We start from the raw sequence: 144,179 nt of genomic DNA on the forward strand, positions 1-144,179 counted from the left end.
TTGAGCACTGGCCTCTCTAACATACCAACTGTGGGTGAACCTGGTTGGGCCATGTTTACCGTGGTTTTCGCAGACCCCCACTTCTTTTGCATGCCTTTATGCATCCATCCATCCATCCATCCATCCATCCCATGTGAACAAGAGCACAAGATGCTTAACATACTCTACTTGGGGCAGGATCTCACCACCTACCAGAGAGAAAACTTTCTTTCTTCTAGTCATAATCCAGACTTGCTGCACATAGAAAATTCTGTCCATAATAATGAACAGAACTGGTGGCAAAAAGCATCCCTGCCAGAGTAAATGCCCTGAAACAGGTTTGACCAATTACAAATCAAACTCCTGCTCTGGTTGAATTGAAACTGTGTGGTCATTAATAGGGGACCCAGACCCCATATTCCTAGAGCACCTCCCACAGAAGATCAGGGGGGACTAGATAAAATGAGTTTTCAAATCCACCAAGCACGTCAAGATTGGATGGGTGAACTCCCATGATCCCTTAGACACTCTGTGTAAGGTGTAGAGCTGATGCCGTTTCACCATCCGGACAAAAAACAAACTGTTCCCCAATGAGATAACGTTCATAGTGTTTATAGTATTAACTAGCTTCTTTAATTCTGTTATCACGCAGTGAAATTTACAACATACCTGACTGTTTCGACAGAAACGTTCATCTTCATCGGAGTGGTCACAAGGTGGTCTGGTCCAACTGTTCCTCCTCAAGTAGAAGTACATCTATCGGAAGAATTCTGTTTTTCAAATGTAGACATTTGGGGAGGCAGAGTAATCCAGTAATCCCCCTGTAGTTGGAGTACAACCTCCAGTCTCTGTTCCTAAAAAAGGGACCATCATTCCAAACTGCCAGTTCAGACCCACTGTCCCTGACGGCAATGTTGCAAAGGCCCGTTACCCAAGACAGACCCACAACAGCCAGACAACAACCACAAAGTCTAACACTGATCTCCCCTCCAGGCTGTCTTGGTGTCACTTGCACTGAGGCACACCCCCATACCCAAACAATTGGTTCCTTATGGACAAACTGTGACTGTCATAGACGTCCATCAACAAAGTATCACGGTGGTCCAGATCAAGGTGGCTGTTCCTCCTGATCACTACCTGCCTGTCATTGCCCATGTGGGTCTTGAAGTCTCTCAGTCGGAGCACTTTCAAGAACCGTCCCTGTGACTCGAAGAGGGCCGAGTATTCAGTACTCCTGTTTGGTCCATAAGCTGAGAACACAGTTAAGGCCTGTTCTAGACCCAGAGATGATAAACCGAGCAAATCTCAACACGTAGTTACAGAGTTGGGTTCTACATCATCCCATCACCTCTGACCATAGAAAACAGCAGAGTGGAAGAAAGTCAAACCCTTCCTAAGATGTTGGGTTTCAGTGCCCAAACTGTGAGCATAGGTGAGCTCGACTATCTGAAACTGCTTGGCCCCTCGCACAAGTCAGGCTCCTTCCCACTCAGTGAGGTGACATTCTATGTCTCGATGGTTGGAATCCTTGGATTGAAGCAACACTTTTGCGGGTGGTAAGACCAACAGAAGGCAAAACTATAAAGTGTTCTCTGGCTGAACTCTGTTGGGTCTTCTGTAACCCTTGTGTTATCCTATGACCCCCCCCCCTTCCATTGAGGTGTTCTCCCTACCATGACAAAGGTGGATAAAGGTGGAAAGATTTCATGTAATCCATGGACACCAGTGAAGATCACAAATCAGGTTCAGAGCACTGTCTAGTGGGTCTAGATGACCCAACTCCCAACGTCAAAGTGCCTAGGATAGCACAAGGGTTAAAACCAGACCCATCAGGCCTGTTCCTACAAGCCCCAGTCCCAACAACCAGCTGACTTATCTTTAAAATTCCCTCAAGAAGCAGTAGAATCTTGATTTATGGTAAATTGAGTTTGTTAAATCAAATTGTTGAGGAAATTGTGTATCAATCTGTATTTTATACTTTTGATTTGTTCAAGTACTTTAAAATATGTAATCTGAATACATTTTATCTGAATCTATTTAAAGTGATTTCTAAAGAGAGAACTTGGACATTAAGATGTAATTTTCATTTCAGACCCATGAATAGATTTGACAGCAGGTAAAGGTAACTAAAGGTGTTGTCTCATCTCCCAGGTGGGTAGTTTACCAGGAGCCCAACTACAGAGGACCTCACTACATCTTGGAGAAACGAGACTACAACAACTACTCTGACTGGGGGAGCCAGAACAGCACCGTGGGCTCCATGCGCAGAGTCCGCTTCAACTAAATCCTGATGGAACCTGTCAGCTTAAAACACAATAAAGGCCTATTTTAGTAACAAACAACTGTGCTTAAGGTCTTCTTTTCAGTCTTTCAGCTTATTTAACATTATCCCTTCTTAAGATCTTCAGGTGTAAAAAGATTTTAGAAATGAAAGGAAAATATACAAAACACATAGTAAAACAAAGAAATATCAACGGTCAGTACTTAAATTTAGACAAACAAGACAGTTTTTGTACAACTTAGTGTTAGCAGCCCACAGCTATGAACCTTTGCAAAAGTTTGGTTTGCCATTACTCTCATGGCTGCACCACTTCCTTAAAATTAGGGAACAAAATCTTTTGGGAATGACCCAATCCTAACCCTAATGACTTAACCCTAACCCTAATGACCTAACCCTTATGACCCAATCCTAATCCGACACAACTGCCCATTCAGATCATCTCTGGCTGAGTGTTCCAAAGGATTCTCAACTCTGAACATGGAGTCTAGAGTGTGACGTGACTCCACCCACAGGCCAGCAAAGAAGCCCCCTTGTAGAGGCCCCTTGTAAATAACAGTTTACACCCTTGTGCTACTTTAGATGACCCCCCCCCCCCCTTCCATTGACGTGTTCTCCCTACCATGACAAAGGTGGATAAAGGTGGAAAGATTTCAAGTAATCCATGGACACCAGTGAAGATCACAAATCATTGAAGAAAAAAGGTTCAGAGCACTGTCTAGTGGGTCTATATGACCCAACTGTCTAGTGGGTCTAGTCCAGTGTTTTTCAACCAGTGTGCCGTGGGAGATGGTCAAGTGTGCCATGAGAAATTGCCCTCATTAACTGATCTAAAAGCAATTATTACCATCTCCAGGAAATCAGCTCTTTGTTCATCCAAACAGGCCCTGATAAAACATTGAGAAGTTAAGAATATGAAATATCATAAAATTATTTTTTCTTTGTGTTTATTTGATTCTATTAAAGACATTTTGATAAGAATGACGGGATACCGCGATTTAGCTGCAGCTATAACTGTGTAAGGAAAAGTCCCGTCCCTTTAACTGTCTCCACCAATCATTCTTGAAGGCTTAATCACATGTCATCAGTCTGACCAATCAGAAGTGGTTAAAGTATTCACTTCCTTGGGGCGACAGTGGCTCAGGTGGTTGAGCGGGTCGTCCAATGACCGAAGGGTTGGCGGTTCGATCCCCGCTCCCACCAGCCAAAAAAGTCGTTGTGTCCTTGGGCAAGACACTTCACCCTCCTTGCCTCCAGCGTGGCTCCACTGGCGTGTGCATATGTATGAATGATCCCGGTGATGGTCAGAGGGGCCGTAGGCGCGAAATGGCAGCCACGCCTCTGTCAGTCTGCCCCAGGGCAGCTGTGGCTACAACCGTAGCTTACCGTCACCAAGTATGAATGAGGAGTGAATGAATAATGGACACACTGTAAGAACTTTGAGTGTCTTGAAAAGCACAGATAAATCCAATCCATTATTATTCCTTGTTTCGATTTAGCGCAAAAAAGTCTCTCAGTTCTAACAGAAATACCAGCTAAAGCTCGTCTTTAGCGGTGTAGCTTTCCACAGAATCTGGTATCAGACTGGAACAAGTGAACAAAAGCATGAGGCTCAAAGACGCTGGTCTTTCTGCGGTCGGCGGATTACGGGCACTACATCTCCCATGATGCAGTAAAGTGACTGTCTTAGCGCACAATGAGTCTCTCCTCTTAACGTCTTAAAACAACGAACACACATCAAACAGTTTTTGAATCTTTTGACTTAATTTTTAATACATCTTTTAGAAAAAACAGCTGCAGCTTCCAGCGTTTTCTGCAACAATTATCACAAAAATGCATGTGAGATTGCAGAGCGGCTGTAGATCAATACAGACTGAGCTTTTTATTTTTATTTTATTTATCTATTTTTTTGGATGCTGGTGTGCCGCGGGATTTTGTCAAGGTTAAAGTGTGCCGTGGCTCAAAAAAGGTTGAAAAACACTGGTCTAGATGACCCCACTCCCAATGGTAAAGTGCCTAGGATGAAACAAGGGTTACGCCCCAAAATAAGCTGAACGTCTTTTTTTTGTTTTTTAACTTGGTTCTGTCCATAAGCTAAATGTCTGACTAACCTCCCCAACCTTCTTATAAATAGAAAATATAGCAACACCAAAAAATGTGACACCAGGCAAGACAGGAGAGACCACTCAAAGGTTTAAAAACCAATAAGAGAATCTTACAGTGAAGTCTAAAATAAACAGGCAGGCAGTGACGGGTAGCCTGAACTGGTGTGACGTGGTCCCATTTCGACCAGGACACGAGCAGCAGCGTTCTGGACCAGCTGCAGACATGAGAGGGACGACTGGCCAACCCTGAAGAACAGCGAGTTTCAGTAATTCAGCCGGGTTGTGATGAAGGCATGGATCACAAAGTGCCCTTGGGATAAACACGGCTTTACCTTTGTTAAGCGCCTCACCTAGAAAAAGATCGGCTTTACCACTGAACTGATCTGAGAGTCGAGCTTAAAATCACTATTCATTTGAAAATCCAAATTTAAAAAAGACATATGTTTAACATATGGAGCCAAGGGACCCAAATCCTCATTACAGGGGTCACAGGAGTTGCTTGGACCAAATACATCACTTCATTGAAAGTCAAAAAGCTTAAGGCCATCCAACCTTTGATGTCATGTAGACGAGGCAGTAATGGTGCTAAAGAGGAACCTCTCTCGTTAATGGGAACATATAACTGACTATCATCAGCATAACAAGGAATGTTGTCTCATGATGCACCCCACTGGAAGGACGGATAATGACAAATGAAGAGGTCCAAAAATCTAGCTCTGAGGAGCCCCACAGGACAGAAGAGCTGTGGATGGTACGTTAGGAACAGCAGCTCGGCTATGAAGTCATCAGGGCCAGAAAAAGACAGAGCAGTCCAGACTGCTGACTGACTGTCAGCATAATCTCTCTGCAGACATCCAGACCTCATGACTTCTGATCCGACCCAGAAGACCTTCGGGGCTCTAAACGTGTAGGCTGTGAGAAAGACCTTCTGATCCATCATCAGGATCTGAGCTGATACGTTTACTTCTAGAAGAATGATCAAACGTTTCCATGAATCCTCTGAAAGCTGATGACAGACATCAGAAGAGCTGAAGACATCCTGACTGGGAAAAAGAGAAGACTGTAAAGTTAGGAGGCGAGTGGAAGTCATCAGTGTCTAAAGGTGGATGATCTAAAGCGACCTTAAGGCCCCCATGTGGGGGCGGCCATGGTGCAGTGGTAGGGCGGTTGACCTCCAATCGAAGGATTGTGGGTTCAATTCCCGCCCATGTGTTGAAGTGTCCTTGGGCAAGACACTGAACCCCACCTTACCTCTGGTTGGCGCCAGAGTTTGGCAGCGAGGCCGCCATCATTGTGTGACATGAATCTGTGACTGTCAAGCGCGTTGGGCCTTGGTAGAAAAGGGCTATTTAAGTATTTCCCATTCCACGTAGCAGAACTCCAGACTTAAGATTAATCATCAGAAAAATAAAGAGGTAGCTGTTTCCATGGCTGTCCTGCAGTCTTGCTCTGAAGGTTTGTGACAGGCCACGCCCCCTCTCTATCTGGCTGTGGTGATGATGGTCCAAAGCGTGTGACCTGTGTTCCTGATGTTGTGTATCCTTACTTCTGTGATCCAGTATTGAATTGTGTGTTCCAGTCCATGATGTGATTGGTTGTTCTGGTATTGCCGGCGTGTTGATCTGCTTCCATCATGTTTCTGCTCCTTGTTCTTGTCTAAATCTATGGTTTCTCCTGTGTCCGCTTCTCTTTTCTCAGTACATTTGGATGAATCAATACTACAGTTTGCTGATGGTGTTCATGTTCTGGTTCTGTTCTTCCCCAGATGGATGAGATGGTTGTAGTTTCTTCGTAGCCCCTCCTCCTTTGGTCTTTTCTTGTGGTATTTCTGCCTGCTGCTTTCCTTTTTGATGCTTCATCTTGTATCTGGTGATGTTCCGGTGGATCTGCCATCCTGTATGTGATGCTGGACGATCACTGCTGGCGTCCCAAACGCTGACGGTCTGTGAGCAGCGGCGTGTTCTGATGACCACCGTAGACGTCCTGGACCATGGTGTCCATGAATGCTTTTGTGTTTTCATTCATGGATGAATGAAGGATGATCAGTGAGTTCTGTTCCTCTAAAGACGCGTCATGACGGCTGCAGAACACTGAGGAAGACTGCGGATAAGCAGTAGAAAATAGTCACCTTCATCCTTTTCTTTAGATTAAATAATAATCAAAATATTGACTTTGTGTCAAACACACAAAATTCAAGATTGTTTTAGATCTTAAGAGAAATAAAAAAAATCAGGATCTACATTTTAAAAAGGAAAACCACATCCATAAAAACAGGAAGGATCAAACTTATCTTGATCAAGTCTTTTGTGAAAATCTGCTGCAGATCTTCAGTTTTTCCTGAGTCATGATGGGTTAAATACCAGGTTATGTAAAACCCATTTCATGAGCCTTTCATCAGAAATGTGACTAAATCAATGAAGTGAGTTGAATAAAATCGAACAGTTTCAGTCGTTTGGCAGGAACGAGTCCAGAAAAGATCCTGCAGAGGAAAACTGGAGCAGCAACAACATCACAGCCCACATGTTTAAAACCTTCTCTTTATTGTTTCAAATGCTGCCAAACTTCCCTTGAAGCATCAATTATTCACTTATGAGGAGTCCCTGGCATCACAGCTAACTTCATTGGTGGACGCCGGCGGCTCCGGAGGAACCTCTGACGGTCGAGGGGCTGCTCCTCAGTGATGGCATCCCATCATGGGAAGACGTTCCAAAGAGCTGCAGCCGTCTAAACGCATCAAACCTGGACGGCAGGATGCTAGAGGAATTCCAGTAAAATGTCCGGATAGAAACAGAAGCTTAAAAATCCTCCATGAAAACAGAAACATGTCGTCTGGACATTTCTGACCAGCTGGAGGCATCAAAGTGTTCAGGAACGGAGTTTGATCTTTCAATGCAAAGTTTACAACATCTTCATAGAAATAAAGGAATGGATTAAAGGATGCAAGCACATGGAAAATGTCAGAGTGACATCACCAGGAGGAAGCCTCTGGGTCCTACTGCCTGACACTTTCATTCAGTCTAACCTTCAACATTTCAACAATGAGAAGAAGTGAATGGAACAAAACCTGTTGGCCACCTGATGATGGAAAATAATCAGTCGGTTATTATGGGAAGTTGGAAGAGCAGCCCGGCTCCTCCCGCCTCTGAACTGATGCAGAAGAACCGGCACATCTTCAAACAACAAAGCTGAGCTACGTAGGGCTGAAATCAAAGGTGGAAGCTACTTCCTGCTGCAGAACGTCTCATGTCATCAGACAGCTGCAATGAAGAAAGAGAAGAGTAGGAGTTCTGGCCCATGGGATGCAGAAAAGGTTGAGAAGAGTTTCTCCTCCATTCCAGATTTTTTTCTCCATTTAAAAAAAGTCACCGCGAAAACCCTGGAAAGACCAGATCCAAACCAACCCACAGATGCAGCAACATCTACCAACATTTATTCTGTGGCTGTTGGTGCAGTGTGGAAGGCAGACAGTCCGCCGTTCTGGATCCTCTGAAGATACTCGCTGTGCAGCTTTTCCTGAGCCTCAAACAGCTTCCGCAGCTTTTTGGCTTGTCCTTTGCTCAGCTCTTTCCCTTCAGCGTCATGCGTAGGAAAACCCTGCAGACAAAAACAAGCCCAGTCACCAGGACTAGTAACTTAATACACGATAAAAGTGGTCCATGTGGCATTTAGAACTAACTGCATGTGTCATGTTAAGGTCAAAGCTAGCATGTTACATGGAGACAATGCACCTGAAACAGGGAACCAATTACAGCTCATTCAACCTAGCATGTAATATGTTAATATCAATTAGTATTTCACATGTAAATTCCATGTTAGCAGCTCACATGTTGAATGAAGGGTTTGTTATCCTACATAAAGGCTTTTTGTACTTTTATAAGGTTATTAACTTATTGTGTAATACATGTGGCTTCAATTAACCCACTTATTGAATCCAAGGAGCTGCAAGCCAGACAAAACCAGTTAGGGAGAGTTTCAAGGACCAATTCAGTCATTTCCACTGAAAAACAAAGCTGTAAAGGATCTGGCTGGCAGGAGCAGAAGAAGACACCATTTGGTGAAGACGACCATATAAGGTATTAAGGACCATGGGGGGACATTGGCCTGAAGCCCCGCAAGGCAGACTCCTGGGGAAGTATCTGGAGGGTCTATCTTACTGGCCGTTGTCTGTCATGGTGACGATCCAGATACTTGGTACCAACTGTTTGCGTGTTACATGTGAAGGTCAGTTACTGTTGGCATGTTACATGAGCAGGTCAGTAACTGTTGGTGTGTTACATCTGCGGGTCAGTAACTGTTGGCGTGTTACATGAGCAGGTCAGTAACTGTTGGCGTGTTACATGAGCAGGTCAGTAACTGTTGGCGTGTTACATGAGCAGGTCAGTAACTGTTGGCGTGTTACATGTGCAGGTCAGTAACTGTTGGCGTGTTACATGAGCAGGTCAGTAACTGTTGGCGTGTTACATGTGCAGGTCAGTAACTGTTGGCGTGTTACATGTGCAGGTCAGTAACTGTTGGCGTGTTACATGAGCAGGTCAGTAACTGTTGGCGTGTTACATGTGCAGGTCAGTAACTGTTGGCGTGTTACATGAGCAGGTCAGTAACTGTTGGCGTGTTACATGTGCAGGTCAGTAACTGTTGGCGTGTTACATGTGCAGGTCAGTAACTGTTGGCGTGTTACATCTGCAGGTCAGTAACTGTTGGCGTGTTACATATGCAGGTCAGTAACTGTTGGCATGTTACATGAGCAGGTCATTAACTGTTGGCGTGTTACATATGCAGGTCAGTAACTGTTGGCTTGTTACATGAGCAGGTCAGTAACTGTTGGCGTGTTACATGTGCAGGTCAGTTACTGTTGGCGTGTTACATATGCAGGTCAGTAGATGTTGGCGTGTTACATGAGCAGGTCAGTAACTGTTTGCATGTTACATGACCAGATCAGTAACTGTTGGCGTGTTACATGAGCAGGTCAGTAACTGTTGGCGTGTTACATATGCAGGTCAGTAGATGTTGGCGTGTTACATGAGCAGGTCAGTAACTGTTGGCGTGTTACATGTGCAGGTCAGTAACTGTTGGCGTGTTACATGTGCAGGTCAGTAACTGTTGGCGTGTTACATCTGCAGGTCAGTAACTGTTGGCGTGTTACATGAGCAGGTCAGTAACTGTTGGCATGTTACATGAGAAGGTCAGTAACTGTTGGCGTGTTACATGAGCAGGTCAGTAACTGTTGGCGTGTTACATGTGCAGGTCAGTAACTGTTGGCGTGTTACATGTGCAGGTCAGTAACTGTTGGCGTGTTACATGAGCAGGTCAGTAACTGTTGGCGTGTTACATGTGCAGGTCAGTAACTGTTGGCGTGTTACATGAGCAGGTCAGTAACTGTTGGCGTGTTACATGTGCAGGTCAGTAACTGTTGGCGTGTTACATGTGCAGGTCAGTAACTGTTGGCGTGTTACATGAGCAGGTCAGTAACTGTTGGCGTGTTACATGTGCAGGTCAGTAACTGTTGGCGTGTTACATGAGCAGGTCAGTAACTGTTGGCGTGTTACATGTGCAGGTCAGTAACTGTTGGCGTGTTACATGAGCAGGTCAGTAACTGTTGGCGTGTTACATGTGCAGGTCAGTAACTGTTGGCGTGTTACATGTGCAGGTCAGTAACTGTTGGCGTGTTACATCTGCAGGTCAGTAACTGTTGGCGTGTTACATATGCAGGTCAGTAACTGTTGGCATGTTACATGAGCAGGTCATTAACTGTTGGCGTGTTACATATGCAGGTCAGTAACTGTTGGCGTGTTACATGAGCAGGTCAGTAACTGTTGGCGTGTTACATGTGCAGGTCAGTTACTGTTGGCGTGTTACATATGCAGGTCAGTAGATGTTGGCGTGTTACATGAGCAGGTCAGTAACTGTTTGCATGTTACATGACCAGATCAGTAACTGTTGGCGTGTTACATGAGCAGGTCAGTAACTGTTGGCGTGTTACATATGCAGGTCAGTAACTGTTGGCGTGTTACATGAGCAGGTCAGTAACTGTTGGCGTGTTACATGTGCAGGTCAGTTACTGTTGGCGTGTTACATATGCAGGTCAGTAGATGTTGGCGTGTTACATGAGCAGGTCAGTAACTGTTTGCATGTTACATGACCAGAACAGTAACTGTTGGCATGTTACATGAGCAGGTCAGTAACTGTTGGCGTGTTACATGTGCAGGTCAGTAACTGTTGGCATGTTACATGTGCAGGTCAGTAACGGTTGGCATGTTACATGTGCAGGTCAGTAACTGTTGGCGTGTTACATATGCAGATCAGTAACTGTTGGCGTGTTACATCTGCAGGTCAGTAACTGTTGGCGTGTTACATGAGCAGGTCAGTAACTGTTGGCATGTTACATGAGAAGGTCAGTAACTGTTGGCCTGTTACATGTGCAGGTCAGTAACTGTTGGCGTGTTACATATGTAGGTCAGTAACTGCTGGCGTGTTACATATGCAGGTCAGTAACTGTTGGCGTGTTACATATGCAGGTCAGTAACTGTTGGTGTGTTACATTTGTGGGTCAGTAACTGTTGGCGTGTTACATGGGCAGGTCAGTAACTGTTGCCGTGTCACATATGCAGGTCAGTAACTGTTAGCTTGTTAAGAGGCAACAAGTTAAAACTTAATGACTTTCTAACACACTAAAATAAATTTAAACTTAGCATGTAACATATTTAGAAATTAGGATATAGGCTACTGAGGTAAAAATGAGTGATTGTTAGCATGTACCATCTAGAAGTGGATGTCTTTAAATGTGAAAGACAAAAGTTAATGAGCTAGCGTGTAATATGACGACTGCTAGATTGTAGTTTGTGTGTAAGCAAGTTACACGCTAATGTCGATCCCAGATGTCATGGTATATGTAAAGATGTCATTTTCTAAGTATGTGCAGCCAGAGCTGAACTTTTTCTGCATGGAACCAGAGGAAAGCTTAAGGTTAGGATTACGGCTCCAGTTATGTTCAACCCCCAAATATGTCCTGAGTGCGGCTCACCGTTCCTCCACGGCAGATCAAAGAGGAGAACACGTTTCACACAGCAAGGAGCGTGACACGCACTTATAACACGTGCGGGCGATGCAGCAATGTGCATCTTAGCTGCACGTGTTACGTGTGGCCAAGGTGAATTTCCATCTCTTTTATTGCTGCTCGCACGGAAATATGTGTGAATAATAAAAAAAAAATGAAATGCTGACGTATGTGACAAGTTAAAATTAATAACTGCTAATTGTTAAAGTCTTTAAAGCTAATGATGTTCAAATGGGCAAATTGCATGTTAAAAGTGAATTCAAATGTACGACATTGAAAACCGTGAATTTAAATGACAAGTTTGGTGGTGAACATCAAAACTATTCAAACAATTTTAGGCTTGGAAGAACGTACAGTTTGATCAAATTGAGAGTATTTGTCGGTTTCAGAGCGGAACATGTCGCATGGAGGGATCTTCATCTTGGCTAGTTTGGCCATCTGGACAGAGAAGCACAGGTTACGGAGGCTCAGTGTCGCACACTCGCTACACACAAACAATTAAACGCACACTCGCTAAACACAAACAATTAAACACACTCGATACATACAAACAATTAAACACACTCGATACATACAAACAATTGCCGGCTTCACAACATTTAAGCGCCTCTCGCTTCACAACATCTACTGGCACGCTCGCTTCACGCCGACATCTAATCGTACGCTCGCTTCACAGCAACCTTTAAGCGCACACTCGCTTCACAACAACATTTAATCGCAAGCTCGCTTCACAACATCTAATCGCACGCTCGCTCCACGCCGCCATCTAATCGCACGCTCGCTTCACAGCAACCTTTAAGCGCACACTCGCTTCACAGCAACCTTTAATCGCATGCTCGCTTCACAGCAACCTTTAAGCGCACATTCGCTTCACAGCAACCTTTAAGCGCACACTCGCTTCACAGCAACCTTTAATCGCACGCTCGCTTCACAGCAACCTTTAAGCGCACATTCGCTTCACGCCGACATCTAATCGCACACTCGCTTCACGCTGACATCTAATTGCACACTCGCTTCACACCCACATTCACTCGCTTCACCCCAACATTTAATCGCACACTCGCTTCACACCGACATCTAATCGCACACTCACTTCACACCCACATTCACTCGATTCACCGCAACATTTAATCGCACACTCGCTTCACCCCAACATTTAATCGCACACTCGCTTCACACCGACATCTAATCGCACACTCGCTTCACACCCACATTCACTCGCTTCACCCCAACATTTAATCGCACACTCGCTTCACACCGACATCTAATCGCACACTCGCTTCACACCCACATTCACTCGATTCACCGCAACATTTAATCGCACACTCGCTTCACCCCAACATTTAATCGCACACTCGCTTCACACCAACATTAATTCGCACACTCGCTTCACACCAACATTAATTCGCACACTCGCTTCACACCAACATCTAATCGCACACTCGCTTCACACCGACATCTAATCGCACACTCGCTTCACACCGACATCTAATCGCACACTCGCTTCACACCGACATCTAATCGCACACTCGCTTCACACCCACATTCACTCGCTTCACCCCAACATTTAATCGCACACTCGCTTCACACCGACATTTAATCGCACACTCGCTTCACACCCACTCGATTCACCGCAACATTTAATCGCACACTCGCTTCACCCCAACATTTAATCGCACACTCGCTTCACACCAACATTAATTCGCACACTTGCTTCACACCAACATCTAATCGCACACTCGCTTCACACAAACAATTAAACGCACACTCGCTAAACACAAACAATTAAACACACTCGATACATACAAACAATTAAACACACTCGATACATACAAACAATTGCCGGCTTCACAACATTTAAGCGCCTCTCGCTTCACAACATCTACTGGCACGCTCGCTTCACGCCGACATCTAATCGTACGCTCGCTTCACAGCAACCTTTAAGCGCACACTCGCTTCACAACAACATTTAATCGCAAGCTCGCTTCACAACATCTAATCGCACGCTCGCTCCACGCCGCCATCTAATCGCACGCTCGCTTCACAGCAACCTTTAAGCGCACACTCGCTTCACAGCAACCTTTAATCGCATGCTCGCTTCACAGCAACCTTTAAGCGCACATTCGCTTCACAGCAACCTTTAAGCGCACACTCGCTTCACAGCAACCTTTAATCGCACGCTCGCTTCACAGCAACCTTTAAGCGCACATTCGCTTCACGCCGACATCTAATCGCACACTCGCTTCACGCTGACATCTAATTGCACACTCGCTTCACACCCACATTCACTCGCTTCACCCCAACATTTAATCGCACACTCGCTTCACACCGACATCTAATCGCACACTCACTTCACACCCACATTCACTCGATTCACCGCAACATTTAATCGCACACTCGCTTCACCCCAACATTTAATCGCACACTCGCTTCACACCGACATCTAATCGCACACTCGCTTCACACCCACATTCACTCGCTTCACCCCAACATTTAATCGCACACTCGCTTCACACCCACATTCACTCGATTCACCGCAACATTTAATCGCACACTCGCTTCACCCCAACATTTAATCGCACACTCGCTTCACACCAACATTAATTCGCACACTCGCTTCACACCAACATTAATTCGCACACTCGCTTCACACCAACATCTAATCGCACACTCGCTTCACACCCACATTCACTCGATTCACCGCAACATTTAATCGCACACTCGCTTCACCCCAACATTTAATCGCACACTCGCTTCACACCAACATTAATTCGCACACTCGCTTCACACCAACATTAATTCGCACACTTGCTTCACACCAACATCTAATCGCACACTCGCTTCACACCGACATCTAATCGCACACTCGCTTCACACCGACATTTAATCGCACACTCGCTTCACACCCACATTCACTCGCTTCACCCCAACATTTAATCGCACACTCGCTTCACACCGACATTTAATCGCACACTCGCTTCACACCCACATTCACTCGATTCACCGCAACATTTAATCGCACACTCGCTTCACCCCAACATTTAATCGCACACTCGCTTCACACCAACATTAATTCGCACACTTGCTTCACACCAACATCTAATCGCACACTCGCTTCACACCGACATCTAATCGCACACTCGCTTCACACCCACATTCACTCGATTCACCGCAACATTTAATCGCAAACTCGCTTCACACCAACATTAATTCGCACACTTGCTTCACACCAACATTTGCTCGCTTCACACCAACCTCCTGCTCCTGTTTCTTCCGGGCAGCTTCTTCTTTTTTCTTTTTCTTTTCTTCTTCCAGCTGTTGCAAAACGGTTAAAGGCAGAAGTTATGGGACAGGAAAACTTGTGTTTGTTCTTTTTCTAGTGGCTTTTAATGACAAATGTCTGCTTATGGTTTTTAAAGCTCCCATAAAGCTTTGGTTCAACATCCACACCTCCACTCTTTGTTTTCATTTATATTAAGTCAATAATTTGCCAATGTCACTGAAATCAGGTGGAACATCAACACAATGTATTTAGCAACATTGAAAACTGGACTTTATCTGGGATAGATAACCATCCCACATAACATCCTACCTTTTTCTTCTCCTCTCTCTCTTTCAATAATGTCTCTCTATCCACCAGCTTCACCACAGTGGGGAGACCTGAAAACACAAAGAACTTCCTCATGGTTTGTACATCACTTCACCTGACCGACATCATTTCAACGTAAAACTGAACTGTTCTTTTCACCTTCACGACTCCCATGCCATATTTTTAAAATACACGTTTTTGCTCAAACTCTTGTGAATAAAACCTGAGCAATAAGGATGACACTTTTATGGATTAAACATAAGTGATCGGCCCTCGGATTGTTTGCAGTGTTCCAGCTGCCCCAGCGGCGTCCACGTTTCCACAGTGATCCAGGGGCGTCCACGCTGCCCCAATGTTTTGTGGAATTGGGTTACACAAGGAAGCGCGTCCCACGGGGGTTTAAGAACATCCACCAGCTGCTGTTCGTTTCTCCTCAACCTCCTTAAAGCCGTATTTCCTTTGATGACTTCAGACATTTTCTTCTAAACTGAAAGTAACTTACTGGGATGACTTCTTTGTTCTTGGTCTTCTTCTAACGTAGAACTAATATGTTTTCAAAAATGCAAACTTTAAAAGTATTTAAGAATTAAAATTATTATAACCAATTTCAACCAATACTCAAGTAAAAACGGCGTTACCTTCGTGATCCTCCAGTCGGACCCCCAGTTCTGGTAGCGTGTCGTCCCGGACAACGTCACAGAGCTGCAGCAGCTGGGTTACTGAAACACAGATCCAATTAGACCCAAATACAATGCAACCAGAACCTTTGTTTGAGTGAAGATCTCCTGCCTTTCTGTTCCCGGGCGATTTTCCGGACCTTTTCTCTAAAGTCCGACAGAACGGTGAGGTACGGCATCACCGCGCCTTCCAGCTGCAGAGATCAGAGAAAACGTTCTGCAGTGTGATCGGCACAAACGGTTATTTAAACTGATGTGGTTCAGAACCGTTTGGGCCATCCAGAAAGATCCAGATCTGACTTATAGGAGCAGGAAAACAGTATTTCCTGCCACATAAGGACAATAAAGGAAGAAGCTGAAAAACTAAATATGGCTAAAATATTTCCTAAAACTGAAACATTTAACAAATGTTGACAGCAAAAAGGAAGAATTTTCAAGAGTTTTTCTTCAAAGAGTCCAGCAGAATCAGAAAATAACATCGACTTACATCCACACTTTGAGCCTGTCCTCCAACAGGAAACCCGATGGGCTCAGATCCTTCAATAGCACCGAAAACCTACAAGAAGCAAACAAAGCCATGTTTCAGGGGAAACCCTCCAACAGAAGACACGTCTACTGTGCAGGAGGAAAGTAGTCAACACTAAAACAACACTTTGGCTGAGACGCATTTTCTTTTCAACCCCCACATCCTGCAGCCTGAGCAGGACGCCAGTTAGGGCTGTTCACGTGACACGTGCACGCTCCTTTCTGCAGCCCGACTGTTAGAAATCAGAGTCTAGTTTATGTGCACGTCCTGTGGGGTTACTATGTGCACTAATGCATCACACTCCGTCAGTAAGGAGCCAGAATTCGCACCTTAATAAGAGTGGCGTATGGACGCCGTACGACGTCACCCCGACGTGTAACTTCCATAGGGCTTACAAATACTTCACAATACACGAACCACACGCACAACAATGGTACGTTCCAATATCATGACATTCCTAAAGGTGGCCGTGCGAGCCTCAAGGAACCTGCAAGACACACATCCACTCTCTTTGAGATGCAGGTGCACCTTTCTGTGATGATGGATAAGGCATCCCAAAAACCTGCAGTCACTCCCCCGTACGGGTCACTCCCCCGTACGGGTCACTCCCCCGTACGGGTCACTCCCCCGTACAGGTCACTCCCCCGTATGGGCCACCTCACCCGTACGGGTCACCTCACCCGTACGGGCCACTTTGCCGGTACGGGCCACTCCCCCGTACGGCGCATTGAAACCATTGATGGTGTTTGTGATGTAAACTCCGGATAAAGTGATGAAAGTGAAAATGAAAGGAAAACCCCTTTTTGGCTCATTTCCCTGGTTCCCATGCACAGATCTTGTGGTCAGTGATGTCACAGCGGCTCACCCTCAGCATGCTGGTGAGGTAGGCGGCGATGCTCTCCAGCAGTGTGCGGTTGGGCCTTAGCTTGGCGGCCTTCCTGCCGGCGATGTAGCTGTTGCTGTGACCGACCAGCACCCTCATCTCCTCCATGGCGCTGCGGGTGTCCACGTTGTCGCACAGAGCCTGGTGGACGGCGGCCTTCCTGCTGCAGAAGCTGCAGCGGCACGGAAAGAAGTCACATTTATTGTTTCTATGAAAGGTTTTCCACCAAAACAGTCATTTATTTAGTATGTTCATGTCTTAATGGCGTTAAATCATAAGCGTATTTTTCTACAACCTACAGTACAAAACTGTACTCTTTTAGTGTAGAAAGTTGCAGACCCCTGCAGACCCCTGCTATAATGTAATATCAGGCAAAAGCAGAGAACGTTCATCAGTCGATCATTAGATCCAAATTTTTTTTAACAACAACATTAAAAGTATTTTTTTATGTTTGGGTAAATCTACACGACAATTGCTTCAAGTATTCCACCCAAAATCAATTGGAAACTCCCTAAATGCCTTTTGTTTTGGAACATTGCTAAAGGGGGTGGAGCTAAAACTGTAGTCATTATGGTGGATCCAGTTTATTCTGCAGGTGAGGTCAGAGTTCATCTGCCCTGACACTTCATTCAACAGACACAAGTTCTTTTCATGTTCAAATGTGTGCTTTGTCTTATTTAGCAAATAAAACAATGGATCAATCTTTCTGATTATTTGGAGGTTGGAAACCGATTCTATGCAGTTGCTTGAGGAACGTTTGCTCATTTTTCCAAACCTGTTGTTGAGCTCCACCTCTGCTGCCTCCCACTTCTCAAAGCGCCCCGTGAGGTCGGTCGGAGCGCGGAGGATGTCTTTCACGTTCAGGAAGAACTCCTGACGGTTGGGAAAGGAAAAGACACTCAGCGGTTGGTCCAACCGGCTAGACCGTATGCTGGGAGTGACGCCACCTACGTTCATGAACTTCTCGTACTGGATGGCCGACTCCATGGTGTTGGACGAGTAGTCCAGGGTGTCTTTCCAGGAATGCATCAGAAAAGCCAGCCGGAGCTGACGAGCTGCAGGGAGACAGCAACACTTCATGAACTGGAGCCGGATCACGTAAAGGTAGCAGGTAGGGGGTCCCAGCACCACCCTGTTCCAAGGCGCCAGACAGCTGAAGTATGAGGGTTAGAATGGGGGCGTGGTCTTTTGATTGACATGTGTCATGACATTTCGGTGCATGTGCAAATAACTGACAGAGGGGTTAGTCCCGCCCATTTGCTAATTAAAGAAACGTCCTTTCATTTCTCCTTCTGTTGTTGAGGCCAGGAGTTACATTAAAACTCCTGAAGTAGGATTACAGATGTTTTAAGGCGGGAAAACTCCTGCCTAAACACTTTTCCACTTTTCTCAGACAAACAGGAACATTTTCACACTTTTCTCTCAAAGTTCAAACCGTCACTCATCATGATCAAAGATTTATGGAAATGTGGCTAAACTGAACAGATTCTGTACAGGAGACTGATTGACACGGTCAACAGCCAATCAGGACGCAGAACACAATGCACTGAAGGGGGGGGGGCACGCAATGTACTCCTAAAAAATGAATGAAACAGCGAGACCGCCAAAGGAGAACCGTTACGGAGTGATATTGATGTCAACACGCTGCACACAAAACCGTCTAAGTTGTACATGAAAATATTAAATATTTGCTTTCAAATTTATTTTTTTTGCTTTTGAGAAAATGTTTTGTGCGTTTGCAAAAACAAAGGTTTCTCGCAGGCGTTGTGTCTCATCTTGTTTTATTCCCATCTTTGATTTTTCTTTTTTTAAAGCAAAAAATTAAAAAATGTTTTTGAAGGCAAAAATAAAAAATGTGCAAATTCAAAGGTTTTGTGTGCAACGTAGTGGCATAAATATGACTCCATGAAGCGTCATGTAACGAGGGAAGACGGTCCTCCATGCTGTGAAGTTCATGAGGCTGAAGGGACACGGAGGCTCTAAAAGACACTTGATCAGGTGCTGAGAGTGGATCCTTTAAAAGGAGGATCCTTCAAGAGGAGGATCCGCTGGATCCTTCATGAGGAGGATCCGCTGGATCCTTCATGATGAGGATCCGCTGGATCTTTCATGATGAGGATCCGCTGGATCCTTCATGAGGAGGATCCGCTGGATCCTTCATGAAGAGGATCCGCTGGATCCTTCATGAGGAGGATCCGCTGGATCCTTCAAGAGGAGGATCTGCTGGATCATTCATGAGGAGGATCAGCTGGATCCTTCAAGAGTAGGATCCGCTGGATCCTTCATGAGGAGGATCAGCTGGATCCTTCATGAAGAGGATCAGCTGGATCCTTCAAGAGTAGGATCCGCTGGATCCTTCATGAGGAGCATCCGCTGGATCCTTCAAGAGGAGGATCCGCTGGATCCTTCATGAGGAGGATCAGCTGGATCCTTCATGAGGAGGATCCGCTGGATCGATCATGAGGAGCATCCACTGGATCATTCAAGAAGAGGATCCGCTGGATCATTCATGAGGAGGATCAGCTGGATCCTTCATGATGAGGATCCGCTGGATCCTTCATGAGGATCCGCTGGATCCTTCATGAGGAGGATCAGCTGGATCCTTCATGAGGAGGATCCCCTGGATCCTTCATGAGGAGGATCAGCTGGATCCTTCATGAGGAGGATCAGCTGGATCCTTCAAGAGTAGGATCCGCTGGATCCTTCATGAGGAGCATCCGCTGGATCCTTCATGAGGAGCATCCGCTGGATCCTTCAAGAGGAGGATCCGCTGGATCCTTCATGATGAGGATCCGCTGGATCTTTCATGATGAGGATCCGCTGGATCCTTCATGAGGAGGATCCGCTGGATCCTTCATGAGGAGGATCCGCTGGATCCTTCATGAGGAGGATCCGCTGGATCCGTCAAGAGGAGGATCTGCTGGATCATTCATGAGGAGGATCAGCTGGATCCTTCAAGAGTAGGATCCGCTGGATCCTTCATGAGGAGGATCAGCTGGATCCTTCATGAGGAGGATCAGCTGGATCCTTCAAGAGTAGGATCCGCTGGATCCTTCATGAGGAGCATCCGCTGGATCCTTCATGAGGAGCATCCGCTGGATCCTTCAAGAGGAGGATCCGCTGGATCCTTCATGAGGAGGATCAGCTGGATCCTTCATGAGGAGGATCCGCTGGATCCTTCATGAGGAGGATCCGCTGGATCCTTCATGAGGAGCATCCGCTGGATCATTCAAGAGGAGGATCCGCTGGATCCTTCATGAGGAGGATCAGCTGGATCCTTCATGAGGAGGATCCGCTGGATCCTTCATGAGGAGGATCCGCTGGATCCTTCATGAGGAGGATCCCCTGGATCCTTCATGAGGAGGATCCCCTGGATCCTTCAAGAGGAGGATCAGCTGGATCCTTCATGAGGAGGATCAGCTGGATCCTTCAAGAGTAGGATCCGCTGGATCCTTCATGAGGAGCATCCGCTGGATCCTTCATGAGGAGCATCCGCTGGATCCTTCAAGAGGAGGATCCGCTGGATCCTTCATGAGGAGGATCCGCTGGATCCTTCAAAAGGAGGATCTGCTGGATCATTCATGAGGAGGATCAGCTGGATCCTTCAAGAGTAGGATCCGCTGGATCCTTCATGAGGAGCATCCGCTGGATCCTTCATGAGGAGCATCCGCTGGATCCTTCAAGAGGAGGATCCGCTGGATCCTTCAAGAGGAGGATCCGCTGGATCCTTCATGAGGAGGATCCGCTGGATCCTTCAAAAGGAGGATCCGCTGGATCATTCATGAGGAGGATCAGCTGGATCCTTCAAGAGTAGGATCCGCTGGATCCTTCATGAGGAGCATCCGCTGGATCCTTCACGAGGAGGATCTGCAGCTTCTGTGGTTACTGAGGTTCTGCAGCAGAAATGCTTTAGCGGAGCGCGGCGTGCAGCGGTGGATCAGACGTGACACTGGATGGAGATGTTCAACATTCAAAAATCCTGACGTACACTTTGTGGACAGAAAGACATGAAGGTTCAGGATCGCAGCGTTGAGCTCTGCATCCACTGTTCTTTGCTGGGCTCATAAACATTTCTCTGTCTGACAGCTGAGGCACCAGAGAGTCTGAACTTCTGCATTTAGACCACTGGAAGATTTTAAACGACCAGCTGTGAAAACCTGAAGGACGTTTATCTCTTTGTTTGGGTTGATGAGGCTGAACAGGTTGCAGAACCATCTTTGAACCAGTCGCTGCCACCGCGGCGCTCAGTCAGTGGTCATGGCGGTCTGTGAGAGGACGGCGCTCCCACTCACCTGTGTTCTTGGCTAACGCGTCCTTTATTGTGATGAAGTTCTTCAGAGACTTGGACATCTTGCATCCTGCGATGGTCAGGTGACCCGTGTGCAGGAAGTAGCGCACCCAGTGGTCGTTCTCAAAGAAGGCCTGTGGAGGACGGACCGGGCGATCAGCGTCTGTCGCTCTGTAAAACCGGCAGCATGACGGGAGGGAATCTGACCTCGGACTGAGCCAGCTCATTGTCGTGATGAGGGAAGCGCAGGTCAAACCCGCCGCCGTGGATGTCCATGGACTCGCCCAGAATGGACCCGGCCATGGCCGAGCACTCGATGTGCCAGCCTGGACGGCCCTGATCCAAAAACGGTTCCTTCATTCCACTAAACCATCATTAATCAACAAACATGCACAGATTCTACAAGCATTCAACCAGCCAGTGAAAGAACATCAGACTAGAAGAAACACCAGAGGGACCAGACCGTCAGAACTTTACAAAGTAGCAGTGGTCCCGGTCCGGCCTGAGTCCAGCAGGACAGCTCACCTTTCCCCACGGAGAGTCCCAGGACGGCTCCCCGGGTTTGGAGGCTTTCCACAGAGCAAAGTCGTTCTGAGACTTCTTCTCAGTGAGCCGGTCTGCAGAGACGCTCAGGTCGCCTGAGGACACGACGGACAGAAACCATCTTAGGACCAGAATCAGGGCTTACTTTCTGTCATGCAAGAAAAATACAAACAATAGAAAGAATTTCAAAGGTCAAAAAACCTTGGTTTGAGAAAACGTGTCTTACTTTCCTAAAGTTAGAACACTTGGAGGATTTTGTTTTTAAGATTGTACACAAACAAACACAAACAAAGGCGGTTAGCAAGAGCAAGAGCATAAAACGGAACCCTGAAGGCGCTGCCCCCCCTCACTGCTGAGTACTCACTGGTATAGAACGTGCTGGTCATTTTTCAGAATAATAATAATTAATAATGATGGATTGGATTTATCTGCTCTTTTCCAGAGCTCTTCCAGTCTGTCCGTCCTTCATTCATTCTTGGAGATGGTAACTACTGATGTACCACAGCTGCCCCGGGGCAGAATGAGCGGGGATCGAGCCGCCGATCCTTCGATCATTGGCTGACCTGCTTAACCGCCTGAGCTAGAGAAGATCCTACCGGGAGAAGCTAAAATGTTGCCTCTTTCCGTTTGGATCCTCTGCCTCTGAAGAACTCAGAGACGGCAGCCAAACGCAGACGTACCTTCTCCCTCCTGTAGAGCTTTCTGATCGCCCACTGCCTCTGGAACCAGTTTGCCGTACGAGTGTTGGGGACTCGCTTCAAACTTGGCGGTGTCGAAGTAAACGGAACCGTTGGACTCGTACCTGCAAACACCACATAGGCAGACCTCCAGAAACTGCTGGAGAAGCTGAGAAAGACAAGGAGGGTTCCTCCTGACCCGTAACCGTTGGAGACGATGGTCTTTACAAACTCCACAATCTCAGGGACGTATTCGCTGACACGCGTCAGGACATCTGGAGGGAGAACCTGGAGGACACAGAGGAACGTCAGAGGAGCATCAGCAGAACATCAGCAGAACATCAGCAGAACATCTGCAGAGCATCTGCAGAACATCAGCAGAACATCTGCAGAGCATCTGCAGAGCATCTGCAGAGCATCTGCAGAGCATCTGCAGAGCATCAGCAGAGCATCAGCAGAACATCTGCAGAACATCAGCAGAACATCTGCAGAACATCTGCAGAGCATCTGCAGAACATCAGCAGAACATCAGCAGAACATCTGCAGAGCATCTGCAGAGCATCAGCAGAGCATCAGCAGAACATCTGCAGATGCTCTGCAGAGCATCTGCAGAGCATCTGCAGAGCATCAGCAGAACATCTGCAGAACATCAGCAGAACATCAGCAGAACATCTGCAGATGCTCTGCAGAGCATCAGCAGAGCATCAGCAGAACATCAGCAGAACATCTGCAGATGCTCTGCAGAGCATCAGCAGAGCATCAGCAGAGCATCAGCAGAACATCTGCAGAACATCAGGGGTCTCCGTTTGGCTGAAAGGTGATAAATGCTGCTTACGTTCAGGGCCTCCATGTCTCTATGATACTCCCCCTCCCAGTATTTAGGAAGGCTGGAGAAGATGGAATTATCCGTGATCTGACTTCCAAACTGTTGGTCCAACCACTCAGCCAGCAGATCCTTGGAGTTCTCCAGCAGCGCCTTAGAGACATATTCAGACACAATCAGACCCACAATGCACGGCTGATCCTGACTGTTGTGTGTCTGTTAGGGTTGTGGCCGTATTATTGTGTTGTTGGTAGTTTTGGAGTGTTTTCCTGTTTTCTCAGTTCTCTGCTGCAGTGTGTGTGTGTGTGTGTGTGGGGGGGGGGGGGGGGGGGGGGGGGTTCTGTCTCTCCTTTTCTTCCACTCCTATGTTTGTGTGCAGATTGGAGCCCAAACGATCCGGAGCACCTGATTGGCTGTGGACGTCCAGAAACTGTAAAACCGTCCTTTTTGTTTAAGCAAACCTGGTTCCTCAGCTGATCAAACTACAATAGTGGTCAGCCTTCAATTCAAATCAGACACAGAAGCTCCACTAGTGACTTTGTCCTGAAATACCACGACTACCACAATATCTACTTTAAAACTATTCCGGAAATGAACCTTCTATCCTCTCAAAGAGAGAAAAAGCTTATTTTTTTAAATATATGGTACAAACTGAACCTTCTGGTCCGTGTAGGCTTCCTCCTGGATGGACTGTGGTTGTGGTTGACATTTATTCAGAAAGCAGCGTGTGAGTGTCATGTGTGTCAATAAAAACCAACAACTTTGTGTTGCTTCACCTACAGTATGACCTCTGACCTTAATAACCTGTGGGGGGCATGAAAAACCAGCTGTAGGTGCCCTGGAGACTGTATTTTCAGTCCTACTGACAGACCACTTTATTAATCTGAACTGGAGGATTGCATTTCCTTCAAAATAAAAGCCTGTGTAAATCCCGACAGGTGAAGCTGCACAGGTGAAGCAAAGTGTTCGGAGGTAGACAAATGCATTCCTGCAGTGACTCAACAGAGATGGCTGGAAGCATCACAATGAGGCAGAAAAACACACAAAGGAGGAAAAAGAAGAAGAAAATATAAAAGAAGTGAAAAAGCAAAATCAGCCCGATTTACAAAAAGGAATTCCATCAAAAATGTGTTTTTGCTTTTCTGTAACAGCTCTGACTGACCTGGCTTTACAGTTTCACCACGATCCTCCTTTCTAACGCACCTTTGAGCGATTATTTGACCCCCGCCATAAACCCAAAAACTCCCCCCGATGAGCGCCGCGTAGCTCCAGACAGGGTGAATGACAAACTGATGACATCACAGTGGGAGAAACCATCCAAGAATGGATGGAGGGGTCTTTAAAATCTCTCATGGAGTTCCAAAACATTTCCCAAAATCCACCAAACATGCGTGTGGGGGAAAAACACGCCTCAGGCCAGGCAACCCATGTTTAGCCAGGTGAGAAATCGGCCTCACAGAGGATAAAGATGTGCCCCAAAGTAGCTGCAACAAAGTCAGTGGGAAACATAAAACCTCACTCATCAGCCGTCATTCGACGCCGCTCGCGGCGCTCATTGGTGTCTGGACTGCCATGATGACAGAAGGTCAGTCCTTGACCACGGTTTGGTTTGGTGAGAGCCCTGCCATCGCTTTGGGAGGGAGGGCATCGATTTTCCCTCACAAACGGACCAACCCCAAAACGGACTCTGCTGTTTCACTGACACCTGATCCAGCCAATCAGAAGAGGCGTCCACATTCTGCCCCCTACCTGTCATATGACACCTGAGGGGCAGAAGCACAGCGATCAGACATCCTCACCTGAGCCAGCGGCCGCAGCTCGCCGTCTGCAGCGCCGCGGTCCACGGCCGCCTGCAGCGGCTGCAGGCCTGTGGCCACGGCGGCGTCCAGCCGCTCCAGCATCTGCTTCTTATCTGGATCCGTGGTGGAAGCCAGTTTGTCCTGAAAGGGCTGAAGAGAACCAGGGAGGCATTCAGAGGGTCTGAGCAGAACCTGGAGGTCACAGCAGGCTGATCCGCCGTCATTTTCCTCCATCTTCACCGTGACGGAGGAGGTCAGCTGTCTTGGTAAAGCTACGTTTGTTCTTCTTAACAATCACAGATGGAGGAAATGTGAAGAAATCTACTTCTGAGATCCTTCCTGATCTAGAAGAAGCAGCTCCTGTTGGCGGTTTAAAGCTAAGGTGTTCACTTTTCTAGAGTTTCTGAAGGTATCAATCCATACATTAAGTTCTTCCTTTTTAAACTCAGGCATTAGAAATATTGACTGTGAAAATGAGACCGAGCGGATGTTTGAACGCCTCAGGCGGCTGGGACTCACCCCCCTGGCACTGAGGACGTCCTGCAGGATCTGAGCTGCAGCCGGTCTCTTCTCCTGGTACTGGTCCAGCAGGTGGTTCTGTCGGGCCCTTCTGATGATCTGACGGAGGAGAGGAGAGGGGAGGGGCAGACTTTTTAAACATATCATAAAAAACAAAGACAGGATGATTGACAGCAGCAGCAGCAGCCACCACGCCTCTCTTGACCTGTTTTTCAGCAGACGCGTTCATCTAACCGGACTTTTTCAAACGTTTTTCTGTCAACTTCCTGGTGAACTTCAGCAACAAGACATGAACACCACTTTAACAATAAATACTGAAAATCTCCTCCTCAGTTTTCCATCCTCAACGTTTTCTGCCTCCAGTTCCAGCTGATAGATGACAGGAAGATAAGTGAAGACCCCCCCCCTCAATAAAAAAAAAGATGGCCAACGATGATGACATGAAAACTCTACATGTTCTCCTGAACAGCTGCACCATCTCCAACTATGATGTGGACTCCAGAACTAAACATATAAAAGCATTTCCAATAGATCTGAATGTTATTTCATTCACAAACAAGCAGCTTTTTAAAAGTGCTTTCATAACAATACCAGGGGAAATCCAGGGAAATTGGCCAAAGTTGTAACTAAACAAACTGCATTTGTGTTTTTCAGACCTACATACCTATTGGTTAGATACTTCAGAACAAAGATCAGAGAGAAAAAACAGCAGAAGATCCTTTGAAGTGTAGCTGAAAGAAGCCGTTTTCTGTTTCTGGACTCACTTTATCATCTATGTCTGTGATGTTCATGCAGTAGAAGACGTCGTACTTGAAGTAGTCCCTCAGGATCCTTCGGAGGATGTCAAAGGAAATGTAGGACCTGCAGAGAAAGCATCAGGATCAAGTATTGGCTGAAGTCATCCTGGGGGGGGTCCTCTCAGCGGTACCTGGCGTGTCCCATGTGTGAGGCGTCGTACACTGTGGGTCCACAGCAGTACCACGTCACTCTGGTCCCTCTCTGAGGAAAAAACGGCTCCTGGAAGTGGGCGGAGGGAAAGGCGTCACTCTGACATGAACTTCCTGAACATTCAGTCAACAGAGAACGTCATCTTCTGTCACCACGTCTCCTTCTCTGCCTTTCATCATCAGCATGTCCGTCATGGAAACGCTGGCCACTCTGACCATTATAAGATGGACCCCTGTAGGTTGTTGGTCCATAAAAAAATGGGAGGGACCGGTTAGGGCGGAGCTACTGTTGAAACCTGTTAACTGGCTAAAGGTCATTCTGACTAAAGAAAGCGGTGGCTTCATCCTCGCCGCCCGCAATCTTCTCCCAGACAACATTAAAGGTCTACATCCTGCTTTTCTTTCAGAGTAGATTACATCCATATGTATGATTATATGTTTAGCACACTAAAGAACTCATTATTTAGGAAATACGAGGCATTTTCACAGCTCTAATTCAAACCCCCAAGTTAGACGACTCGATCTCTGAGGCTCCGCCTTTGTCTCCGTGTGGGTCCCGCCCATTTCATGATGTCGTCCTAGAGTCGGCCTCAGAGCGTGTCTGCGTTTCTCCCATGAAAACCTTTTGTGGATCCTCACAAAAGCGCTTAGCCGATCACCGCTAGCTCCACGGAGAAAGTGTGTGTTAGCCTGGGGGCGGGGCTGCTGACTCTTCCTGGAAGGGGCGGTTCTCACTTTGTGATGTCACAATGTGAAAGCACGTTGATCTGAGGGGCTGGTGCTCAGAGAGCAGGTTTGTAGAGGAATACTGACGGGTGTGTGAACGGATCAAAATACGGCTGTGGGTTGTTTTGTGAGGATTGACTCAACACCTACAGGCTGAAAATTAGGCCCTTCAAACGCTTTGAATGTACGACGTACCAAAAGCCAAGTGGACTCAAAAGCTGCTGATGACCTCCATCGTTAGCTTCAGCCCGCCTGCGCTGTGACGGTCGAACTCTGAGGGGAAACGCTCACCTGGACCGATCTAAACCGGACCGCGCAGCTCAGCTGAAACTAGACCCTGGGAATCTGGTCCAGACTGGTGGACTTGGAGAAGGTCCTGAACCACGTTCTGTGGAGGGATCTGAGAATAAAGAGTCTGCCGTGGGGACTGCTCCCTTTGTCCTTTCATGGCGGGGTTCTGCGACCACGGCTCTTTGTCTTCCAGTCTATCCTAAATCATGCTGCCTGAAGACGGAAGACTCGGCTTTGAATCCCCTCTTGGGTTGTTTGCTGATGTCTGCCTAAAGCTACGACCTTTGGCCTTTGGCAGAGCGGTTTCGTTTGGTCAGGACCTCCAAGTCTATGCTTCTGAGCTGAGAAAAGCCGGATCAGCGTCTGTCGTGTCGTAGTTGGGTCAGAGTGATGATGGAGTGATGACATCTCACAGCTTCTCTAACTACACAAACGGTGTGGGACGGCCTCCCTTTGCCCAGGGCCCCGCCCCTCTGACCTTTTCCTGTGTACATCTGTCCAAACAGGAGCTGACAGCAAACCCACCTTAGTTCTGGTCAGGCTGTTGTAGAGCCGAAGCTGGGGAACATCGCCTCCTGCTGGTGGAGACCAGGAGGGTTGGAGCCGCTTCCCTTTGGCTGAAATGGAACAAATGACCTGCATGAGTTTCCCCAGACGTTCCTCAAATGAAAGGAACTTTGTGTAGAAACCAAACCTGCAGGCTAATCTGTGGGATGATCACAGGCTGTGTCTGAATCCCCGCCATAACCCCTAACTACTAAAAACTAGACAGAGCGGGACGATGAAGGGCCCTGAATTTCTTTCAGACTCACTGCTTTTTTTTAACGTGGATCCGACATCATTGATTCATGAAGTTAAAATCTAATTAATATGAGCGTTTTGTGATGATTATTTATGATCCACTGTCTTCTGCTGATAGAAATGTTGATGGTTTATCAAAAAAATACATTTAGATACAATTTTTTGGTAAAAATTGTTCCGACGCAATGCATTGTGGTCTATCACTGATCTAGTGAGCATGGATGCACACTGGTTTTTCACAGAGACTTCTGGGAAATTTGTAGGGCTCTGGATTTTAGAATGTAGATTCAGACAAACTAGAACATGGAGAACGCTCTGTAGAGTGAGGAGGGAAGGAATTCAGACGAAACCATTACTCTGATCTACAGTCAGGACTTTAACTACCAACCTAAACTCCAGTCTATCCTGGAAGAAGACTAAAAAACAAAAGAGATTTTATGAAATGCTCTGCTCTGAGTAAAGAAATGCCATCATAGTCACTGAGTCAGTGTTTGCATCAACACAAACAGGCTTCAGCGTTTTAACCCTGCAGTCACTGCGTCCTGCATCACTACAAACACAACATGGACACGCCTGAACATCCATGTTCTTTTCATAGGAGTGCTGACGTCTGAAAGCCTCTGGAGGTTCATCTCTGAAGCCTGAGCTCCTCTGGTCAGTCAGTCAGGTGGACGTCTTCCTTCAGAGCTTTCACCAGACAGAGAAACCGACATCAAACCAAACGTTAACGTTCCTCCATCTTTGCTAAACATTTAAAAATGTGTTCATCTTTTTAGAAAATGTTCACAGGTTGAGGCTCAGACAGCCTTCTTTACTAACGCAGACCGCGAGCAGCGCAGAGTCAGGCCTGGACGCCAACAATCAGGGAACGGAGACATCCCAAGTACCTTTTCAAAGTAAAGGTACTCGCTTTCAAATGACGTTTGATACCAACGGAGAAACAATTCAGTACCGATGAGTAGATAGAAGCAGCTGATCAGAGGGATAAGCCACTCTCTACCAACATGCAGCTAAGGCCAAAACTCTGGGAAGACTGGCCCAGCTGTGGGAGGGGCTGACTTACTGAATGCAGCCTAAAACCAAAAGTCAAAATCCATTCATCAGTTAACAGAAAACTGTGTTTTTTTCATGTTCTTGTGGCATTTTTCTGATGATGGAGGACTTGTATATATATATTTTATTTAAATTGTCGTAAACCTCTAGCGGACAAAAGAACAAAGTTTGAAAAATATCGTATTTGTGACGTAGAAAATACTCTGGACGGGGCAAAAGCTCTTAGTTACAAGGACGGGAAGGGGGGGTGGGGTTGCTCCACACCAACAGTCAGCTCAGAGGTGAATTTCTAATAGCTGCTCTGTAGTAACAGTCCTAGACAACGACAGAACATTTTTACCAATAGCATCATCCTCATTGAAAGACCACTTGGAACGCTGTTAAAGTAGATTAAAAAATATCAGAGTGGGAGTAAAAAAAAGTTGTTTTTCGTTCTGATATTCTTCCTTATCACAGTCTTATTTCATTTTCTATTCTTTAATAAAGCTGAATACTCATTTTTAGCTTGTCTTTTAAAGGGTCTCCATCATGCTAAACCAACTTTTTGAGCTTTTCAGTGTTTTTAATCTTTATTCCTCACTGAAAACCTGCCCTCTGAGCACCAGCCCCTTCCAGTCCACCAGAACGAGCGGTTCCTCACATTGTGACGTCACAATGTGAGGAACCGCCCCTTCCAGGAAGAGTCTGCACTGCCAGCTCCGCCCCCAGGCTAACAGACACGCCCACTTTCTCAATGGAGCTAGCGGTGATCGGCTAAAGGCTTTCATTCATATGATCAATATGAACATCCATCTTTGCTAAAGTTCAGTTGTTTGTTGCTGAGGCCGCCTCTAGGATGACGTCATACAATGGGCGGCACCCACAAGGAGAAAAAGGCGGAGCCTCAGAGATCGAGTCGTCTTACTTGCAGGTTAAAAAAAGAGCTGTGAAAATACCTGATATTTCATAAATAAATGTTCTTAGGCGTGCCAAAGGTCATACATGACCATATGTATGGCTATAGTTTACTCTGTAAGGCTTGAGAAAAGAATGATATAGTCTGTCACTTTGAAGTTTAAAGGATTTCTGTAACTTCTGTTCTCATTTTATCAGGGCTCATCTTCCTCGCTGTTCCGAGGATATTTTTGGGCACAATTGTGCATGTTTCTTGTTTTTTTAATAGCAGATTGTGATCTGGGTCCTGATTGGCTGTAGAACATGTCAATCAATCTCCTCCATGCTGTGTCTCCTGTCCAGAATGCTCTCAGTTTTGTCACATCAATCACTCTTTGGTGTTTCTATTATGTAGCACTGGACGTGTGTTTCTATGAAGGTTTGACCTTTGAGAGTTTAACGGAGAGAGAGGTGAAAGAGTTTGTGCCTAAAGTTTGTAGTGAGGAGTTTCCAGAAGTGTCTGCAGTTACTGTAGAACTAAAGATGACGGTTCTGGGGTTGTTTGTAGAACATAACTCCAGCACTGAACGAGGGACTGCGGAGCAAACAAAGCATTGTGGGTAAACACTCATGCTCTTCCACAGCAGATCCAACACGTGCACAGCAGCAGCACTGTGTGAAGAAGCATGTGCGCGCTCTGACTCTTCACACAGCGGGTTTCACTGACGCCGCCGCCACGGCAGCTGGCCTCACACACCAATCACACCTGCGCAGCTGCTGCCTGCAGCCGTCTACTCACTGCTGCTGTCTGCGTCTGCGCTCAGCTCCGGCTGCAGCTGAATGTGCCTGTACCAGCGCAGAGCGTGGACGTGCTGCGGCTCGGGCGGCCTGTGGAGGAGCCTAAAGGCTGTCAGGTCAGCTTGGGAGGGGCTGAACCCCGCCAGGTAGCTGCGACCGCTGAGGTAGTCGTTCAGGGCGGCTGTCAGCGCAGCTTCCTCCCTGATCTGCAGCCAGGAGCCAAACTCCACAGCTGCAGAGAACACAGACGCAGGCGGTTACACACCAACGAGCAACACGCTTCCCCACACACCAAACACACGGCGCTCTGAGCGACGGGACGCACCCCCCCCACCTGTCATGGAGATGGGGGGGGGGGGGGGGTCTATAAGGCCAACAGATCCCAATAATCCGAAGACCCAGAGATTCAGGACACGGGTACGAGCTCAACATACTTTTCCTAGTAAAGCAGTTCTTTCACGGTGGGATGCTGCTGCTGCAGGTCTCAGGACAGCTGGTTACCGTGGTTACAGTGCGGCAGCATCTCATCTTTGCTAAACACTTTAAAGATCCACTTAATCACGCACCTGCAGGCAAATAGATCCTTTTACATCTTTGTTTTCCTCATCTGAGCTGGAATCTGGATCTAAACTTTAGGGCTGGTTAGCTTAGATCAGTGTTTTTCAGCCTTTTTTGAGCCACAGCACACTTTAATCTTGACAAAAATCCCACGGCACACCAGCATCCAAAGAAAAAAAAGGAAAAGCTCATAGTCTGTATTGATCTACAGTCCCTCCATGATCTCATGCATTTTTGTGATAATTGTGGCAGAAAAAGCTGGAAGCTGCAGATGTTTTTTCTGAAAGATGGAATAAAAGTTAAGTTAGAAGATTTAAAAACTGTTTAATGTGAGTATGTTATGGTTTCAAGACGTTTAACAAAGACGACTCATTGTACACTGAGATGCTGTCACGTTAACCCAATGCATCATGGGAGATGTAGTGATGTCAGACAGACTCTCTTCTCTGAGCTTCATGGTTTTGTTCTCTTGTTCCACGGTCTGACACCGGATTCTGTGGAAAGCTACACCGCTAAAGACGAACTTTAGCTGGTATTTCTGTTAGAACTGAGAGACTTTATGAGCAGAATCAGAACAAGGAAGTGAAGACTTTAACCACTTCTGATTGGTCAGACTGATGACATGTGATTAAGCCTCCAAGAATGATTGGTGGAGACAGTTAAAGGGGCGGGACTTTTCCTAAAACAGCTGAAGCTACGGCTAAATCGCGGTACCGTCATTCTTATCAAAATGTCTTTAATAGAATCAAATAAACACAAAGAAAAAAGTATTTTATGATCTTTCATATTCCTAACTACTCAGTGTTTTATCAGGGCCTGTTTGGATGAACACAGAGCGGATATCCTGGAGATGGAAATGTTTTTAGGTCAGTGAATGGGTCATTTCTCACGGCGCACTGGTTGAAAAACACTGGCTTAGATATCACTCGCCCTTTTTTGTTGCACCACTCTTGTTAGCTTGGGGGGGTGAAGGGCTGTAAACTAGTGGAAAATAGTGTAAACACAGAGATGATGGGAAATGAGGACAGCCATACACAGCATCCTGCCCACAACTCCGAGGTGATTTTCTCATAAACTCCTGCCGCTCTGCAGAAACTATGTCCACAGGCTTTTTGGTTATGGTTAAAAACGGCATCATCACGCTTTGACGTCAGATCCCAGCATGACTGAAGCGGACTGTAAGTCTTATTCTTAGTTTGGATAACAGTGTGAAACCGAAATGCAGAAGATTCAGTCAAAAACAGCAGTGATGGTGACGAGCTCTAAAGTCGGTGCTTGTGGGCGGGGCTTCAGCTGTCCACTGTTCGGTTTTATGAAGGCGCTTCCAGCTGGTTTGTTCACATCGGACAAGCGCCAGACGGTTTGTATGTACAGCCCGCGACCGGAAGGGCGTTCAGGACGCGGAAGCTCGAAATTCTGATCTGCACCATTGACTGTAGACCGGGAGGAGCCGGCGCACGCCAGAGATGTCTGCAACACTTACAGTTAACGGGATCCAGAAGGAATGAGACCTGAAGAATTTAAAGACAGGATCGGGGCGCGACAACCCGAGTCAGTTCAGCAATCTGATGGAGGGGAAATGATCACTGGGTTCACCAGCTGCAATAGTTAAACCCATGTTCATAAAAACATTTTTTCTATGGGACCTTCAGACACGGATTCAGAGCAGGAATCAGGAACAGCCAATTCTGGCTTTTTGTGCTCGAATAGAGCTTACCTGTACAGGCTTACTAAGGACAGGTAAGGCACAGGTAAAGGTACCTGTACCTGAGGTAGACATAAGCCGAGCCTTAGCAGTACCATACATGACGCCAACCTCAGAGGACTGATAGCGGCACTATCACCTCGAGTCAAAAACAAAACAATCATTGTTGACCAATCGACTGCTGAATGAATCGATAGAGACGGCCTCTAGTTGGAGGGAACCCTGTTCCCAGAAGACTCCGTCTGACAGGAAACTCATGAGAGGAACGCAGGAAGCTACAACCTCAGAACCAGAAGAACCAGAGCTGGGTCGGTTCTAGAGGTCCAAGACAAACACCGAAACTCTGAGAGAACGTTCCTGAACACAATAATGGTTTGAACAGTTTGAAAGAACTTTTGCTTCAATGGATACAATTATTTAATAAACATTGTTAGATATAAATTATTGTTTTAATATTAAAAAGCAGAAGCAAAAGCAAATAAACGCAGTTAGTTACATCAAGAAATCTGATTAAAACATCTAAATATAAAAGGGAGTACACACACGCACGCACGCACGCACACACCCACCCACCCACACCCATACACACACACACAGTAAACCAGCAAGTCTAACTTGGGTAAACCATCAGGTGCAACCCGAAAAAATCAGCAGGTGTAACTGTAACCCGGGTAAAGGTGTATCCGAGTAAATTAGCAGGTTAACCCGGGTAAATTAGCAGGTGTAAGTAACCCGAGTAAACCATCAGGTGTAACCCGGGCAAATCATCAGATGTAGCCCGGGTAAGTCAGCAGGTGTAGCCCGGGTAAATCAGCAGGTTTGACCCGGTGCGGCTGTCATTGATTCCGCTCGATCATCATGTTGTCGTTGGTTGAGCTAGCGCGGCTCCTTAACCCCTCGCGCGGGTTTCATGGTCGCTTTATGATCGCATCTTTAGGACACATTTGGTAATAAATTCATGTCCAACCGACAGTCAGAGGATCTAAACCGCCTACCTGAGTCTCCTGAGCTCGACATGATGAACACAGAGCTAACCGGCAGATGCTGATGCAACAAGAACGTGCCCGGAAGCAGACGGAACCGGAACTAATGCAAGCGGACCTGTTAGCGAGGGGGACGCTAAAGACTGACGGCCCACAACAAGCGGAAGTTTGTTTACATGAGAAAAAGTGGGCTCGAGGCCACAGAAGCGGCTCCTCTCTGCTCCGATCGCCCGGTCAGGAGAATGTCTTGCATGAAGGACTACGTGGACAGAGTGAGCCGCGTTTATGAGCGCTACACGGAGTACGTGAGGAGGAACCCCGCGGCCACGGCGCAGCTGGAGAACACCGTCCGGACTCTGTCCTACCTGATCGCAGGTGAGCCGCGGCTCAGCAGCAGCTTCCGCGGTACCCTTCAATGACCGAGCTGCTTCTAAAGGACACTTTTATTCCGAATCCGCAGGTCGATTTGCTGATTGTCATGAAATATCGGAATTAGGTGAGTTGCTTAGTGCAAAAAAGTCTGCACGTGTGCGCATGCGCGTTGAATGTTTTTTTATTTTGAGGATTTGAGTGAATTCTGTTTTATTACAATGATGAAGGTCTGAAGAAAACTGCTCACATTTAAAAGCTCAGGAAAAAAAACTGTATGTGGATTCAGGAAATGTTTCAGAGAAAAGAAAAAGTCTCCCTGCAGAAAAGCTGCAATTCAAAAATAGCGAGTATATTTGCAAAATAATCGCATTATTTATTTATAATTAGATCACAGTCATTGTAATACATTATTTAAATGTGTGAAACAGCTGATATTGTACTATAGCTTGTAGTTATTTTTTGTTTTGATTTAGTTTAATCTAATGTCTTAGCTAATTAACTAAAACTGTAATCTGAAACAAAGTTGAATAAACGAGCATTTACTGATAAAACTGCAGTATTTTTTAGTGTCCAAATAGAAGGAAGAACAATGACAGACACAGCTGGAAGTGTCTACAGGGCTGAAAAAGTGTCACAAATATCAAAGCTCTGAAAAATGCTTTAGCTGAACGTTTATTCTTCACTAGGAAAGAGTTTGTAAAGAATACATTCTATTTAAGTTTGTACACTACATTCAGTTGTATAAATAAAATCTCCAAAAACGGCAAAAGTAAAAGTACGATAAAAGAACCTCCTGAATGTTTGGGAACCAGAGCTGAAAGCTGCTTCTGGAAAACGTTTATGTTTCTGTTCAGAAACACAGAAGAAGATCTGAAATAAAAATCCCACAAAGAACAGAACATGTTAGCTTTATGACACCAGCAGGGATGGATGGATGATGGATGGATGCATGGATGGATGATGGATGGATGGATGATGGATGGATGCATGGATGGATGATGGATGGATGCATGGATGGATGGATGATGGATGGATGGATGGATGATGGATGGATGGATGGATGATGGATGGATGCATGGATGGATGGATGATGGATGGATGGATGGATGATAGATGGATGGATGATAGATGGATGGTGGATGGATGAAGGAAGAAGGTTGGATGATGGATGGGTGAAGGATGGATGGATCATGGATGGATGGATGGATGGATGGAGGATGGATGGATGGATGATGGATGGATGCATGGATGGATGGATGGATGGATGATGGATGGATGGATGGATGATAGATGGATGGATGATAGATGGATGGTGGATGGATGAAGGATGAAGGTTGGATGATGGATGGGTGAAGGATGGATGGATGATGGATGGATGGATGGATGGAGGATGGATGGATGGATGCATGGATGGATGGATGGATGATGGATGGATTGATGGATGGATGGATGATAGATGGATCATGGATGGATGAAGGATGAAGGTTGGAGGTTGGATGGGAGAAGGATGGATGGATGATGGATGGATGGATGGATGGATGATATATGGATGATGGTTAGATGGATGGATGATAGATGGATGGATGATAGATGGATGGTGGATGGATGGATGATGGAGGATGGATGGATGCATGGATGGATGGATGAAGGATGAAAGTTGGATGATGGATGGATGGGTGAAGGATGTAAGTTGGATGATGGAGGGATGGATGAAGGATGATGGATGGATGATTGATGGATGATGGATGGATGGATGAAGGTGGATGGATGGATGATGGATGGATGGATGATAGATGGATGATGGAGGGATCGATGATGGATGATGGAGGGATGGATGATGGATGGATGATGATCGATGGATGACAGATGGATGATGGAGGGATGGATGATGGATAGATGGTGGATGGATGGATGGATGGATGATAGATGGATGGTGGATGGATGAAGGATGAAGGTTGGATGATGGATGGGTGAAGGATGGATGGATGATAGATGGATTGATGGATGGATGGAAGATGGATGGATGCATGGATGGATGGATGGATGGAAGATGGATGGATGCATGGATGGATGGATGGATTGATGAATGGATGGATGATAGATGGATGGATGATAAATGGATCGTGGATGGATGAAGGGTGAAGGTTGGAGGTTGGATGGGTGAAGGATGGATGGATGATGATGGATAGATGGATGGATGATAGATGGATGGATGATAGATGGATGGATGATGGAGGATGGATGGATGCATGGATGGATGATGGATGGATGATAGATGGATGGATGAAGGATGAAAGTTGGATGATGGATGGATGGATGGATGCATGGATGAAAGTTGGATGATGGAGGGATGGATGAAGGATGATGGATGGATGGATGGATAATGGATGATGGATGATAGATGGATGATGGATGGATGGATGGATGGATGGATGATGGATGGATGATGGATGGATGATGGATGGATGGATGAAGGTGGATGGATGGATGATGGATGGATGGATGATAGATGGATGATGGAGGGATCGATGATGGATGATGGAGGGATGGATGATGGATGGATGATGATGGATGGATGATGGATGGATGGATGATTGATGGATGGATGATGATGGATGGATGACAGATGGATGATGGAGGGATGGATGATGGATAGATGGTGGATGGATGGATGATGGATGGATGATGGATGGATGGATGATAGATGGATGATGGATGGATGCATGGATGAAGGATGATGGATGGATGGATGATGGATGGATGAAGGATGATGGATGGATGGATGAAGGATGGATGGATGGAGGATGGATGCATGGATGGATGCATGGATGGATGGATGAAGGATGATGGATGGATGGATGATGGATGGATTATGGATGATGGAAGGCTGGATGATAGATGGCTGGATGCATGGATGGATGATGGATGGATGGATGGATGATGGATGGATGGATGGATGAAGGATGATGAATGGATGGATGATGGAGGGATGGATGATGGATGGATGGATGAAGGATGAAAGTTGGATGATGGAGGGATGGATGAAGGATGATGGATGGATGATAGATGGATGGATTGATGATAGATGATAGATGGATGATGGATGGATGGATGAAAGAGGATGGATGGATGGATGATGGATGGATGGAGGATGGATGATGGAGGGATCGATGATGGATGATGGAGGGATGGATGATGATGGATTGATGATGATGGATGGATGATGGATGGATGTATGATGGATGGATGGATGATGCAGGGATGGATGATGGATGGATGGATGACAGATGGATGATGGATGGATGGATGATGGATAGATGGTGGATGGATGGATGATGGATGGATGATGGATGATAAATGGATGATGGATGGATGATGGAGGATGGATGGATGCATGGATGAATGATGGATGGATGATAGATGGATGGATGAAGGATGAAAGTTGGATGATGGATGGATGGATGCATGGATGAAAGTTGGATGATGGAGGGATGGATGAAGGATGATGGATGGATGATGGATGATGGATGGATGATGGATGATGGATGGATGGATGGATGATGGATGGATGATGGATGGATGAAGGTGGATGGATGGATGATGGATGGATGGATGATGGATGATGGAGAGATGGATGATGGAGAGATGGATGATGGATGGATGATGATGGATGGATGATGGATGGATGGATGGATGATGATGGATGGATGACAGATGGATGATGGAGGGATGGATGATGGATAGATGGTGGATGGATGGATGATGGATGGATGATGGATGGATGGATGGATGATAGATGGATGATGGATGGATGCATGGATGAAGGATGATGGATGGATGGATGATGGATGGATGAAGGATGATGGATGGATGGATGCATGGATGGATGATGCATGGATGGATGATGGATGGAGGATGGATGCATGGATGGATGCATGGATGGATGGATGAAGGATGATGGATGGATGGATGGATGATGGATGGATTATGGATGATGGATGGCTGGATGATGGATGGATGGATGGATGGATGATGGATGGATGGATGGATGGATGATGGAGGGATGGATGATGGATGGATGGATGAAGGATGAAAGTTGGATGATGGATGGATGGTAGAAGGATGAAAGTTGGATGATGGAGGGATGGATGAAAGATGATGGATGGATGATAGATGGATGGATGGATGATGGATGATGGATGGATGGATGGATGGATGATGGATGGATGAAGGAGGATGGATGGATGGATGGATGGATGGATGATGGATGGATGGAGGATGGATGATGGAGGGATCGATGATGGATGATGGAGGGATGGATGATGGATGGATGATGATGGATTGATGATGATGGATGGATGATGGATGGATGTATGATGGATGGATGGATGATGCAGGGATGGATGATGGAGGGATGGATGATGGATAGATGGTGGATAGATGGATGATGGATGGATGATGGATGGATGGATGATAGATGGATGATGGATGGATGATGGATGGATGCATGGATGAAGGATGATGGATGGATGGATGATGGATGGATGAAGGATGATGGATGGATGGATGATGGATGGATAAAGGATGATGGATGGATGGATGGATGAAGGATGGATGGATGCATGGATGCATGGATGGATGATGGATGGATGGATGAAGGATGATGGATGGATGGATTATGGATGATGGATGGCTGGATGATAGATGGCTGGATGCATGGATGGATGATGGATGGATGGATGATGGATGGATGGATGATGGATGGATGGATGAAGGATGGATGATGGAGGGATGGATGATGGATGGATGGATGAAGGATGAAAGTTGGATGATGGATGGATGGGTGAAGGATGAAAGTTGGATGATGGAGGGATGGGTGAAGGATGAAAGTTGGATGATGGAGGGATGGATGATGGATGGATGATAGATGGATGATGGATAGATGGATGGATGATAGATGGATGGTGGATGGATGGATGATGGAGGATGGATGGATGCATGGATGGATGGATGATGAAAGTTGGATGATGGATGGATGGATGAAGGATGATGGATGGATGATGGATGGATGGATGAAGGTGGATGGATGGATGATGGATGGATGGATGATAGATGGATGATGGAGGGATCGATGATGGATGATGGAGGGATGGATGATGGATGGATGATGATGGATGGATGACAGATGGATGATGGAGGGATGGATGATGGATAGATGGTGGATGGATGGATGATGGATGGATGATGGATGGATGGATGGATGGATGATAGATGGATGGATGATAGATGGATGGTGGATGGATGAAGGATGAAGGTTGGATGATGGATGGGTGAAGGATGGATGGATGATAGATGGATGGATGGATGGATGGAAGATGGATGCATGGATGGATGGATGGATGATGGATGGATTGATGGATGGATGGATGATAGATGGATGATGGATAGATGGATGGATGATAGATGGATGATGGATGGATGATAGATGGATGGATGAAGGATGAAAGTTGGATGGATGATGGAGGATGGATGGATGCATGGATGGATGATGGATGGATGATAGATGGATGGATGAAGGATGAAAGTTGGATGATGGATGGATGGATGGATGCATGGATGAAAGTTGGATGATGGAGGGATGGATGAAGGATGATGGATGGATGGATGGATAATGGATGATGGATGGATGATGGATGGATGATGGATGGATGATGGATGGATGGATGATGGATGGATGGATGATAGATGGATGATGGAGGGATCGATGATGGATGATGGAGGGATGGATGATGGATGGATGATGATGGATGGATGATGGATGGATGGATGATGGATGGATGATGATGGATGGATGACAGATGGATGATGGAGGGATGGATGATGGATAGATGGTGGATGGATGGATGATGGATGGATGATGGATGGATGGATGATAGATGGATGATGGATGGATGCATGGATGAAGGATGATGGATGGATGGATGATGGATGGATGAAGGATGATGGATGGATGGATGAAGGATGGATGGATGCATGGATGGATGATGCATGGATGGATGATGGATGCATGGATGGATGCATGGATGGATGGATGAAGGATGATGGATGGATGGATGATGGATGGATTATGGATGATGGATGGATTATGGATGATGGATGGCTGGATGATAGATGGCTGGATGCATGGATGGATGATGGATGGATGGATGGATGGATGGATGATGGATGGATGGATGGATGGATGAAGGATGATGAATGGATGGATGATGGAGGGATGGATGATGGATGGATGGATGAAGGATGAAAGTTGGATGATGGATGGATGGGTGAAGGATGAAAGTTGGATGATGGAGGGATGGATGAAGGATGATGGATGGATGATAGATGGATGGATTGATGATGGATGATGGATGGATGGATGGATGATGGATGGATGGATGGATGAAGGAGGATGGATGGATGGATGATGGATGGATGGAGGATGGATGATGGAGGGATCGATGATGGATGATGGAGGGATGGATGATGGATGGATGATGATGGATGGATGATGATGGATGGATGATGGATGGATGTATGATGGATGGATGGATGATGCAGGGATGGATGATGGATGGATGGATGACAGATGGATGATGGAGGGATGGATGATGGATAGATGGTGGATGGATGGATGATGGATGGATGATGGATGGATGGATGATAAATGGATGATGGATGGATGATGGAGGATGGATGGATGCATGGATGAATGATGGATGGATGATAGATGGATGGATGAAGGATGAAAGTTGGATGATGGATGGATGGATGGATGCATGGATGAAAGTTGGATGATGGAGGGATGGATGAAGGATGATGGATGGATGATGGATGGATGGATGATGGATGATGGATGATAGATGGATGATGGATGGATGGATGGATGATGGATGGATGATGGATGGATGAAGGTGGATGGATGGATGATGGAGGGATCGATGATGGATGATGGAGAGATGGATGATGGATGGATGATGATGGATGGATGGATGATGGATGGATGATGATGGATGGATGACAGATGGATGATGGAGGGATGGATGATGGATAGATGGTGGATGGATGATGGATGGATGGATGATAGATGGATGATGGAGGGATGGATGATGGATGGATGCATGGATGAAGGATGATGGATGATGGATGGATGAAGGATGATGGATGGATGGATGAAGGATGGATGGATGCATGGATGGATGATGCATGGATGGATGATGGATGGAGGATGGATGCATGGATGGATGCATGGATGGATGGATGAAGGATGATGGATGGATGGATGGATGATGGATGGATTATGGATGATGGATGGCTGGATGATGGAGGGATGGATGATGGATGGATGGATGAAGGATGAAAGTTGGATGATGGATGGATGGTAGAAGGATGAAAGTTGGATGATGGAGGGATGGATGAAGGATGATGGATGGATGATAGATGGATGGATGGATGATGGATGATAGATGGATGATGGATGGATGGATGGATGATGGATGGATGATGGATGGATGAAGGAGGATGGATGGATGGATGATGGATGGATGGAGGATGGATGATGGAGGGATGGATGATGGATAGATGGTGGATGGATGGATGATGGATGGATGATGGATGGATGGATGATAAATGGATGATGGATGGATGATGGATGGATGAAGGATGATGGATGGATGGATGATGGATGGATAAAGGATGATGGATGGATGGATGGATGATACATGGCTGGATGGATTATGGATGATGGATGGATGGATGAATGATGATGGATGGATGATGGATGGATGTATGATGGATGGATGGAGGGATGGATGATGGATGGATGGATGACAGATGGATGATGGAGGGATGGATGATGGATAGATGGTGGATGGATGATGGATGGATGATGGATGGATGATGGATGGATGATGGATGGATGGATGATGGATGGATGAAGGATGATGGATGGATGGATGCATGGATGCATGGATGGATGATACATGGCTGGATGCATGGATGGATGATGGATGCATGGATGGATGGATGAAGGATGATGGATAGATGGATTATGGATGATGGATGGCTGGTTGATAGATGGCTGGATGATAGATGGCTGGATGATAGATGGCTGGATGCATGGATGGATGATGGATGGATGGATGATGGATGGATGGATGAAAGTTGGATGATGGATGGATGGGTGAAGGATGAAAGTTGGATGATGGAGGGATGGGTGAAGGATGAATGTTGGATGATGGATGGATGGATGAAGGATGGATGGATGAAGGAGGATGGATGGATGGATGGATGGATGATGGATGGATGATAGATGGATGATGGAGGGATCGATGATGGATGATGGAGGGATGGATGATGGATGGATGATGATGGATTGATGATGATTGATGTATGATGGATGGATGTATGATGGAGGGATGGATGATGGATGGATGATGGATGGATGGATGACAGATGGATGATGGAGGGATGGATGATGGATGGATGGATGATGGAGGGATGGTGGATGGATGGATGATAGATGGATGATGGATGGATGCATGGATGGATGATGGATGGATGAAGGATGATGGATGGATGGATGATAGATGGATGAAGGATGATGGATGGATGGATGGATGATGGATGGATGGATGCATGGATGCATGGATGGATGATGATGGATGGATGATGGATGGATGGATGATTGATGGATGGATGATGGATGGATGAAGGATGATGGATGGATGGATGGATGAAGGATGGATGGATGCATGGATGGATGATACATGGCTGGATGCATGGATGGATGATGGATGGAGGATGGATGCATGGATGAAGGATGATGGATGGATGGATGATGGATGGATTATGGATGATGGATGGCTGGATGATAGATGGCTGGATGCATGGAAGGATGATGGATGGATGATGGATGGATGATGGAGGGATGGATGATGGATGGATGGATGGATGAAGGATGATGGATGGATGATGGATGGATGATGGAGGGATGGATGATGGATGGATGAAGGATGATGGATGAATGGATGAAGGATGATGGATGGATGGATGATGGATGAATGGATGATGGATGATGGATGGATGGGTGGATCGATGATGGATGGATGATGGATGGATGGATGATGGATGGATGATGGATGGATTGATGATGATTGATGTATGATGGATGGATGGGTGGATCGATGATGGATGTATGATGGAGGGATGGATGATGGATGATGGATGGATGGATGACAGATGGATGATGGAGGGATGGATGATGGATGGATGGATGATGGTGGATGGATGGATGATAGATGGATGATGGATGGATGGGTGGATCGATGATGGATGTATGATGGAGGGATGGATGATGGATGGATGATGGATGGATGGATGACAGATGGATGATGGAGGGATGGATGATGGATGGATGGATGATGGTGGATGGATGGATGATAGATGGATGATGGATGGATGATGGATGGATGCATGGATGGATGATGGATGGATGAAGGATGATGGATGGATGGATGATAGATGGATGAAGGATGATGGATGGATGGATGGATGATGGATGGATGGATGCATGGATGATAGATGGATGAAGGATGATGGATGGATGAATGATGATGGATGAATGGATGAAGGATGATGGATGAATGGATGAATGGATGAAGGATGATGGATGGATGGGTGGATGGATGATGGATGGATGATGGATGGATGGATGATGGATGGATGATGGATGGATGAAGGATGATGGATGGATGGATGATAGATGGATGAAGGATGATGGATGGATGAATGATGATGGATGGAAGGATGATGGATGAATGGATGAAGGATGATGGATGGATGGGTGGATGGATGATGGATGGATGATGGATGGATGGATGATGGATGGATGATGGATGGATGGATGATGGATGGATTGATGATGATTGATGTATGATGGATGGATGTATGATGGAGGGATGGATGATGGATGGAAGATGGATGGATGATGGATGGATGGATGGATGACAGATGGATGATGGAGGGATGGATGATGGATGGATGGATGATGGTGGATGGATGGATGATGGATGGATGCATGGATGGATGATGGATGGATGGATGATGGATGGATGGATGAAGGATGATGGATGGATGATGGATGATGATGGATGGATGATGGATGGATGGATGATTGATGGATGGATGATGGATGGATGAAGGATGATGGATGGATGGATGGATGAAGGATGGATGGATGCATGGATGGATGATACATGGCTGGATGCATGGATGGATGATGGATGGAGGATGGATGCATGGATGGATGCATGGATGAAGGATGATGGATGGATGGATGATGGATGGATTATGGATGATGGATGGCTGGATGATAGATGGCTGGATGCATGGAAGGATGATGGATGGATGATGGATGGATGATGGAAGGATGGATGATGGATGAAGGATGATGGATGGATGATGGATGGATGATGGAGGGATGAAGGATGATGGATGAATGGATGAAGGATGATGGATGGATGGATGATGGATGAATGGATGATGGATGATGGATGGATGGATGAATGATGATGGATGGATGAATGATGATGGATGAATGGATGAAGGATGATGGATGAATGGATGAAGGATGATGGATGGATGGGTGGATGGATGATGGATGGATGATGGATGGATGATGGATGGATGCATGGATGGATGAAGGATGATGGATGATGGATGGATGAAGGATGATGGATGGATGGATGGATGATACATGGCTGGATGCATGGATTGATGATGGATGCATGGATGGATGGATGAAGGATGATGGATGGATGGATTATGGATGATGGATGGCTGGATGATAGATGGCTGGATGCATGGATGGATGATGGATGGATGGATGGATGGATGATGGATGGATGAAAGTTGGATGATGGATGGATGGGTGAAGGATGAAAGTTGGATGATGGAGGGATGGGTGAAGGATGAAAGTTGGATGATGGATGGATGGATGGATGGATGATGGATGGATGAAGGAGGATGGATGGATGGATGGATGATGGATGGATGATAGATGGATGGAGGGATTGATGATGGATGATGGAGGGATGGATGATGGATGGATGATGATGGATTGATGATGATTGATGTATGATGGATGGATGTATGATGGAGGGATGGATGATGGATGGATGATGGATGGATGGATGACAGATGGATGATGGATGATGGAGGGATGGATGATGAATGGATGGATGATGGATGGATGGTGGATGGATGATAGATGGATGATGGATGGATGATGGATGGATGATGGATGGATGAAGGATGATGGATGGATGGATGATAGATGGATGAAGGATGATGGATGGATGCATGGATGCATGGATGGATGATGGATGATGATGGATGGATGATGGATGGATGGTGGATGGATGGATGATAGATGGATGATTGATGGATGGATGATGGATGGATGGATGGATGAAGGATGGATGGATGCATGGATGGATGATACATGGCTGGATGCATGGATGGATGATGGATGGAGGATGGATGCATGGATGGATGCATGGATGAAGGATGATGGATGGATGGTTGGATGGATGGATGGATGGTTGGATGGATTGATGGATGGATACATGGATGGATGGTTGGATGGTGGATGGATGGATGATGGATGGATGATGGATGGATGGATGATAAATGGATGATGGATGGATGATGGATGGATGAAGGATGATGGATGGATGGATGATGGATGGATAAAGGATGATGGATGGATGGATGATGGATGGATAAAGGATGATGGATGGATGGATGATGGAGGATGGATGGATGCATGGATGAATGATGGATGGATGATAGATGGATGGATGAAGGATGAAAGTTGGATGATGGATGGATGGATGGATGCATGGATGAAAGTTGGATGATGGAGGGATGGATGAAGGATGATGGATGGATGATGGATGGATGGATGATGGATGATAGATGGATGATGGATGGATGGATGGATGGATGATGGATGGATGATGGATGGATGAAGGTGGATGGATGGATGATGGATGGATGGATGATGGAGGGATCGATGATGGATGATGGAGAGATGGATGATGGATGGATGATGATGGATGGATGATGGATGGATGGATGGATGATGGATGGATGATGATGGATGGATGACAGATGGATGATGGAGGGATGGATGATGGATAGATGGTGGATGGATGGATGATAGATGGATGATGGAGGGATGGATGATGGATGGATGCATGGATGAAGGATGATGGATGATGGATGGATGAAGGATGATGGATGGATGGATGAAGGATGGATGGATGCATGGATGGATGATGCATGGATGGATGATGGATGGAGGATGGATGCATGGATGGATGCATGGATGGATGGATGAAGGATGATGGATGGATGGATGGATGGATTATGGATGATGGATGGCTGGATGATGGATGGATGGATGGATGGATGGATGATGGAGGGATGGATGATGGATGGATGGATGAAGGATGAAAGTTGGATGATGGATGGATGGTAAAAGGATGAAAGTTGGATGATGGAGGGATGGATGAAGGATGATGGATGGATGATAGATGGATGGATGGATGATGGATGATAGATGGATGATGGATGGATGGATGGATGATGGATGGATGATGGATGGATGAAGGAAGATGGATGGATGGATGATGGATGGATGGAGGATGGATGATGGAGGGATCGATGATGGATGACGGAGGGATGGACGATGGATGGATGATGATGGATGGATGATGGATGGATGTATGATGGATGGATGGATGATGCAGGGATGGATGATGGATGGATGGATGACAGATGGATGATGGAGGGATGGATGATGGATAGATGGTGGATGGATGGATGATGGATGGATGATGGATGGATGGATGATAAATGGATGATGGATGGATGATGGATGGATGATGGATGGATGAAGGATGATGGATGGATGGATGATGGATGGATAAAGGATGATGGATGGATGGATGATACATGGCTGGATGGATTATGGATGATGGATGGATGGATGAATGATGATGGATGGATGATGGATGGATGTATGATGGATGGATGGAGGGATGGATGATGGATGGATGGATGACAGATGGATGATGGAGGGATGGATGATCGATAGATGGTGGATGGATGATGGATGGATGATGGATGGATGATGGATGGATGATGGATGGATGGATGATGGATGGATGAAGGATGATGGATGGATGGATGCATGGATGCATGGATGGATGATACATGGCTGGATGCATGGATGGATGATGGATGCATGGATGGATGGATGAAGGATGATGGATGGATGGATTATGGATGATGGATGGCTGGTTGATAGATGGCTGGATGATAGATGGCTGGATGATGGATGGATGGATGATGGATGGATGGATGAAAGTTGGATGATGGATGGATGGGTGAAGGATGAAAGTTGGATGATGGAGGGATGGGTGAAGGATGAATGTTGGATGATGGATGGATGGATGAAGGATGGATGGATGAAGGAGGATGGATGGATGGATGGATGATGGATGGATGATAGATGGATGATGGAGGGATCGATGATGGATGATGGAGGGATGGATGATGGATGGATGATGATGGATTGATGATGATTGATGTATGATGGATGGATGTATGATGGAGGGATGGATGATGGATGGATGATGGATGGATGGATGACAGATGGATGATGGAGGGATGGATGATGGATGGATGGATGATGGAGGGATGGTGGATGGATGGATGATAGATGGATGATGGATGGATGCATGGATGGATGATGGATGGATGAAGGATGATGGATGGATGGATGATAGATGGATGAAGGATGATGGATGGATGGATGGATGATGGATGGATGGATGCATGGATGCATGGATGGATGATGATGGATGGATGATGGATGGATGGATGATTGATGGATGGATGATGGATGGATGAAGGATGATGGATGGATGGATGGATGAAGGATGGATGGATGCATGGATGGATGATACATGGCTGGATGCATGGATGGATGATGGATGGAGGATGGATGCATGGATGAAGGATGATGGATGGATGGATGATGGATGGATTATGGATGATGGATGGCTGGATGATAGATGGCTGGATGCATGGAAGGATGATGGATGGATGATGGATGGATGGATGGATGAAGGATGATGGATGGATGATGGATGGATGATGGAGGGATGGATGATGGATGGATGAAGGATGATGGATGGATGGATGATGGATGAATGGATGATGGATGGATGGGTGGATCGATGATGGATGGATGATGGATGGATGATGGATGGATTGATGATGATTGATGTATGATGGATGGATGTATGATGGAGGGATGGATGATGGATGGATGATGGATGGATGGATGACAGATGGATGATGGAGGGATGGATGATGGATGGATGGATGATGGTGGGTGGATGGATGATAGATGGATGATGGATGGATGATGGATGGATGCATGGATGGATGATGGATGGATGAAGGATGATGGATGGATGGATGATAGATGGATGAAGGATGATGGATGGATGGATGGATGATGGATGGATGGATGCATGGATGATAGATGGATGAAGGATGATGGATGGATGAATGATGATGGATGAATGGATGAAGGATGATGGATGAATGGATGAAGGATGATGGATGGATGGGTGGATGGATGATGGATGGATGATGGATGGATGGATGATGGATGGATGATGGATGGATGAAGGATGATGGATGGATGGATGATAGATGGATGAAGGATGATGGATGGATGAATGATGATGGATGAATGGATGAAGGATGATGGATGAATGGATGAAGGATGATGGATGGATGGGTGGATGGATGATGGATGGATGATGGATGGATGGATGATGGATGGATGATGGATGGATGGATGATGGATGGATTGATGATGATTGATGTATGATGGATGGATGTATGATGGAGGGATGGATGATGGATGGATGATGGATGGATGGATGACAGATGGATGATGGAGGGATGGATGATGGATGGATGGATGATGGTGGATGGATGGATGATAGATGGATGATGGATGGATGATGGATGGATGATGGATGGATGGATGATGGATGGATGGATGAAGGATGATGGATGGATGATGGATGGATGAAGGATGATGGATGGATGGATGGATGATGGATGCATGGATGCATGGATGGATGATGGATGATGATGGATGGATGATGGATGGATGGATGATTGATGGATGGATGATGGATGGATGAAGGATGATGGATGGATGGATGGATGAAGGATGGATGGATGCATGGATGGATGATACATGGCTGGATGCATGGATGGATGATGGATGGAGGATGGATGCATGGATGGATGCATGGATGAAGGATGATGGATGGATGGATGATGGATGGATTATGGATGATGGATGGCTGGATGATAGATGGCTGGATGCATGGAAGGATGATGGATGGATGATGGATGGATGATGGAAGGATGGATGATGGATGAAGGATGATGGATGGATGATGGATGGATGATGGAGGGATGAAGGATGATGGATGAATGGATGAAGGATGATGGATGGATGGATGATGGATGAATGGATGATGGATGATGGATGGATGGATGAATGATGATGGATGGATGAATGATGATGGATGAATGGATGAAGGATGATGGATGAATGGATGAAGGATGATGGATGGATGGGTGGATGGATGATGGATGGATGATGGATGGATGGATGATGGATTGATGATGGATGGATGCATGGATGGATGAAGGATGATGGATGGATGGATGATGGATGGATGAAGGATGATGGATGGATGGATGGATGATACATGGCTGGATGCATGGATGGATGATGGATGCATGGATGGATGGATGAAGGATGATGGATGGATGGATTATGGATGATGGATGGCTGGATGATAGATGGCTGGATGATAGATGGCTGGATGCATGGATGGATGATGGATGGATGGATGGATGGATGGATGGATGATGGATGGATGAAAGTTGGATGATGGATGGATGGGTGAAGGATGAAAGTTGGATGATGGAGGGATGGGTGAAGGATGAAAGTTGGATGATGGATGGATGGATGATGGATGGATGGATGGATGAAGGAGGATGGATGGATGGATGGATGATGGATGGATGATAGATGGATGGAGGGATTGATGATGGATGATGGAGGGATGGATGATGGATGGATGATGATGGATTGATGATGATTGATGTATGATGGATGGATGTATGATGGAGGGATGGATGATGGATGGATGATGGATGGATGGATGACAGATGGATGATGGATGATGGAGGGATGGATGATGAATGGATGGATGATGGATGGATGGTGGATGGATGATAGATGGATGATGGATGGATGATGGATGGATGATGGATGGATGAAGGATGATGGATGGATGGATGATAGATGGATGAAGGATGATGGATGGATGCATGGATGCATGGATGGATGATGGATGATGATGGATGGATGATGGATGGATGGTGGATGGATGGATGATAGATGGATGATTGATGGATGGATGATGGATGGATGGATGGATGAAGGATGGATGGATGCATGGATGGATGATACATGGCTGGATGCATGGATGGATGATGGATGGAGGATGGATGGATGAAGGATGATGGATGGATGATGGATGGATGGTTGGATGGATGGATGGATGGATGGATGGATTGATGGATGGATACATGGATGGATGGTTGGATGGATGGTTGGATGGATGGATGGATGGATGGTTGGATGGATGAATGGTTGGATGAAGGATGGATGGATGCATGGATGGATGATACATGGCTGGATGCATGGATGGATGATGGATGGAGGATGGATGCATGGATGGATGCATGGATGAAGGATGATGGATGGATGGATGATGGATGGATTATGGATGATAGATGGATGGATGAAGGATGATGGATGGATGATGGATGGATGATGGATGGATGAAGGATGATGGATGAAGGATGATGGATGGATGGATGATGGATGATGGAGGGATGGATGGATGGATGAATGATGATGGATGGATGAATGATGATGGATGAATGGATGAAGGATGATGGATGGATGGATGAATGGAAGGATGATGGATGGATGATGGATGGATGATGGAGGGATGGATGATGGATGGATGGATGAAGGATGATGGATGGATGATGGATGGATGATGGATGGATGAAGGATGATGGATGAAGGATGATGGATGGATGGATGATGGATGATGGATGAATGGATGATGGATGATGGATGGATGAATGATGATGGATGGATGAATGATGATGGATGAATGGATGAAGGATGATGGATGGATGGATGAATGGTGATGGATGAATGGATGAATGGATGAAGGATGATGGATGATGGATGGATGAATGATGATGGATGGATGATGGATGGATGATGGATGGATGGATGAATGATGATGGATGAATGGATGAAGGATGATGGATGATGGATGGATGGATGATGGATGGATGATGGATGGATGCATGGATGGATGATGGATGGATGGATGATGGATGGATGGATGAAGGATGATGGATGATGGATGATGAAGGATGATGGATGGATGATGGATGGGTGAAGGATGGATGGATGGATGATGGATGGATGGATGATAGATGAAGGATGAAGGTTGGATGATGGATGGGTGAAGGATGGATGGATGATGGATGGATGGATGATGGATGGATGATGGATGGATGGATGAAGGATGATGGATGATGAAGGATGATGGATGGATGATGGATGGGTGAAGGATGGATGGATGATGGATGGATGGATGGATGGATGAAGGATGACGGATGGATGATGGATGATGAAGGATGATGGATGGATGGATGCATGGATGGATGCATGGATGGATGATGGATGATGAAGGATGATGGATGATGAAGGATGATGGATGGATGATGGATGGGTGAAGGATGGATGGATGATGGATGGATGGATGATAGATGAAGGATGAAGGTTGGATGATGGATGGGTGAAGGATGGATGGATGATGGATGGATGGATGGATGATGGATGATGGATGGATGATGAAGGATGATGGATGGATGATGGTTGGATGGATGGATGAAGGATGATGGATGATGGATGATGAAGGATGATGGATGGATGATGGATGGGTGAAGGATGGATGGATGATGGATGGATGGATGGATGATGGATGAATGGATGAAGGATGATGGATGGATGATGGATGATGAAGGATGATGGATGGATGGATGCATGGATGGATGGATGGATGATGGATGAAGGATGAAGGTTGGATGATGGATGGGTGAAGGATGGATGGATGATGGATGGATGAAGGATGGATGCATGGATGGATGATGGATGGATGGATGGATGAAGGATGATGGATGGATGGATGATGGATGGATGGATGAAGGATGATGGATGGATGATGGATGGATGAAGGATGATGGATGGATGATGGATGGATGAAGGATGATGGATGGATGAAGGATGATGGATGGATGGGTGGATGGATGCATGGATGGATGCATGGATGGATGATGGATGGATGGATGAAGGATGATGGATGGATGATGGATGGATGGATGATGGATGAATGGATGAAGGATGGATGGATGGATGAAGGATGGATGATGGAGGGATGGATGGATGGATGATGGATGGATGGATGAATGGATGAAGGATGATGGATGGATGATGGATGGATGGATGGATGGATGGATGGATGGATGGATGATGGATGGATGGATGGATGATGGATGGATGAAGGATGGATGATGGAGGGATGGATGGATGGATGGATGAAGGATGATGGATGGATGGGTGGATGGATGCATGGATGGATGCATGGATGGATGCATGGATGGATGAAGGATGAAGGATGATGGATGGATGATGGATGGATGGATGGATGATGGATGGATGAAGGATGGATGAATGGATGATGGATGATGGATGGATGGATGAATGATGATGGATGAATGGATGAAGGATGATGGATGGATGGATGAAGGATGGATGATGGATGGATGATGGATGGATGGATGGATGATGGATGGATGAAGGATGGATGAATGGATGAAGGATGATGGATGGATGAATGATGATGGATGAATGGATGAAGGATGATGGATGGATGGATGAAGGATGATGGATGGATGGATGATGGATGCTTCATCCATCCAGGCACCGTAGGTGCAGACTGACCTCCATGCTCCTTCTTCCAGTCTACTCCACCTCCAACCTCCTGGTTCTGTTCAATGACAGCATCCTGCGGAAAGGCCTTGGCCGGTCTCTGCCCGCGGTGAGCCTCTTCTCTGTCCAGGAAAATGCCGTCATCCTTCCTGACTTGAAACCGCGTGACGCCATGATTCAGAGCCGTGTGCTGCAGCCACATGCATGTGAACGTGTACCTTCTGCTGCTTTCCTCACATGACCCGACCGTCCTCCTGCAGTCCGTGTCCCAGCAGAGGATCCTGACTTGGCTGTCGGTTCTGGAGTACGTGGAGGTTTTCCTGGAGATGGGGGCCTGTAAGCTGTGGGGGGAAGTGGGCCGCTGGCTGGTGATCGGACTCATTCAGATCTGGAAGTACGCCCTCCTCCTCCTCCGTCTCCCAGCTGGTTGTTGGATGAAGCAGCTTTAAAGTTTCACTTCCTGCCTGAAGCTGGTTTGAAAATGAAATGACCTGGAGCCAAATCAGTTCCCCATCTGACCAATAGATGGCTTTAACATCATCAGGCCACGCCCCGTTTAGTCCAGCGTAACATTGTTCAGTCTGAGGACAGAAACAGCAGTTTAGCCTAGAGACCTGGAACAGCCTTAGGGGGCGTGTCCAACGTGTCCTCCTTCCCTCAGGAATGAAGCCTTTCGGTCCAGCTTCATGTTTTTCAGCCACATTTTCCTAAAAACCTCCCAGTAGATCAGCTCTTTGTGCAAAAACATCAAAGGAAGGGAGGCTCTGGGGAAAAAGTCCAGGAGAATCATCCAGAGAAAGAAAGGTGGCATTCTGAATCTTCACTTTTGGTGGTACTTTCAAAATAAAAGCTGACCTGGTGGCTCCAACCAACAGCAGGTGTAACCAACCTCTGATCTTAATAGTAAAAGTTTCAAACAGTTGATGACTTTTTAGTTTGCTAATTGTGGAAGTTGAAAGAAATCCTTGTTTGGACCCAGAAGATGGTTCTTTACTGTTCTTTACTGGATGTTTGTCTTTTTGTCCACAACATGAAAGAATGTTGTTGTCGGACGCGTCCAGCCTCTGCTTCCTGTTGGAGCACTAACACTTCCTGTCTGTCGTCTGCAGGGCGGCGCTCCGGCTGGTTCTGCTCCTGCTGTACAAGTCTGGCCTGCAGACGTCTCCCCCCATAGTTCCCCTGGACAGAGGCGCAGAGTGTGTCGGTGAAGGTCGGTTCCTTTCTCCCAGCTCAGGGATTCAAACCTTCCTGTTCTAAACGTTAGTCTGAACCTGCCGGGCCTTCTGAGCCCTCGCCGTCGGCGTCTTCAACGGATGGACATCAGGATCTTCTTGATGGATGAATGTTGGGCTGGTCTAGGGCGGGTTCTGGTTTCCAGAACCTCTAATGAGATGGCATCCATGTCCACAGATGACGGCGGGCAGCAGGAGGACGCCGGCTTTGTGGGTCGGAGGTCGGGCCGTGTCATCAGACCCCTCAGCAGCGGTGAGTCCTGAGGAAGTCTGCAGGAGCTGCAGCTCCAGGAGGAGCAACTGGAGCCAGAGCAGTTCACCATCTGGCCACAAGGCGGCGAGCTCCACCATCAGGTCCATTCAGTGTTGGCGTGACCCAAACGTGAACCGGAAGTCAAACGTTAATGGGATTTGGTTCTCATTAGTGAAAAGGGGGGCATGTTTCTTTAAGGGGGGGTGAGTGGACCTATAGGGGTCTCTATCAACCCCCCCTCTGTGTTAGTACCTGTAATCAGCCCTTTTTGGAGCAGAGCTGAGGTGGGCGGAGCAATCTTTGGTCAGTATTTCATCCGCCGTGGTTTTGAGTAAAGGTCAGCCGGGGTCACGCGTCTGTGGTGACATCGCCGGTGGTCCTGACCCGTTCAGCGCTGCAGCCATGTTGACGCGCGATGACATCATGAATCGTTTCTAAGCGTGTTTGTCCTCATGTAGCTCTAGAGAGCTCAGGATTGGACGGTTAAGGAAAAAGCGGACAACAACAAATCTGTGGTAGTTACTAAAAGTACCAGAAAACATGCAGCTTCTTCTTTCTGATGTCAGATTGGATGGTTTTGTATTGGGGGGGCTTTGGAACCGGCCCCCTAGTGGTCGCACTGTGAGGCGCTTTAGCTCCAATGGTTTGAACCATGGACTGTACGTACGAACTGGACTGAGTGACATCATCTGTAGAAAACGCTTCACTTCTAACTCCAACCAAAAAGGTTGTGTTTTCACATGCGGACGCCGCCATGTTGGAGCCAGAAATCGTCAGTGAGCTGTGATTGGTCCAAGTCAGTCTGAGTCATTGTTTCTATGGCAACCGCTCTCACCAGTCAGGACTGAGCTTGTTGGAAGGCCACGCCCCTGCCACTCGACAGCGGTTACATGAAATCTGTCAAATGTTCTGAATGTTGGGGCCAGCAGGCTCCACCTACTTTTACTGAGACATCCGATTGGTCAGTTTATACCTCAAATAACTTGAACTACAGAAAAGTATTTCAAAAGTATCAGATCCAGAACGGTTCTTCTGACCAATAGAAGGACTGAGGAACAGAGGTTTAGTTCTCTATAGACATCTGTGGGATTTTGGTTTCATGGAGCCACTTCCTGTTTGGAACGAGGGGGGAGGAGTCACTCAGTCCAGTTCTCATATACAGACAATGGTTGTATGTCAGCCTCAGAGCCCATCACACATTTGGTTGAAAACTGTTTCACCAACTTTTCTTATATTTGAGTGCAAAACTGCCCTTAGAAAGGTGGTGTAGCGGCTAGCACTCCGGCCCCACAGTGGGAGGGTCGTGGTTCAAATCCCGGATGGGTGGAGTTTGCATGTTTTCCTTGTTTACCCCAGTTTTGTGGTTGCGCGTGGTTGTGTGTGGTTGTGCGTAGTTGTGCGTGGTTGTGTGTCTCTGGGTGGAGCAGCTAACTGACCCTGAAAGGGATTAGGTGGGTTTAGAAAATGGTCGGGGCTCAGAAGGTGTGGGGTTGGACGAGTGATTGACAGCTGACCTGTGAATGACTGACTGGAACAGCTTTCCTGGATGTGTTCGATCCCCGGACGCCGTTAGAGGGAGAGGCTTGGACGCGGTGTTGTCTGTTGTGTCCATGATGGTAGAGACTGCTGCTCTGAAGAAGTCCAGGAGCCGTCGTTAGGCTCCTATTCATCTAAGCATCTTCTGTTCCTTCTCCTCCCGGTGACGGGACAGCCCCCCCCCTGCAGACGCCTCAGCTGTGGGGAGCACCCACCCCGAAAAGGAGAAGCAGCTCAACACAGAGCTGCAGCCCAACTCCTCTTGGCCTCCTAGAGACGGTTGCAGAGTGCGTGTTCATCGGGCGGCCGCTGGTGCACCGTATCCTTTCTCCTGCAGCAGCAACATGAGGAGGAGGAGGAGGAGGAGGAGGAGGAGGAGGAGGAGGAGGAGGAGGAGGAGGAGGAGGAGGAGGAGGAGCTGCTGCTGCTGCTGTCAGGGGCAGAGAGACGATGACCTCAGTCATTGTAATGCTGCTTCCAGCCACCAGAGGGCCCCGTGTTCCTCCAACAGCAGTCACTTCCTGGATTACAGGGGCTTTCAGCTCCTGTTGGTGATGGGGGGGGCATGGCACACTTTTCTTTCATTTCCTGTCCAAACCCCGCCCCGTCGTCCTCCTCCTCAGCAGTGACTCCTGCTCCCCTTCAGAATGTTGACGTTTTGTTGACTTGGCGTTTTCCTTAAACCCCGCCCCCTACCTGGCCTGCAGTGCTCTGCCTGGGGTTGTGCGGGGCACGGTCCTGGAAGCCGTGGTTCCTGTCCGGGTTCCTGGAGCTGTCCAGGTAAAGGCCGCGTTCCCCCGTCAGTTTTTGAGGGGGGGTGGATTCCTGGCTTCTACTAAAAGCCGTGCGTGGCTAAAGGGGCGGAGCTCTGAATCTCTGTGAGCAGCGGGTCTCCCTCTGTTCTTCTTTCTGTTGAACTGAGCTCTCTGCAGCAGAAAGACGGCGCACAGTCCTGCCGTCTTGATGCCATGGCGAGCTGACGTGGTGCTTGCCTCTGCAGCTTCGGCGTCCTGAGCGACGTGAAGTTTCAGAACCGATGGGAGAAGGCCGAGATGAGGAGGCGGGCTTTCCTGCTGCTGTACTATCTGCTGCGCTCCCCCTTCTATGACCAATACTCCCAGTGAGTGTCACCTCCAGAACGGTTCTCAGCCTGACATACAGGGATTCCCCCACATGACCCCCATCCTAAAGGCACAGCCTCCTGACTACCAGCAGTGTTACGGCGTCCTCTGTGGGACATTTCTACACCTGAAGACCAACCACTGCATGAAGGCCTTTGGGGCCCAGAGAACGCCTGCATAGCTAATGTGAAGGGGGCGGGGCTCTGGGAAGTGTGGTGACAAATCAAAGCATGAGTCTTTTTTCTGGTAGTCAGGGGGGTTTTAGCTGCAGTGATGTGTGAAGCATAGTTTCTACATTTAAAGACATAACCCAGAATCTTGGTTTGGGGTCTGGCTCCACCTGGACGTGGGGGGGGGGGCTTCTTAACTCTGTTCCTTCTCCTGCAGGGAGAAGATTCTCTTCCTGCTCAGACTTCTGGCTGAACATGTTCCAGGAATTGGACTTGTTGCACGTGAGTACCACGAGTCATTTATGAGCATGAACTTTTGCAGAGCTAGTAACCCTCATGCTATCCTAGATGACCCCCCCCCCCTTCCATTGACATGTTCTTCCTACCATGACAAAGGTGGATAAAGGTGGAAAGATTTCATGTAATCCATGGACACCAGTGAAGATCACAAATCATTGAAGAAAAAAGGTTCAGAGCACTGTCTAGTGGGTCTGGATGACCCCACTGTCTAGTGGGTCTAGATGACCCCACTGTCTAGTGGGTCTAGATGACCCAACTCCCAACGTTAAGGTGCCTAGGATAACACAGGGGGTTCAGTCTTTATACCTGTGAATGACGGTTGGCTCCGTTTTTTATCTGCATCCAGAAACGTTTGCAGCAGCTCTCAGTCTTTGCTGGGGGGTGAAGGCCAGCCATCATTGCTGTTAAATGGGACAATGGTGGCTGGCCTTCACTACTGCAGAGCATCCTGTTGAGCAGCGACCTGTGGACTGCTGCAGAGCATGACCCCCCCCCCCCCGTGTGGCTGCTGTTCCTGCAGGTCCTCTGATGGATTACCTCCCCACCTGGCAGAAGATCTACTTCTACAACTGGGGCTGAGCGGCGCTGCAGACCGTCAGCTTCATCTGGACGTGGGCAGAACCTGGATCTGGGAGTCCTCCAGACCTGGAGGCTGGCTGCTCTGTGGGTGGAGTCTGGTCTACATCATGCAGACCGCCGCTCGGATTTGGACTTTAGTGGCGGCGATGCGAGACGCCAAACCACAGCAGAGGATGGTCAAAGAGTGAAGAACACAAACTGAGTTCTGAATCCATTTATTTTTGTAGCCTACAAATAAATACTTTCATTGTTGGGCTCTGCTTGCTGGAGGCTTTCTGGGGGGGTCAGACCTCATCAGGTCTGCCATTACCAGGGAGGGGGCGGTCTGAACATGCTGGAGACATGTTTTCATGGCGGACAGCTGTTTTGGGATGGTTCTGGTGGACCAATTCCTAAATTGGGACTGTGGGTCAAACTTTCTTGTGGTTCTGAAGGGGGGGGGGGGGGTGGTTTTATTCAGGGACACACTGAAGCCAGTTCCTACCAGGCCAGTGAAGCGGTTTCAGCGTCCGATGGGCCGACAGGGAGCCATCGGTTCTCATCACAGGAGCCGGGTTTGAATCCACATGAGCTGGTGTTCTGAACGTCACCGCTGAACCGCTGATGCAGGAGTCCAAATCAACACAGAGTTCTGAAGAAGAGAACCTAGAAGGACCTCACTCATCTTGAAAATCTCAGACCAACGGGACGTCCCAGCAGAAGTTTGGTTTTGTCCTCTGATGGTTTCACTTAGGAAAATAAAGTTCAGTCTGACGAGGGAGGAGTCTGCTCCTGGATCCGATGCTGCTCTTCCCTCCAGTACACGCGGGCCAATCAGGAGGCCGGTGGATGGCCTGGGGGCGTGTCCTCCCTCTGGGGGGGCTGCCACTCAGTAGGAGCCGTAGCGATCCTGAAAAAGAGGCGCCTTTGAGCAAACGGCAGCCGTCAGGGAACCGGAGCGTCTGCAGTCTCACCTGGATGGTGTTCATCACGCCGTTCGCCAGGACAGCCATCTTCCCCGCCACGGTTTTCACCCCTTGTTTGAACTGAGCCATGTCTGGCCCTGCGGGGAGCACGCCGTCGTAGCCGGACGTCCTCCCTGACAGGAGGAGGAGGAGCAGGAGGAAGAGTGTCAGCACAAAGGGGCCCCCTTGTTTTTCCCATCAGAACAGCTCACCTTTCTGCTCGCCGTCTTCTCCAAACAGGTCGGCGGAGCTGATGGAGGTGCTGCCAGACAGACTCTCCAGCCGGGTTTTGGCCTCATACTGCAGAGAACACAGAGTCAGCGAGCAGCAGAGGCGGCCGGGCCGGACCGGACCTCCCTGCAGCTCCTCACCTCAGCGCTGCTCTCACGACCAAAGAACATGTCTGAGGAGATGGCCTTGGCGTTGGCAAACTTCTGCCGGGCCTTGCTGGACTCTGACCCAGGAGCGGACGCCTCGGCTTTTCTCCGGCTGGGAAGCCTGGAACAGAGCGCAGACATCAGAACCGAGCGGTCCGGAGAGCAGCGGGCCGGGTCACGGCTGAGGTACCTCTCTCCAACGGGCTGAACACTTGAAATGGTGACCTCCTCTTTGGGCTCCTCCTTCTCCAGGGCCCAGGAGGCGGCGAACGAGGCCGTCCCTCCCTCAGAGTCCCACCGCGATCCGAAGGCGTCTCCCACCGTGAACGGGTTGTCCTTGTATCTGAGCAGAAGACAGGCGTGACTGCGGCTCTGAGGTCCGGACCTCCGTTCAGGAGGTTCTGCTGTCATCCGACATACTTTGGGGGTCCGGAGGTGAAGCCCGGCTCATCGAACATGTCCAGTTTGGAGCGAGAGGAGGACTTGGCTCCAACAGGCGTTTCCTGCTCAATCACCTGCATCTCTGATGTCACGGAGTGAGACACGGCGCTGAAAGCAGAGGCCACACCCCTGACTACACTCAGCCCGTCCTGCTGCCGGCTCCAAAACGGGCCAGAACCTACCTCCTGTTGCCGAAGCCCATGCCCAGCCGCTCCGCCTGCTCCCTCTTCTTCCCCTCCAGGTTCTGGAGCTTCCTGTCCTCCATTTTGCGGTCGATCTCCAGCTCTTTGTAGGCCAGGCGCATGGAGGTGACTCTGCAGCAGAGACGGAGCGTCAGGAGGAGAAAGCGCTCCGAGGACGGACGCCGGGAGGATGTCTTACATGGACTCCTCGGCTTGTTTCTTGGCCACGGCGGCCTGCTCCTCCCTCAGCTTCTCCGCCACCTGAGCCTGCTTCTCCACCTCAGAGAAGCTCTTACTGCTCACCTTCTGGGCGCCCAGACCCTTCTTTGCCCCCAGCTGTTGGGGGGGGGAGGGAGGGGCGTTAGCTGGACCCGTTCTGAGGGATGCTTCTCTGAATACCACATCCGACCATGAGCAGAGTCTACATGGGGGCCCGGCAGATTCTGCACCGTCATGCCTGCAAACCTGTGAAGGGTGGGGCATTAGTCATGTGACACTCACCCCTTTCTTGGCAGCCATGGGCTTCTTCTTTCCAATGATGGAGGACTTCACATCTGCAAGACAAGAGTTCTGTGAACACCGTCAACAGGAAGTCTGAAAGCATCAAACCGTCATCAAGCTGCTGACGCTCAGCGTCTGACCTCTGTTCAAACCCACATGTTCCAGCGTTCTCCTCCAAAAGCTGCCGCTCTGAGGTCCGGTCAGCGCGCTTCGTTTTCGGCTGCGACCTTCACAGAAACGTCTGAACCTTTCAACTAGTGAAGGGTACCGTTTGGGTTTTATTCCAAACCGGTTCTTCTGAAAAGGTTCTAGTCTCAAATTGCTGTTTCAAAACCAGAGATCGTTCCGTTTCTTCTAGAAACATGGAACATGTGATGAAGCTGAACAGGATGAAGGAGAGCGCTGGAATGTGTCCAAGATGCTGCGTTTCATGCTTTCCTCTGTGGGAGTCGATGTGTCTTCACCGCTCATCACCATGACAACGGCCTCTTCTCCAGAACCTTGTACACGCCGCTGATGCCTAAGGTTTCTGAATATTACAGTCTTTGGTACCTGTACCAACTCGGTGTCAAGTTTCAGTCCCATCACTGGTTTCCTTTCCTGTGGCGCTGCAGCCGCTGAGCAAAGCCGGCGTTCTGACAACACATGCCAACCAGCAAACACCCCCCATCCCAGCCAAGCTGTTGGGAGGGGCCACGTGAAGCGTGCACCGGCTGCGCACCCTGGCACCGGCTGCGCACCCGGGCACCGGCTGCACACACGTGCATCACCTGTGGGTGTCCAGCCCCCCCCTGGTGACAAACGCATGGAGGCCTCATCTGCATGAGACAAGGAGCCACAGAGTCTGTGGCTCTGTGAGACCCGATCATGCATGTTCTCAGAACCGCTGCAGCCCAACAGTCGGGGGCTGCCGGTCACTTTGGGTTTAGGTTCTGCTTCCTTTTATTAGCTCTGAGCTCAGACTGTCTGCAGACTATGGAGAATCATCTGGAGCTGTTCTTTAAAGACGATACTAACAACAAAATGCAGATTAAAGGTAGAATGAACGGATAAAGTCCAAACCTAGTGAAGACATTTGGCAACAATGACCAGCTGGACATCAATGCCTGATTTTATAAAGAAGAACAGGTTGAAAACTGGTCCAGACGGCTCAAAACGGGGAGAAGTGATCAGTCAGCTGTAAACCACTGAAGTAAACAGGTTTCTGATTCTGGCTAAACGCTGCATCACAGTAGAAAGAGCACCGGGAACTCTTCAGAAACAGATGACCGGAGTGGGTCTTTCAGGGTGGAACCTCAGTCCAGCCGCTGACCCCGGTCAACGAGCGCTCTGACGGCGTTTCTCACCCAGGGAAGCTTTGGGCGATGTGCTCAGCCCTTCGATGCTGGGCCCTTCCTCCGGCTCTGCAGACAAGCAGAAGAGACATCTTCAGGACTCTGAGGTCTGCTCATCTGTGACTGACAGTGGAAAGGACTGAAATGGTCTTTAGAGCATGCAGGCTGTGGAAGTTTGTCTGCATCGTTTGAACAGAATCAGGCTTTCAGTAGAGATTTCTGCAGAGTTCTCCTTGTTTAAGTGTTGGAGAATTTCAGAAAGACGTGATGCTGTGAAAGCTTCATGACTCTTACGTCCATCATCCTGGGATTTGGACGACGCGTCCAGCAGCTGGGGGGTGGGGGCTCCTCCGTTCTGCTCTTTCTCAGCAGGGGGCGCTATGTTCCAGTCAGCCTGAAAAAGACAGAAGCTTCTTCCCATCAGTCTGCTTGGCTCCAAGCTTGAAGGTGGGATTAAGGAGACAACCCCTCTGCAGCAGAGAGGATCCAGCAGGAATCCACCCAGAGCCGCTCGCTGCTCCGCTGCTGCTGTTCTAGAGCTTCAAAGCTCTGAGGACCGCCTCATCCTGCTGTCAAAGTGTCAATGCTGTGACGGTGGGGGGGTAACAGTAACAGGAAAATACGTCTACGTCCACTAAAGCATTTCACGGTCAGAGCGTCTTCAGACACGGCTGCTGCTGTTCCTTTACCCATAATTCCACCTGCATGATTGCTGTGTTTGCCTCTTACATGCCTAAAACCATGAATATAACGCCATGATCATGTTAGCAGATGAAACCTTCTTCATGACATTCCCACACTAAAGACTCGACAGTCCTTGGCTGAGGAGGAACCTTTAACCGATCGGCTACTCTGACCCTGAATCAGAGATCCGGCTACGATCACACAAGAACCGGTTCTTCTTTTGATTAAACTCGTTTAGTTCGGAGCGGTTCCTGCAATGCTGCCATGTTGTGTTCAGCATGTCTGCGCTGTAGACAACAGCTGTTACGGATGAGGCTGTGGTATCCCATCATCCTCTGCTGCTCTGATGCAGAAGGAAAGTGGGTCATGGATAACTGGCTTCACTCTCACTCCTCTTTGTGCCTGAAGGCTCAGCGTTCAGAAATGTTGACGTCAGGCCGCGATGCTCTGATTCAAGCATTTGTTTTCATCCCAAATGGTTCTCGTTATGACAGTCCCACCTCCGTGCAGCACTGCAGTGGTAAAGGTTTCCTCTGTAAAGACCAAAGACTGAGCCGTCATGGAAAAAGACCTCTTTGTGGACATTCCAAACTCTCTCTTCTTCTCTATCAGGATATAACATCACAGATTGGTTTCTATAAATGAAACCTCGATAATCAGAGATTGGGTCTCCACTGAAGTGAGTGTCGGCTGCAGGACCAGCAGACTGAAACAGTTTAAAGTGGAATTACAGTTTCCCAGCGTTTCCAGCGTTAGACGAGGCAGATCTAATCCCAAACCCAGACTAATCTGCAGGAACATTCAGAAATGTAAAGCTACGCCTGGATTTAACAGTAAACTAAGTGACTTTATGAAACGTGCAGAAACCTGCGTGTGCTCGGCGAAAAAGTCTGAGTCTCTCTTGTCGGGAGTCGGGGGGGGTCCTCCTGCAGGAGAATCGATCCACAGCTGCAGAGGAGAGCAGACTCATTAAACAACAGTAATCATGTGATCATGTGTCAGAACAGGTTGATATCTGACTCTAAAGAGAACTTTGCCCTTTGAGCTGAAAGCCTCTGACAGTGGCTGTGTGGGACGGCCTCCATCTGTGAGCTGAACGCTGACATGAGCTTCTCCATCACGGAGGACAGAATCTGTAGAAAATCATCTTCATCTTTCACTCCACAGGGCTGTTTGGAAGGAGGTGGACTGCAGGTCCTCATAAAAACATCCCTTTGGTAGGAAAATGGTATATTCCACAGCGACATGGGGCTTTGCTCGGTTTAGGATTCTATTAGTCAGAGTTGTAGAAATCCAGTATTTGACGCAGAAAACCCAGTTAGACCGTTTAACACCTGCTTTCACACTCTGATGAGCCGTTTCTGTTACAGCTGCAGTCACACTGTTTCAGTGTCAATGTGCAGACGTGACCAGAGCTGCTGGAAGTTATGGTATGTTTTTCCTGCTCGGACTCGTGCAGGTCAAAGGTCACGGAGGTGAAGCTGGAGGCTTTTAGGGTTAGTGAGGGTGTGATCATCAACCAACGCTCGCCACTCAGGCTCACCTCTGTTCCGTACTTGGACAGAGCAGCGTTCGCCAGCTGCCGGATCTTCTCCCTGTACATCTGGGCCGCGCGGCTGTTGTACTTGGCGTTGGTGTCCTTTGTGGAGCAGCCATGCTGGCGGAAGAAAGCCGTCTGACGGAAAAGGAGAAAAATCAGACGACCCGTACAAACATACAAGCAATGGAGCAGCCAGAAAACCACCAACTCACTGCGTTAGCGTTCCCTCCAACCTGCATGCATCGCAGCTGGAACCAGTTCCAGTTGGAGTCCAACTCCGTTGATCTGAGGAGAAGAAGACGGGAGGCAGCAGGTCAAGACGGGACGAGATCTGATCACTGAAAGGGTTGGGGTGTGCACCGTCCCCACAACACCCTCACACCTCTCAATGATGATGATGATGATGATGCATCACCTGATGAAGCTGAGGTGAACTCCCAGCGAGCGGTGGATTCCAGAGCAGTCGATGCACAGGAACACGCCGTGTGAAATGCTGGCCCAGCTGGGGTTTTTGGCAGCGCAGTCGAAACACGCCTGAAACCAAACACCCAATCGGGTCAAGTCACAGATGACATCACCATGGCAACTGGACCGGCCAGGACCTTCCAACGTAGTAACTATAGTAACTACCACAAACAACATGATGTGAACCCAGAAGATTTGACATAACATGATAGGAATTTGCTTCATGAAATAGAAGTAGATTTCTGTTTCTGTGAATCCGGTGCCTTCAGGTGTTTCTCTGTCAGGTAACCTGATCTGCTCAGGTGGAAGCTTGTTCACCTGTCATTGCCCTTCATTTGTGCCAGATGCCCTCTTATTTTATGGGGACCGGCACACACTCGAAGGGTCTGGCCCAAGAACCCACACTGCATGAAGCTCATCACACCCCCTGGGAATCGAACCCTGATTTCCCAGTCCTGCACTTAAGTGAGGCACCGGTGAACACTGTAGAAAATGTCAGGATTGTTTATGACAGAAGGGGGAGTTCTAGATGACGATGGAAGCATTTCAGATGCAGAATGCGTCCCTCCAGTCTGTCATCACAGCAAGGAAAACGGTGAGAGTTCCCTCGTCTCGCCGTTCGCCGGTTCATTCAATCAGCACAGCTGTTCACGCTTTCTTAACTGCTGCATGGTGTTCTGTGAGCTGATTGGCTCTGCTGTGCCGTGTCTCCGGTACAGAATGCGTTCAGTTTTTCCACATTTACATAAATCTTTGTTTCATTCTGTAAAATCACATCTGTAGACGGGCGGGGAGGACGTCATTCCTAAATCAGGTGACAGCAGCAGGGGCGTCCAGGTTCAATGTCGGGTCAATATGAAGCTACGGGGGGGGCGGCCGGATCGGCGGCCGGCAGCGTCTCTGATCAGACATTGACCGGGGCAACGGTCCCTGCGAGCTTGAGCAATGGCTCACATTCTCAGCACACAGAACAGAATTACACACAATTATACCAAAGTTACAGTTTCAAACGAGTTCATCCTTCTTGTTTCAGATGCAAATATCACGGGTTGTGCCCGCCCGATTTACGTGAGCTCCTCTGAAAACAAGGAGAAAGGTTCAGCCTCAACTTGGACACCCTCCCATCAGTCAATTATCTGCCTTCCTGCCCCCCACCTGCCACTGCACCACATGTCCCCGGGCAGCCACTGCCCCGTGTCAAACGCCGTCCGGTCAGCATTCAATGTGAACTCTTCCTTAAACTGTAACACTAATGCCGCCGCACCTCCTGCTGAATTCACTGACAAACTGGCAGGAGGTGACCGCGGTGGCATTTTGGCGTATGAGACCGTAAAAAACCCACTCCAAACAAAAGCTTGGTTCTGGTTCTTTTAGTTCCTGCAGCATTTTTCTGATGATGGAAGACGTATATAAAGAAAATTAAGGGTAAAACTGCATTTCTGAGTATTTCTGAGTATTCCTTTGGTAAAATTGTTGTAAATAAGGAGCAGATGGAAAAATTCAGTTTAAAAAAAACTTGTAGAAGTGATGTAGGTGCTACGGTGGGCGGGGCACAAACTCCCAGCTCCGCCCCTTTCTGATCCTCCACCTGCAGACCAACAGATCCATGAAGGTTTTTGTTTTCCTGGTCTGAGCTGGAATCTGGATCAGAACTGGGCGGATGGATGGATCTGATGTTGCTGCTGTTTTTGTTGCATCGCTAACGTTGGGTTGGGGTGTGAGGGGCTGTAAGCTAGCAGGAAAGCGTGTTAACAAAGGGATGATGGGAAATGAGGTCAGGCTTCCTACACACCAACAGTCCCCCCCCCACATTTGCAGCATTTGCTGCAGTGGAGCGGCTCAGTGACCACGGCCCCCCAGTGCATGCTGGGAGCAGCTGCTGAGTGGACACAAAAGGACGCCTCTGTCTGAACAACAAATTCACCGCCATAGACCCACTCAAAGGTTCTATTAACACCAAGGGGCTTCACGGCATTCAGCTGAGGGCAAACACCTGAGTCTAGCATGAACAGGTTGAGTTCAACCGTCAGCGGGGAAAACCACGCCAGCAGCCGGTCTGCATCCCGTCAGTCCGCATGTCTGAAGCTATTTAAGAATCGATTCAACTTCCTGTAAGTGTGAAAAAGCAGCTGTGGAATGTCCTCAATCATTCAGAAACTATTCAGCTGACATGGCATCAAGGAACACCAGCTACTTAAGTTCTTCATTTTTAAATCCATGACCCACTTACAGCTTTTCATAAACGAAAGCAAACCAGAAAAGTTCCTGTCGTCTCTCCGTTTTCACAAATGATGATTAGTAACTGGGTTTTTCTGCTCCCTGACTCATTTCCTTCCATCGGTTTGGTTTGGTTTCCTATCTTCCTGTTGGTCAGGGACTTGTAGTTTTTGGAATGATTGAACTCATTTTGAATGGATGGAAAGGTTCACATTTACTGTGAGTTTGACTGCATTGAACAGTCAAATTCTTTTCTTTTTGTTCCCATGATTAAAACCTTTTGTTCATAATATCTTTAGTGAACTTCAGCTGATGTCAGACACCAATGTTGACTCATTCATGACATCACAGTTCAATCAAGCTGATTGATTGCAGTTCAGGACAAGAACAGCCTGCTGGTGGGGGTTTGATTCCCGTCTGTGTCTAACCATAGATGTCATTGAGGTCATAAATATGAGTAAAATTCATCTCCACCTTTATAAATGCATGTGTAGCTTCATATAACTGGTCACAGGGACTTAACTTTCCATCTTGGCTTTTATAAGAAGAAAAAAACTACAGTGAGAGAATTTCACTGAGTGTTTTCTGGTTTACAGCCTTTTTCGGAGTAACTGTGTGTCTTTAAAGTCCAAAACAAAACGTTAAAACTGAGTAAAACCTGAAAGAATTCCACTTCTTTCCAGGATATAAACTTCTGACATTCAGTACAGAAATGTCTGCATGAAGAGAGAAGAAAGTGAAAGCGCCATCGTTCCATAACAGCATCAGGAATGTAACCTTGATTAGATGCACACCAAGAACCAACGTCTACAGAGTTCCCGTTAAAAACTAACATTTAGGGAGCGACATCAAATAGTTCAGTCTTTGTTCTCCAAAAAAAAAATAAACATGTCAAAGTTAAAAACTAGGCTAAGTTTTCTTTCCAGCACACGTCACTAAACCCACAACAGGTGATTAATTCTGAGAATCATACTCATCAAACTGACAGCTGGAAACATCAATGACTCATTTAACTGTACAGCTTCAGCTAAATCCACGGCGGCAGCCTGAACTGAAGCCGCTCTTGCTAACCGGCTAGCTTGCCGTAGACGTGAACGGTTGACGTGGCTGTACGTTATTATTGCTTTACTCTCAGGCTAGAAGCCTTTAGCTCAGGGATAAGCAGGCAATGGTAGCCAGCTCAGCGGTCGTGGAACAGCAGAGCAGGGCCGGGCCGGGCCAGGCCAGGCCGGACTACGATCTGAAAAAACAGCTACTAGCATCGAGCTAATGTTTCCTACCCGGAAATGTCAAACAAACCACCGCGAGCGCCGCACAAGCAGACAAAGTCACACAAAACAAGTGTTAGCGTCGTGTACGGTTACCTTGTTTGTGGGAATCGACCTTAATCGCTTGAAAATGGTAAGAATTTCGGTCTTATTTGGTTCGGTAGCCATCTTGCCACTCTGACGATTGGTGTGTGCTGACGCGCCTACGGAACACCGCGCGCCCAAACTTCAGGAAAAAGCGAACACAGCCGTCTCTTCCACTCGGACATGTTTTATGGCCGCAGTCCTTCTCCATTTTAGATTCAGTTAGACTTTCTTAGCCAAACAATACCACAACTTTACCCTTTGCTCTTATACAAACATGCAAACACATGCATGTTAGCCTCAGGTGTGATTGCTTTGGATGGTTGAAATGGGTTTAGGATTGACGACTTAAGTCAACCCATGGCAACAAGTAGTCTTTTTAGGTGTACCACTATTAGACTTAGTCTATACTACAAATGAGGCTATACAATGGAAGTTTACTTTTTTTTTTGCTGTTGCTTTTTTTAACCTAAAAATGAACACAGGTTGTCATCATTGTCATTTTCTTTTTTTTTTTTTTTTTTTTTTTTTTTTTTAATTCATCATTGTCATTTTCATTATCATTGTCATTATTGTTATCAATTTCATGCAGCAACACATGTAAATTAGTAAGTAAACTTTATTTGTACGGCACCTCTCACAGATAAAATCCCAAAGTGCTTTACAGATAAACAGCAAATGATGGAGAAACACATAAAAAGATATAACAAGATATATTTTAAAAAGAAGCATCTGATTCTTAAAAAACTGGACATAGTCTGTGGGTGAAGCGATAGGGGCGGGACGTTCCACAAGGTCACCTGGAGTTTTGTAATGAGTCTTTGTGACTTTAATGTGTTCAAAGCAGAGGACCGAAGGGGCGACTAGAGACATGCGGTACAAACAGATGGGAAATATGACCATTAAGAGCTCTGACAATCTGGAATCAAATGTAAGAATCAGTTCTAAAATTAATGGGTAACCACTGTAAAAAGGATTAAACAGGAGAAATATGAGTGTTGGTGGTTCCTGTTAAAAGCCTCGCTGCTGCATTTTGTCTGTGTGATCAGATGATATTTTCCAGCTAGAAGATTTGAAGAAGCAGATAAATAATGAACACCTGATGTGGTATCTGCATTTTTTTATGTAAAGTTTAGCGTTTTTTAAATTTTCTTTACACATAATCAGTCACAACAAACTGTCACTAACAACAGAAACTGACCAACAAAAGAGAAAACCTGAAGAGTTGATTGCCGGTGTTTGGCACACCTTAATGCCATCCATACTTTGAAACCTTTGTTTAGAAAACTGTTTGAAGCTGTGCCTAGAAAAACAGCCGCTAAGCAGGAATTGATTCATTTGGATCCTTTTCAAGCTGGTAAAGTGTGAATATAAAAGAGAAATCCTGCATCACGATGGACCATATTCACCTCACAACCTGCAGAAGTTTGGTACCACAGTTAGTGGTAATGTCACCCAACAGACCAGCGCCTAAAAAGGGTTGACTGTCTTACGCAACATGTTACTGAAAAACAAGACTTTGGGACAATGATACGTTACATTAACTCACTTAATAACTATCTTAGGTTTAAGGTTCAGGATTTGTTTTAAAAAAGCAGACTGATTGAGATCAAACTGATGTTTTGAGCTTTCATCAATTCATGAATCCATTTCCTTTGACAGACTTTTAGAACTCCAGATCTGCTTTCAGTTTTTTTCAGTTCAGTGTTTCTGTGTGTGAAATAAAACATTTTAATTATTAGAAGTCCCACCTTTGTTTGGTGTTTATCAATACTTGTGTGAAAACTGTCTCACAGCCAAATCAAATTGATTTTAGGTAGAAATTTGGGGAGAAGGATGTTCACTAAAAAGTAATGGAATTGCAGATGTACAGTATTTAAATAGTTAACTTCTAAAGTGAAAGTGGGTGGAATCGTTTTTTTTAAAGTGACGTCCAGCCCTGTTTATTACTGTCCGTGCTGGACCAAGTCTATCATCCTCCCCAGTGTCGCCTGGACCTCCTGTAGGGTTCATGGTTCACAGTGAACCGTTGGAAACAACCACCTCTGTTAGTACTGTCCCAAACACCTTCTCTGCAGCTCAGAGAGTGGAAAGGAGAACCTTGTGTGTCACGAAGGCCTATGGTGGACAACAACAGAGAGGTTGGTGTTGTGAAGGTCTACCCAGCTGCAACCATTCCTTGCACACATGAAGGTTCTGACACGACTTCAGCTTCGCTTAAAATCAAGTGGCAACATGGAATCTGGGATGTTGAGATCTTTAGATGTAAAACACAGCCAGCTGATGCCTTTTTAACCACATCACAGCTTCAGGGCATGTCTGACTAATGGCCGACAACAGACTAAAAGCTGTTTCTATTCAGGACTATCTCTGGTAAATAAGAGTCACAGTGACCAGAATCATACAATTAAAGGACACATGGAAAGATCACTCCTCTGAAGTGGGCTCTTCAAACAGTTTTTTTTCTAAAACTAATCTTGAGCCACATAGCATCTCAGAACTGAGGTTCAGAGTTCAGAGGAGGCCAAGAACAGTCCTAGAAAACAACACCCCAGGTCCTCCTTCAGCACTAAGGTTCCACTGGTCATCTTCTGCTGATCAACAGTCAACTTTTGCAGGACTTCTTTGACCGGCGGCTTTGTTCCCTGACTATCCAGAACAGACTACAAGCAGACCATTTCCTCATGTCTACAAAGCCAACCAGAATCCTCCTGTGTGGGTGGGATCAGGATCAGATTAAAGTGTTGTCAGGAAACGTTTCTGAAAATGGACCGTAAAGAAATGCTGTCAGATCGGACCCAGTTTTCCAAACGTACAAAAAGATTCAATGAGGCTCAAAAGTCCCAAACTTTTTTTCAGCGTGTTGCTTGCAGCAAGGAGCAAACTGGGGAGCCCAGGATCTGACATGGGTAAAAAAAAAAATAAAAGAATTCGTTCCCACAAAAATATTTGGTTCCCAGGAAAAAATATTCTGACAAACATTTATCCTGTTGTATTTGAATGCACCACAGTTACAGGGACAGGTTGATTGGTCGAGATGCATTATGGGATAAGTGTGATGCATTGCTCCTGATTGTGCCAACACCAACTGGGGCATGCACATAAAGGAAAACATTTTTCTCAACAAGTGTGAAAATGTCTGTAGCTTGGATGGAGAACTTCCTCTGGTGGAGGTAGTGTGATGGTGTGGGGTTGTTTCTCCCTTCCTGGACGATGAGGCGTGTCATCATCGGAGGTCATTGTTAATGCAGAGTCATGAAGCGGAAGTCCCACGTCTCCACAGTCTGGGATCAAACCCTGTCTTCCAAGATCGTTCCTCCAACCTGCCGTTGCATCACTTTGCTGCTGCGCTGCCATTCAAGAGCAAATTCCATTGATGTTAATCTGGTTGGACCTGTTGTGGGGGAGCCGCCCCCTCCAGCTCTGTCAGAAAGGTGACGGTGCAGACTTTGCCAAGAACAGACCGAGGACGACAACATGGAGCCAGGCGCCGCTTTGCTGCTGTTGATCGCAGTTTTGGGGACGAGTTCAGCCCAGTTCTACGGAGACAGCATCAATTTCCAGAAGCCTCGGGTGAATAAAGATGGAACAGTCCAGGTACGGTCCTTCATGAAAGAATTACCAAGGCTTGATCAAGACAAAAGGTGATGGGTCACCTGCTGGGTTTCTGTTTACTGAGACTGTTTTCTCACACATCAGATGTGAAGAGGTGTTTAGCACACCCCCATAGAGTCCAGTTCCTCTGTCTATAAAACCTTTTTATGAAAAATTATTAAAAGCTGAAACAAAACAATAAGATGCTTTAAAGTCACAATGAAAAAATATCCATGAATGTTAAAGTAGACCTCTTTTCCTGTGGCCAACCCACCAACCTGAGGCCAGAGTTCCTCCTCATTCTGTTTTGACCTCAACCCTGCAGGTGACCTTCTACCACAGGCAGAACGGCAGAGGCCACTGCACCAACCAGTCGTCCCTCCGCTGTGTGGATGGAGCTTGTGTTGGCGTTGATGCGGTGCTGATCCAGGAGACAGACAGAACCAGTACTGGTCAGAACCGGTCCTGCCAGACCGAAGGCTACAAGAGCGCCACCGTCTTTGCCAATCAAACCTCTCTGAGTTTAAGGTAAGCGCCGAGCCGCGGCCTTAGTCGGACTTTTTCCACCGTGAGCACTGAAAGGACATAAAAAAGAAATAAAACATTGCATAGCTTAAAGTTTGAAAAATTTTGAACTTCAGAAGAGTCTGACAATGTGTTGCTGCTGACTGAAAATGCATTTTCCATAAACTTTGGGTTTTCCATCTTAATTAGTTTTAAAGTACTTTAATATTCAGAAACAGGATCGTTTTCACTTCATCTGGTCAAAACTGTTTGATATTTATCTCTCTTTATTGTTTATCTTAAACATCTTTTTTAAATCTATCTTTAAACTTAATAAAGAAACAAACTTAGTGAATTATGAGACGTTAAGAAGTCCAACATGTGCCTCATTTGTATTCTTAACATTGAAGAAATTTAAAAGCCAAAAACATGAACTATTTTCAGTTCTTTTTTCTTACCTAATGTAATTACTGTTACATTACCTAAAGTAATTACCTGACTGAACACTTTTTTGAAGAAATGGTTCAGATGTAGGTCTTCTAAAAACTTTGAATTTTCTTGTTTTTCTCAAAACTCCAAAAACTCTCATAACTCCTCCCAAACTCAGAGGAAGAATTGGTTGAAGAATGGCCGAGTTTAGAGACTTTTTTCTTCGTTAGAGTTTTTGAGAAGTTGGCTTTTCCGATTCATCCTGACTCTGATTTCAAATGCAAACATTTGGAAATGAAATGAACAGGTGCTGCTGTTCCTTCTACAATGATGCAGGTAAAGATCCCTCTGTCATCCTGGATGAAACCAATTTATTACGAAGCAACAGACGGTTTGACTGGAAAGTCGATTTGTGAAAGTGAAAACCTCTGAACTCCAACATCGGAATAATGTGCGTGATTAATACTAAAAAAATTGCAATTGCAAATTAGACAGACTGTTTAACAATGAACAGGGTGGGACTGGCAGTTTGACTGACAGCAGGAACAAATTCCTGCATTTCTGAGGTGGGTGCAGCTCTGCTGGGGGGCATTTGGACTCTGAGGCTAGAAGTCTGCCATCCGCCTGATTGGCTGCAGACAAACATGTGCATAATGACAAAAGCATCAGTTTCTCTGCTGCTTTCCATGTGAACGGAGGGGAAGAAAATGCTCCACCCGTCAATCTGCTTTGGATTTGCAGCCGATGGCGTGTTTCGTGCTGTGGGAGAACTGGTTCCAATGCCTCACTTAATGAGGAGGATTTAAAGAACAATAAGAGAAAACAATAACTATCATCTTCCTCGCTGACACATTTGTCTTCGGTAAATGCCAATCTGTCATGTGACTGCTCCTCAGGAGTGTTCTGGCTCACACAAACATGCCTACAGGCTCAGAGAGTCTCCGGGGGCTTCAGCTGAAATGTTCATAGTGTTTTAGAGACCTGCTGCTGTTTAGTTTCTTTTTCTGTTAAAGACCCACTCCGCAGAAAATGTGTTTCTAACATGTTCATATAGCTTATATGACGGAGGTCATATAAGAAGAACATTAAGCCCCCGGTCTCCAACATGCCTCCCTTCTTTCCTCTTCCTCTTTTCCATCTGGTCCAACAACATAAAAACAGGAGACAAATGTAATCAATATCAAAAAAGATCAGTCTAAATTACAAAAGGAGTTTATTCAAATATACATTTCCTGTGTCAGACGATCCAGAACCACTATTGTAAAAGTAAAATATGTCCAACAGAAGAGGCCTTCAGCTCTCATCTGTCTGCTCAGCTGTTGGACAAGTTAAAAAAAAAGAAATTAAGCTCAAAATTACATTTCTGAGTATTTCTTTATTCAAATCGGGTCAGCGTCCAGTCAGAGTCCAGTCAGAGTCCAGTCAGGGGCAGGTCAGAGTCGTGTCAGGGTTGCGTCAGAGTGGGGTCAGGGTTTGGTCAGAGTCAAGTCAGAGTCGGGTTAGGGTTGGAACGGAGTCAGGTCAGAGTCGGGTCAGGGGCGGGTCGGGGGCGGGTCAGGGTCTGGTCTAGATCTGGTCAGGGTGGTCTAGATCTGGTCAGGGTTCGGTCAGAGTCATGTCAGGGTTGTGTCAGAGTCGGGTCAGAGTCTAGTCAGAGTCGGTTCAGGGTTGGAACGGAGTCAGGTCAGAATCGGGGCAGTGGCGGGTCAGGGTCCGGTCTAGATCTGGTCAGGGTCCGGTCAGAGTTGGGTCAGGGTCGGGTCAGAGTCATGTCAGAGTCAAGTCAGAGTCGGTTCAGGGTTGGAACGGAGTCAGGTCAGAGTCGGGTCAGAGTCGGGTCAGGATTTTGGGTCAGAGTCGGGTCAGAGTCGATTCATGGTCTATTCAGAGTCGGGTCAGAGTCGGTTCATGGTTGGAACGGAGTCGGGTCAGAGTCGGGTCAGAGTCGGTTCAGAGTCGGGTCAGGATTTTGGGTCAGAGTCGGGTCATGGTCTATTCAGAGTCGGGTAAGAGTCGGTTCATGGTTGGAACGGAGTCGGATCAGTGTCGGGTCAGAGTCGGGTCAGGATTTTGGGTCAGAGTCTGGTCATGGTTTATTCAGAGTCGGGTCAGAGTCGTGTCAGAATCGGGTCATAGTCGGTTCATGGTTGGAACGGAGTCGGGTCAGAATCGGGTCAGGATTTTGGGTCAGAGTCGGGTCAGAGTCGGGTCATGGTCTATTCAGAGTCGGGTCAGGATTTTGGGTCATAGTCGGGTCAGAGTCGGGTCATGGTCTATTCAGAGTCGGGTCAGAGTCGTGTCACAGTCAAGTCAGAGTCGGTTCATGGTTGGAACGGAGTCGGATCAGTGTCGTGTCACAGTCAAGTCAGAGTCGGTTCATGGTTGGAACGGAGTCGGATCAGTGTCGGGTCAGTATCGGGTCAGAGTCGGGTCAGGGTCGTGTCAGCGTCGGGTCAGATTCGGGTCAGGGTCGTGTCAGAGTCGGGTCAGAGTCGGGTCAGTGTCGGGTCAGAGTCGTGTCACAGTCAAGTCAGAGTCGGTTCATGGTTGGAACGGAGTCGGATCAGTGTCGGGTCAGAGTCGTGTCACAGTCAAGTCAGAGTCGGTTCATGGTTGGAACGGAGTCGGATCAGTGTCGGGTCAGTATCGGGTCAGAGTCGGGTCAGGGTCGTGTCAGAGTCGGGTCATAGTCGGGTCAGAGTCGGGTCATGGTCTATTCAGAGTCGGGTCAGAGTCGTGTCACAGTCAAGTCAGAGTCGGTTCATGGTTGGAACGGAGTCGGATCAGTGTCGTCTCACAGTCAAGTCAGAGTCGGTTCATGGTTGGAACGGAGTCGGATCAGTGTCGGGTCAGTATCGGGTCAGAGTCGGGTCAGGGTCGTGTCAGAGTCGGGTCAGAGTCGGGTCAGGGTCGTGTCAGAGTCGAGTCTGGGTCGTGTCAGAGTCGGGTCAGGGTCGTGTCAGAGTCGGGTCAGAGTCGGGTCAGGGTCGTGTCAGAGTCGGGTCAGGGTTGGGTCAGAGTCGGGTCAGGGTTGGGTCAGAGTCGGGTCAGGGTCGTGTCAGAGTCGGGTCAGGGTCGTGTCAGAGTCGGGTCAGGGTCGTGTCAGAGTCGGGTCAGGGTCGTGTCAGAGTCGGGTCAGGGTCGTGTCAGAGTCAGGTCAGGGTCGTGTCAGGGTCGGATCAGTGTCGTGTCAGAGTCAGGTCAGGGTCGTGTCAGAGTCGGATAAGTGTCGGGTCAGGGTTGGGTCAGAGTCGGGTCAGAGTCGGGTCAGGGTCGTGTCAGAGTCGGGTCAGGGTCGTGTCAGAGTCAGGTCAGGGTCGTGTCAGAGTCGGATCAGTGTCGGGTCAGGGTTTGGTCAGGGTCGTGTCAGAGTCAGGTCAGAGTCGGGTCAGGGTTGGGTCAGAGTCGGGTCAGGGTTGGGTCAGAGTCGGGTCAGGGTTGGGTCAGAGTCGGGTCAGAGTCGGGTCAGGGTTGGGTCAGAGTCGGGTCAGGGTTGGGTCAGAGTCGGGTCAGGGTCGTGTCAGAGTCGGGTCAGGGTCGTGTCAGAGTCAGGTCAGGGTCGTGTCAGAGTCGGATCAGTGTCGGGTCAGGGTTGGGTCAGTGTCGGGTCAGAGTCGGGTCAGGGTCGTGTCAGAGTCAGGTCAGGGTCGTGTCAGAGTCGGATCAGTGTCGGGTCAGGGTTGGGTCAGAGTCGGGTCAGAGTCGGGTCAGGGTTGGGTCAGGAAGGGCATCTGCATAAACCTGAAAGCAGACGATGAGTCTGATTGGGAGGACTTGCTGTGTCGACTTCTGAGGGAGAAGCAGAAAGGAAAGTCCGGTTAGCGTGATTCCACGGGGATCAGACTGTGGACCAGGCCGCTGCTGTGACTCAGAAATGAGGAACTATTTCAATTACTGGAGTAAATATACTTGACAGTGTCTTTTGGTACTGGAGCCTGTCATATATTGTACTTGCTGCTTTTGTTTAGTCATGATTGTGTTTACATTCTTACGAAAATGGCTCAGTGGCCTGGTAGTGGAGTGTCTGTCTTGAGTCTGGAAGGTTATGAGTTCAAACCCACAGCTGAGCTAAACCAAAGTCTCTAAAAATGGGACCCAATGCCTCCAAGCTTGACATTCGGCATTGAGGGGTTGGACTGGGGGGTTAAACCACCAAACGGTTCCTGAGCGTACTTGTGTGCACGGCTCCCCGCTCCCCCAGGGGATGGGTCAAATGTGAAGAACAAATTTCATGACCTCAGGTTTACAGCTAAAGGGACTTAAATGTTTTAGGAGCAACAGATGAAAGTTACCTGTACTGATCTGTTTGTTCCTACTGTAAATGAACTAAACTCTCAATGAATGTGTAATTCTCCTGGTTTTAGGTAAAACCACAACCGAATGTGGGACAGTCATTTAGATGGAGGTTCTTGTGTGTTTCAGTGTCTCAGGCTGCTGCTGGACAGCTAATGCTGAGGGAAAAACCAACTGGACCACCCAGGCCGAGCTGGACCTGGGAACCCGATCGGACTCCCACGCCATCAACCGCTGCCCTGTGACTACCACTGTGTCCTCTCTACGGTACAACACAAGCCTTTCTGAAAAATCCAAACATGCTCTGAAGATATGCAGCAGCTTAAAGAAACTCCTCATGTTTCTTGGCAGAATTCCTCAGAACTGTTTCACCAGAGTCCGTCTCCTGGCGCATGATCCAGACGGAGATAAAGTGAGGTGCCGCTTTGCTGATGGAGCCAGTGCCCCGACCAACATCACTCTGGATGAGGTAACGTCACCTGTCAGACGACTGACTGACTGAGGGTGCTCCTCCTCATCACCTGTATCTCCATCTGCTCCCAGGCTGCATGCACACTGCAAAGCACAGGCCAGGTCCAGGCTGGCGTGCACGTGTTTGAGGTGATGGTGGAGGACTTCTCCTCCAAAAACATCACTCTGACCTACAGAGATGGGACCTCTGCGGTTCGGACCGGCTCTGATGCAAACGCAGCGCCTCTTTGCAGTGTTAAGCTGCAGTTTGTCATTGAGGGTGAGTCTAGAGGAGCTGCTGACAATTCTATCCTAAAAAGACATGAAGATTTGTGAATGAGATGAAAATCTTTCAAAAACAACATCCCTGTAAAACTCTGCCATCGTTTTTAACAATTGAATCAGTTAGTTCAAAAGGGGCCCAAGTCCACAATCTTTTATAATGGAGACATATATTCTATGGTCTTCAAGGGAAAAACCATCTGATTATGTGCAAAAAGTCCCAAGTCTGTTGTAATGTATTGACTATGCTTGACATTTAAAATGCATTAAGTGCAAAATTCCTGGACTTGGGCCTCTCTTGCATGGGTTTAGCTTCATCCCATAGATGGCAGCACTAGTTATCCAATATGGCAGCACCCCTGCCCAAGTCCAGAGACTTTAGTTTGCTAGTCCTCTGAAATGATAAAAGTGAGGAGCTTCATATTAGCATTTGGAAGCTATGAACTGGAGCTAAATCTGGGTAAAGTATGAATCATTTGGTGTAGCCTCCCTTCAAGCTATGCAATTAAAATCATTTCCTGGAAAAACAAACCTCTTGGACTTGGGCCCCTTTTGAACTAACCGATGAAAATGAAATAGACTTCAGACCTCCTAGAAATCTACTCTGAATGAACAGTGGGCTCATAAATCCCAGCTTTTCATGCTGCAGAGGCAGATCCACACAAAAAGAGAATAAGATGACAGAACCACCTCTCTAAATTCACCTGCTACATGCATGTGAATATGAGAATAGCAGCGGCTCGCTAAAAATAAAGGAAGGAAATCTAAAAGGAGGTTCTTGTGTCTTAAATCAGTCAACTGCCTTCATAAAGTGGCTGCTCAATTAAAAGCCCAAAGCTATTAAAGGTAATAAAAGCAAATGTCTTTGAAGAAATATGCCAAAGAGGAAACAGACGAGAAGTCTTTGACTTCAAAGAAGAATCCATTTACTATTTACAGACAGAACCAGAAGACTTCCTCCAGAAATGGATTTATTGAGAATATTGATCCCACAATATGCAACCACTGACTCTGTCATGCTACAAATATGCTGCTAATAAGGTTGTGTTCACTGTGGATTTCTATTTATAATATTAATGTTAATATATAATTCTACACTATATGACCAAAAGTACTGGCTCAGCCATCCAGGTGATCAGAATCAGGTGTCCTAATCACTTGGTCACTCAGACATGCAGACTTTCTAAAAACGTTTGTGAAATAATGTTCCGTTCTCTGGAGTTCAGTGAATTCCAGCGTGGAACTGTCACAGGAAGCCACCTGTACAGCAGATCTAGTGGTGAAATGTCCTAAATATCCCACAGTCAGCTGTCAGCTCTATCAGGACAACATGGAAGAGTTTGGGAACAACAGCAGCTCAGCCTCCAAGTGGTCGACCACGTGACCTGATGGAGAGGGGTCATAGATGCTGAAGGTCAGAGAGGTCACCCACTTTCTGCAGTCAGTTGCTGCAGAGCTCCAGACGTCACGTGACCTTCAGATCAGCCCAAGTCCAGCACGCAGAGAGCTTCATGGGTTTCCACGGCCGAGCAGCTGCATCCATCCACACATCACCAAGTGAATGCAAAACGTTGATGCAGCGATGGAAATCACGCCGCCACTGGACGCCTGAGCAGTGGAGACGCCTTCTCTGGAGTGGTGAATCACGCTTTTCCATCTGGCAATCTGATGGACAAGTCTGGATTTGGAGGTTGTCAGGACAACGGTGCATTTGGGACGAGTGTGACATTTGGTGGAGGAGGAATCATGGTGTGGGCTTGGTTTTCAGGACTTGGCCCCTTAGTTCCAGTGAAAGGAACTCTGAATGCTTCAGGATACCAAAACATTCTGGACAATTCCATGACCCCAACCTTGAGGGATCAGTTTGGAGCAGCCCCTCCCCCTTCCAACATGACTGAGCAGCAGTGACCAAAGGTCAAAGGTCCATGGAGACATGGAGGACAGAGTCTGGAGTGATGAACTGGACAGAGTCCTGACCTGAACCCCATAGAACACCTTTGGGAGGAGTTAGAGCAGAGACTGAGAGCCAGGCCTTCAGTGTGTGACCTCACCAATGACCTTTAGAAAGAAAGGTCAGAAACTCCTAGAAACACTCATGAACCTTGAGGACAGCCTTTCCAGAAGAGTTGAAGCTGGAACAGCTGCAAAGGTGGACGACATCATGTAGAACTCTATGGGTTAGGAATGGGACGAAACTTCAGTTCACATGTTGGTCAAGGCAGGTGAGCCGATACTTTTGGGAAAATAGTGTAGATTGTAGTATTTATCCATCACACTTTAATGTTTAAACCAGCTGCAGATATTTTACAGAAAAATAATATTCAATAAAATAAAGTTTCTGATTTGTGGAAACTTGTGGAAGGGACATTTAGGAATCGGGGAGGCATCTCTGTGTTAAAGAAAAATTCACAACGAATCAAGACTGACTAAAAAACTGATAGATGGATTGATTTTTTTATTGTTATGATGGCATTCTATGAAAAAGACATGGTAATGTTGCCTTTATTACATTTTTATAAATCAGAAACAAACTTCAACAAATCAACAACTTTGTTTCATTGAATCTTCATTATCTGTAAAATATCTGCAGACATTTTTGTATTAAAACTGCTTTCAATGTGAATCATTTTAATATGAGAAACAGATTTCTGGAAACTAGAGTCTTGCGATAAAATCAGACACCAACTTCGGCCTCGAACTCACTGGTCTGTGAAAAGAAACCTGTCTGTTCCCTTAAAAGGTTGGAGGCTTCTGCCTTAGAGACCAGGAATGTTTGAAGTTGTGTTTGTCAGGATCCTGTTGCGGACATAAACGCAGGATGCAGGAATGCAGAAGCAAAGTTCTTTAATTCTGCACTGAACTGACTGACTGATACTCAAGGCTTGAGGTTACAGTAGACAAACAAAACAATCTTGTAAAGAGTGGAGGAAAGACACAGACTAAATACACAGGAGGACTGATGACATAAGTGAACACAGGTGTAGCCAATAAGTTGCCAGGTGGAAGGAAAAGTAACTGCATTGAAGAAAACCCAGGAAACAATGAGCTGGAAACAGGACAAACTGAACACAATTACACACCCCACCCCAAATACCCCACACTGTTTCAGAACAAACTCTTCTTCTGCGTCGTTTGTTAACATTTTAAAGACTTAAAGCTCCTCCCACAGCCACACAATCAGACTGACCAACGGCCCAAACCTAGAGGAAGCTAACGCCGGCTCTGCCTTTGGGTCAGAACATCCCAGCTTCTTTCTGCTCCACTGATCATTGGGCTCAGATTGAACTGAACAGACTGAAAACAGTGTTGAGAAGCTGCTGTAAATCATTTCAGCAGGATTTGAACTCATGAAAACCAAGATGAAAACAACACGGCGTTGAAGAGAGGGTGAAAGCAGAGGCTGCACGCTGACCCAAAGCATTGAATGCTGCTGTGTTTGTATTCCAGTCCTCCAGGCAGCGAGCTGTGGCACGCTGCCCACGTTTCTGTCCAGGACACCCTCACATGGAGACATTCTTCACGCCGCCGTGGGCAAGGCCTTCCACCTTGTCGCAGAAGCAAGGGCTACATCTCAGTACAGACTTTGGATTTCTGACCAGCTCTTCCTCCGGCCCTGAAAGCACTGTACTGACTGCACTTTGTTTCGTAGGATCACAGACTTCCAGGTCAGCGGCCCCCTCAACATGAACAAAAGCGTCAGTCTGGGCGCCCAGGCACAGCTGAGTCTGAACTGGACCCCTCAGAGCTCGGACCTCTATAGATTTGTCCCAGTCTGCTTCACTGCAGACACACTGAACAACACGTGAGTCCTGCCGAACTCTCTTCAGCAAAGACACAACGTTCAGTCAAACACATCAGACATCCAATCAGAAAATGAGAGCTGGTAGTTCAGCCTGAAGTTCATCTATCCCAGTATCTGCAGCTTCTGTATGCTGCAGCTCTTTCTCTACCTCTGTGAAGATCCCATTGGACAATCTTCCACATGGAAGTTGTTTGGTTTTTGAAAAATATTCAAGCTTATTCAGTTTCATATTCATATTCAGTTTACTGTTCATTTCTGAACTGTAAAACTAGAGCTGTGATGGTGTGGGATTTTTGATCACCGCGGTGATGAACCAGCAGGGGGCGCGGTGTCGCGGTTAACCTATGGCCCAAAGCATGAAATAAGTACCATTAATCTGCTGCATATCTCTGATTACTGCCAGCTCAGCCTTTCTTTGTTTTGTCCTGCAGGCAGTCAGAGATGAGATGTGTTGTTGTCATGGTAACCTCAGCATCTACTGTTCAAGGTTTGTGAAATTCTCTACGACTATAATCAAAAACAACTTTTGCTGCTCATAAAAAATGAAAACCCTCCAATATTATAGAACTTGAATGAGAAGACCTTTTTTAAATATTTTTTTGAACTTTAGTCCAGTCATGTAGCTTAAGGCTAAATGTCCTTAGGGTGCTGCTTCCTTCTAGTTGGAGAGAAGTGGTACAGGTTGGGTCTAATCTCTCTCAAGTTCCTGTAAATTGCTCTAAAGTGATCACAATATGTATTTTTAGAGAGAACAACCCTAATTTTTCTCCACTTTTGCCTCATCTCCCTTTTTTTTCTTTGCCCTTTGAACCAAATATTAAATCTATTTGGATTCCTGGAACTACCTGAACTTTCAAAAAAGTAAACCCAGATCAGAATTGTCTCCTTAAGTTTGACAAGTCAAAAAAGACCTGGGGCCTCATTTATAAACGTTGCGTACGCACAAAAGAAGGCGTACGCCACTCTCTACGCAATAGTTGAGATTTATAAAAAGCAAACTTGACGGGAAAATGTGCGGTCCTCCACGCAAGCTCTGACCCAGGCGTACGCACAAAAACGGGTGAAATGAGAAACGGCGACACCGTCGGCAGATGGAAGAAACACGTGAAAGTGAAAATGACAATCCTGCCTCTCAGAAATAACATGAAGACTTCACAAAGCAAGTCTGACAATTAACAGCTACACCAACACCCGTTTGATCGATCAGCAGTGAAACAAACAAAAAAATCAAACGAAAATTACAACAGAAATTCAAATGAACACATATTTGCAAAAAGAAAAGTGAAATATGTTCTGCAATATTGGCATGTTGTGCAATTCATCCTCATAAATAATATAGTTAACAGAACAAATTATGTACAAAACTGATATTCCCGTCAGTGTGTCCGTCTGGAGGAGCAGATAGAGGTGCAGACAGACAGACAGATGGATAGATAGAGAGAGATGTATTAATTGTCCACTGGGGAAAGTTGTTTTCATAGTAAAACATTTCTTCATAAGCTACAGAATTATGGTATTCATGCATATGCCTTTAGTTTGTTTTATTTTTGATAAAACAATGTATGGCTTATGTCTCAACCATTCAGAAAGCAACAAGAAATTACATTTGCGCTGCATCTGGCACGTCGGTGTCACCCCACGCCTCAGTAACCACTCCACTTAAAAGGGATTCCCCAATAATTGCCGCCAGTCTTTCATCAAGAGGGGTCAGCTCCGGTGTCCCCTGTCCCCCACCCGTGGCGGACACACTCTGGCGATGCAGCGCCAGACGTTTTTTTGCCTCGACTTTGATGTCCGACCTTTTCTTTCTTATTTCGGCCACGGTCTGAGGTTGTGAGGCTGCAGCATTCACGGCGTCTGCCACCGTTTGCCGCTCACGTGCCTTTTTGGCATTAGTAATGCCCACACTGTGCCCTCCAAACAACACTTTTCTCCTCTTTTCCACCTCGCCAACGATAACTTCTACTTCACATTGAGTGAAGTTACGTTTTTTTGATTTCCTCTCTGTGTTTGCCATGATTTCCCAATCAATGAATATTCATTTGTGGGCGTTTCACGGACTATTTATGGGCAACTATAGGCGTGTCATGAAGCCGCAAAAGCTGCGCTGCATTTAGAATTGGTTGTGATTTATTAAGGGAAAGATGCGTAGGATGTGCGTGCGCACGGTTTTATAACTCCGAATATTTCTGTGCGTACGCACGTCCTATGTTTCATCCGTACGCCACTTCTGACACAAATTCTACGCAAAGTTTTAGAAATGAGGCCCCAGAACAGTAAAAGCATCGTTAGACTTATGTATACTTACGTATACCTGTCTAATCAATATTTATGTTGATGTTTTGTTATAGAAACAGCAGGAGTGTAGTATTTAGCTCCACCAGCATCAAGATCAACTAAATGAACCTGCTGAACCTTTAACAGGCAACTAAATAGAGCAGATCTAAAAACCCTGAATGAAGCTGGCTTCTCAAAGAGAAAACAGAGAAAGTTTATTGCATAACCTTCTTAGAACAGCCGGGGATGGCCTCACTAGTAGAAACAGTTGTCAATTTAGAGGATACCTGACAGGTTAATCCAGTGAGTTTGAGGTAGACGTCTGAGTGGGAGACCGCTGAGGTCCGAACATTTGAATTAACATTCAGTCATCATAGCAGGGGTCATGACAAAGATCCGTTCAAAAAGGCAAAGATTCAATCTGAAACCAAAGTGGAGGCAGAAAGGTGGTCAGGGTATGAAGACACAGACATGAAAACAGAAGGTGAACAGGTCAGAGAGAAGACGGCAGGACTTATGATTTACCGATTCAGAGACTCAATGAGTGCAGGCTGTAAGTACAGTGCCTCAACCAGAACCGGCTGATGATGAGGAGCATTGAGTGACCAGATGGCATGACGTCATGATGATTTTGACTTACAGGCAATGCCACAGTACAATGCTCTCCAAACAAGATGGTGATTATCCTGGAAAAAGCTTCCATGCCTGGTATTGACGTCAACTTCCTCCAGTTGATTGACCCGTCTTGCTCCCTCTCGTCCAACGACACTCACATCATGGGCGCCATGTCCTTCAGCACCTGCGGCACAGAACTCGAGGCATGCATAGATAAAAAACAACAGTTCATTCCAAGGCCTGTCTTGTTTTTAACAGTTTGTTTGTCCTGCAACTAGGATAAAGGGGACAACATGGTTTTCAAAAACCGGATCAACTCCTTTGTACAGCCCAATGAGGTCATTGTCCGAAGAAGGACCATAAAGATTGACTTTTCCTGCGAGTTTTCCAAAACCATCAGCATCTCCAGCTACTACAACCTCCACAACTCCGACTACATCTTCACAGAGTCCAGTTTTGGAAGCTTTGGCTACGCCTTCGACATCTACCGGGACAATAACTTTACTAACAAGGTGGAGCCCAGTGCCTACCCGGTGCAGGTCATGCTAATGGACACGATTTACATGGGAATCCAGGCAAACTCTGAGCTCCCAAACGTGACTGTGTTTGTCGAGTCCTGCAAAGCCACTCCAGACGACAACCCTAACAATGGCGTCTCTTATGACCTGATCAAAAACGGGTGAGGATTCTTGAACAACAGGGAGTTATCATTTGTTTTCAAGTTTTTAGAAAAGCAAACAGTTTATCTTTAACTTGTTTTGTCTCCAGGTGTGTAAAAGATGAGACACTTAAAAGGTACCCATCCAATCAAACTTCTTACAACTTTGAAGTGCAGGCCTTCAAATTCACTGGAAACTTTGACCAGGTAACTTTGTATGACATTATCCGTCAAATATTCATCCCTACATGGACCTCAGCCTGTGCTGCAGTGGACTTGTGTCCAGAAGAGTATTTAATTTACAACTCTGCCTCATTCAAATAAGGACTACAGTTCCAATTCCAATGTGAAGTTGCTTTTTATTGATTTGATATGGATTTAACTACTCTACTCTACTACTCTACTACCTCTAACTACTCGACGTGACATGTCCAGGTTGCACTGGGCCCTAAACACTGACCGACTGTACACTCTTGAGCAGGATGATGTGTGAACTCAAATAAATAGATGCCTCACAGACTTCATCAATATTGATCTAATAATGAAGTCTGTCTTGGTAGCTTTCCTCATTTCATGTTGGCAAAGCTCTAATAACAGCGTGGGCGTGCACACCAGAGCCAGATCCTTTAGCAGTGGTTCATCTGACACACTTGTGCTTCACAGGTTTACATCACCTGTTCCGTCATCTTGTGCGAGGCAAACAATCCCTTTTCCAGATGTGCTCAGGGATGTTTGAATGAACCCTTCCGTCGACGCAAAAGAGCCCTAAGCAAGGAGACGCGCGGCCATTACATCATCCAGGGACCTCTGCAGTTTGTCAGACCAGCAGCCCCCATCATGACGGAAGACATGCTGGAGCCTGAGATGAAAAGGATGGATGTCCCTGCTGCAGGTTAGAGGATGAATGAGCCCTCTTTGTGTTTCCATATGACTGACAGCTGAACCGTGTCTTCTTGTCTTACAGTGAAGCCTCCAGCAGCCGCTTCAGAGAATAGACCTGACCTCAGATCCGAAACCAGGTCAGGCAGTCAGGGTTCTGGAGCCATGGCGGTCCTCTCATCCAACCTCACCACAGCGGTCTTTGCAACCGCCTTTGTCGTGTCTCTGGTGTTGCTGGCTTTGGTCGTTCGTCACTACAGCAGGAGGAGGACAGCAGAGGACCGCAAAGTTCTCATCCAAGAAGACGCTCAGACCTAAAGCCGACAGCAACGCTCATCCTTCCTCCTTCTCATATACGTCACCCAACATGCTTAAATTCATTTGTAATGTTGACATTAAACTTCAGCAGAATTTTCTTCATGCAAGCAGATCTACTAGAAAGGCTCTGAGAGATCCAAGCAAAAAGGTTTCATTCTTACTCTGTTAGAAAAACTAACGTCTGTATTCTCTGCGCTATTATGAAGAGGAGAAGGAGGAGTTTGATCATCAATAATATATGCATTACTCTTATAAATATATATTTCTGTCAGCCTGCATTTTATGAAACATTACAAGCACTGTGAGGGCTTTAAAAGGTGGAACAATGACTTCTGTCAGATGGAACGAGAGGGTGAGGACAACCAGGGAAGACGGTGAGAAGTTAGAAGAATGTTGTTTTTGCAGGCTGGTCAAAGTGTTGTAAATGGACAGGATGACATTCCTGGAGCCGTTCGTCGGCGTCAACATGTCTGTCTGATGTCCTGTCACCAATTCAGGCAGTAAACCACCTGGTTGTGATCTTGCTGACGTGAAAACAGGATGTGGCTGCTTTGGTTCGGTTGCTCTCACAACTGGACAGAACAAACGTCTGACCATCAGTCAGAGATCCAGACTTCTTCTTAGGGTTTGATATCCTCTTAAATGCTGGGACTCTGGTTTCCTCTCTTTCTTTTTAACATATAATTTGACAGTTATTTATATCAGATTATTTTGTTTATCTATACATAAATTTAAGAGGGCACTATCATGACTCTTGACAAAAAATAAAATGCCTCTGGGTGTGTTTGTTTCAGGTTTGTCTTTGTTAATCATATTCATGCAAGACTGAAGCTGCTGGAAAGGATCATTAGAAGATGAGAAATAATAATAAATATATTTACAGTCAGACCATCAATATTTGGACAGAGACACATTCTTTCTACTTTAGTTTCTGTTCATTACCACAGGGAATTTGAAATAAAACAACTCAGATGTCATTGAAGTGCAGACTTTCAGCTTTTATTCCATGGGTTGAACAAAAAGTTTACATAAAAATGTGAAAAACTAAAGCATTTTTTAAACACCATCCCTTCATTTCATGGGCTCCTAAGTAATTGGGCAAATGACTTCCATGCTATTGAATGGGCAGGTGTGGACAATTCCCTTATTATGTCATTATGAGTGAAGCAGATAACAGGCCTGAAGTTGATTAGAGGACTTGTGCTGCATTTGGAAGATTCTGCCGTGAACTGACAACATGCGGTCAAAGGAGCTCTCCATGCAGGTGGAAGGAGCCATCATTAAGCTGAGAAAACAGAAGAAAACCATGAAACCAGAAACTACTACTACTACTACTACTACAGTGGCAACATCAACAGTGTGGTCCATCCTGAGAAAGAAAGAAAGCACTGGTGAACTCAGCAACACAAAAAGACCTGGACGTCCACGGAAGACAACAGTGGTGGATGATGGCAGTATCATTTCCATGGTGAAGAGGAACCCGTTCACAACAGCCAACCAAGTGAACAACACTCTCCAGGAGGTAGGCGGATCAATATCCAAGTCTACCATCAAAAGAAGACTGCATGAAAGTAGATCCAGAGGGAACACTGCAAGATGCAAGCCACTCAGAAGCCTCAAGAACAGGAAGGCTAGATTGGACTTTGCTAAAAAGCATCTGAAAAAGTTCTGGAAAAACATTCTTTGGACAGATGAAACCAATGTCAACCTCTACCAGAATGATGGCAAGATTTGATTTGATTTGAAATGGTTTATTTCAAGTAATCAAATAGGAATAATACACAAAAACATTACAATAGTCAGTTATACATTCATACAATAACTAATCAAACTTAGTATAATTAGACATAAAATTAAGTATTGCTTGAAATGGAGTGGAAGGAAGTGAACTTCTATAATCCCACCCCTGTTCTACTGTAACCATTTTATTACATGATTTATAATATCCGGTTCCTAGAAAGCACATGACAAAGATGAATTACTTAAATTATTTTGTAAAAAATAACTTTTAGAAATCAACATGGCAATGAAGTATCCAAAATATATGCAGATTATCTTACTTGTAAAAGTCATTGATATGATTAAAAAAATAATACTATATCAGTAAAATAGACAAAATACTATTTCAGGAATTTTCATAGGAAAATTTGGTCAAGTATCAAAAGTTAATAATATGTGCAAAATTATGTTTCATTAGGAAAAATTCATGAATCATCTTATCAATTTTTTTGAAACAAGTGAAGTAATATAATTAAAAGTCAATCAATTTGACAATTTTCAATAATTGATTAATCATTTGTTTTATTATTTTTTTGTATTTTTATGTATCTTTTTTTTATGATAAAGTAATGTTATGAAGTAAAGTAAAAAGGGTCCATATTTGTCGAAAGACCAAGGTTGGTATTTCTTCTTCTTCTGCTGATAAACAGCCGTTCTTCTCGGTTTAAAACAAAGCTTATAGTTCTCTTTGCTGTCATGTCTGCAGACATTAGATAGAGGTCCATATCCTTCTTCAGCTGATACCAGCGGTGCCTAAGAGTTGAGGTCAACTTGTCTGCAGGTCAGAGCTTTGCTGTTAATCAGGTCACTTCAGACTTTTGGAGAAAATGATGAATCCAGGCGTCATATTTCTTGAAATTATTTGGCTCTTTCATTTATTACTCCATGTTGCTTCAGACGTCCGTGATCAAACACTTCTCAAAGTCCTTCATGGTCTTCACAACCAGTAGGATTCCTTTAGAATTCCTGTATGATTATTAAAGGACGCCTTTAGGATCCCTGTAGGAGCCTGTAGGACGCCTTCAGGACGCCCTTAGGATTCCTGTGGAATTCCCATAGGACCCTGTATGACACCTTTAGGATTCCTGTAGGACGCCTCTAGGCTTTCTGTAGGTTTGCTGTAGGACGCCTGTAGTATTCCTGTAGGGTTCTTGTAAGATATCTGTAGGACGGCTGTAGGATGTAGGCTGCAATGAATGAACTAAAACTTGATTGTGTGACCCTTCAAAGAAAAGCCGCCCCAAACCATTACTGACCCACTTCCAAACTGGTCATGTTGGGTAATGTAGGCAGCAGAACTTTCTCCATGGTGTTTCCAGACTCTGTCACGCCTTTCACATGTTCAGTGTGAACCTGCTTTCATCCACCAGTGGTGAATTTACCAGTCTTGGTGTTCTCCAGCAAATGCCAAACGTCTTACTCCCACCTGTGGATGTCAGGTGTAAAACTCTCTACCCAACCTGTTGAGGTTGATTGGCTGTGGTGACCCCTAAAGGGATATGGCGAAAAGTGAAAATAAAATGGCAAAAGGCAAAGGAGGTAAACTGAATAAAGCTGGATAAATTATTAAAGCTCTGTTTATAAAAGTGTGAGGACCTACGGGAGGTGAGACAAGAGAAATTACAATTACTAAGAATTGACATCATTTCTACCTCGATAGAAATACGAGAAACATTTGATCTGAAGGTAAAATCAAACAGAGGAAAGCAGAAGACTTTATCTTTAAGCTGTGCCATCAGTTCTGAAGACCCTCTAGAACAGTGTTTTTCAACCAGTGTGCCACGGCACACTAGTGTGCCGTGGAGAAATTGCCCTCATTAATCATTCACTGATCTAAAAACATTTCCCATCTCCAGGATATCAGCTCTTTGTTCATCCAAACAGGCCCTGATAAAACACTGAGTAGTTAGGAATATAAAAGATCTTAAAATTACTTTTTCTTTGTGTTATTATTTAATTCTATTAAAGACATTTTGATAAGGATTACGTTACCGCGATTTACCTGCAGCTATGACAGTTTGCGGAAAAGTCCCGTCCCTTTAACTGTCTCCACCAATCATTCTTGAAGGCTTAATCACATGTCATCAGTCTGACCAATCAGAAGTGCTTAAAGTCTTCACTTCCTTGTTCTTAATTCTCCTGATAAAGTCGCTCAGTTCTAACAAAAATACCGGCTAAAGCTCTTCTTTAGCGGTGTAGCTTTCCACAGAGTCCGGTGTCAGACCGTGAAACAAGTGGACAATACAATAAATCTCAGAGACGCCAGTCTTTCTGCAAGTTTTCGGCACTTTTCACACTACATCTCCCATGATGCATTGGCTTAAAGAGCCAGTGTCCCAGCGCACAATGAGTTGTCCTTGCGAAACGCCTTGAAACCCCAACAAACAAACAGTTTCTAAATTTTTCTAATTTAACTTTCATTTCATCTCTTAGAAAAAACAGCCGCAACTTCCTGCTTTTCCGGCCACAATTATAACAAAAATACACGTGAGATTGCGGGCGGGCGGGCGGGGGGGGGGGCTGTCGATCAATACAGACCATGAATTTCTGTTTTGTTTGTTTTTTTTGGATGCTGGTGTGCCGCGGGATTTTTGTCAAGGTTAAAGTGTGCCGTGGCTCAAAAAAGGTTGAAAAACACTGCTCTAGAACATGTCGTTACGATTAGAATTTGGTATAAAGACAAAAGAAAAAAAAAACAAGCTGCTGTAGCTGTGAAGTTGATGGTTTCCTTTTTCTGGTAGTTTACGCAGACCTGAAGCAGCTAAAAGTGAAAGTTGGTCCACATCATCAGTGCCCACCTACACACTGTCTTTAACTTCCAGTTGTTCCTACCCGCCTAACAGGTCAAACCTGTACAGGGCACAGAACCACATACTGTTCACATCACCAGCCTTTCCCCCTTCCCGCTTGTCCATCACGCAGTTTGCAATATTTGGAGAGGTAAACAAAAGATCAAAAGCTGCCTCTCACCCACCTCATCCTGTAAAGTCTACCAACAAACCTGAACGGACACATTTGGACCATTTTGAAGCACAGACTATAGCTGTGAGGGTAGCTGTGATTTAGCCATAAGCCACTGTGGAGACTCATTATTCCCAAAGGAAAAGGGCTTTCTGGTTTGTTACTTTTGCTCCCTTTCAGTTCAGTTCTGCATGGCTTCAGTTACGATTCCTACTTTGCTTTTCTGTTGTTTTTCAGTCTGCCCCCTCCCTCCTTCTTCCTCTTCTAGGGTTCTCTTATCTGCCTGCTAAGGGAGGGGGTGTAGTGAAAATCCTTGGTTTCTACTGTGCCTCAGTGTAGTAAACACACCTGTGTTAAAGTTTTAATGCATAAATCTCTTTCTATGTTAACCCCTAAATGAATGTCCATGAATTCTTTCTGTGTTTTTTTCCCTAGCCTCCCCCAATTTAGTTCTGTTCTGATTTTTTATGACTGAGTAGTTATTGACCAGTTTTGTGGATGCCTTGATAGAGTTTTTTTTTACTACCATATACAGCTAATAGACACATCCTCTTATTTGGTAATACATGAGCTGGATTGTTTTGTTGTTAAATCACCAAGACATCCCAATCCATGTGTAAGATCTCTTTCCATATTTTCCTTTAAAAAATAACTTTAAATACTATTTAAAAGTGCTAAAACACATCCTCCTTTCCCTGCTGGGGGCTGTTTGAAGCTCTGCAGAGCAGCACAAAGTAAAGAAATACAAGGACGTATGCAGAGGAGGCTGCATGCATATTTGCAAGGGTGTGACTGCAGGATCCAGGAGAACTAAACATGTTTTGCACACATGCTAAAATCAAACGTGGCCTTTAGAGTTTATCCAAGGGATTAGTTAGTTTAAACTGAATGTTTGAAAGTAGGTCATGTCCTAAAAATGTATTACAATAAGTTACAGTCATGGTCAACTATTCTAAGTCAAGGGCTTTTTGGTGGAGTGCAAAGTGGCATTTGGTTTAAATTGTACAAACATTCAATTCAAATAAACGATCAGCAATGACTTTGGCATTTCCCGTGACACACCTGAGCTGCCTGTCATTGTTTGATTGACAAACAAAGCAGTGATACTTTTGTCAGGAATTTATTCTGCCAGAACTAAACGTCAAGTTCAGACAATCAATCATTCCAGCATTTCAGTTTAGCCGATCCTGCATCCTCAACCTCTGAGCAAAAACCACTTCAGACATTTGAGATGAACCTCACCACAGTCTCCCTTATTGCCTCACATTTAGCCCCTGAAAAATATACTTAAGATCCAACAACTGTTTTTTGTATTTGTAGGCTAAGAGCAGTACCTCACATGCCTGCGACTCTCAAAAAAGTAATACTGGACTACATACTGCGTTACCTGCAGGCCACAACCACAACTGCAGGTATTTTGTCTGGGTCTTTGTTCCTTGGTCTGTTTCTTGGCATGTTTATGAATTGCTTCTTTGTAAAACCCAGAAAAAAATCAAGTGTAAAGTGGCCAGCCATCTTATGAGAACATCCATCCATCATCTACTCCTGCAAAATCCCTTTTAGGATCACGGGGTTAATTACACACTTAATTCAGTTGATCAGTAATGCTTGTTATGGGGGTGTGAAGAAGCGCGAGTACCAGGAGAAAATCCACACATTACGGAGGGCTGTCAGGTCTCTGTGGGACCAGATGTTGGTGTGCATTGCTGGCAGTAAGTCAGACCCGTTTCACGTGGATGTTGGACTCCGGGCAGGGCTGCCCTTTATCCCTGGTTCTGTTTGTTGTCTTTATGGACAGAATTTCTTGGCACAGCCAGAGACCAAACGGGGCTGGTTTGGGGACCACAGGATTTCCTCTTTGCAGATGATGTTGTCCTGTTGGGTTCATCAAGCCAAGACCTCCAGTATGAAATGCAGTGATTTGCAGCAGAGTGTGAAGCGGCTGGGATGAGGGTCAGCACCACTTAGTCTGAGAACATGCTTCTTGACCAGATAAAGGTGGTTTTTAGTGTCTGGGTGGGTGGAATTCTACTGCCCCAGGTGGAGCAATTTAAGTTTCCTGGGGTCGTGTTCTCAAATGAGGGACGATTTGGGCGTGAGATCGACAGGCAGAGTGAAGCGGTGTCCACTGTAATCCAACCACTGTGCCAGTCCTTTGTGGTTCCTAAGGTCTCGGTTTTCTTCGTTCCACTACTCACCTGTGGTCATGACAGAAAGAACGAGGTCCCAGATACAAGCGGCTAAAGTGAGCTTCCTCCGGAGTGTGGCTGAACGCTCCCTTAGAGACAGGGGGAGGGGCTCGGTCACCCAGAGAGAACCAGCAGAACTGTACTTTGTTGTTTTTGTGCTTCATTCATTGGTGAACAACAAACAGCACATCCCGATGGCTTCATTATTTTCGCCGGAGACTTCAACTACGCTGATTTCAAAACAGTCCTATCAAAATGTCATCAGCATCTGCACTTTCCAACAAGAGGAAACAACATACTGGACCTTGTTTACACTCCTCACAAAAAAGCTTACAGAGCAACCCCCCTCCCCCACATCGGAACATCAGACCACCTCAGTGTTATGCTAACGCCTGCATACAGACAAAGGGTGAAACTTGCCAAACCAGTCTTGAAGAAAATAAGAGTGTGGCCAGAGGGAGCATCCTCTGCCCTTCAGGACTGCTTTGCAACAACAGACTGGGACATGTTTAAACAAACTGCCACCTACAACAACCTGACAGTCATCGAGGAGTACACAGACACAGTAACCTCCTACATCACAAAGTGCATCGATGATGTGACACACACAAAAAGCATCATCATTCGAGCCAACCAGAAGCCCTGGCTGACAGGGGAAGTCAAAGGGCTACTGAGAGCCAGAGACAATGCCTTCAGAGCAGGGGATGAAGCTGGCCTAAGAACAGCAAGAGCCAACCTGTCCCGGGGCATCAGGAAAGCAAAAAAGGACTATATGCACAAGGTATCTTCTCACTTCAACGACAGCAGAGATGCACAGAGCCTGTGGCAGGGCATCCAGGCCATCACAGACTACAAGCCTGCACCACAGAGCTGTGAGAACAACACCCCCCTTCTCAACAACCTGAACAGCTTCTTTTCACGCTTTGAAGGACTAAACAGCACACACCCACAGAAAACGCCCCCCTCCCCCCAGGATCAAACTCTGCACCTGACAACTACCAGCGTGAAGAGGACACTCTCCACCATCAACCCACGGAAAGCAGCGGGTCCAGACAATATCCCAGGCCGTGTGCTGAAGGAATGCGCAGAAGAGCTTAAGGATGTCTTCACAGACATCTTTAACATCTCCTTGGAGCAAGCCATCGTCCCATCATGCTTCAAGGCTACAACTATCATCCCTGTGCCAAAGAAACCATCACCATCCCGCTTCAATGACTACCGCCCCATAGCACTAACGCCCATCATCATGAAGTGCTTTGAAAGGCTAGTCATGTCACACATCAAGTCCACTCTTCCCCCCACCCTGGACCCCTTCCAGTTTGCATACCGACCCAAACGATCGACAGAGGACGCCATTTGTTCTGCTCTCCATCCAGCTCTCACCCACTTAGACAAAAAGGACGCATATGTGAGAATGCTGTTCATAGACTTCAGCTCCGCATTTAACACAATAATACCACAGCAACTCATTTGCAAACTGGACAAGCTGGGTGTTAACACCCCCATCTGCAACTGGCTACTGGACTTCCTCAGCCAAAGACCACAAACAGTACGAGCCGGCAACAACACCTCAAACACAATCATTCTCAACACCGGGGCACCCCAAGGCTGTGTGCTTAGTCCGCTGCTCTTCACCCTGCTGACACACGACTGCACAACAACCCACAGCACAAACCACCTTGGGAAATTTGCAGACGACACAACCCTGGTGGGTCTCATCACCAAGGGCGATGAGACCAACTACAGGGAAGAGGTGGATCTGCTGACAAAATGGTGCAGAGACAATAACCTCCTGCTAAATGTCGGCAAGACAAAGGAGATTGTTGTCAACTTTCAGAGGGGCCACACTCAACACCTGCCACTGATCATTGATGGTACTGCTGTGGAGAGAGTGAGCAGCACAAAATTCCTGGGGGTTCACATCAGTGAGGACCTCTCCTGGACCGCCCACACCACATCATTGGCAAAGAAAGGACAACAACGTCTCTACTTCCTGCGGAAACTAAAAAGATCGGGTGCTTCACCAGCCATCATGACCACATTCTACAGAGGAACCATCGAGAGCATCCTCTCCAGCTGCATCACTGTGTGGGGGGGCAGCTGTACACACAGCAACAGGAAAGCCCTGCAGCGCATAGTCAACACAGCCAGGAGAATCATTGGAACACCACTCCTCTCCCTGCAGGACTTATACATCACCCGCCTCACCCGAAAAACACTAACAATAATCAAGGATGCACACCACCCTGCACACAACCTGTTCAGCCTTCTGCCCTCAGGGAGGAGGTACAGGAGCCTCTGCTCCCGGACCACTAGACTCAGAACCAGTTTCACACACCAGGCCATCAGGATGCTAAACACCCTCTCCCCTCTCCACCTACCCACCACCCATATCCCCCCATGAACAGTGCTCAAACGAACCCCCCCCCCGCTGCCTTGAGACACTGCATTAAGTGCACTCGCACTTTTATAGCAAATTGCCTATGTTGTATATTGTAAATTGTATCTTTTTCTTTCTTTTTACTTATTTATTTTATTCTAAACGTATACTTTGTTTTTTATTTTTCTTCTACTGAACAGACACGAGAGAGTAAGAAACGGATTTTCGATTCATTGTATGTGATGCACATGTGAAGAATTGACAATAAAGTTGACTTTGACTTTGACTTTGACTTTGACTTCAAAATTTCAGCTGCCAAATCTTGCTACACATTTACAAAACAGCTATTAGAGCTGTTTCCATAATTTTCCAGTGTAGATCAGGGGTGTCACACTCCAGGCCTCGAGGGCCGGCCTCCTGCTGGTCCTTCAGAAACCTGCCTCATCTGCTGCTGATTACCTGGATCAGGTGTGTTTGGCTAGTAAGGAGCTTCAATGGCTGGTTGGTTAGAAAACATGCAGGACAGCGGCCCTCCAGGTCTGGATTTGGGCACCTCTGGTATAGACCTTTCTCATCAGTTACATTATCCGGGCATGTTTGCTTTTTTGTCCCTCTTTTAATGATGCTGTTTAATATCTCTCAAACTTACTTTACATTGATTCTATTTTCATTCAGTGGGTTAAATAAATGGTAAACGGCGTCTACTTGTACAGCACTTTCCTACCTTCCCTGAAGGCCCAAACTGCCTTACCATCACAGTCCCATTCACACACACACACACACACACACACACATTCACACACACACACACATGCACACACACACATTCACACACACACATTCACACACTCGCTGCCAAACATTGGAACCGACCTTCCAGCATAGAGGGCGGGGTTCAGTGTCTTGCCCAAGGACACTTTGACATATGGGCGGGCAAGGTGGGAATCAAACCTACAATCTTCCGATCAGAGGTCGACCGCCCTAACCCTGCAACACAAGTTATTTATAGAGGGTTTTTTGTTTGTTCTTGAATTGATGAATTAGGCGGTTTTTATTATAAAGTGAGCTAAATAAATAAAAACATTTAAAGGGTTTTCCACATCATTGTTTTATCATTCCAAATTATTTTCCAAACTGATCTTATTAAAAACAAAAAGTGCTCTTGCCGTAACCCTTGTGCTATCCGAGGCACTTCAACGTTGGGAGTTGGGTCATCTAGACCCACTAGACAGTGCGCTGAACCTTTTTTCTTCAAAGGCTCAAGCCTTTCAGCTCTCATCTGTCTGCTCACAGACGAGTTTAAAAAAGAATGTTCTGTTTATTTGTTCCTTCAATTGGGAGTACCACATTAACACATTCAGTATACCTCATAAATGGACACAACTTCATGACAGGGAAGGAGCAGTGAGAAGAATAAAGTTATTTTTTTACTTTCTGCCCTTTTATCTAAAGGAAAAAAAGAAAAAGAGACAATTCCAGACAGCCTTCACTGCCTGCCAGCACACAATAACCACAAGGTTCTTCTTTACAACCGTTCTCATGAATAAAGGTTTTTGGACAACTTTTCAGACCTTTCTGTTGGGAATTCCAAACTTTGGCCCAACCAAAGTAAAAACAGGTTTGCTTTAAAGCAATGCGAGGAAATTGAAACTTAAAATCACAGCTCCTCCTGTGATTTTTATCTTCTGAAGTGAAACAAATAACTTTTGTGGACTTTTTAGCACTGCTCTATTTGTAACTTTAAGCAGTCCTTAAGCTTGCTGTTCCACAAACTCGCAACTTCACAAATGACTTTATCTGTGCTAAATATCCAACTTTATGAATTTCCTGAAGTAAATGCAACATCATTAAATTGTTTTTTTAAGGGAATGTGATTTCTTTAGCATCATTTTGGTCTTTTATGCATCCTTGTCTTTAGCCGTTTTTCCATGTTGTTTATTGGAAACGGTCAAGTTATTGACATTTGTCCTCAAACCTCCTATACAAATACATTTCATAAATGTACCTGGTTTTCAGTGTAAAGAAGAACTTTCCACTCTATGCTACACTGGCAATACTCTCATCCTCTGCTTCTATGAAGCCCTTTCCCTATACTCAGAAACTACTAATCACAATGTCATTGTTGGTTTTACAATGGAACTCATTTTTATCACAATAACAATCTTGTTCAGTCTTGCGTTTTAAAGAGGCTAAAGAAATGAAAGTAACCAGAGTTTACCAAATTATATTGAACAAGAAAGGGAATCAGGTCGTTTCTAAAATGCATAAAAACAAATGACTTTTTAAATGTGCTCACAAAAATTGGCTGAATGTTATTTGCTCTGATTTGTATTGGTTCTGTGTGGACATTTTGTGTACACTTGGAAAGGTAAAATAGCATATCCACCCACAGAACAACTGCTTACACACACATGAAGGTGTTGCAGGACCCACATAAGAACAAGGGTTTTCTTTTTCAAGAACAGAATTGTTCTGACTGATGGGAATTGAATTTGCTGCAGAAAAAACACATTGTCCTTTTTACCCCCATCTCAACCAACTGCCCCTGCACAAAGAAAGCTGGTCATCATCTCTAAACAGAATGCTCTGCTTCACTGGGAAAGTACAGGAACAGAGGATTGGGAAATTAAAGCATTGCCCCTTTCAAGCGCTGCCAGAAAAGCTTGGGCTTAAACCTGTCCAGGGTGTACGCTGCCTTCACACAACAGTAGCTGGGACAGGCTCCAGCAGCCTTGTGACCCAAAAAAATGATTCAGCAGGTTCAGAAAATGAAATGGAAGGTACAGTTATCCATCACAAACACTATATTAACTTGTGCTATCCTAGATGACCCCCCCCCCCTTCCATTGACATGTTCTTCCTACCATGACAAAGGTGGATAAAGGTGGAAAGATTTCATGTAATCCATGGACACCAGTGAAGATCACAAATCATTGAAGAAAAAAGGTTCAGAGCACTGTCTAGTGGGTCTAGATGACCCAACTGTCTAGTGGGTCTAGATGACCCAACTGTCTAGTGGGTCTAGATGACCCACCTCCCAACGTTAAAATGCCTAGGATCGCACAAGGGTTAATCACTTGTTCTGAACACAGGGGTATAACATCATCTCTCAGGCTTTCAGACTGTTTCTAAAAACGTTTGTGAAATAATGTTCCGTTCTCTGGAGTTCAGTGAATTCCAGCGTGGAACTGTCACAGGAAGCCACCTGTACAGCAGATCTAGTGGTGAAATGTCCTAAATATCCCACAGTCAACTGTCAGCTCTATCAGGACAACATGGAAGAGTTTTGGAACAACAGCAGCTCAGCCTCCAAGTGGTCGACCACGTTACTTGATGGAGAGGGGTCAGAGGATCCTGAAGGTCAGAGAGGTCACCCACTTTCTGCAGTCAGTTGCTGCAGAGCTCCAGACGTCATTCTGTCAGAAGTCAATGCTCGGTCTCTCCCCATAGTCACGGGCGGGAACAGTCTCCAGACTACTGAAGGCACTGCATCTCCCAGCAACCCTCCAACCTCCAATGTTTGAACTAGCACACCCCCTGCTCACACGCTCGACAATGGCACTTCTGGAAATGGGGACCCCGAGCAATACATGGACTTCCTTGTGTCGTGTGATCTGTTTCTGCACCAACAACCTAGCCTCTATCCGACAAAAGATGCTAAAGTGTTGCTGGCGTGCTCCCTCCTGACTGGAAAGGCACAAGAGTCGATAACTGCGCTCTGGACTGGAGGTTCGTTACCCTTGGTTACCCTTCCATAAGCCGCTCACCCAGCAGCTTCAGGGGGTGTTTAACCATCCTGCAGATGGCAAAGATCCCGGATGATATGGCGGTGATATGGGTAGGGTTCTGGGGGGTGGGGGGCAGGAGCTGTGGGTGCGCGGCGATTTCTGGGTTGCTTGGGTCGGGTGCCGGGGCTGGCTTGCGGAGACGGGGCTCCGGCTGGGTGGGGGCAGTTCATGGGTCCTCTGGGCCCTGGCTTTGTCCTTGGTCCGCGCCTCGGTGTCCGGTGCCTGGTGGCCCCCATGGCTGCCGCCTGGTACGGCTATGCGCTCCTGTCCTGTGGCCTGGGGGCCCAGACGCTGGGTTCGCCTGTGCCTCTGGGCATGGACAGATGTTTTTCGCTCATCTTAGTGTCAGAATTTCACCTTTGATGTAATATTTGTCTTTCCAGCAGATCTGATAGAATTGTTACAGCTTAAAATAATAACTTATTCAAATCAGATCTTGTATCCCCCACTTTCTCACCTCTCTTCCCTTTACCCCCCCCCCCCCCCCCACATTCTTTCCCTCTCCCTCCCCCCACACACTAAATGTAACTAATAAATAAAAATAATATATTAACAAAAAGGGGTTTATACAAATTTACACTCTGGTTTCTCAAAGTTCTATAACCTCTTTTTGTGAAAGTAAAACCTGTCCAACACAAAAGGCCTTCAGCTCTAATCTGTTTGCTCAGCTGTTGGACAGAACAAGTTAAAAAATAGATAAATAAAGAAAGAAAGTCTGCCAAACAGTTGACCCCATGGCAGGCACGTTGGTCGCTGTTCTTCTCACGCTTTTCTTTCCAGATCACACATCATCCGGGCCCCAAGAAAGGAAGGCCGATGACGTTTCGTCTGTACGACTCTTCTGTGGAAGAAACAATCGCACCAGAACCCGTCTTGCCATTATCATTGATCCTAGCTCCTGTGCAGTGGGACATAATGACAGAGTTGACGTGACACAACGCTGCTGAGGCTCCCCCGCCGTCCTGTCCCGTCGATCGGGTGTCCATTCCTCAGATCTGTCCCGTGTCTGGTGGATTGGGAGGGGTTTGGCCCAGAGGAACACCCCCACATTTGGGACGGCATTGTGCCGAGATTCACCTATTGTTGAAACTGAAATTTTGAGTTTAGGTTAGAATTGCAGAAAGTATCAGAGCCTTTCATTTTTTTAGTTTAAGACCAAAATTTCAGCTTGAATTTTCATGGACTTTTATTTGGTTTTCAAATCTTTCTGAAAACCATTTGACTCCACTTGAATCTTCTGGAGCCAACATCTCCGGGTCGTCCAGTCCTCATTACACCTGCAGCTTTGAAAAGCATTCATTTATGAGAAATGTGTTACAAACCCAGTTGTCTTGAGACGGTAACCCTTGTTCTATCCTAGGCACTTTAACGTTGGGAGTGGGGTCATTTAGACCCACTAGACAGTGGGGTCATCCAGACCCACTAGACAGTGCTCTGAACCTTTTTTCTTCAATGATTTGTGATCTTCACTGGTGTCCATGGATTACATGAAATCTTTCCACCTTTATCCACCTTTGTCATGGTAGGAAGGACACCTCAATGGAAGGGGGGGGTTATCTAAGACAGCACAAGGGTTAACTTTACTGTTTTCTGCACAATGCAGATGAAATTACAATAACACAACTCAAATGTTGGCAGTAGCTTATCAAACATTTGTTGGCTCATGTGACAGCTGTGTTTCTGTCTTATAGCTCTTGTCTCTAAGAATAACTCTGAGGTTTTCCCCTTTGATCCCCATTCAAACATGTGTTATGTTAGCTGATGTCAAGAGGCATTTCTGAAATGCTGACAGACAAGTTCTAGCTGCCAATATAGGCAATCAAGATAGAAGGTTCTGCTTTCCAGCTGTTATTTTTTCATTTTAAGTCATGATTGGGGTTTTTCCTTTCCCATTGATCCCAACACCAAGACTTTGATGCAGATGTGTTTGTAATAATTCAGTAAACCCAATAAATCAGGGCTATTTATGAATAAAACTTACTGAATCATTCATTAGGAAGCAGCAGTGTGTGTGTCGTGGAATCAGAAGCCCCCAACCTGTCCACATCCTCTGCAGTTGCGAGTTGGTTTCCCTGCACCCCCTCCCCCCCTTCTCTAAATTTGGTTTGACCATGCGACCTCTGGATCTGGGCTGGTTTGCTTTGGCCTAAATGTGACCTCCGTTTGTTACGACACCAAAGCTTTCCAGCTTGACTCTTTATTTTATTTTGAAAAACTCAACTCTTCAGTCACCTTCTGTCTTTCGTCTTTGTCTTCCAAAGCTGGAACTGCTGCTCTGTTGTTGTTGAATTGAAGGATGTTGAGCGTCTTCAGGAGTCCGGCTGCCCTACTGATCATCTGACCTGGACGGCATGTACAGGCTGAACAACAGAGGTCCAAATGTCAGACCCTGAGGCCTTCAAGACAAGACTATCAGAGTTAGGATCTTAAATTAAAAATAAACATTGAGAAAGACAGTTAAAAGGAAGAACAGTACAGCTGCATTAAATAAAGGGCTTTCTTGTTTTCTCTGGACTGGCTCCAAGTGGGCCTGATGAGGACCATGAAGGACTGGAACCGCTCAGAGCAGGGGTCGGGAACCTTTTTGGCCAAGAGAGCCATAAACGCCACATATTTTGAAATGTAATTTCGAAAGAGCCATACAATAATGTGGTGTCCTTTTCCCACACTGAGACTTAACCTCTTTTAAGGTTCTTTATTCTGGTTAATGCTGGCTGTAACAAATGCCGTAAATTAATTCAGCAACTCCTGGATCTCTCCCGCCGAGACGAGAGCGCTTCTCCTAACTTTATATTCCCCTGCTCCCGCTCCAGCCCCTCCCATTTCCCTCATTCGGCCCATAGCTGAACCCCATTGGTCCAAACTACCTAACAACAGGCTGAGCGACAGAACTGAGGGCCAATCAGATCTCTGCATGATGCGTTCATTGAACTGCAGAACTTATAACGCGGCCCAACAGCCACCCAGTTAAACTCAAGCCGCGACAATTTGTTTAAAACTAAATATACAAGTGAATGTGTGCATTTTATTTAATTTCAACATTTTTAAAGTACAATAAGTCTGTGAATTCTTTTTAATAACATTGTTATTCTGTTGCTAATAAATGATGAGTATTTCTCGTGGTAGTTTTGCTGATGGTCTAGTCTGGTTGATACGTGGTGAGTTTCTGCTTCATGCAGGCGTTGAGACTTTAAACGTCATCGTAGGTCTGAATGTTCTGTAGATGTGAGACAGACATGGAACCAAACACACACACACACACTGCAGTGAGTGACGGGCAGCGGGTTTTACGTTTTTATAATCCCTGTGCGGTTCACCTACTGGCCGTGCCCCCCCACCCTCTGCTTTCTCCCTCACACATCCTGTCTCCGCATCAGCGCGCTCTTTCTCGGAGACGGGAGCGCGCAGTTTTAGCCACGTCAATTCACAGGTTTCCAGCTGCTACAAACTCTGTGAAATAATAGATAATAGTAAAGTGATAATGCTGGCGCAGATCCTTCTCTCCAAGCACCGCTACTACTGCGCGCCTCTGGCATCGCATTGCGCCCGAAAAGGACTGGTCTAATGAAAAAAAAAAAATTGAAGATTTGTCTGCGAGCCGCATGTGACCATCAAAAGAGCCATATATGGCTCGCGAGCCATAGGTTCCCGACCCCTGGCTCAGAGGGTCTTCTCAGGTCCCATTGCCATTCTCATACAAAGTGCAACATGGTTGAATACATTTACATGCCATGGTTCATGTGCTCTGCTCCTCAGATAAGGTTCCTACCGAGTTTCTAAAACTTACCTTGAAGATTGTTCTGGGATGTTCAGAAAATCATGTGAAACAGATTTTTGTGCCCATTTTAAGGCTTAATTACAAAAACGGGGGGGTTAGCCTTCAATATTTCTACCCCACCAGTCTCAGCTGAACTGCTTTTATAGTTTTCAAAACCTGCATAATGTTGTCAATTCTAAGACAAATGCTTGTTTTATTGAAAATAATGGGAGTGATGATGAGTCTGCATGAGTGATCATGAACAGCATTGCACTAAAGTGTGTAAGTCGGTTTTTCAGGATCTGAATGACCTGGTTAGTGATGTTAGCGGACTGTTCATGTTTTTTCTGTCATGTTACTGCTAATGCATCATTCTGAACACAGAGTCTGACCCCTGTCACCCCTTTTCATGGTTGTTTGATAGACCTGGTCTCTCTGGACCGTTCCAATAGATTTGCAGAAAACTTAACCCTTGTTCTATCCTAGGCACTTTACCATTGGGAGTGGGGTCATCTAGACCCACTAGACAGTGCTCTGAACCTTTTTTCTTCAATGATTTGTGATCTTCACTGGTGTCCATGATTACATGAAATCTTTCCACCTTTATCCACCTTTGTCATGGTAGGGAGAACATGTCAATGGAAGGGGGGGGGGTTCATCTAAGACAGCACAAGGGTTAAGTGAAACAGAAACCAACATAAAGTAAATGAAGTCATTGGCAAAGCATTCAGAGCGACACACCTGTCTTTACCTGAACAAAGAAATATTTTTTTAGTTTAAATAGAAAGTAAAGTAAAACTATTCAAGCTTTTGTTTTCCAAGCTTTAGAAAAGGCCAAACTAACTCCAGGTTTGTGTCACAGATCACACGGTGGGACCATCACCAGAGCTCCTCTCACTGCCGTGTTTCTACACTTTGCTCTGAATATTTTCCCAAAGACCTGCAGGTTTATTCAAATGGAGAAATCTAAATCTAAGCTTTCTTTCTAGGTTTTTTATTTCAGAGGAGTCATTTATTTTCCTCTCTGTTGTGTCAGTGGGGTTGTGTGTTAAATAAAGACCTTTTTTACGAGGAAATCTTTAGGAAAATCAAGTTTCCCTAATCCCCAGCTGCAATAAAGGACAAAAGGTTGTGGAACAATAAGAACTCCCTTCATTCAAGGAGAAGACGGAAAATAAACCGATGAGGTGCACAGAAGCAAAAGAACTGATGAGGCTCCTGGTTGCTGTGTACGGATGCCGTGACGGACACCTGAAACTCCACATGAATTCCTGTCTTTCATGGCATGTCCTTTTGGTATCTTAGAGATTTTCTTGCTGCTGCAGGATTTTTGTTTTCTGCAGTTTACTTCTGATAAAATCCTTTTCCACCAGTGCTGGAATCCTTTCCACTGAAAAACTGTGTCTTGTTTCTGTCCAGAGTTGAGTTTAGAGGAGAGAACACTTCCCTCTGATTATTGCTGATTTTAAGGAAAAAAATGACAGAATTCTGCTTTTACAGGTTCATGGAATCACTAAAAGAAAAAAGAAAATATAAGTTATTTTTTCTTCTGTTTAGTTTTCCCTGTTCGGTATTTTATCTAAAATGTGCTTTTCATCTCAAAATTTGTGCTAAAAGGTGAGTTAGTTCAATAATTTGAAAATCATTGATCTCTGTATTTCAGTGCTTGTAATGATCTTGGCTGCAAACAGAAAGAAAGGAAAAAAATCTATCGGCCTTTGTCACGACAGAGAACACAAACCACCGTATGAGTGTGACGGAAACTGTCTGCAGAAAAATAGCAGGATTAGTGAAACTATGACACTGAACCAACAACATCATCGTTCTGAGAAAAAAGAAGTGCTTTTGACGGGAACATGATGTTGACCGGCGTCAACTTGAGACACGCCTTTGATCAGGATGCTGGTTACAGTAATCTGCAGAACAAAAGCTGAAAGGAAAAAATCCGTTCTCTGAAGTTTCTCTGGTTGAGTTGCAGGAAGCTGGTATTTCTGCTTTTTGACAGAAATCTTGCTGCTGCTTGAGGAGCATCTGCAGTTAATAATAATCCTGTAATGATTGGCTCCACTCCATTGACTGTTTCCTACTCTGCCCTCTTAACTTTGTGTGTGTGTATCATCAATAGAAACTTGTCATCTATTTCTTGTTAATGATCATCCAGAGGCTGTTTTTTCTCTGTCGCTGGTCCTTCTGAAGGATTTCTCTCATTCTAATTCTTTCCTGTTGTTTCTGCAGGATTGCGGAAAGATTTGGGTTCCTTACTAAGTTTAAGAATGCTAACAAATATTTAGCCTGAAACAAGTGATCCTATAGTCAGATGACGTGACTTTCTTCTGACTCAACCTCTGTGCAGAATTTTGGGAGAGCTTGGTGAATAACCACTACAGAAGAAACAAAAGTAAAACCAATTGTATGGCCAGAAGCTAAGATTAAAAAACAAAGGTTTTTTAGTCAAAAATCAAGAACATTTTTGTTAAACATATCTTAGTTAAATCAGAATTAAAACAGAATTTTGGGTGTTAATCCAAACATGTTCTTTAATGTCAGGACCATATTCTGAATGTTTTGTTTCCTTTTTGTTGAAAATGAATCCTTCAAACCGGTTCTGCAGCCTTTTTCCGGTTCTGAAGTCCGGTGTGCATGCCACTGGACTGAGGCAGGCGTCTCCACCTCCTGCAGACTGCTGTATAAAGATGCTGCAGGTGCATGTGGGCAGCATCTTCTCCACAGAGTGGACTTTGGAGCACCAACATGACTTCCATGGTGCTGCTCCTGCTTCAGACGCTCCTGCTGCTCCCGCTGGTGTCGGCCTCTCATCACTTTGGGGGAACCGTGAGCTTCAGCTACAAAGGAACAAATCCTGATGGATCCTTCAAGGTGATGCTTGCAGCAACAGATTCATGTTATGGATTACTCCTATTTAAGTCTCTTTAGTTAGCTTTATGTGCTTTGACTCTTTCCAGTGGTTTAAATATTTCAATTTCCGTCAACCGTGAAAGAAAGAAAAATGGAACGTTTGTCCCAACGATAATATTTCTACGTCTTAATTCACACCGTTCTGGTGAAACAAGTGCTCTGAATGATCCATTAGAAGATGATTTTATGAAGGAAGTTCACTTTTTAATGTTGATATCTAATTTAATTTAATCTTCAATATAGACAGAAAAGGTAGAAATTATTCTCAGTATGTTATTCAAACGTTTTTGTATTTAAAATGCAGAGCAACAGAAGATAACTTTTGATTCAGTAAAGTCCTAAATTATTTACATACATATATTTTGTTCTTTATTCGAGTATGTAGCCTTTGAAATGTTTTCTATTAACTTTTGTTAGTTCTAGTTTTTCACTTTTGTGTTTTCTTTTATATTTCATTAAACCAGAAACTCAAAAACAGAAGTGAAGTACATCTCTCCTGCTGCAATAAAAGAGTTCCTTCATGTTGCTAACTCTTCTTCCATAGGTTTCCTTTCGTAACAGGGCCACCTATGATGGATGTCAGTTTAGTCACTACTGGTCCTGCTCCAGAGGGAACTGTGGCTCCACCAACGGGGGGCCGAAAACTGTGATTGACAGCAGTAGCAATGCTCCCATCTACAACAGCCAATGGTGTGAAACGGAAACAGTGGAAACAAGAACTGTTGGGAGTGACAAACCATTTGAACTGAGGTAAGCATGTTTTCAATGAATTCTCATCTCCAGCAGATTTGCTGCTTTACTTGAACTTGAAGTTCAATTTGTCTTTTTCCCAGCGATCAGAGCTGTTGCTGGATTCCAACACGAAACGGCGTCTTTAGCTGGAGCCTGAATACTCTGGTGGATCTGGGAAGAAGATCTGACACCGGAAAACCAAACAATTCACCAGACACTGCCATTCTTCCCTTCATGAGGTAAACTTCAGTTGTGTTTTTCCTTTTCCCTCTTTTTCATTTAAAAACACAATGAACTTGCTGGCAGGTTCATTTCTGTGTGGCTGTGGCAGACTGGGACAAACAGGCTGTCTGTCACATGGTTCATGGCTTCAGATCCCACAATGCATCTGTCTTCTTAGGCAAGACACCAGAATACCAAATGTCTTCAATGAGTGTTTTGGTAGAAGTGTCTGCTAAATCCTGTGTAAGGTCATTCTCTACTGACCAAATCATAATGCCAGTTAATTGTTAATAAGGTATTTTAGAAAGCAGCACTTTTCAAACAAGTTGATTTCAAAGATTCCTTAATTGAAAGTCATTTGATTCATATCTGCTATGTAGTCAGTAACGTATGTGGTCATTTGTAATTACTTTCCTTGATTTAACCCAGTTTTGTTGACGATTGTGTGAACTACTAGTCCTTCTTTGTGTCCATTCAAGAGTTCCTGAAAACTGCCCGCGGTCATACAAGCTGATGGCCTTTGATCCTGACGGTGACAGAGTCCGCTGTCGGTATGGAAACTACAATGACAGAGAGTGCGACGGATGTGATCAACCATCAGGCTTTCACCTTGATGAGGTTGGTTCAAAAACAGTTTTGTACAAGAATATCACAAACACAAGAAGTCGTGCTTTGCTAACTTCAGTTGTGTGGACTTTTCCCCCTTCAGGATTCCTGCACGTTGCACTATCAGCAGGGCAGTGCCGACCCCAGAGTCTATGGCTTTGAGATGGTGGTAGAAGATTATTCCAGACAGCATATTGATCTGTTTTACTCAGACGGATCAAAGGCCCACAAGCATCCACTGCTGGCCAGAAGGAAGAGGAGTGTGTGGGTGAACGGTTATCAAAACCAATCAGGGTCAACCACACCACCACCATCCCCAACATCAACAGCAAGCCCCTGGTGGTGGATGTGGCCAACCACACCACCAACAATGAGACCAATAACCACAACATCACCAACATACCAATGGTGGTGGATGTGGCCAACATCCACCACACCACCACCACCAACAACAACAACACCAACAACCACTACAACAAGACCAACAACAACAACACCAACGACAACAACACCAACAACCACTACAACAAGACCAACAACAACAACACCAACGACAACAACACCAACAACCACTACAGCAAGACCAACAACAACAACACCAACGACAACAAGACCAACAACCACTACAACAAGACCAACAACAACAACACCAACGACAACAACATCACCAACATACCAATGGTGGTGGATGTGGCCAACATCCACCACACCACCACCAACGACAACAACACCAACAACCACTACAACAAGACCAATAACCACAACATCACCAACATACCAATGGTGGTGGATGTGGCTGACCACAACTACACCACGAACAACTACACAAAGACCAACAACAACAACACAAACTATAAGCACAAGATCCACCACAATACAAAGCACAACTACCGCAGGAGCTCCTCCGTACACCAACACTCCACCTCTCAGTAAACTGCCCCTCCAGTTCTCTTTACTTGGTAAGGATATTTGTGTTTGTTGTCACATTTTCTAGACTTTTAATTCAAGTAATAAAAACCACTATCTTTTGATCCGACAATGCTTTTTACCTTGCTACTGTTTTAACATACACAATTAACATACACAATGAAATATAAACTTTTACATGTTGTGCAAGACCACACCAAAGGTTTTCTGTTCCGATCGTATGACATCACAGCCTAAGCACTGAAGAACAAAGAGACAGTGTTATCTTAAGTCTAATATTAACATTTTCCACTGGTTCTTTCAGGATTTAACAGCACCTGTGAAAAATGTTTAACTTCATATAACACTGAAGAACAAAGAGACTGTTTCATATTAAGTTAAATATTTTCCATTGTTTCTGTTAAATCCTAAAAAGGATTGGGGGGGGGGGGGGGGGGTGATGATAAAATTTAGTTCAGGCGAATACTTTTCCTTTTTTTTATCAGTGAACTCCAAGAAGCATTGTTAATTTTATCAAGCGGTACTTAAATTTAGAATGTTCTTGTCTGTCCTTCCTAACTGCAGTGGATCCAGCAGTCCCTTCCTGTGAAGAAGGAGTCTACCTTCCAACGTTTGTGCATCCAACCCCTGCAGATGGAGCACGCATTAAGGCAGAGGTCAACAAAGAGGTGGAGATTAAAGTCAAAGCAGAAGCAACTCATTCAGTGTAAGTCAGGTGGAGCTCAGAGAAGCCTGGTGGCTGCAGGATGCCATCAATCATCCTCTCTTTGGTTTTCATGCAGAATGCAAGACCTCATCATGAGTGGACCTTCAAACATTAGCATGCACAGGAGCACACACAATGAGTTTGTCATCCGGTGGACACCTATGGCAGATGACCTGGGAGAGCATTACCCAATCTGCTTTGCTGTGGAATCAGCAACTGGGTGAGCCTACACAGCAAAATCAGCAGTGTTAATTTAACTCCCATAGTGTCAATTTTAACACTTTGCGAGTGTTTATATAATCCTCACCAGCCCAGTGTTAAAATTACACTTTATAAAGTGTCACTATTTTAACTCCGCAATAGTGTTACATTACTGACATTCTTAGTGTTATTTTTGACACTTCAACAGTGTTTTTTTAACACTAAATTGTGTCAAAAATTAACTCTTATTCTGAGTTGATTCCCATGATTAGTTTTGTTTCTGTACTTTACTGCCTTTAAAAGACTAGTTTTATCTTACATTAAGTTTACTTTTATAAGTAGTCAAATACAAAACATAAAAGGTTTGGTCCCTATAATGTTGCAAATATGTTTATGTCAATATATACATACAAACAACTGACGATCAGTTGAAGCGTGGCTTTCTTTGATTATACAGAAGTAGGAGCAGATACACAATCATCTTTTCCTACCTATCCCTAGCTGGATTGTAGGTGCAGCCGCCTGAGAAAACCCCAAGAGTAAAAATATTTTACAATGTGAAAGAAATATTACGACATTTGAGAAAGCTTTGAACTCTTTATTAAGAGTAAGAGATCATCCAAGCACCATAACATTTTGAGCACAAGGTAAACTTGACCATCATTACAACAAAGACAAAGGTACAATATAAATGCTGTCGTCTTCACTGTAGGCACTTTGTAAGTTGAACGGCCTGTGAATGGCAAGACTGTCTGCTTTAATGAACTCATTTTGAGTACTTACGAACACTTTGTACGCATGAAACTGCTCATTGAAATGTTCAAGAAGTTCAAGAAGTCAGTCACACTCAAAGTGACTGACTGTTCTTCAGGGAGGGTGGATGGACGAGAATGTTCTAAGGGAGAGAAAGGGAAAAAAATGTAAAAATTTGTACAACAGCTAGCTAATGACAAGTTATGTGAAATCATTCAAAAAGTTACTGAAACTTACTATCTCATATGCTGTCACTAACAGTCAGACACAGGTCAGGTTTGCTTTCTATAAGTTCAAGAAGAACATCTTCCTCCACTGCTGTGTCATCAAAAATGTGATAGCTCAGTTCCATCCGGAATTCCAAACTTGTTTTTTACTGGAAGAAAAAATTGGCATGAGCGAAAGAAAGAAAAAAAGTAATAACATCTGCAGTAATAAAAAAATGTCATTAAATTTGATCAAATATTCCCAGCCTCCTTGCATTTTAACAAAGACCAAATGATGTAAATATTTCATTATACAGAATGCCTGCTCACCTTCACAGATGAGAAATCCTGACTTTAATCGGATGTATTTTTTGGTACTTCCGTATTTGACCTTTAGCAGCATGGTGGCAGTTAACAGAAACTGTTAAGGAAAAACAGTACTTTAGTTTCACAGAATTAATTTGTTCTTAGACAAGTTGAAGCATAGATAAACATTTTTGTTCAAATGAACACAATTCATATCAGTAATACTTTTAAAAATGTGTAATATGCAAAATCAACTTTTTCTAGCTTTCTTTCATAAAACAACTATTACTTGATCAAAAACGTGTCTGGAGTGATTTTCTATTTAACTGACGCACAGGCACACACAGAATCTCACCCATCCTGCGACATTTAAGTATTTTATAATAAATAAGTAGCAAAAAGGTCATAAAATTACTGTGTATTTTTTTTTGTCTCAAAACGTTTTCCTCAACGACCACTGCGCGGGGGGCGCGCGGCCCTGTCAAGCCTCCAATGAATGTCCATTCTCGTCCTCCTCCCCCATCTTTAGATAATAATGGCGCCCAGCAGCAGTTACTTTTCTTATTATTGCTCAAATCACTTTCAATTTAAAAATGTGCTTTTGATTTATTCACACCTATAATTGAGAAAAAGTCCACCCTTGTCCCATAGTTAACATTAGATGTTTAAAATCCCACTACTACAACCATATTTTTGATCCCTGTTGTGACAGCGCTCAGTTGTCTTTTAACTACGTTGGGGGCGTTTTTGGCGGTTTTAGGGTCGGTTCAGCAGTTATTTTTCTCATGAAAATACCGTACCGGTCTAAGTTAGGCTGTGTGGCCGCTGGAGTGTCGCTATCTTCTTTGAACTGGAGATGCTACAGGCAGAGACGGCGCTTAACGGACCCGGGCTCTGTCGACTCATACAACCTGTTGTTGGGGGTTTGCCGCCCCGCCCCGCCTGTCCAAAATTGGGTTAAGAAAATGAATGAAAGTTCGGGAGCAGAACTGTGTGTGGGGTGGGCGTGTGTGTGCTTGTGTCAACGTACGCAGCACCCCCACCCTGGGGACATAGAAGAGTTTGGCGGTTTTCAGATTACCAGTGATGAAAGTCAGGCAAGGAAAAAATCCCTGAACTTTTCTTTGAGCGATATGGCGGCGCGGAGAGAAATTTTGGAAAAATACGTGGTCTTAGATGCATTCTGGTGCATTCTGGCAGCTAGTTATTCACTTCTTAATCAAGAAACTAAGACTAATTGGAGCATCATGATGTAACATTCAAACCCCTAGTTTGACTCTCCATTAAGGACTTGCTGGTCCTAAAAAAGAATTTGGATAATTGCTCAAAGTAACACAATCCTACAATCTATGCTTTTCCTTAAAGCTGCAAAAGATACAATTGCTAAAATATAGTAACATCAAAGCCCCAAATGGCAAAAAGAACACCAGTAACTATGATATTCTATAAAAGTCCCTCAATTATTTATACATTATTTCTGCTTTAGAAATGACTGATGTACAACATCCACTTGCACTGTTTTCTCAAACTATAATTACATCAAAATATGGGAATCTGCTTTAAACTATCTTTTTATAACATAATACATCAATTCTTTAACACCAATACTTAATCGTAATCGTAATCTGGGAAATTTTTAAAACAAACATACAAACTAAACTAAACATTGTAAACATTCTTTTTTAAGGGAGTGCGGGTCCAAACCATCAAATACTTATAATTAATGTCAACTATACTGAACTAAATCATGGTAATTAGGAAATACAAATAAATTAGATAGAGAAATGTATTCAAAATAAAAACTGAAACTCAAATCTAAAACTGAAATTATTTCAAAATTTGGTTTTGAGATTATTTTACACAAAAAGTATTTGACCTGCACTACCTTAAAAATATTTTTCTTCCAGCCAAGACCACTTCAATGTGTTTTTTATCGTCTTCTCACAACTGAGGTCGTGACCACGCTCAATAATGACGATGCCCGCCATTATTTTAACACAAATTTGATCGCAAACTCTTCAGATGTGTTTGTGAAAGTTTAGCGTGGGTCAGCCAGTTTTGGTCTCTAGGGAAGCAGTCACGCTGACCGCGTGGTGCAGACAGAGCCAATCAGACCCGTCGACGCATCCGAAAGCAACTAAAACGTCCCGTCATTGGTCAATAGGCCGGGAAGACGAGAGATGGCCACGACCATAGAGGAAGCGATCCGCGGAAAAATATAGAAAATAAAGCTAAAATTTGCCGATTTCAGACCATTTTTTCCTCCGGAAAGCGATTTGTCCGTAGAGATCAGGTCTTTATTTCCCGGAAAGTACGTTCGGTTTGCTCAAAAACCCGGATTTCCGGGAATTCCCGGAAGACTTTCATCACTGGATTACTTTGGGCTGTAAACCGGTGACACTACCAACCAACACTGCCTTGTGCGTACAGTTTAGATCCAGATTCCAGCGCAGACGAGACAAAGACGTTCATGGATCTATTTGTATGACGGTAGACGCATGAGGGGGGCAGAGCGGAGAGACCGGGTCGCCCATTTAGTAACAGCGTCACATATTTGAGTTTTTTTTTTCCAACGACGAATTTTTGTCTGCTACAATTACAAAAAGAAATACTAAGAAACACAGTTTTAAATATTACATTATTTAATTTCCAATATCATCAGAAAAATGCTACAGAAATATGTTAAAAATACTCAAGAAAAGGCGATTTTCACTGGAGTGGGTCGCCATGTAACACTGAAAAACTAGCTAAAGAAAAATAGCGCGTTACTTAACATTAAGAGCAATAAATGTATCGAAGCTAACTAATTAATATCTATCGCATTACAAACATGCTTTATGTTTATAAAAGTGAAGACATTTATATATTTGTTCTTACCCTTTTGAAATGAATGTAGCAGACGACTTTACTCCTCCGCTCTCCGAGAAAAAACCGCCAACAGAGTTTGAAATAACTCCGTCAGCCGTTGAGGCACAAGGCTCCGCCCCAATTCTGTTTTAACACTGGATGTGCTCAAAACAACACTAAGATCAACACTTATCAACTCGAAATATTTAACACTGGAAAATTCAACACAAATCAACACAGCAGATTTTGCTGTGTAGAGTTTGTTTCATTTAGTTAGGAGGAAGAAACAATCATCAGGAATCACATTTTCTTTATTCTTTTGCAGGTCAGCTATTAGCAGCTTTCAGACTGCCTCCCATAATCATGTTCATGCTACAGCCGTCTCACAGTAAGTGACATTTCACTTGTTAAAACCTTGAGAAAATTATATTGTATTATTTATTGGAATTATTTATTGACCCTTTAAGCAGCTTCCCATGATGTTTATTTTAGAATTACACATAGCTGCAAATATTAATACAAATTAATTGTTTGGAAGGAACAAAATTCTAGAATTAAAACATGTAGAATTAACCAACGCTGCTTTCTTTTTTAACCAAAATAGTTTTTATCAATATAAAGACGTACATGTACACACATTTTTTTCCTTCTTTTAAATATTTTTTTAGGTCTGGTGTCTATCAGACTGAGATGAGGTGTGTTCTTGTGGACGTTGGAAAGGAGCAAAGTGAGTCTACAATGTTCTATTATAAAAAGAAAACCTGACAATGGCACAAAGGCAAAGCACCAAATATTGAACTTATTTACAACTACTCAAATAAATCAGTTATTAATAAATCAGTTTTTAAAGTATTCTGCCTCACTTTTAGTACAGACTAAGGCTGAATCCGAATTCTTCCCCCTACCTTTACGGCTTCTCCCTTCCCCTACATTTAGCCCTCCAAACGGAGAGTTATAGAAAAATAGTATCTTGTATTTGTATTTATTTATTTAAAGGAGAATGCATACAACAAACAGTGTAGAGTGCTCTGAAAATAGTGAGACACTGTAAATATGCAGGATTGTAGCCTGGCTAATTTCCATCCTCTGTCCTGTTCTGACCATGGCCAGCCACCAAGAGACAATAGATAAAATAAGATAAATAAAGTAAAGTGAAAATGTACATTATTAATGTTAAATTGCATAAAAGACTATATAATAGATTAACTTAGATTAGGTTTAAAACAGTTTAAAATACATAGTTCCCCAAAGTATACATCAATAAAATCGCCAAAATCAGAACAATACAATGACAACTTTTTTCAACTTCTAATTCAAATGTTACTCCCACTCGATGACGTCTTCAGTAGACGTAGGTCAGCTACCTTAGTGCGGACCTGCTAGCTCTAGAAAAACATAACAACATAGGTTTTATACCTTTAGAAAGGTAATGCTGAAACAAAAATTCATAACTTAAATGTAGCTTCTGTGCATCAGACCACACCCATGTGAAGAAAAGCATTACTCCTCCATGGCCCAGCGCGACACAGAACACCCTTGCAGCACAGCGATGTCCTTTTTAAGAGTGAGCCTTTAAAAAACCCATTTGGAACAACCCTACCCTTCCAAATGCCCCTACAATTGGAAGGGTAGGGAGAAGCCGTAGAGTTAAGGGATGAATTCAGATTTGGCCTAAGTATACTTGTAACACACCTGAATAGACTACTTTTGCAATGGGTCTTCAAAATGAATTCCCTCAGAAATGGCTCATTTAAAAGAAAAAAGCAGCTAAAATGCAACCTTCCTCTATTCTATAAATGTATGTTATTTTGTAGATCTGTGGAGATGAAGGTTTTTTTTAATGAATGGTTTCTCCCTCCAGTCAAAGCCAACGTGGTCTGTGGTGAGTCCTCCATGAGGGTGGAGATCCCCAAAGATTCCCTCACTGGACTTTCTGAAGACCATCTGGAGCTGAGTGACCCCACCAACACTGTCTGCAGCCTGACCACTCACTCCAACAGCTCTCACGTCATCGCCGACTTCCCCCTCAACGCCTGTGGTACTCAGATCGAGGAAGATGACGACAACCTCTTCTTCAAGAATGAGTTCACCACAGTGGACGACCCCAGTCAGCTGATCACCAGGAAGCACCTCATGGAGATCAGCTTCTACTGCCAGTACGCCAAGAAAAGCAACATGACTGTGGGTTTCACAGCTCACAGGAAGAACGTCACCGTGTGGGAGAGAGGCTTCGGCACCTTCACCTACCAGTTTGAGTTCTACCCAGACAGCCAGTACCAAGCCATGATTGACCCGAACTCCTACCCTCTGGAGTATGAGTTAGGAAGCAAGATCTACATGGAGATTGAAGCCTCCTCTTCACTCAACAACACTGAGATGTTTGTGGAGTCCTGCAGAGCCTCACCCTATGACAACCCCAACTACCACTCCACCTACACCATCATTGACAATGGGTAGGCATGAGAACATAGTACAGAGAAAATCCATCTATTTTCCAACCACAGGTCATATTCTGTTATCCGTGGGTCACCTCTTGGGTCATTCAGAGTCAAGAAGAGGAGTTTTTTTAGACTGTACTTTGTGTGGTATCTTGCCATTCCCAGACAAAAAGACTAACATCTCTGTATCATCCTGAAGGTGCACAGTGGATCCAACTGTTCAGATTTACGCCCCCTCCAACCAGAAACAGTTCCGGTTCAGCGTGGAGGCCTTCAAGTTCATTGGTTTGCATGATCAGGTGTGTGTTCTTATGTCTCGGTGTAACCGTTCTCCTTTTTCTGTGACAAAGTTCTATAAAACCGCCGCTCTGACTTTAGAAAGTTTAACCCTGTGATAGGAGCTTGAATGAATGCGGTTCTGTGGCAGACGTTTGAGGAGGCTTTGACCACATTTGTGTCCCTGGTCCACTAGAGGGCGCAGCAGGACAGGAAGAGTGACACAGTGTGATGTTGTGTTCAGGTGTACATCAGCTGCTCAGTGATGGTGTGTGAAGCAGGGAACCCCAACACCAGGTGCTCTCAGGGATGCATGAACTCCTCCAGTTCCAACGATCATCATCACATCCACAAGAGAGAGGCCACCGTCCAGAGCAGAGCACACTTCATTTCCCAGGGTCCTTTGCGCCTGCACTCAGACAGCAGTGCGTCAGGTATGTACGGCAGTCCAAAAGAAGTTTCTGAATCTGTGGGCAAAACTGAAATAGCATTGGGCCTTCCTTTATTTCCAGTGATCAACCTGAACCTGAACCTGGTCTTCATTGCCGGATGTCTTCTTGCTACTGTGGGAATGATCTGCGGCGTGGTCGTGTTCAAGACCAAAATGTCCAAAGTCAGATACCAACCTCTACCAACCTACGAAACCTAAAGCTTCAGCTTGTGGAGGTGCAGGTTGCAGACCAGCTTTTATCCTTCAGCTCACGTTTTGGGAATCTTCATATATGTATGCATTTTAACAGATTGTTTTTGTATTGGTGTTGGAAAATACATAAACGTGCTAACAATAAATACATTATACAAATAAATAAAGAAATGATGGACAACCATTTAATCAGTTGTCTAGCAAACACTTAAATCCATATTTTGACCCATTGCTTTACAACCTCAAAAAAGGACATCAGGCCACACCCTCTCCGAAGAAAACTGTGTTTTTGGTGTTTTTAACATGTTCTTATGTCATTTTGCTGATGTTGGAGGACATAATTAAATAAAATTTAAATCAAAACTGTGTTTCTAAGCATTTCCTTATTCAAATCATACAAAATGCTGTTTCAATAAAGTTTCTTTTATGACAGAAAATGTTCAGGGGAAGCCAAAGTATCCCTCCTCCACTCCATTCCAATGAATATACTTGCAGACAAATAGATCCCTGTCTTGGTTTTCCTAATCTGAGCTGGAATCTGGCTCAGAATTGTACAACATAATAGTCTCAATAATGGTTGCCATTTATTTTGCACCGCTTATGTTAGCTTGGGATTATGAGAGGCTGTAAGTTAGCAGTAGAGAGTGTTAACAAAAGGATGATGGGATATCAGTGCAGGCTTACTCCGCACCACTAGTCTAGTCCACAACTCAAGGGGTTAATTTCTGATGAAACTATGTCTTAGAATTTTTTATTCTACCTAATCTTTGCTCTCAACACTGGAAAACAAAGCCCAGCTGTTGCAGGGGTCCAAGCAGGTCTGAGGTCTTCGGGTGGGCACCGCCTTATTGACGGATGTTTTGTTGAGGCAAATGACACTGAGACGGTTAAAGTTTGCGTTCTAACATTGCAGAAAAGACCCTTTTTGGGGTGGACCCATGCCCTCAACTCTCTAATCAGAAGTTGCTAATCAGCCTCCAATAAGCAATCACAACACTAAAAACTAGTTTAGCCTAAACTAGATGTTTGTTTATATACATATATAGATATATATATATATATCTATATATATATAAAAAAAGAAAAACAAAAAAAACGCCCCTTTCACCCTCCGCGTGTCATGGTTTTCAGGCGAGACAGACCCAGACGCTGGAACTCAGAATGATCAGACAGGTAAGTGACTTGGTAAGTGAGTTTTAATCACAGGAGGGGTTGATGAGAGTAATCCATTGACAGGAGGGAATCCAGACGTGGCTCGTGGCGAGGCTGGAGGGATCACTGCGGCTGGAGTGCTCCGAGCTCGGTTCAGGACGGCAGGTGAGTGACGGCAGACTTCCACACAGGTGACCTTCGTTGGGTAAATCCTGAGACAGAGAGGCAGAACATGAAAGCAAGGCAGGACAAAGACATGGGACTTGAGCAGGCTGACCAGGCGTAGTCACCGTTAGGAGTTAACGAACTGGCGTCGATGAATGGGCTGGATCTCCTTAAGTGTAGGCAGGTTGATGAGATGAAGTGGTCACAGCTGGTGGAAGTCAGGAGCAGAGCTGAGGGGGCGGGGCTGACCGAGGCACCGTGACAGTACCCCCCCCCTAACGACCGCCTCTGGGCGGTCGAGGCCGACGGTCCGGGTGGGCGCGGTAGAAATCGGAAATGAGGGAATGGTCCAAAATGAGGGAACGGGAGATCCAAGACCGTTCCTCAGGACCATAACCCTCCCAATCCACCAAGAACTGATAGCCGCGCCCCCGGCGCCGGACGTCCAAAACGCGGCTGACGGTATACGCCGGAGCGTCGTCGATGAGCCGGGCGGGTGGTGGGGAAGCGGAAGGCGGGCACAAATCACTGTCCACAACAGGCTTGATCTGGGAAACGTGAAAGGATGGATGAACCTTGAGAGCTGCCGGAAGATGAAGACGGACACATGAGGGATTGATGATGCGATCAATGGTGAATGGTCCAATGTAACGGGGAGCCAGCTTGCGTGACGTGGCCTGGATCGGGATGTTTTTAGACGACAACCATACTCTCTGGCCTGGTTGGTAAGCGGGACCAGCCACCCTGTGGCGGTTGGCAGTACGGCAGTTATTGTCCTTGGAGCGACGGAGAGCCTCTTGGGTTTGGCGCCATATGCGCTGGCAACGTTGGAGGTGGTCTTGAACAGATGGCACGGTGAGGTCTAATTCATGGGATGGAAACAGAGGAGGCAGATAACCAAGTGACGCTTCAAAGGGGGACACACCTGTGGCAGAGGAAGGATGCGTGTTGTGGGCGTACTCGATCCAGACCAAGCATTTAGACCAGTCAGACGTGTTCTGGGCGGCTAGGCAGCGGAGGGCAGCTTCCAGCTCCTGATTGGCCCGTTCTGCTTGACCGTTCGATTGGGGATGGTACCCAGATGTTAGGCTGACGGTGGCACCTAGGGCAGAACAAAAAGCCTTCCAGACATGTGAGATAAATTGGGGTCCGCGGTCGGACACAATGTCAGCTGGGATGCCGTGATGTCTGAAGACGTGATTTACCAGAACCTCTGCTGTTTCAGAAGCTGTGGGCAACTGAGGGAGAGGTATGAAATGGACAAACTTGGAGAATCGGTCAATTACGGTGAGGATGATAGAGTTACCCTGAGACATGGGAAGGCCCGTGACGAAATCGATGGAGATATGAGACCAGGGACGGTTAGGCGTGGGAAGAGGCTGCAATAACCCCGCAGGTGGAGAGTTAGAGGTTTTGGAGCGTGCGCAGGTGGTACAGGCGGCGATGTACCCTCTGACGTCCTTGTTCATGGAGGGCCAGAAAAAGCGTCTCCGTATAAGATTGAGAGTACGGGTGACTCCTCCATGACAGGCGATGCGAGAGGTATGAGCCCAGGTGATTACTGCAGATCTGACAGATGTGGGGACATAAAGAGTGCCGTTAGGAGGAGTGGCGTGATCAGGTTCCTCACCTTGCGCCTGAATAACTCTGGTTTCGATGTCCCAGGTCAGATTGCCAATGATGCAGGTATCAGGGAGAATGCTGGTGGTCGTCTTGGACTGTTCAGGGTCACAGAATTGGCGTGAGAGGGCGTCCGGTTTGATATTTCTGCTGCCGGGTCTGTAAGTGATGGAGAAATTAAACCGGTCAAAAAACAAACACCAGCGGGCTTGGCGGGAGTTGAGTCGTTTGGCAGAGCGCAGGTATTCCAGATTTTTATGGTCAGTCCAGACTATGAAAGGTTGAGCCGCTCCCTCCAGCCAATGACGCCACTCCTCGAGAGCCAGCTTTATTGCCAGGAGCTCCCGATTGCCCACATCATAGTTGCATTCTGCGGGTGATAATTTCTTTGAAAAAAAAGCACAAGGTTTAAGCTTTCCTGATGACTCCTCTCGTTGGGACAAAACGGCCCCTACACCGGAGTCGGAGGCGTCAACCTCCACCACAAATTGCCTGGAAACGTCCGGTTGAATGAGGATTGGGGCTGAGACAAACAGTTTCTTCAGGGTGCTGAAAGCAGCTTGAGCCGTGGTATCCCAGAGAAACGGTTTTGAAGTTGATGTGAGACGAGTGAGGGGCGCAGCAATTGAACTGTAATTCCTAATAAATCGACGGTAGAAATTGGCGAAGCCAAGGAATTGCTGGAGCTTTTTGCGTGACGAGGGAGGTTCCCATTGGGAAACGGCAGTTATCTTGGCAGGGTCTGGACGAATACTGCCAGCTTCAAAAATGTACCTGAGGAAAGGAATGCTGGTAGAGTGGAACTGGCATTTTTCGGCCTTTACGAATAGCTGATTTTCGGCTAACCTCTGAAGGACTAGACGCACATGGTTCTGATGGTTCTTGGGATCTTTGGAGTAAATCAAGATGTCATCCAGGTACACGAATACAAACTGATTCAAAAAATCTCTGAGTACGTCGTTGACCAAGCGTTGAAAGGTGGCGGGTGCGTTGGTTAGACCAAACGGCATAACCTGATATTCGAAGTGTCCTAACGGAGTGTTAAACGCGGTTTTCCATTCATCTCCTTCTCTCATTCGCACGAGGTGGTAGGCATTACGAAGGTCGAGTTTTGAGAATATGCGTGCTTCCTGAATGGAATCAAAAACCGAGCTGATGAGAGGGAGAGAATATTTATCTTTAATTGTTATCTGGTTCAGTTCACGGAAATCTATACAGGGTCTGAGTGATTTGTCTTTCTTCTCGACGAAGAAAAACCCGGCCCCGGCTGGGGAAGAGGAAGGACGAATGTGACCCCGAGCTAGGGCTTCCTGAATGTAAAGCTCCATAGCTTTCTTTTCGGGGCCCGAAAGGTTAAACAATCTTCCCTTGGGAAGGGTGGCGCCCTCGAGAAGATTGATGGCACAATCATAAGGTCTGTGAGGTGGTAAGGAGGAAGCCTTCGATTTACTGAACACGAGTTTTAAATCATGGTAACAATCCGGAATATTAGAAAGATCAATATTTTCGGGTTCACAGCTCAAGGGCGTGGAAACGGAGGATAACGCAGATTGGAGACAGTGACCCATGCAAAAGTCACTCCACCCCATGATATTACCACGGCTCCAATCAAGATGGGGATTATGGAGTCTAAGCCACGAGAACCCCAAAACGACAGGAGTCTGGGGTGTGCGAGTGACAAAAAACTGAATGAACTCGCGGTGGTTCCCGGAGGTAACAAGCAAAACAGGTTTGGTACGGTGTGAAATAACGGACAAATGCTGTCCCCCTAAACCAGCAGCATGGACAGGAGATGGGAGTTGTTCGGTGGGTAAAGTTAAACGATCAACGATACTCTGATCGATTAGACTCTGTTCAGCGCCAGAGTCGACCAGCGCCTGAAAGTCCAAAATTCTGGATTGATGACATAACTTGACCGGGACAAACAAAAAATCCTTAAGCGAAGCGGAACGGTCCCCCCGCAGCCGGTCTCTTAGCGGAGGGGTTCTGGAGTCTAAACGACGGGAGCATCGGTTAATCTGATGGTCTGTTTCACCACAATAGAAACACGCACCTTCGTTGCGACGTCTTAGCCGCTCCTCGGCTGTGATTTTTGAATGCCCGATACGCATAGGTTCTTCTGGGATAGTGCGAGGAGTCTCTGACCGGAGAACGGGTTTACAGTCCATGGAAGTGACGAGGGGTGTTAGCGTAGTAGCCTTCTTGGCAGCCTGGCTCCGACTCACATTACGTTCCTGTAGCCTGATATCGGAACGTAAGGCGGCAGCAGCTAATTCCTCAAAAGTGTTAGCTTCCGGCTGGGTACAAAGATGATCTTTGATGGCTTCATTGAGGGACTGGTAAAAAAACCCTCGGAGCGCTGGGTCAGACCACCCAGCCTCCACAGCCAGGATGCGGAAGTCAATGATATGCTCGCTAACGGAGCGGTTACGTTGTCGGAGTGTAAGAAGTTTGCGTGCTGCTTCGTCTTGCTTACGGGGCTGATCAAACACCAATTTTAATTCATCTATGAATCGTTCAAAAGGTAGGTGGGATATAGGATTGGCGGATAGGAAAGCCTGAGCCCATTGTAGCGCTTTACTGCGAAGTGAATTGATGATTAGCGTGATCTTACTGTGATCGGAAAGGTAGTATCGTGGTGCTTGCTGAAAAAGTAACTGGCATTGAAGGAGAAACCCTCCGCAGGCTTCCGTGTCGCCGTGGAAAGGTTCCGGTTGGAGACGGAAGTTCTCAGGTGTCATGACGGCAGCGGAAGAAAGGTTGTTGCCGGATGTTGCGGCCGGAACTGTAGGAGCAGGAATGGAAGCTTGACTGGTGATTTCTGATAATGTTTGCGACATACCATACAGACGCCGAAAAAGGTCTTGTTGAGCCGAAGCGATTTGGGATAGAGCGTCAGCTTGGCGTCCCAGGAAGATTCCTTGTTGGCTCACGGCGTGGCGCAGATCATCTGAGTCAGCTGGGTCTGGATTTTGGCCAGTTCGTTCTGTCATGGTTTTCAGGCGAGACAGACCCAGACGCTGGAACTCAGAATGATCAGACAGGTAAGTGACTTGGTAAGTGAGTTTTAATCACAGGAGGGGTTGATGAGAGTAATCCATTGACAGGAGGGAATCCAGACGTGGCTCGTGGCGAGGCTGGAGGGATCACTGCGGCTGGAGTGCTCCGAGCTCGGTTCAGGACGGCAGGTGAGTGACGGCAGACTTCCACACAGGTGACCTTCGTTGGGTAAATCCTGAGACAGAGAGGCAGAACATGAAAGCAAGGCAGGACAAAGACATGGGACTTGAGCAGGCTGACCAGGCGTAGTCACCGTTAGGAGTTAACGAACTGGCGTCGATGAATGGGCTGGATCTCCTTAAGTGTAGGCAGGTTGATGAGATGAAGTGGTCACAGCTGGTGGAAGTCAGGAGCAGAGCTGAGGGGGCGGGGCTGACCGAGGCACCGTGACACCGCGGGTGGTTTCTTCTCCAAGCTCGGGTCCTCTACCAGAGGCCTGGGAGCTTGAGGGTCCTGCGCAGTATCTTAGCTGTTCCTAGCACTGCGCTTTTCCGGACTGAGAGGTCTGAGGTCTTTCCAGGTATCTGTTGTAGCCACTCCTCCAGCTTGGGGGTTACTGCCCCGAGTGCTCCAATTACCACAGGCACCACTGTCACCTTCACTTTCCAGGCTTTCTCCAGTTCTTCTTTGAGTCCCTGGTATTTCTCCAGTTTCTCATGTTCTTTCTTCCTGATGTTCCCATCGCTTGGCATTGCCACATCCACCACAACGGCTTTCCTCTGTTCTTTATCCACCACTACAATGTCTGGTTGGTTCTCCACTACCATCCTATCAGTCTGGATCTGGAAGTCCCACAGGATCTTTGCCCTCTCATTCTCTACCACCTTCGGAGGTGTTTCCCATTTTGACCTTGGGGTTTCCAGTTCATATTCTGCACACATGTTCCTGTATATTATTGCAGCCACTTGATTGTGGCGCTCCATGTATGCTTTACCTGCCAGCATCTTACATCCTGCAGTTATTTGCTGGATTGTTTCAGGCGCCTCTTTGCACAGCCTACACCTTGGGTCTTGTCTGGTGTGGTAGATCTACACCTTGGGTCTATTCTGGTGTGGTAGATCTGAGCCTCTATGGCTCTGGTGCTCAGGGCTTGTTCCTGAGCTGCCAGGATGAGCGCTTCAGTGCTGTCCTGTAGGCCAGCCCTTTCTAGCCATTGGTAGGACTTCTTGATATCAGCCACTTCAGTTCAGGTCCGGTGGTACATCCCATGCAGGGGTTTGTCCTCCCATGAGGATCTGTCCTCCAGCACTGTATCCTCTGCTCTCCATTGCCTGAGACATTCACTGAGCACACTGTCAGTTGGGGCCTTGAGCTTGATGTACTCATGGATCTTGGATGTTTCATCCTGGATAGTGGCTTCTACGCTCACTAGTCCTCTGCCTCCTTCCTTGCGGCTAGCATACAGTCTCAGGGTGCTGGATTTGGGATGGAACCCTCCATGCATGGTGAGAATCTTTCGTGTTTTAACATCCGTGGTCTGTATCTCTTCCTTTGGCCATCTTATTATTCCTGCAGGGTATCTGATAACTGGCAGTGCGTAGCTGTTTATTGCCCGGGTCTTATTTTTGCCATTGAGCTGGCTTCTCAGGACTTGCCTTACTCGTTGGAGGTATTTAGCTGTTGCAGCTTTCCTTGTTGCCTGCTCCAGGTTGCCATTTGCCTGTGGAATTCCAAGGTACTTGTTACTGTCCTTAATGTCTGCTATTGTTCCTTCTGGGAGTGAGACCCCTCCTGTGTGGACTACCTTGCCTCTCTTTGTCACCATCCGGCTGCATCTACAGCCCGAATGACACCCCAATGTCAGTACTGTAGATCCTGGTTGTGTGGATCAGGGAGTCAATGTCACGCTCGCTCTTAGCATATAGCTTGATGTCATCCATGTAGAGGAGGTGACTGATGTTGGCCCGACAGAGCATTACCTTGGTATATCCCATATATATATATATATATATATATATATATATATATATATGTATGTATATGTGTGTGTGTGTGTCAATCAAGGCAATCAAGGCTAACTGCCAAACAACTGGTAGCTCAGTGCTCTAACATCCACAAACGGCAACTCCTATCACAACTTGAGATTGAAGCGATAAAATACAATGCCACGAGAGAGCAAGAACAACAGGTCAGAGAGGAGGTTATGCCACACTCCCACCCTGAGATTGGGTACACAGCCCCAACAACCACAATTAAGCTGAGCGAGGCAGCAACTGACCTGAAAGACAAGATCATGCCTACAATGAACACTAGACAACCCCGACACCAACTACAACGGTTAAGTGACGTACCTGAAAGTCTACTGGAAACTGTGAATGAAGCATTGAGGGCAATTCCTACCACAAACATCACAGAAACCAATGAACTCGTTTACACTTCAGCAGCAGTGATCCTTGAGATGCTTGGCTACAAGAGCAACCATGGAAGGAAACAGTACCCACCATGGAAGCAACGGTTAGAGGCCAAAATCAAGGCAACTCGGAGGGATGTGAGTAAGCTGACAGAGGCTCATAGAGGTACAATGAGAAAGCAAGTACCTAAGAGATACAGCCAGATGCCCATACCTGAAGCACTGGAAACTGCCAAACAAAGGCTCCTAGCCTTGAGCAGCCGCCTAAAGTGGTACACAAGAGACAATGAAGCCAGACGAATAAACAAGCTCTTCGAACCTCAACCTGCAAAAGTGTACGCTCAGTGGCAGGGTCAAAACAGCCGAGCAGACCCACCAAGGCTGGAAACTGAACAGTACTGGAAACGTATATTGGAGAAAGAGACAGCACATAACAGCAATGCCCAGTGGCTGGTCTCTCTGAGAAAAGAACATAGCAACCTCCCTGAACAGAATCCAGTAACCATCACAGTGGCAGACATCCAAGAAAGAGTCTCAGGTATGAAGAACTGGACAGCACCGGGCCCTGACATGATACATGCCTACTGGCTAAAGAAGCTTACCGCACTCCATGAGCGCCTGGCAGCACAAATGAACCAGCTGCTAAGAGATGGGACTCACCCCGAATGGCTAACGGAAGGGCGAACGATCCTGATCCAGAAGGATCCCTCAAAGGGTGCAGTCCCCTCCAACTACCGGCCAATAACCTGTCTGTCCACAACATGGAAGCTGATGTCAGGCATCATTGCAACCAAGATAAATAGGCACATGGATCAATTCATGAGTAACACACAGAAGGGCATTGGTAGAGACTCCAGAGGAGCCAAACACCAACTCCTGGTCGACAGAACAGTCGCTCAAGACTGCAAGTCACGACACACCAACCTGTGCACAGCCTGGATTGATTAGAGCACGTGTGCAAGGTCCAGAGAGATTCATGTCAACAGCAAAACCAAAGATAGCGGACACTGGGTTAGGAAGTAGCTTTGTTCCATATGCCTGGCTGAGAGTGTTAAAAACATGTGTCCAGAAACGTCTTAATTTAGGACAGGCCCAAAACATATGGGTATGGTTTGCTGGCGAGTGTCCACAACGGTTGCACTTATCAGAGATGGATGTGTAGATTCTGGATAGTTTTGCATTTGTGTAATGTATCCTGTAGAATACTTTGCACTGGATCAAGGCATGTCGGGCACATATAGAGGATGAGTGTATCAACTTTAAGGCTGTATCCCATTGTTCTTCAGATAGTGTCATATGTAATTCCCCTTCCCAGGTGGTTTTCATGAAGGAAATTGACCTACTGACTATTGTGTCAATCATTCCAGTTAGAACTGAAATACAGTGTTTTTGCTGTGGGTCCACCTTCAATAAGGTATCTAAAAAAGTTTCAGGGGGGCGGTTAGGGTAATGAGGGAATTTTTTCTTCACAAAATCTCTTGCCTGGAGGAAACGGAAAAAATGAGAGTTGGGTAAGTTATATCTGGCTGAGAGATTAGCAAAAGTTGAGAAGATATTGTTGGTATATAGGTCCTTGACTTTTTTAAGTCCTTTACTATGCCATATTTTAAAAACCGCATCAGTAGTGGAGGGAGCAAAATTACAACTATTTAGTAGGGGAGATAGTATTGAAGGACCATGCAGACCGAAATATTGTCTAAATTGTCTCCAGATGGCAACTGTTTCCTTTACAATGATATTGTCTCTAAAAAGAGGTAATGTCAATGGGAATTGCGAGCAAAGAACTGAGGACAGTGAGTAGGGACCAGATCCCTTCTCCATTTGCACCCAGACAGGTAGGGAAGTATCATCATCATACATCCAGTATAGGAGCTTCTGTATATTTGCTGCCCAGTAATATTGTCTAAAGTTGGGGAGGCCAAGACCTCCTATGTTCTTAGGTGACTGTAATACAGATTTACGGACTCTGGGTGTTTTCCCGCTCCATAGGAAGTGAGAAATTCGTTTTTCCAGTTTGTCGAAAAAAGCTTTATTAATAAGTATAGGAATGTGCTGGAAGAGATACAGGAATTTAGGAAGGACGGTCATTTTGATAAGATTCACTCGTCCAATCAGTGACAGAGGTAAAACTGACCAACGATCAAAGTCTTCTCCAATGCTCTCCAGAAGGGATTCAAAGTTGCATTTTTTCATTTCGGAAATAGAGGAAGATATGAATATACCTAAATATTTAAAGCCAGTTTCCACTTGCTTAAAGGGGGCTATTGAATGAGACATCTCTCTGGCTGAGCAGTTTAAAGGAAATTGTTCACTTTTCTGGTAATTAACCTTATAACCTGAAAATGATCCGAATTGATCCAAAATGTCCAACATTATGGGCAGGGACTTAAGTGGGTCAGAAATATAAAGGAGAACATCGTCTGCGTAGAGCGACACCTTGTGGGTAATGCCAGATCTAATAATACCTTTAAATCTTTCTTCTGCACGCAACAAAAAAGCAAGCGGCTCTATCGCGATGGCAAATAGCGCAGGCGAAAGAGGACAACCCTGTCTTGTACCCCTCCTGAGAGGGAAGGGAGGTGATAGGGTGTTATTTGTCCGAACTGATGCCACTGGAGACGAATAAAGCAGCTTGACCCACTCAATAAAGTCATTGCCCAGGCCAAACCTGGACATTGTTTCATATAGAAAGGTCCACTCAACGCGATCAAAAGCCTTCTCGGCGTCGAGTGACACTATGATTTCTGGTGCTAAGCAGCAAGGTGAATGGATAATGTTTAAGAGCCGTCTGGTGTTGTGGTAAGAGTGGCGCCCAGCCATGAAACCTGTCTGGTCCAGAGAAATTATTTTGGGCAACACATGTTGAAGACGGGAGGCAAGAACTTTGGAAAGAATTTTAAAATCTACATTGAGCAGTGAGATGGGCCTGTAGCTGCTGCACAGAAGGGGATCTTTATCTTTTTTTAGAATCAAGGATATGGTTGCTTCAGAAAGAGTATTTGGAAGTGATGATTTCAAAAAGGCCTCATTGTACATCTCTTTTAAGGCTGGAGCCAAAAGGTCTGAATTGGCTTTATAATACTCAACAGAAAAGCCATCTGGGCCGGGTGATTTACCTGTATTTAAAGAATTGATGGCTAGTTGAATTTCAGCTATTGTGATTGGTTCACCCAGGCTATTTGCCTCCTCCTCATTTATCTGTGGAAATTCCACCCTTTGAAACATCTCTTGAGCACTAGGTGGTGAGTTGGAGGTGTATAGCTCAGAGTAGAATTTTGCAAATACTTCATTTATTTCCCTGGGGTCTGAAGTGATTTCGCCCGAATCACGCTTGATATTCGAAATTAATTTATTAGTTGCTGCAGCCCGAGCTTGATGGGCCAAAGGTTTCCCTGCTTTATCACCGGATTCAAAAAAATTTTGTCTGGTCTTCACAAGCTGGGTCATAGCCGCAGTGGTTGTGATTAAATTAAGACTGGTCTGAAGTTTTACTCGTTCAGTATAAAGATTGGGATTTGGGTAAGATGAATGTTTACTGTCAAGATCCTTAATATTATTTAATAAATTGGTCTTTTGGGATGACTCCTCTTTTTTCATTTTAGAGACAAAGCTTATAAGCTGACCCCTCATGTAGGCCTTGTGCGTCTCCCAGAGGATGCCTCTAGATATTTCCGCAGTGTCATTTAATTCGAAGAAAAGTGTAATATGAGTTCTTAAAAATTGCTTATAGTCGCTTCTTATCAATAAGTTAGAATTAAATCTCCAATGTTTAGGAGGTCAGGGTTGTGAACCGAGTGCCAGTTCTAATAGAACTGGTGCGTGATCTGATATGGCTATTGTGTTGTAAGTACAGGTTTGTGTTACAGAAAGCAGTCTAAGGTCAATGAGAAAAACATTTATGCGTGTGTAAGTTTGGTGGACATGGGAGAGAAAGGAGAATGTTTTGGTAGTGGGATTCTTGCATCTCCACGGATCTATCAGTCCTAGTTCTGTTTTAAAAACATCGAGGGCACATGAGGACCTGGTTGGTGGAATGGCCTTGGTAGAGGACCTATCCAGTATAGCATCTTGGACTAAGTTAAAATCTCCCCCAATAATAAGTTGGTAATTTTCAAATCCTGATAATATAGAAAATAGTTTCTGTATGGTAGCGTCATCATTGAAGTTTGGTCCATAGAAACTCGCCAGCACCACCATGGAGCCCTGTAGGTTCCCTGATACAATAACATAACGGCCGTCTGTATCTGCTATGATTTTATGCTGTTCAAAGGAAACGTTACTACGGATAAGTATAGCAGATCCTCTGGCCTTAGCATTAAATTTTGAATGATATATTTGAGCAATCCAATTTCTTTTTAAACGCATTACTTCCTTTATACGCAAGTGGGTCTCCTGCAGAAAAGTAATGTCACCTTTCAACTGTTGTAGATGAGTTAAGACCTTATTGGCTTTAATTGAAGTTCCAACACCTCTCACATTCCAAGAAATAAATTTAAGAGTGTTAGTCATACCTTACGATGTGTTGACTTGTCTGTAAACAAGTCTGCGACGTTCTGACCCTTGAAAATGTAAGGGGAGATAGGGGAAGAGAAAAAAAAAAAAAAAAAAAAAAAAAAAACACACAATATTCACACAAACCCACACATACTTATACTGGACCTGGATCCCCTTAAAAAAAATAATAACATCTTGAGTGTCCATTGCACTGCAGGGCATGGCCATCACCCAGCCTTCTAAACATAGCAAAATAGTGAAGGGAGGAAGCAGAATTAAAAAAAAAGGGGCTTCCTGTCAATAAAGACTCACTAAAGTGATTAAGGAAATATCACCGTGTGCAGATATAAACCAATAAAAAGAAAGAAGAGCAATAGAAACAAAAATAAAAAATAAACATCCTCCTGAATCAACCATATATGTCAAGGCAAGAAACTTTCCTATTGAAATAACAAATTGCAAAACGCAGAACCTGTGAAACAATAGACCATTTGTAAAGTAGGGACCGAAAATCACCTGAAAACACAGTCAGAGCTTCTTAGCTAGCTGGCTGGTGCAGTTTAATGTGGTTCTTGGCGTCTTCGGGCGAAGCCAGCCGTTTCCAGTCCCCCTCTTTGGTCATAACGAAAAGCCTGGCCGGGTAGCGGAGACTGGGCCTGAGGCCCAAGTTGTACAGCTCTTTCATTACCCCACGATAGGCAGAACGTTGCTCGAGGACTTCTGGGCAGTAGTCTTCCACAATGTGAAGAGGCGAGTCCTTGTACCGCAGCTTCCCTCTCAGCTCTCGAGCCTTGCGCACCACGAGCTCGCGGGTCTGGAAATTGTGGAAGCACGCCACCACGGCCCGGGGCTTAGCAGTAGGCCCCGGCTTGGGCAGCAGCACGCGATGAGCTCTGTCCAACTCCGGAGCAGTTTTCAGGACCTCTTTTCCAAACACCTCCAGCAGCATTTCTGAGAAGAATGTAGTGGGGCGAGGTCCTTCTGCGTTCTCAGGGATACCGATTATTCGAACGTTGTTGCGGCGGCTCCTACTCTCGAAGTCAACAAGCCTCGCCTTTAGCTTAGCATTATCCTCCATCACCGCCGCTAGCTTTACTTCCATGTCGAGTATATCCTTACGTGAGTCGGTGGCCGCGTCTTCTAGCGAGGAGAGTCTTTGATGGTGGTCTTCAATAGCAGACTGGATGTTGTCAAACTTTGATTCCAGTCGTGCGATGGAGGCATTGAACTCCGCTGAAAGAGACGCTCTGTGGTCTTCTAGCATTGCCTTTAGCATAGCCACGACAGGATCGTTGGTGATATCATCCTTTTTTTGATGTTCTGTTCGCGATCTTGTCGTCATTTTTGTGGTCGGAGGTTCTTTAGAATATATTGAGACACCGTTCCCTGCACTTATTTTAGTATGGAGAGTGAGAGTTTTAAAGGTAGAAATGATAAAGGCAGGAGCCCAAAAGCATCGGTCATTCCATCAGGGCGGCCATCTTCCCGTTTCCCTCCTGGAGGTTCTTCACCGGGAATTTCAAGATATCAAGGATGCTCTAGAATTTTCCCAAAAACAAGTGGAAACCCTGACGACCGCTGAGAACTCAGCGCTGAGAGAGTCGGTAAGTTCTCTCTCTGATGGAATGAGCTGACTCTCCGAGGAAAATTAGAAGATCAAAGAAAATCAAGATCCATGAGAGATAACCTGGTGGTCATGGGAATACCAGAAACGCCAGAAGAAAACTTTATTCAAACCCAGCCAAAGCTTCCAGAGGAAAAAATTAAAACCATAAACTTTCACCGTGTGCATCGCATGGGAGCAGCGAGACCTGGGAATCGCAGGCCAAGACACATCGTGGCCAAGTTCGTGCTGCATAAAGAGAAGGAAGAGGTGAGGCGCCGTGGCAAGGAGCTCCGGGGGACCTGTCATAACTTGAAGGATTGACAGACCCAGACGCTGAAACCCAGAATGAGGACGAGGATTGGTGAAAGGTAAGTAATGAGTTTTATTTTCCTTCCAGGAAAGTTGGTGTGGCTTGGAGGGTAGCTGGAGAGGACAGCGGCTTGTGGCGTGGCTGGAGGTAATAGTGCGGCTTGGCAAAGCTTGAGGTTTCCAACGAACTGCTGGAGGACTCGGACTGACATCTACACTGGGGACACTTGGAGGCTGGAATCCTGAGACAGGGAGAGGCAAGTTAAACATGAGGCCAGGCTTGGACACGGAAACATGAACTAGGTTTAAGTGTATGGTTTAAGTTTGTTGGTGCCCACTTCCCTTTGGGACAGTACCCCTTCCAACCCCAGAGGCGTCGATGAGATGCAGGACTGCTTGTGGTTCCTAGAATTAGTAAAGTACGGTTGGAGGTAGAGCGTTTAGCCACCAAGCCCCTGTTTTATGGAATAAACTCCCAGCTCATGGAAGAGAGGCCAACTCAGTTTCTACATTCAAAGTTAGACTGAAAAGATTCCTCTTTGGACAGGCTTATTATCAGACTAGCTAGTATTCAGAGATTATTTAACTTAATGTTAGTTTGTTTAAATTAAACTTAATAATAACTATTTGTTTTTAAAGGCTGCTAGAAGTTGAAGCTGGGGTAACTATGGTGCACTGGGGTTCTGTCCTCTTTTCTTTTCTACTTCTACCCTTCCTCTTCTCTATTCTTGATCATTATTCATCATTTAGTTCTCCATGCCTCTGTTTGGTGCAGTGATTCATGTATTGTCCCTCTTTCCCTCTTTCCCCTCCTGGGGAGTGGGAGTGCTTCCAGACTCCAGTTGTTTCATCCGTGCTCCAGTTGCTGACCGTCTACCTCGCCTTTGCTCCCGCTCCTACACCTGGCTGTGGATCCTGCCTCTGGCTCGTCTCTGGCTCGTCTCTGCTCTGTACCTGACCGAGTACCTCGTCTCTGCTCCTGCTCCTACACCTGGCTGTGGTTCCTGTCTCCGGCTCGACTCGCGCCTTTGACTGTCCCCCCAACCACAGCTGAAGCGCGTCTGCTGGACTTTATATATGTAGTTGTAGATTTAGATAAGTTAATTCTTCTCTAAGAGTTCTGGTAAATCGCCTGTCCGTCCTGGGGGAGGATCCCTCCTTCATGTGGGCACCCCTGAGGTTTCTTTGTTTCTTCCGGAATCCGTTTTTTTAGGAGTTTTTCCTTACCGCGAAGGGGGGTCTAAGGGCAGGGATGCCAGTATAGCTTAGTCAGTTTGTCAGTTCATTTTAGTATTTTCCTATTGAACTCTTTGTATTCGTGATCCTTTTGAGTTCATGTTTTACTTCGAAGTCCATTGAGACGACTGTTGTTGTGATTTTGGGCTATACAAATAAAATTGAATTGAATTGAATCAGGATGTCGTCGAGGTAGACGAAGACGAAAAGATTGAGGAAGTCCCTGAGGACGTCATTAACTAGGCGTTGAAACACGGCCGGAGCATTGGTTAACCCAAAGGGCATGACGAGATACTCATAGTGTCCTAACAGGGTTTTGAAAGCGGTTTTCCATTCGTCCCCCTCCTTTATACGCACAAGATGGTAAGCGTTGCTGAGATCGAGTTTAGAAAAGACACGGGCACCTTGGATGGAGTCGAAAACAGAGCTGAGGAGAGGTAAAGAGTGTTTATCTTTTATCGTGATTTGGTTTGACTCCCGATAATCGATGCAGGGTCTCAGGGACTTCTCTTTTTTCTCCACAAAAAAACACCCAGCCCCTGCGAGAGATGAGGAGGGACGGATGTGCCCCGAAGAAAGTGCCTCTTGGATATATTTTTCCATGGCAACTTTCTCGGGACCAGACAGGTTAAATAACTTCCCTTTGGGTAAAGTCGTACCATCTAATAACCAGATGGAGCAGTCATAGGGTCTATGCGGAGGAAGAGAACCGGCTTTGGCCTTACTGAACACGTAACTGAGGTTGTGGTAACACTCGGGAACGTTACTGAGATCAATGTCTTCCGACTGACCACTAGAAGAATTATTAATGGTAGGGACCGCTGAGCGAAAACAATTAGCGAGGCAAAACTCACTCCAGTTTATAATACAGTGATTGGTCCAGTCGAACTGGGGATTGTGTTTACTAAGCCACGAGAAACCTAAGACCACGGGATTTTGGGGGGTGTGAGTGATGAAGAATTGAACATCTTCCCCATGGTTACCAGACGTGATGAGTAAAAGGGGCTTAGTACGATGAGTTATGAGGGAGAGGTGTTGTCCTCCCAAGCGTGCAGGTCTAACAGGAGAGTCGAGCTTTTCAACGGGGAGCGAGAGACGGGAAACTATGCTATGGTCAAAGAGGCTTTGTTCAGCGCCTGAATCAATGAGAGCCTGAAGGTCGATAATACTAGAATGATTACATAGCTTGACAGGTAGAAAAATAAAGTTTTTAGCAGGAGTACCCGCCCCGTGGCCTGTCTTCTAGCGGGGGGTTTCTGGAGTTTAAACGCAGCTTGCATTGGTGTACCTGATGCCCTTGGTTGCCGCAGTAAAAACACGCAGCCTCCTCCCGGCGCCTTTTACGTTCCTCGGCGGAGATTCGTGAGATGCCGATCTGCATGGGCTCCTCATGAGAGCTGTGAGGTCTTTCTGGAGGACAGGAGGGGGAAAAAAAGAGCATCAGCAGCCGGTAGTGTGGGCTTAGGGGTCTTACGTGTCTGAGGGGGCTTTTCATGCTGATGTTCTCGAAGGCGGGCGTCGGAGCGCAGGGCTGTGGAGACAAGTTCCTCAAAGTTACTGGTTTCAGGCTGCGTGCATAAGTGATCCTTTATGTTTTCGTTGAGGGATTGATAGAAGACACCGCAGAGCGCTGGATCAGACCAGCCGGCTTCCACCGCCAGAATTCTGAAGTTGATGGTGTGTTCGCTGACCGAGCGGTTCCGCTGTCTGAGAGCGAGGAGTTTTCTGGTTGCTTCTTCCTGCTTCTTTGGCTGATCAAACACCAGACGGAACTCATTTATGAAGCGATCAAAAGGAAGGTGAGTAATGGGATTGACCGCCAGAAATGCTTGGGCCCACTGCAGGGCCTTATTTCTCAGGGAGTTGATGATTAGGGTGATTTTGCTGGGATCAGAATAGTAGTACCTGGGAGCTTGTTGAAACAGAAGTTGACATTGGAGGAGAAATCCGCCAGGCTGCAATGGTTGCAGGCGGAAATTTTCCGGGGTCGGAACGGGAGCGGAAGTTTGGGCGGAAGTAGGAAGTGTTGCTGTGGTGACAGAGTTAAACATTTGTCCGGGTAAATTCGTTAATATTTGCGTCATACCATTGAGCCGTGAAAGTAGGTCTTCTTGAATCTTAGACATCCGAGTAATGACGTTGGAGTGCAGTTCCAGAAAGGTTCCTTGCTGATTAACTGCGTGGCGGAGTCCTTCTGGGTCTGCTGGGTCAGGAGCAAGGCCAGTTCGTTCTGTCGTGACTTGCAGGATTGACAGACCCAGAGGCTGAAACCCAGAATGAGGACGAGGATTGGTGAAAGTTAAGTAATGAGTTTTATTTTCCTTCCAGGAAAGTTGGTGTGGCTTGGAGGGTAGCTGGAGAGGACAGCGGCTCGTGTCGTGGCTGGAGGTAATAGCGCGGCTTGGCAAAGCTTGAGGTTTCCACCGGACAGTTTCCATGACGATATCGATGAACATGTTAAATGTATCTTTTAAAACTGGAGGTTTAATACATCTCTGCTTAACCCTTCTGCTATCCTAGATGACCCCCCCCCCCTTCCATTGAGGTGTTCTCCCTACCATGACAAAGGTGGATAAAGGTGGATAGATTTCATGTCATCCATGGACACCAGTGAAGATCACAAATCATTGAAGAAAAAAGGTTCAGAGCACTGTCTAGTGGGTCTAGATCAGTGGTCCCCAATCCCCGGACCGCAGACCGGTACCGGTCCGTGGGTCATTTGGTTGCGGGCCGCACAGAAAAAATAAAATAACTTACATGACTTCCATTTAATTTATTTTGGAATCTGAAAGATGTTTTATTTTGAAAAATTGCATGATTCTCTGTTACATATCCGTCTGTGTCACTCTTGACCCAGGCCAATTCGCTCGTCTGTTACGTGATAGGATACCGCTAAAATAAAACCCAGGAGCTAGCAAAATAGATAAAAAACAAACGTCTGGAAACTTTCTTTGCCAAGTGGAAAAGGCCCAGCCAGGAGGGGGAAGAGGAGCCTTCCACTCCCAAAAAAAGAAAGCTACATTTAATAGACAGTATAAGGAGTCCTACTTAAAATACAGATTTATCCCAACAGGAGATTCCCTCCAACCATTCAGCATTGTGGTGAGTTGGATTTCCCATGCACTTATGGGGTCATCTAGACCCACTAGACAGTGCTCTGAACCTTTTTTCTTCAATGATTTGTGATCTTCACTGGTGTCCATGGATTACATGAAATCTTTCCACCTTTATCCACCTTTGTCATGGTAGGGAGAACACCTCAATGGAAGGGGGGGTCATCTAAGATAGCACAAGAGGTTAAATGCTATAATAATAGCAACCAGAGAGTGTTGCGGGCAGAGAGGACGTTGCTCATGTCATAATTCATGTTTATTGTCATGTTTAAAAAATACCACAGTTTTCATGCAGGTCAGGTCATATTACTTTGTTGTACTATAGTGTCTGTCACGTGCACGTTTGGTCTGCTGTGGGAGTTCCACAGGCTGCAGTGGTTACTGTGGGAGCTGGCAGCAGGAAATTATAGAAATCAATCCCCTTTGCCTGCTTTGGTCAGAATAGGGTTGAGCACGGGTGTTTCTTTTTGCCTACGGGTCCTGTCATCTGGCAGTTCTGTTATTTAGTTATTTCTTCCTGTTGTATTTACTTCTTTTTAGCACCATGAGTGTGGGAAGGGGAGAGGATGATGACACCTGTGCCATATTCAATGTTTAGCGTGTCTAAATTAAAGTGCAGAGTATGTTTTATCACGTGTCTCTGTCTTTATTGTAGCGTTGCTGCAGCGTGTGTCCTCCACATATAACATACTGGTCTGTGAGAATTTTGCCAGACATCAAACCGGTCCGTGGCACAATAAAGGTTGCTCATGTCACCAAGCACACAAAGTGACGGTGAAGCCGTGATTGAAACTTTAAGCCAGACTGATAGATCGGCACATACCTGCTGCCAGAGAGCCTGGACAGGCGTGCAGAACCACAGTGCGTGCATGTAGCTGTCGGGTAGATTACTGTCACAGTGCTGACAAATGTCTGAGTTACTGAGACCCATCTTGAACATCCTCTGTCCAGTGTAGTAAATTCTGTGTAGAGTTTTAAAATGGATTAGCTGCAGATTTGGACTTTTTGTCAGTTTAAAGGTGTTTAGACAAAGTTCTGACCAGAAGCTTTCATCTGTGCTGATGCTCAAATCCGCATCCCATTTTGTTGTTGGAAGGGAAATATTATTATCTAAATTACATAAAAGTTTGTATATTTTGGCGAGAGTTTTATTCATTGAGAAATTAATCAAAGAGGTAACTGCTTCTGGTAGCTTTAAATCGTTGTCTTTATATCTAAACCTTTTAGTAATGATTGATTTAAGTTGCTGATATTCCAAGAAGTTATATATTCCATGTTTGTCTTTAAGTTCCTGGGGAGTTATGAATCTTCTATCAATAATTACGTGCTCTAGTTGTTTTATGCCCCCTGCTTGCCAAGCTGGGAAGTGAATCATTTTTTTGTTTATAAGGATGTCCGGGTTGTTCCAGATGGGTGTCATTTTGCACGGTTGAATTGATGATTTTGATATTTTAAGAAATTCCCAACATGCTGTTAAAGTGGTTTTTATATTAATACTTTGAAAACAATCCTGTTTTTTAACTGTTTGGCTAATAAACGGTAGATCTGACTGGTTGATCTTTCCACATAACGCCTGTTCCAAGTCTAACCATGAGTTGGTTTCTGGATTATTTTTTAACCATTTTAAGATGTATTGTAATCTATTTGCAAGAAAGTATTTGTGGAAGTTAGGTAATTCTAATCCTCCACAGCTTTTTGCAGATTTTAAAGTTTTTAGACTGATTCTTGCAGGTTTATTGTTCCATAGAAAGCTTGATATGGATGGGTCTAATGTTTTGAACCATTTTACTGGCGGATGTGTGGGAATCATTGAGAAGAGATAATTAACTTTGGGTACGATTTTCATTTTTACTGTGGCTACCTTGCCCATAAGGGACAGAGGCAGGTTGGTCCAGCGTGTTAGATCGTCCTGTATGTTTTTCAGTAATGGGGTGTAGTTTAGCTGCACCAGTTCTGAACTGTGGAAGGAGATCTTCTGCACCTCCTCCTTGGGGAGCTTCAGGTGGACCTCTAAAAAAGACCTCACGGTGGCCTCGGGGTCTTCTCCTGCCTCCTCTGGAATCCCCAAGATCACCAGGTTGTCCCTCATGCTCCTCGACTGAAGATCCAGGAGGGTTTCCTTTATGGATCGGTTCTCCTCGGAGAGATGGGCGGTGTCGTTGCCCAGAATCTTGACGGTCTCTCTGAGGGCCTGGTTCTCTGCTGCTCTCCCGCACCTGCTGCTGGCTGAACTCAAGAGACTCCCGCCGACCTTGAAATTCTCTATGGAGGATCTCCAGCAGATTGAGGCGGCAATCAAGGCTGGAGAGCTTTTTATCAATTGAATCCAGGATATCGCTCACGCCGCTGCCTGGAGAGGAGACAGCCCCGGGAGAGTCTTCAGGCCGTTCACGCTTGGAGGACGGGGTGGTGGTGGCGGTTTTGGGCTTCACCATGACGCAGGTCTTGTAACACTCGTCAATGAATTTCTCCAGGTCCTCCAGGCTGACAGAAGCTTAATACTCTTAGCAGGTTATGTCAGTTTGCTGTAATTATTTTAATATGGCGGAATATGAAACAAGATCGAAAATGTTTGTTCAAATGCTTACGCGCCGCCAAGTCGACTCACCATACTCGTCTCGCTGGGTCTCGCGATACTACAGCATCACGTGTCACTCCAGTGATTGTTTTTCTGACGGAGGAGCGTTTGGTGTCTGACTTGATCGCGTGTGGCGTCACTGTGGGCGGGGAGTTCCTGCAGGTGTCCCCGCTCGCGGTGCCGTCTACGCGGGTCATTGTTTCGGGTGTTCCCCCATTCATTCCCAACGAGACTCTGGAGAAAGAGCTGCAGCGTTATGGAAAGTTTGCCAGCGGTTTCCGAACTGTAGGTCTAGGATGCAGGAGTGAGAAACTGAAGCATGTGCAGTCCTTCCGTAGACAGGTGTTCATGTTTCTGAGCTTTTCTGCTCAGACTCTGGACGTGTCCTTCCGCGTGAAGCACGGGGATGGCAATTATTTGGTCTACGCCAGCACGGGTAGCCTGAAGTGCTTTGAGTGCGGAAACACTGGGCATAAGCGCACCGCCTGCCCTCGCAGGGCAGCCGAAGGACGGCCTGATGAGGCCGCTCCGGCCGCTCAGGTGGAGCAGGGGCTCACCGCTGCAGACTCTGTGGGTGTGGGGGACCCCACCCTTCTAACTGGTACAGATCCTGGTGAAGGTTGCAGCTCTGAAGCTGCTCAGAGCAGCAATGGTGAAGTTAATGTTAGAGACAACACTGTTGCTCCTGCCTCAGAGCTTCAGGAGTAGTCTGAAGGTGGTGTAAGTGTCAGTATAGAGAATGTTGGCGGTATTTCTGACCACTCTAGTGGTGATAAATGGGCACAGGGGTGACTGAGGAAGGGGTTGAGTGTGCAGATGGACAGTCTGCTGTTACTGATGATTTTTCTGCTGTGATTCCTCCTCCTGTCACCACAGACATGGAGCTGGATTCAGACTCTGACTGTGTCTCTCTGGCGGAGTCCCAGATATCGTCCGATGACATCTATTCACTTGAGGAAATCAATCACTTCCTAGATGATTCATTTGGTAGACCAGTTAAAGTGGCTGATTATTTTCCAGATTTAGAAAAGTTCATTCTGACGTCACTAACTTTGCAGAAATTGGTTGACTTTAATATACTTGACGAGAAGAAACGGTTTCGATTAAAGAAACATGTGACTACCGTTCGTTAACAGTTGAAGGCTTTGAAGGGCAAAAGCTCCAGAAGGTTGAAAATGAAGAAAAAGGGTGAAACACTGACATAGTTATTACTGTGTGTGTGTGTGTGTTATCTCTACTGTTGTTTCTTTCACTTTTCCTCCTTCCCTCTATGTTTACATTTAAGGCAGGCTCTTCAAACATTAATGGTGGGAGGGATACAGAAAAGAGGGCGATTATTAAAGATATTTTTGGAGATAAGGCTTTGGATATTTTGTTTTTACAGGAGACACATAGTGATGTGACATCTGAGGCAGAATGGGCTCTGTGGTGGAGGGGTCAGTCTTTCTTTTCTCACGGTACAGTCTTCTCCGCTGGGGTGGCGGTTCTTTTTTCACCTAGGCTGAGTTTTAATATCTTATCCGTCAGCGAGGTGGCCGCAGGCAGGTTCCTTGCTGTGAGGGTTGAACTGAACGGGTTTAATTTTTGTTTGATTAACTTTTATGCACCTGCAGAAGGTGCTCACAGAATCCTTTTTTTCCTCACTTTTGAGGATTTTTTGAAAAACTGTGATCCAGGGGATGTTTTAGTGATGGGCGGCGACTGGAACTGCACGTTGGATTTTACTTTAGATAGAACAGGTGCAGAACCTCATTTCCAGTCATCCTCGGTTTTATCAAAGATTGTTTCTGACTCTTCTTTGGTTGACGTGTGGCGGCTTCATAATCCCCAAACCAGACAATACACGTGGGCCAGGAATGTGGGTGGGAAATTGAGCCTCGCTAGACTGGACAGATTTGGTCGGGCTCCACGTTGCCTCTTTTGCCTGGGAATCTTAATTGGGGAATGGAGGGGATGAAGTTTATTAGGAGTTTATTTGGGAAGTAACAATTTTCAGAAAAAGAAGTGGGAGAGTGTCATGGAGAGAGTGTGTGCCAGACATTCTAAATGGAAATACCTGCTACTTCAGCTTTCCTTCAGGGGTAGAGTTCTTGTTGTCAATAACTTGGTTGCCTCGACACTTTGGCATAGTATGATGGTGTTGCCTCCTCCTGCAAGCCTCATCACTGCACTTCAAAAGACCGTGGTGGATTTCTTTTGGTCTGGTAATCATTGGTTAAGAGCTGCCGTTCTCTACCTGCCGGTTGAGGAGGGCGGTCAGGGATTAATTGATATTTCAGCCCGTGTAGCCGCCTTTAGACCGCGGACAGCGCAGCGTCTGCTCTACAGTTTTGGACTGCCGTGGTTGGACACTGCATGTGTGCTGCTGAGGAAAGCTGGGGGTTATGGATTGGACAAACATTTGTTTCTGCCCCAGCTTCATACCTTGGACCTGACTGGACTTTCACCTTTCTACTGCTCTGTACTAAAAGCCTGGCGACTGTTGCTCTGCAAGAGGGAAATGGTTTCAACACCTGGAACATGGCTGTTCGAGGAACCTATATTTAGAAACGACCTCATCAATTCACAGACTCTGTTTTCTGCTACCCTGAGGTCAAAGTTGAGAGATGCGGGCTGTGTGAAGCTTGGACATCTCCTACAGACTCCTGCTCCTGAGCTTTTTGCTTTAACTGGAATACGATCTGTCAGAACACTGAAAAATCTTGTGAAGGAGATTTGTCTCTCCTTGCCTGTGTCCTATCAAGCTTATGCGATGGATCCTACTGCGTCTAGCCAGTGGGTGGATGGTGTGGATTTCATCTTTCCTCCTCAGCAGGTTTCGAGGTGGGCTGAGTTGTTTGGCACGGGGTCTTCCCCGAGGGGCTGTTGGAGATCCCTGTACAAGGCTCCTGTTGAGAAACGGGTAGGTGACCTCCAGTGGAGGGTCGTACATGGGATCCTAGCCACAAACAGATATCTGGTGCACCTTAATCCTGGCGCGGGGGATGGGTGTCCGTTCTGTTCTGTTGCAGAAACTGTGGAACATCTTCTTTTGCAGTGTCAACGTCTGACTGGACTTTTTTCTCCTCTTCGTTTTTTTTTTGAGGGGCTGGGAGAACAGTTTTCATCTGTGTGTTTTATTTATGGGCCAAAATATGTGGCCAGAAAGCGAATAGTCCGTGTTTTGTTAAAGAAGCCAAGTTGGCGGTATGGTTGACGAGGAAAAATCGGATACGGGGAGTTGGGTCTGACGATGTCCTGTTTCTTTTTAAGACACTTTTGGTGGCAAGGTTGAACGTCGAGTTTGGTGTTTATAGGCTCACACACGCGCTTGATGTTTTTGACAATATTTGGGCTGTACAAAATGTTTTGTGTTCCGTCGAGGATGACTCTTTAGTGCTAAATTTCTGAGTTTGTTTCTTTGTTTTTGTGTTTTTCTTTAGTTTGTGATGTGAATATTTTCTTTTAGTACTGATGATTGGTCATTAAAGGTGTTTTGAAACTCTAAACTCTTTCTTTCTTTCTTTCTTTCTTTCTTTCTTTGAAACAGTGGTGTTTGGAGACGGCTGAGTTTGCTTTACTGGATAAATGGTGGGAGATGGGGAAGATCCAGATCCGTGCTTTTTGCCAGCAGTACACCTCACATTCTACAGCAAGATTGACATCTACTGTTAAAGCTCTTCAAGATTGGAATTTAAACTATTAAGCGGACTCTGTTTGTTGGTCGTGATGCCTCAGAAGCTGAGAATCTTCTAGCGAAAACGCGTGAGCTCTCTCATCTTATGGAGGAAAAGCCTAAGGGGGCCCTCATTAGGAGCCGATACCTCAGCCTCAAGGATATGGATGCATCCAGCTCTTATTTTTTTGGCTTGGAACAAACAGCTTGCTGTAGCAGGCAAATGTCCTGTCTGAGGCTCCCGAATGGAGAACTTACAACTGAACAGCGTGATATGCGGAACTGTGACTTGGATTTTAACAGGAACTTGTTCTCAGCTGAGGACTGCTGCCCTGAGAGTACTGCTGACCTTCTGAGCGGCCTTCCTCAACTCAGTGCTGTAGACAGAGTCTGCTGACAGGCCCGTTACACTGGATGAGCTCTCAGATGCTCTACAGGCTAAGGCCCTCGGACGCGCCCCGGGGTTGAATGGACTAACCGTGGAATTCTACAAACACTTTTGGGATCTTCTAGGACATGATTTCCATGAAGTGGTCTTGAGTTGTTTCTCTGTGGGCATGATGCCTACTTCTTGTCTGAGAGCTGTACTGTCGCTCCTCCCTAAGAAGGGAGATCTGGCTCAGTTAAAGAACTGGAGACCTGTGGCTCTTTTATGCACAGACTATAAACTGGTTTCCAAGCTTCTCACCAACAGAATGAAAGGGGGCATGGACTCACTAGTCCATGCAGACCAGACGT

At 45.8% G+C, this 144,179-nt stretch overlaps 6 protein-coding genes and 1 long non-coding RNA gene across 9 annotated transcripts in view; 4 read left to right on the top strand and 3 right to left on the bottom strand.

The window, feature by feature from the left end:
• Positions 1-2,321, top strand: part of crybgx (crystallin beta gamma X) — an 8,811-nt gene extending 6,490 nt beyond the window's left edge. Inside the window, exon 6 of the mRNA XM_078944108.1 lies at positions 2,131-2,321. Within this exon, the coding sequence (XP_078800234.1) occupies positions 2,131-2,263 (133 nt within the window). The 3' untranslated portion in view covers positions 2,264-2,321. The remainder of the gene's footprint in view (positions 1-2,130) is intronic.
• A 4,562-nt stretch (positions 2,322-6,883) lies between these two features.
• cars1 (cysteinyl-tRNA synthetase 1) lies at positions 6,884-34,627 on the bottom strand. 2 transcript variants are annotated; one of them, XM_023951268.2, is made up of 23 exons: positions 34,488-34,600; positions 31,231-31,461; positions 28,230-28,321; positions 26,669-26,757; positions 26,505-26,601; positions 25,741-25,839; positions 25,222-25,371; positions 23,435-23,575; positions 22,799-22,887; positions 22,603-22,724; positions 21,905-22,017; positions 21,587-21,715; positions 21,384-21,513; positions 18,043-18,146; positions 17,867-17,964; positions 17,074-17,263; positions 16,170-16,238; positions 15,795-15,876; positions 15,644-15,724; positions 15,009-15,076; positions 14,672-14,731; positions 11,771-11,854; positions 6,884-7,956 (listed from the first exon to the last, which is right to left on the bottom strand). In XM_023951268.2, exons 1-23 carry the CDS (start codon positions 34,507-34,509, stop codon positions 7,792-7,794), a joined length of 2,505 nt encoding a protein of 834 aa, XP_023807036.1. In that variant the 5' UTR covers positions 34,510-34,600; the 3' UTR covers positions 6,884-7,791. The 2 variants fall into 2 exon arrangements, with proteins under 2 accessions (XP_023807036.1, XP_023807038.1); XM_023951270.2 differs by lacking the exon at positions 31,231-31,461 and having other exon boundaries at positions 34,488-34,627.
• pex16 (peroxisomal biogenesis factor 16) lies at positions 34,572-59,586 on the top strand. The gene is made up of 11 exons (XM_023951281.2): positions 34,572-34,850; positions 34,936-34,971; positions 54,174-54,250; positions 54,402-54,535; positions 55,251-55,351; positions 55,552-55,626; positions 57,338-57,481; positions 57,870-57,942; positions 58,163-58,282; positions 58,671-58,735; positions 59,274-59,586. Exons 1-11 carry the CDS (start codon positions 34,652-34,654, stop codon positions 59,330-59,332), a joined length of 1,083 nt encoding a protein of 360 aa, XP_023807049.1. The 5' UTR covers positions 34,572-34,651; the 3' UTR covers positions 59,333-59,586.
• Positions 59,532-69,537, bottom strand: arfgap2 (ADP-ribosylation factor GTPase activating protein 2). 2 transcript variants are annotated; one of them, XM_004084246.5, is made up of 16 exons: positions 69,382-69,537; positions 65,751-65,869; positions 65,548-65,620; positions 65,339-65,470; positions 64,663-64,743; positions 63,406-63,505; positions 63,124-63,180; positions 61,778-61,830; positions 61,476-61,612; positions 61,277-61,408; positions 61,074-61,202; positions 60,844-60,996; positions 60,648-60,774; positions 60,489-60,576; positions 60,286-60,410; positions 59,532-60,221 (listed from the first exon to the last, which is right to left on the bottom strand). In XM_004084246.5, the coding sequence occupies exons 1-16, from the start codon at positions 69,451-69,453 to the stop codon at positions 60,201-60,203; spliced, it is 1,599 nt and encodes a 532-aa protein (XP_004084294.1). In that variant the 5' UTR covers positions 69,454-69,537; the 3' UTR covers positions 59,532-60,200. The 2 variants fall into 2 exon arrangements, with proteins under 2 accessions (XP_004084294.1, XP_020555321.1); XM_020699662.2 differs by lacking the exon at positions 64,663-64,743.
• Positions 69,538-72,618: 3,081 nt separating this feature from the next.
• LOC101159555 (uncharacterized) lies at positions 72,619-88,263 on the top strand. The gene is made up of 13 exons (XM_011492437.4): positions 72,619-72,966; positions 73,289-73,491; positions 78,319-78,456; positions 78,541-78,658; positions 78,733-78,919; positions 82,369-82,495; positions 82,571-82,723; positions 83,155-83,210; positions 85,643-85,818; positions 85,894-86,294; positions 86,384-86,480; positions 86,937-87,165; positions 87,238-88,263. Exons 1-13 carry the CDS (start codon positions 72,847-72,849, stop codon positions 87,468-87,470), a joined length of 2,238 nt encoding a protein of 745 aa, XP_011490739.1. The 5' UTR covers positions 72,619-72,846; the 3' UTR covers positions 87,471-88,263.
• Positions 88,264-107,037: 18,774 nt separating this feature from the next.
• Positions 107,038-118,466, top strand: LOC101158074 (uncharacterized). The gene is made up of 13 exons (XM_023950947.2): positions 107,038-107,201; positions 107,785-107,990; positions 108,074-108,211; positions 108,674-108,812; positions 108,904-109,759; positions 110,292-110,433; positions 110,510-110,653; positions 115,072-115,134; positions 115,415-115,473; positions 116,608-117,199; positions 117,384-117,483; positions 117,705-117,894; positions 117,973-118,466. The coding sequence occupies exons 1-13, from the start codon at positions 107,076-107,078 to the stop codon at positions 118,107-118,109; spliced, it is 2,892 nt and encodes a 963-aa protein (XP_023806715.2). The 5' UTR covers positions 107,038-107,075; the 3' UTR covers positions 118,110-118,466.
• LOC105357453 (uncharacterized) lies at positions 111,215-114,905 on the bottom strand. The gene is made up of 5 exons (XR_013655006.1): positions 114,777-114,905; positions 112,700-112,841; positions 111,924-112,014; positions 111,625-111,763; positions 111,215-111,529 (listed from the first exon to the last, which is right to left on the bottom strand). It is a non-coding gene; the product is annotated as an uncharacterized LOC105357453 (long non-coding RNA).
• Positions 118,467-144,179: the final 25,713 nt, after the last annotated feature.

Source organism: Oryzias latipes, chromosome 3, assembly GCF_053564925.1.
Source record: "Oryzias latipes strain Hd-rR chromosome 3, Olatipes_Hd-rR_3.1".
NCBI lineage: Eukaryota > Metazoa > Chordata > Actinopteri > Beloniformes > Adrianichthyidae > Oryzias > Oryzias latipes.

Excerpts from the sequence above, each read along its gene's own strand:
- cars1 (XM_023951268.2), bottom strand. The coding sequence starts at position 34,509 with ATGTCGAGCTCAGGAGACTCAG. Across the intron at positions 28,322-31,230 it reads CGCAGACGCAGACAGCAGCA|CCAAAGGGAAGCGGCTCCAA; the intron begins GTGAGTAGACGG and ends GTTCCATTTCAG. Across the intron at positions 7,957-11,770 it reads ACTCTCAATTTGATCAAACT|GGTTTTCCTACGCATGACGC; the intron begins GTACGTTCTTCC and ends TTTTGTCTGCAG.
- pex16 (XM_023951281.2), top strand. The coding sequence starts at position 34,652 with ATGAGAAAAAGTGGGCTCGAGGCCACAGAAGCGGCTCCTCTCTGCTCC. Across the intron at positions 34,851-34,935 it reads TCTGTCCTACCTGATCGCAG|GTCGATTTGCTGATTGTCAT; the intron begins GTGAGCCGCGGC and ends CCGAATCCGCAG. Across the intron at positions 58,736-59,273 it reads AGGAATTGGACTTGTTGCAC|GTCCTCTGATGGATTACCTC; the intron begins GTGAGTACCACG and ends CTGTTCCTGCAG.
- arfgap2 (XM_004084246.5), bottom strand. The coding sequence starts at position 69,453 with ATGGCTACCGAACCAAATAAGACCGAAATTCTTACCATTTTCAAGCGA. Across the intron at positions 61,203-61,276 it reads ATGGGCTTCGGCAACAGGAG|CGCCGTGTCTCACTCCGTGA; the intron begins GTAGGTTCTGGC and ends CTCTGCTTTCAG. Across the intron at positions 60,577-60,647 it reads GTCGTGAGAGCAGCGCTGAG|TATGAGGCCAAAACCCGGCT; the intron begins GTGAGGAGCTGC and ends TGTTCTCTGCAG.
- LOC101159555 (XM_011492437.4), top strand. The coding sequence starts at position 72,847 with ATGGAGCCAGGCGCCGCTTTGCTGCTGTTGATCGCAGTTTTGGGGACG. Across the intron at positions 73,492-78,318 it reads CAAACCTCTCTGAGTTTAAG|TGTCTCAGGCTGCTGCTGGA; the intron begins GTAAGCGCCGAG and ends TGTGTGTTTCAG. Across the intron at positions 82,496-82,570 it reads GAAGCAAGGGCTACATCTCA|GATCACAGACTTCCAGGTCA; the intron begins GTACAGACTTTG and ends TTTGTTTCGTAG.
- LOC101158074 (XM_023950947.2), top strand. The coding sequence starts at position 107,076 with ATGACTTCCATGGTGCTGCTCCTGCTTCAGACGCTCCTGCTGCTCCCG. Across the intron at positions 115,135-115,414 it reads CATGCTACAGCCGTCTCACA|GTCTGGTGTCTATCAGACTG; the intron begins GTAAGTGACATT and ends ATATTTTTTTAG. Across the intron at positions 117,895-117,972 it reads CTCAGACAGCAGTGCGTCAG|TGATCAACCTGAACCTGAAC; the intron begins GTATGTACGGCA and ends CTTTATTTCCAG.